General features: G+C 43.5%; 1 protein-coding gene across 1 annotated transcript; it reads right to left on the reverse strand.

The window, feature by feature from the left end:
• Positions 1 to 2,182: 2,182 nt before the first annotated feature.
• Positions 2,183 to 4,632, reverse strand: DEFB134 (defensin beta 134; the record flags this gene model as incomplete). Its single annotated transcript, XM_080710187.1, has 2 exons — positions 2,183 to 2,334; positions 4,584 to 4,632. 2 exons carry the CDS (start codon positions 4,630 to 4,632, stop codon positions 2,183 to 2,185), a joined length of 201 nt encoding a protein of 66 aa, XP_080566313.1.
• Between the last annotated feature and the right edge of the window lie 139,547 nt (positions 4,633 to 144,179).

Raw genomic sequence — 144,179 nt, forward strand, 5'->3', positions numbered from 1 at the left:
GGATCCTGAGTATGAAATTCAGATTAATTATGAAATCAAAATTGACCCATTAACTCTAGATTATTTTTTGTGGCACTGGGGATTGGACCCAGGGGCATTCTACTTCTGAACTACACCACCAGTCTTATTTTTATTTTTTATTTTGAAACAGGGTCTCACTAAGTGGTGGAGGGTCTCACTAAGTAGCTGAGGTTGGCCAAGAAACTGATTTTCCTGTCTCGGCCTCCCAAGCACTGGGTTTACAAGCGTGCACCACTATGCCCTGCTGAACTCCAGATTTTGAGCCTGCTATCATTTCCTATAAATTTCAGACTGATTAATTCCCATAATTTTGAGCCAATTACTTAAAATCTATCTTTATAGCTCTCTTTCTATATGTATGTGGATGTCCCACTCCACATACATATATGTATGCATGTGTGCGATTTTCCTTTTAGTTTTGTTTCTTTGAAGAACCCAAACAAATACAGTAGCATTTTAGTTTTTCAAAAAAAAAAAACTCTCTAAAATGTTCAAGAGCTTATTTCTATTGTCTCACACCTTGCATGGGCCTCAAAACAATCTTATTTTACTTTCAGTTTTGTAAGATAGTTTCATTTTGCCAAGCATTTTGCTTTGATTTTTATTTCTTTTTTAATGACGCTGGACTTTCCATCATCTTCTGGATTGGGTAGCTCATATAGAATAGTTTTTTAATACGCTTTTATTGGTGAATTGTAATCATACATCATAGGGAGGTTCAAATTGATACAAACACGCATGCACAGGGCACTTGATGTGACTCCCTTCCCATCCCACCCCAGACTGTGTTGTCATTATAATCCGTTTTTTGTATGCAGTGTTTCTTTTATTTCTCTCTTCTCCTATTAACTTCATTATTGTTTCTCTTCCTTTTATTTATTACATACTATAGTAGGTTTTTTCCTTATTGTCCTATTTAAGATTTGATTCTCCTTAAGATTCCCTTCCAGGATGGATGATTTTATAATTTTCGTAAACCTTCTGCCACCATTCTTCATAATGTCCTTGAATGTGACTTCACCAGCCTCCCTGTCTTGTCCCTCTGAGGCTCTGATTCAATGTATGTGACGCTGTTGTGTGCTAATTGCCTCTTTTCCCTAAACACAGATGTTCAGTTTATTTTTCAGTCTTTTCCTCTGTGCTTCATTTTTTTTATTTTATTACTATTATTCTAAATTTCACTAAAAAAAAAAGCAAAATAGGACTGAAGTGTAGTTCATAGGTACAACTCTCCCTGGGTTCAATCCTGAGTACGTCCATCCATTACAAAGGAAGGAAGGAAAAAAGGAAGGGAGCAAGGAAGGAAAATGGATGAGAAATACACATTTCCCTGAAGAGAATATAAGATGAAAAATAAATACTTGAAAAGTAGATGTAAAAGATAGAGTTTTAGGTAAGTATAAATTAAAATCACAATGACCTTTCAATATACTCTTATCAAGATGGCTAGAATAAAAATGTTGGCTTGTAATAATAATAAATAGAATCCCTTTTACTTGTAGCAGTGATAGCACCAGACGCTGGCTGGAAGATGAACAAAGTCGATCAGCCTTACTTGTGCAACAAGAATAAAAAATGGTGCCGCCACTCTGGGGAAGAGCTTGGCATTTTTCAAAAAAGTAAACCTTCGACTACCATATAACCCAGTGATTTCAATCCTGGACATTTTTGTCCGAGTAGTAAAAATTCATATTCACCCAAAACAACTATACACGCAGCTGCTAATAGCAGCTTTACGTGCAATAGCAGAAAACTGGAAACAATCCATTTGGCCTTTGAGGGGTGACTGTGTAGACAAATGATGTTGCGTCTATATTCTGGAGCAGTATTCAGCAATTTAAAAACAGATTAATAAAGGCAATAACCTGGATGAATCTCCAGAGAATTGTGCTGAATGAAAATAAAAAGCCAATCTCCAAAGTCCCTATTCTGCATGATTCTACTTATGAGACCTTCCTGGAAAGATGGTAAAACAGAGATCAAATTAGTAGCAGCAGGGCCTATAAAAATGAAATTGACTCGTCATGTTTTCCCTTCTATGTGAGGCACTTGACAAACGGGTGAAAAAGATCATTTATTTTGACTGAAATATCAGCTTACTGCAGAGGCCAGAGTAACAACAAGGAGCCAGGTGATCCGTGGGAAGTGTGACTCTTCAGATTTAGTCGTCGAGCCCTGTCCTGCATGGCTGGAGGGTCAGACAGCATTTCAGAGACTTCTGGCAGAGCGCAACAAGCTCTTCATTCTTATTACAAGAGTTCGTGCATTTCCCGTTAAGCTTGTAGCATCTGTCATCAAAAAATGTATTCTTGGCTATACAAGGGAAAGAGCCACCCAGATCAGATTTTTTTAGACGTGTCTAGTTACCAGGTACAGTCACATGATATCAGCAGATAGTTCCTTACAAGTGGCATCGTGTCTTAGCCTGTCAGTGGATGAGCTGGCAGGGGAAATATTTTCAATGTCCTCATAATACTGCAGGATTATCTCGGCCCAGAAGTACAAAACCTCACTTTCCTAAAAGTGCAAAATCCAACTCGCAGTGGTGACCCAGGCAGTCTCTGGGGGGGGGGAAAAAGCGCATCTGTGCCCACCAGGCTTCTAGGACCATCACAGACATTCAAGCAGAGAGAGAGCGAGAGAGAGCGAGAGAGCGAGAGAGAGAGAGAGAGAGAGGGCGCGCGCATATGTGCTTATGGTGAGTTAATAGGTTAGAGCCACTTAGATATAGTCGATCATTTTTTATTGTGAAATCTTGTATGGACTAATTACGTAAGTACCAGCTATCAGAAAAGCATAGCTCTGGCCAGCCCCCCAGTATGTACATCAGAGGGGTGCAGTTGTTCCCTGGAGGTCTGGATGCCTGTATCTCAACACAAAATCTGCTACACAGGCTTGTCCCAAAACAGACCAGAGACATGAACAATCAGTATGCAAATTCTGGGCGAGACACATGGGATGATGTATCACCGTCATCTGGCACAGATTTGGCTGGACTCACTGTAGCTTCTGAGGAGCCCTTTCTTCAGGTCCCAGGAACCTGGCTTGCTTTGTGCCTTTATTTTGGGGAGATGCAACTGGAACCTCTGGACCTTCATGTGAAAAGGATGTCGCAAACATCTCTCACTTTGGCAAGACAGAGCTGAGCTCCAACCCTGGCTCACTCCTGCTTACCTGTGGGATTTTGAGAAGGCCATCTGAATCTCACTTCTTGTGTTTATACAATATATGTAATGGACCTTCCAAACCAAAGAAAAATTGCTCTGAATACCATTAAATTAGAAATAGAACAGAGCTTTTCTTAAGGACACTGGCTTTGGAGAGCTGAATGCATGTTAATTATGTGAGGCTTTATCATAAGTAGCCAGCTTTATAGTATGTAGTTAACAGACAGCAATCCACAGGATGCTACTTTCCCCTCATGCCATGAGGAACATAAAAACAGTTCCTCCAGACATGGTGGCCAAAGCCTGTAATCCCCATACTTGGAAGGCTGAGACAGGAGCCTTGCAGGTTTGTGGCTAGCCTCAGCAACTTGGCCAGGCCTTCAACAATTTAGTGAGATTCTGTTTGAAATAAAAATAAATAAATAAGCCAAGCATGGTGGCACATGCTTATAATCCCAGCATTTGGGAGCCTGAGACAGGAGGCTCCAAACTGGTGAACAGACTCAGCTACTTAGGCCCTCCACAACTCAGTGAGACCCTGTATCAAAATGAAGAATAAAAAATAGGGCTGGAACGCCGGGTGTGGTGGCGCACGCTTGTAATCCCGCGCTTGGGAGGCGGAGACAGGAGGATCGCACAGGTTCGAAGCCAGCCGCACGCACTGGCTTAGGAGATCCTGTTTCCAAATAAAGTGTAAAAAAATAGGTCTGGGAGTGTAGCCCGGAGGTAGAAGGGCTTCCAGGAACCCCAGTACCACCAAATAAATAAATAAATAAATAAATAATAGGGCTGGAGATCTAGCTCAGAGCTAGAATGCCCCTGGATTCTATCCCCAGTACCATAAATGAATAAATGAATGAATGAATGAATAAATAAATAAATAAATAAATAAATAAATAAATGGCTGGGGGTGGTGAAATAGCTCAGAGGTAGAATGCCCCTAGGTTCAATTCCCAATACCACAAGAAAAATAATTAATTGATTAATTAAGTGACATAGCTCCCGTCCTTTCCCCTTTCCATTTTTTTCTTTTTCCATCTCCCTTCCTTATCTATTTTTTCTATATCACAACCATATTTTAGAGGTTCGCAGACCTTTAACTTTTGCCCATTTTTCGCTTTTGTTAGTGGGTATGAGACTGAACCAACGGCATCTTCTCTGACATCCCTTAATTTATTCAAACAGTGGTAACCTGTCCTGTGCGGTGACAGAAAACACAAAGGATCCATAGAAGATGCACTGGGGGACTTGCCTTCTGCAGTCAATGCCCAGCCCCTGGGCCACCGGCCCATGGTGCCCTGCGTCTGAGGGATGACCATGCCTGGGTGCTCACAGGGTAGCCCTCCTCTGAGCCACGTCCTCTGACCACCTTCCCTATAAAGATGCTCATTTTACCTGGGGCCAGGAGGAAGAGAACAGCAAAGAGAAAGAGGATTATCTTCATGACTTGAAGAGTCTCAGTCAGCACAATGTCCACGAGAAGAGGGCTGCAAACACCCACATTTATACATCTCTCCAGACTGAATAGTATCTTGATCAATGAGGCTTGACAGGAATGAGAGCGTTTCTGTGCTCTGCTACCCAGAGCCCACGGACATCAGTGTGGGCCGTCCAGGTTACGGTTCATCTTTTTTTTTTTTTCTAATTCTGGAAAGTTCTCAAGAAGGAAAATGGGGATGAAGGGAGAACATAGTAGGGCTGACATGGGTGGCTGAGCATAGATGTATGCGGCAGAAAAGAAAACTAATCTCACTTAGCACCATGTTCTCAGTCCCATCTATTTCCCTTTAAATGACATAATTTTGTTTTTCTTTATGGCTGGGTAAAATTCCATGGTGTACATATCCCATAGTTTTAAGTGAGATTAGTCAGTCACAAAAAGTAAAAAATCAGATGCTGTTCCTAATATGCAGAACCTAGGGAGAAAAATGGTAGGAACTCTAGATGATGAAGGAAAAACCATTGATGAGCAAATAAGGTGACCTAACTGGAGGGGATGGAGGGGAAGGAGGGAAATTCCCTAAGGTGCATGATGTACATTCACAAATGTGTCAAAGTCTCCAAGGCAAACATGAGAAGGAGGGAGGGGGAGAAAACGGGGGAGAAATTGGGGAAGGGCTAAATGAGTGATGTAGGACTACAATGCACCAATTAAAAACTGCGCCACATTAAAAAAAAATTAGTAAGATCTGGAGTCTGGAAGGTGGGCTTCTAATCCTGACTATGTTCTTTAATTTTTCTTCTGTGCTTAAGTACAGAATGAGGTCATTCTATAGCATTACAGGTTCCAGTTAATAGCTGGTGCAGGTCAGGCATGGAGGTGCACGCCTGTAATCCCAGTACTTGGGAGGCTGAAACAGGAGGATCAAAGGTTCTAAGGACAGCCTCGGGACTCAGTGGAATGCTCTTCAACCTAGCAAGTCCCGGTTTCAAAATAAAAATAAAACAGGACTGGGATTGTAGTCCGGAGGTAAAATGCCCCTGGGTTCAATTCCCAGTAACACACACACACACACACACACACACACACACACACACCACAATATCTAGTGCAGTATGTTCAGATGGAGTCTGAACACCAGATTCAATCTTTGTGAGCTATGTGCACTCAGCAAAATGCTTGATCTAGGCATAGGCTTCATTATTTGTTTTTATTCTTTTTTTCTTTTTTTTTTTTTTTTTTTTTTTGTGGTACTGGGTTGGAACCCAGGGACTTTCTACCTCCAGACTATACTCCCAGATTCATTTTTATTTGGAAACAGGGTCTCACTAAGTTGCTGAGAGCCTAAGTAGCTGAGGCTGGCTTAAAACCTGTATGATCCTCCTGTCTCAGCCTCCCAAGTACTAGGATTATAAGCGTGCGCCACCACGTCTAGCCCATTATTTGTTTTTTTTGTTTTGTTTTGTCTTGTTTTGTTTTGTTGCAGGTCTAGGGATGAAACCCAAGGGCATTTGACCTCTGAGCTACACCCTCTGCCCTATTTTTTATTCTTTATTTTGAGACAGGGTCTCACTAAGTTGCAGAGGTCCTCACTAAGTAGCTGAGGCTGTCTGCGAACCACGATCCTCTAGTCTCCGCCTCCCGGAAGCTGGGATTACAAGTGTGCACCACCACGCCCAGCTCATTATTTGTTTTTAAAATGTAGTATCATCTCATTAAGGGCCAGATAGATTTGAGCCTTTTGGATATTTGTCTAAGGTTTAGTGTGTGTGTATGTATAGTATATTAATTGTTAAAATATGTGTAGAAATTTAAATAGCCTTACTAATTCTAAACAGAAATAGTGCCATTTTAGTATGTATAGTACTAGAGATTGAACCCAGGGGCATTTCTACCTCTGAGCTACATCCTCAGACCTGTTTTTTATTCTTTATTCTTTATTTTGGAACAACTTTTCACTAAGGTGTTGAGGGCCTTAAGTAGCTGAGGCCGGCTGCTAACCTGTGATCCTCCTGTTTCAGTCTCCCAACTGGGATAACAATCGTGTGCCACCACACCCGGCTAACTATTCATCTTTATAAGATAGAGAATAAAAAGCACTTTTTTTAAAGGAAACATAAAATGAGGCAAATAAGCAATTCTTATCACTCATTACCGCTGCTGCTACAAATTAGAATGCCTTAGAAGCATCCGTTAAAATACTAAACTTTGAGAAACAACACCGGGGTTGTGTTACTAAGAATACAATTTAGATTTAGATGTGTGATCTCTGTGGGGACCATCAGGTTTTTCTTCATGCCATACCAATATCAATGGATGCCTGAATAAAGACAGGTGCGTAAGAAAAGGAGCAGCTTTCACCGAGGAATTGGAAGTGGTGAACTCTTCCTTTCAGGAGGCGGAGCTGGGTTCTTCTCACCTGAAATGAAAATGGCTTGCTTCCTAAGAGTAGAATGAGGAGAGAGAACAGCGGTAACTTTACAGCGCAGAAAGCTTACAGACCCACCCTGGCCGAGTGACCGCGTCGGCCTCGCTGTCATTCGGTGCTTTGTGAGGAGAACACGTCCACCTGGACCAGCTGATGGGACGAGGACACTTCTGCTCTGTCCTTTCCTTCTCCCAGAGCACAGACCCCAGTAGAATCACGTCATTAAGTCCAATAAACTTGATTCTACATTACTGGTACAAGTATTAGTTTCTTGACTTTGACAAATGTACCATGGTTACATGACATTTAATATTAGGGGACCTTGAGAGATGATATATCTTCTCTCTTCCCTTTCTCTCTCTCTCTCTCTCTCTCTCTCTCTCTCTCTCTCTCTCTCTCTCTCTTTCTCCTGAAATATTTATGGGCAACAAAACTGAAAGTGGAGGAAGCATGTATACACATTTGCTGAGCACTTCCAGGGTCCTGCCAGGCCTCTGTCAGCATTCCATATCTTCAAAGCACTTTTGCAGCAAAATCTTACTGGATCCTCAGGACAGCCTGGAGAGGCAAGCAGAATGCATGCATTGCTTCTTAATTTTCCCCAAGAACACTAAATCTGGACAAGATAAAGGCAATAACTAGCTCCTTGTTCCTGCATTACTATGTGAACTGTACGTGACCCCGGCTCCTCCAAATGCTAGCCAAGTGCTTAACTATTATTATAATGGTCGGACTATCGGACTCCCCCAAATATAAGGCTTTATGGGTGCCAGGTTATTATCTATGATATCAGCCCTTGATCTTGGCAAATGAAGCATATAATTGTGCTTTCTTTGTGGATTCACTTCACTGACTAGGAGCATACCCCTTACTTTCAAATATAAATGAGCCTCTTGTCTTCTCAACGAAACCCTGAACTTCTGTTCCCAAGAGTCTCCCTTCAAACATGGCCCTAAGCAGGAGGATGTTTCACTTCATCTTTCTTTTGTTCTTCATTTTGTCTCAGCTGACACCAGGTAAATGAAAATAGATGGGATCTTGATGGGACAGAGCCTACAGCTTGATGATTCTTCCACGTGCCACCCCGCGAGTGAAAGTAGAGCTCAACTTCCGCAGTGCTTCTCACGGGAATTTTTTGGACTGGCAATAACATTTTCTAAGAAGCAGCTTGTACGGTGCTATTGCTTCTTTTCTTTTCTTTCTTTCATTTTTTCTTTTTTTTTTTTTTTGTAATTTGTAGTGCTGGTTACCAGGAGTGCTGGCCATAATGAATACAAAACAGATGGAGACTGTTCATCTGCAGTCCCTGAGATGGCGTGTGATGAGTGGGAATACCGTTTTATACAATGCTCCTTCCTGCAGTAACATTTACTTCTAAAATTTATTTTATTTTACATTTAGGGTGCCAAGCAGGGCTTGATTATTCCCAGCCACTTGCAGGAGGTAAGTTAAATCCTTTGTATGTAAAATTTTCCCTTTTCTCTTAGGAACACTGGCCCTCATATCTACCTCTGACTTACAGAACCAATGTAGAGCTACAGTCCTGAAAATAGAATCGTCTGACTTGTGATTTGGGAAAGATCCTTGAGTCTAGAATTCAGAACTCTATCTTCTCTTCCTCCAATTCCCAGAATCATCGTTGGTTGAATCTCATACCAGCCGATTAGCAACGCCTTGAGAACATGCCTGCCCATCTCTTTCACTCTAAACCTAACAAGGTCCGTCCCAAACACATGCCTCTTGTCTCACATGCCTTGGGGATTAGTCAGCAGAAACCCTTCGTCTTCACAGAAGAGCATCTATAATGAGCAGCCCACAGACTTTTATTGCTTTCTTATCTTATACAGGAAAGCAGAACTTTGTACACAGAATTAAAAGAGGTGTTTCTGAGTAGCTATAAACAAATCTGGAAAGAGTATAGACAGCCCTTCAGAGTGGGGAGCATTCAGGGTGCTCCCAACTGAGGGCTAACTACGTGTGAGACACTCTGTTAGAACTCTATGTGGATTTTTTAGCTTTCAAAATCATTCTACGAGGCAGGTTCCATCACAACCCAAATAAACTCACATAAAATATTTCATCTGACCCTAACCACATTAAAAAATGCAGAAAGGTATTTCAAGAACGTCCACTGGATAGATGGGGAAGCCTAGGTGAGCAGTTACTGAGAACATCTGGTCATTACTAGCCCCACACAGTAATCCAGCGTCTCTCAACTCTCGTTTCATGAATCTTTCCCAAACTACAAGATCTTCATTCTATTTTCACCTCACAAATTTTTGAGTTTCAGGAGGGCATTTTTACGATTCTGAGATACAGACTTACTTTTGACCAATGCAAAACTATAAACACTTACTGAGCAGGGATTGTGGTTACCTCTTCCTTATTTTTTTTAATATTTTATCTGGAAACAGGGTCTCACTAAGTTGCTGAGAGCCTAAGTAGCTGAGGCTGGCTTTGAACCTGTGCGATCCTCCCGTCTCAGCCTCCCAAGCGCTGGGATTACAAGCGTGCGCCACCACGCCTGGCTTACCTCTTCCTTATAACTCTCCCAACTCTAGACTGCGAAGAACAGATGAGCTTTTAAAAAAAAAAAAATGGGCTAGTTTTTGACAATGCCCTTTGCGGTCACATGTACCCACTCCTTCCTTTTCGGTGGCCTCAACATGTTCCCTGTCTCACACATCACCAGAAATGCCTCTGAGCAGCTCTTTCTTGGGACAGGTGACTTTGCTGTGTGTGAGAACTGCAGGCTCGGCCGGGGCAAATGCAGGCCCAAGTGCCTGAAGAACGAGAAGGTTGATGGAGACTGCAAACTGAACTTGGTCTGCTGCCGACGGAGGGTCTGATGTGCCGGACCCGCGCTCTTTCAGCCTTCGGAACAGGACTGGAGGAATAGACAAGGAAGGTCAGGAGAAACCAGGAAGCTTAACCGAGTCCAGTGCGTGACTTTCAGGATCTTTCTCATTTCTTTCTTTCCTCGTTTTTGTTTCTTTGCCTAGTTGCAAAGATGGTCTTTAAAAAAAAAAAAAAAAGCAAGACATGAGTGAAATACATAACAGCTGCACGCTTAACCAGACACTGCTATGTGTTTGTAGAGAACCTTATCGCTTACGAATTACTTTTCTGTACGTTCCTCACGACTCAAGATTGTGTTGTTAGGTAGGTTTTATTGACTTTATATGTGTTTGGAGATCTGAGATTGAGGGAGGTTGTTTACTCAGAGCTGGGAGCCAGGAAATGGTGTCCACATTACCGTCATGTTCTCTTATGCACTAATTCACACAGAATTAGCAGATAAACAGAAGTGGCATAGGCCTCTGTGTTCATGAATTATCATCCTATAGAATATAATAAATTACCTCCACTTCATTTTTCAATATGATAACATATTGTTATTCATGGATCCTAGTCCTTACAGTGTAGTGTGTGTGTGTATGTCCCCCGGCCCTTTTTTATTTTTTGTTTTGAAGCAGGGTCTCACTAAATTCCTGAGGCTGGCCTCAAACCTTCAATCCTCCTGTCTCAGCCTCACAAGTACTGGGATGACAGGCGTGTGCCACCATACCCACCACTACACTGCTTGATTTTTTAAAAAAATAAAAGGAAAAAAAGAAAATCGAAGTGGTCTTGACCCTTGCTGAAGCTTCTTTCGGGGAGACTCGAGTGTGTGCCTCAGAGGCACTCCATGTGGAGGGCAGTGGCTTTCTCCTGCTCCTGTCTCTCTGGTGGCCTCCTGCAGCATCCAGGTCAGAGGCTTGCAGCTGCAGAGGCCACCCCGCAGGTGCTCGCCGCCCCCAAAAAAACCCTCGCGCTTCCTCTTACTGTCTCTCACCTTCTGCACTTGGCTCTTTTTTAGGTCTTGTTTGTCCAAGGTCCCCTCTACCCTGAGATACTCCATTCTTCCTAGAAAAAAAGAAAGGCTTAACCCACACTAACTTCTTGTTACTTGAAAGTTCATTTCCAGGTGTCAAGTGGATGGAGATCGTCTCCTTGGGTCGGCTTCTCTGGGTTCTGTGGGGACCTAGGGAGTACAGTTAACTAAATTAAGTTATAATGAATTTTTTAAGTCCTGTATAAGTATACATCCGAAGGAAACAAAGAATAAAAAAGAGATAGTGCCACACTCATGTTGACCGCATCACAATTCACAACAGTGGCGATAAGGACTCAGCCTAGGTGTCCATCAATGGATGAATGAACAAGAAAAAAATACACATATCTTCAATGAGGTATTAGTCAGAAAGAATAATGAAATTCTACAGTTTGCAGGGAAGTGGGTGAAATTGGAGGGTGTCACATTAATTAAAATATGCCAGACAAGAAAGATAAGTATTGTATGTTTTCTCTCTTATATGGGAACTAAAGCAAAATTAAAAGATGATCTTAATGTAAGAGGAATGATAAAGCATCAAAAGACGGTTGAGAAAGGAGGACAGAAAGGTGAGGAGAGAGGATAGAGATAGGAGAGATAGACGTGATCATCACTAGGTCTGTGCACGTATGGGATATCACCGTGGATTCCATTAATTTGCACAATTAATATGTGTTAATGTTATAAAATAAATTTTTATTCAAAGCTAACCTCAGCTACTTAGTGAGGCTCTCAGCAACTTATTGAGACCCTGTTTCCAAATAAAATATAAAATAGGTCTGGGAGTATAGCTCGGAGGTAGAAAGCCTCTAGGTTCCACCCCCAGTACCACCAAAAAAAAAAAAAGCTAAAATAAATTTTTATGTAAAATGCTAAAGTAATAAGCAAAAGGGTGGTGTTTATAGAATTATGAAAATGGTGTACTTGAAAGGGGGCTGGAAGAAAAAATGGGAGAGGTCTAGGCAGAGACAGAATAGAACATTCCAGACAGGAATGCAGGGTTCTTTTTCTGCCTTAAACTCCCATAAATTTGACTTACGTAAAATCTGACCTGTGATCCCACACACCATTCAATGGAGCATGGAAAATAGCCTGTTCTTAATGGACATAGCAAAACGTAGTTGACTTACAGCCATCTCAGAGCATCACCTTCCCTTGATGAAAGAGCTGGACCCCAGGTACTGAATCCCCTTCATCATCTCTCCACCAGTGCCTGGAGCCATGAAAGTCTTTTTTGTAATTTTTTCTGGCCTCATTCTTCTTGCTCAAATTTTTCCAGGTAAGAGGGAAATCCTTAGAGAGATCATGTTGGCAAACTGTTTGGGGTGTCTTTCGAGAAGAAAGTGCAACATTTGCAAAAGTTTAAAATAAATTCCCGTAGTCTAGAAAATGACCAGGTGAAGTAAGTCACAGTAATTTTTTCCTGAGCTCTGAAATAAAGCAATGGGAGCACACTGGCCCTGCCCACCTCCCACCAGAAGAGCATCCAGTACATTTCCCTAATAGCTTTGCCAAGGGGTTTGCACTTGTCTTTACTTTGAGATCTCTTTCCTATTTTGTAATCTTCAACCCACCTTCAGCGTATGCCAAGGTGATTGCTGTAAAAGGAGAGAAAAATCTCAGAGGCAACCTCTAAACACATTTGAGAAAGCAAAGTCTTTGTAGCCTAAATAAACCAAAGTTAATCATTTACAACTATTTTCTATGTCTTCTAGATGGCTCACATCTCCTTCTCTTAGATTATTTCCGACTTTTTTTTTTTCAGTTCTCATGTAGGGATGGAAATTCATAACACCAAAAGCAGTAACGTCTTGATTTGCTCTTGAGACTTGGGGTCATTTGAACTGATCTCTCTTTGCTCAACACAACCAAGGCTCCCCTCCTAAGAGACCTCTATGTCCAGTTTTTCTCAACCATCCTTTAACCTCTTCTGAATGAGGCTTCTCCATGCACCCTGACGTGCCCTGTCTCTTCTGCTTCCTGACCCCTGAACTTCTATACTTCTTTCTAATGCATGCTGATCTCAAACACTCTAATAGATCAGTAAATACTGAAATGCGGCCTGCTTGCAACTTATGAGAAATCACTTTGGGCAGTATAATAAAATGAGGTAAAATAAAGAGGTAAAAATGTAAACAAAACATAGTCTTAACTTTAATTTCCTTAAAATGTAGTGGTCTATTATTTCTGCTGATAAAAACAGATTATTCGTGAAAAAAAAAATCACTCGATACACTTAAAATGTATAAATAAGAGAATGGATGAGACAGAAAGATGCAAAAATAGCCTTAATACCAAACAAATTTTATAGGTGTCATAAAAGATAAAGGTTGGTTTTAACTAAGAGATACAGAAAGCCTTCCTAGGAAGTGACATTTACATTGACCTTTTTTATTTTTTATTGGTACATTATAGTCATACAGCTTAATGGGATAGAATATGGTGGAGACATCCATGCACACATCACCCAACTAGCCCCTACCCGATCCCCATCCCATCCCCTCCCTCCTTCCCATGCTTGGCTTAGTGATTGACTTTGATATGTTTGTTAAGTACATCCTGTGCTCTAGAGTTTCTCTCTTCCCCCTCCCATCTCCTCAGTTAGGTCGCCTTATTTGCTCCTCTATAGGGTCTCCTTCTTCATCTAGAGTTCCTCCTGCTACCCATTTCTTTTGCATATTAGGGAAAGCATCTGATTTCTTATTTTTTGTGACATTTAGCATAATGTCCTCCAGTTCCCTTCAATACCACTTCTGAGTATCTACCCCCCCCCCAAAAAAAGAAACCAAACTACCAAACTAATGCATGTATATCTATGTTCATAGCTGCACGATTCACCATAGCCAAACTATGGAACCAGCCAAGATGTCCATCAAAAGATTAATGGATTACAAAACTGTGGGATACGTACACAATGGAATTTTACTCAGCCATAAAGAAAAACACAATTACATCATTTTCAGGGAAATGGAGGGAACTGGAGGACATGGACCTTTTGAAAACAGGCAGGGGCAGGGCTCAAGCTAAAGTCAGCCAAGGAACAATGGCCTCAGCTTGAAGCTGTCATGCATGAAGTCAGTTCCTTAGCTTCTGCTCTCAGTCTCTTCCTATAGAAGTCAGACCGTGGATCCAGGTGAGAGAAACGCATATCGAGCTGTCCTCTCCATCCCAGGAACACTCCAATTCAGTCACCTCAGTGCACAGAAGCAGATGCTTAATGTCTCTGAAACTCAGTACAGGCATGCTAGAGTTCAATAATAAGAGCGAAGGGGACACAGATATGGCCGCCATGACCACAACAGTCACATCAGACCTCAGATTTGGGAGTGAATTTATGGTCATTTACATGCGAACACAAATTATGAGACCAAACTATTCAAGGTGAAATCTGTTTCAGTCCTCATCAGCTGTTTGCACTCTGCGCTTTGATCTCCTTCTACAATGGTGATGATAATGTTTCTGATTAAGAAATTTATTAGATTAGATGCTGGCTCATTAAAATAAAGACATTTAAAGACTGAGTGACCAAAAAAGAGAGAAGTTTATCTCCTTTCACATAAAAGTCCCTAAATAAGTAAATAAACTTAGTTGGGTCAGAGGGTCTTCACCAACTCATGATGAGATTAGGCTAAAGATCAGTCCCACCATCCTAAAATGTGACCCTTTTGTCTTGCTCCAATGATGCCCTAACAGACCTGTACAAAAAATAAGTATCGACAGAGACTAAACAGACTACACAGAAGCAGCTCTTGTCATTCTGCTTCTATTTCCTTGCTTAAATTTTACTTGTGTAGCCACAGGGCAAAATGAAAGTAGAAGCTAGCATTTTAAAGGTAAGTACTCGCCGGGCGAGGTGGCGCACGCTTGTAATCCCTGCGCTTGGGAGGCTGAGACAGGAGGATTGCGCAGGTTCGAAGTCAGCCTCAGCTACTTAGTGAGGCTCTCAGCAACTTAGTGAGACCCTGTTTCCAAATAAAATATAAAATAGGTCTGGGAGTATAGCCCAGAGGTAGAAAGCCTCTGGGTTCTACCCCAGTTCCACCAAAAAAAATAAATAAATAAAAGCTAAGTACTCATGTATCCAGCTAAACCCATAGGTTCTACTGCTAAAGGTCTGAGAGAAAACTGAAAAACTGAGTGTTTATGAATATTTAACCATCTACTTATATAGCTGAAGAGTGCCAGGCACATATATCTTGCTACAATTGAGATGATGATGGTGGTGGTGGTGGTGGTGGTGGTAATTGTACTGGTATTGGGAAGAGAGTTTAAAAAGTATTAATGTGTCAATACTGGGAAAGATGTCCAATCTTAAAATATGTCTTCTTTACTAAGAAAGCCAGGGTTAAGCTAACATGTCCTTGCATTCCTAAGAACAATTTAACACATTTTGGGGGAGAAGACGAAAGGTAAAAGCCTGTGTCTGGAGACAGAGATGCCTCCCTCTCAGGCCATAAATCTGGGCCTGTGTTTGGAGACAGAGATGTCTCCCCCTTTAGGCCATAAATTCGGCTAGAGAGAGAACAGAAGCAGAGCCGGGGCTGGTGATAAGGTGTAACATGATCTCCAAAAATCAAAGGGACCTGCTGGACTTAGACAATATAAAAATTCAGGAAACTGGAGTTTGTTGGCATTTTCGTTCGAATTGCCCCCCTGTGTCTCCTCCGGCACAGGGCTGTGACTATCTCTATATTTCTATCTTTTAATAAACTTCGTTAAATCTGCAGCAGCTGTCCAAGCGATGAATACTTATTCTTAGCTTAGGACAAGAATCCACGGTTTTTCTGTTTGTCTCTGTGTGTCTGGGGGTGGTGGGGGGATTATTTCACACCACACACCTTTCCCCCCAACCTATCCCCTGCAACATATTTGGCGCCCAACGTGGGGCTATCTACAGCTGCATGTGACTCCAGCCGACGGTGGTTCTAAAGCCACTGCATCTTGAAGGTCAGTAACCTTCCCTAAAATGGGACCAGATCTCAGAGGATGACTGGATTGCCGGCGCCAATGAGCTCTCTGGGACCATGGAGACCCCCCTGCCACGGCCTAGCTACGGCAGAATCTCCAGGGGAAGGGAAAATTTCCCATTAAATAGTGTAGGGGACGATAGAGGACTGAGAACCTCCTCCCGGCCTACTACAAGGCTTAGTGGCGGCCAGTACGTGATCTGAGATCCGCACCCTACGGGGGTAAGATCTTTGCTGCCTATGCCTACGTAGGGGGTGCAGGGCCAGTGCTTGGTCCTTATTGAGGCTTCTCGGAAACCGCTATTGTCTTGTCAGGCCCAATGAGTGCCCATCTATTAGGCCCACATCACGGATGGGACACTGTTAAAATCCCTATACAAAGTTAAATCTAAAAATGCCCATGGCCCACCTTGAGAAAGATCTCCAAACAAGAGACCCAAGCTAGGGGATGGTAGTTTTTTTTGTAATTTGAAACAGATTCTAGGAAGATAAGCTAGCGCGTTTGTTTTTAGAGACGACATCTAGGTAACGTTGCCATTGGTAACTGGAGCCACGTGTAATAGTCTTAAATTCCAGAGCATGAAGGGTTAAGCTTTTTCAAGAGGTCAAAAAGAAAAGTTTCAGTCAGGCAAGTCTGCTAGGTGACGGCTGCACTCAGCAGGAATTGTTTGACATTCAACAGGCAGGGAAAACTCAATTTGCATGGAAAAGCCCTCTGAGGAAGGAGGCAATTCAAAGAAAGGCAACGCCCAGCCGCTGGCCGGCGTGGGGATTTTAGGCCTTAAATGAGTGAAGTGAATACAGGAAAACACAGTAGGAAGACCATTTTTTTTTTTTTTTTTGGTGAAAAATGGCAGTAGACACCCCATCGGGAAAAGGGGGGCACTGTGAAAGTGCGGGAAATGGAACAGGAGTAAGGGGGCTAAATCTCCATATCCATTTCGGTTGGTGGAAAGTACTGCCCCGTGCTTCTCCACGGACGGGACAGCTGGACGTCCACAGCTGTACCCATGGCTTTAGGATAGGGAGTCTCATTGGACAGAGAGCGGGCCAAGCAGCTCGATCGGACAGGGGAATATGGGCAAGGGGAAAGGGTGGCAAAGCCTCTTCCCATTTAAGACCCTCCCAGTGGGCAGCAAAGCGTGGGAAATGAGGCCACCCTCTAGGCCCCCACTTTCACACGGTGCAGGGTCAGAAGGACAACCTTCTGCGCACCATATGCTTTTCTGTCGTAAAATGAGATTCCAAGCATGTCCTAAACGCCGGGATTTTCGGTTTGAGTGCACAGCTCTGGGGGAGGAGGGGACGACCTCCGCTCAGACAGGACACTAAACCACACCCTTTTCCCTCTCAGATGGGTTCCCAGCACTCCAAGGTGGAATCTGGATCTCCACTCGCATGTGTTCTCCAAAATTGGGAGAAGTGTGACCCTAAGATGCTAAAGAAGAAAGCTCTCATATTTTTTTGCACCCAAGTATGGCCGCAGTACGCGCTAGGGGACGAAGACACGTGGCCCCCACAGGGAAGTTTCAATTACAAGATTTTAAGGCAATTGGACCTATTTTGTAGAAAAGAGGGTAAATGGACAGAGATAGCTTATCTTCAAGTGTTTTTCTACTTACGGGAACACCCAGAGTTACTTAAAAGGTGCAAGGTTGAGGCTATTGTGGCAGCTTTGGCTAAAACAGAATCTAAAGCACAAATGGGACAGAACAATCAGGAAGAGGGCCTTATAGGAGCTACAGGACCCCCTCTCATGCCCACGGAATCAAACCAGACGAAGGCCCCTCCACCTCAGGGTAGCAACTCTGATAGGTGGGAGACCCAGGGGGTGCCCGAGGTTCAGGGGCAAAGAGGGATGTTTCCTCTTGTGATGGTAGGAGGGGGGAGAAACGGGTCGAAGCGAGTCCATCAGCCTTTCTCGCTAGCAGAATTGAAAGAAATTAAAAAGGACTTGGGAAATTATACTACTGACCCGGACCAGTATATAAAGGCATTCAAATTACTCAGTTCACTGTATGATCTTACTTGGAGAGATGTTAAATTACTTCTTGAACAAACTCTGACATCTATAGAAAGGGATAGGGTATATAAAGAAGCCAAAGCAGTAGGGGATGATTATTTCGCGGCCTCCACGAATGGGGAATCGGAGGATAGACGAAATATTCCTACAGGGGAACAAGCAGTTCCACTTGTAGACCCCAAGTGGGACCCTGAGATCCCTAAAAATGAATGGGATAGGAACCATTACCTATATTGCATACAGGAGGGATTAAAGAGAGCAAAGGTTAAACCCCTAAATTATAGTCAATTGGCAGCTATACATCAAACCCCTGAAGAAGCCCCGATGGTTTTCTTAGAAAGATTAAGAGAGACTATGATAAAATTTACGAACATAGTTCCTGATTCGATAGAAGGTGAGGCTCTTCTCAGGGACAAATTTTTAACTCAATCTGCGCCAGATATAAGAAGAAAATTGCAGAAGGTGACATCAGATTTGGGAAAATACACGGTAGAACAATTGGTACAGGCTGCCAATTCAGTTTATTATAATAGAGATTGGGACAGGGAAAAACGGGAAGAGAAACGCCATGGAGAAATCTTGGCAGCAATGTATTCAAATGCTAAGTCCACAAGAAATCCGAGACAAAGGTGTGAGACCCCCATGAAAACCCAGGCAAATTGTTGCTTCAAATGTGGGGAGCCGGGGCATTATAGGAACCAGTGCCCTCAAGGAACTAGCAGGGCTAAAAGGCCCTGCCCAAGATGCAGGGGGAATCACTGGAAGTCTGACTGCCCCTCGATCCGAAGGGATCGAAGGACATCAGCACCAGACCCCCAATGATGGGCCCCAGGGCCGCCTCTCCAGGCCCCCACCTCCTGGATAAAGACCGAGGAGCCTTGGGTGACTTTAACGGTGGGCTCACAAACTGTCCGGATTTTAGTGGACACAGGCGCCAGATTCTCTGCTTTACCGTTTTCCCCTGGCCCAAGATCCTCTCGTAAAGTAACAGTTCGAGGCATATCTGGCAAGCCCTTAGAGCATTTTTTTACCCAAGAGCTCCCCTGCTCCTGGGGGGACTTACATTTTTCCCATTGTTTCTTAGTTATTCCAGAAACCCCAGCCCCATTGCTAGGAAGAGATATAATGTCAAAAACAAAAGTAAAATTGATCCTTCCCTCAGGTACAGTGGGGTGCTTCCCTCTGTTAGAGGTGGATATTAATCCAGCAGTATGGACAGATGGGAGGACGGTGGGATGAGCCTTGTCAGCTAAACCTGTACTCATTAAGCTTAGAGATCCATCTGCCTTTCCCAGGCAAAAACAGTATCCCCTTAGGCCAGAGGTAAAGGACGGCTTGTTGCCGATTGTAAATCGTTTACTCGGCTTGGGTTTATTAAGAGAGTGTACCAGCCCATATAATACTCCTATTCTGGGTGTGCGGAAGGGAAAAGACAAATGGCGGTTGGTACAGGATCTCAGATTGGTGAACGAAGCTGTGATTCCACTCCATCCTGTAGTCCCTAATCCTTACACTTTATTAACCCAAATTCCCGGGGGGACACAATGTTACTCAGTATTGGACCTTAAGGACGGGTATTGGTGTGTTCCTCTCTATGAGGAAAGTCAATTACTTTTTGCCTTTGAGGATCCAAGGGGGGGTGGAAGACAGTTAACGTGGACGGTGCTACCTCAAGGGTTCAGAGATAGTCCACACATATTCGGACAAGTGTTGGCTAAAGATTTAGAAGACTGGGAATTTCCCAGGGTCACACTCCTCCAGTACGTAGATGATCTCTTGATTGCCGGCCCCTCCCAAGAAAGCTGTGAGAAAGCGACAGGGTCCTTTCTCAACTTCCTTGCGGAGAAGTGTTATAAAGTTTCAAGGGAAAAGGCCCAACTCTGCAAGACTAAAGTTACTTACTTAGGAGTCATACTTGAAGGGGATTCACGTTCCCTGGGACCGGAGAGAGTGCAGCCTATCTTAGGCTTCCCCCTCCCCTGCACCCCGAGGCAGCTCAGGGGATTTTTGGGAGCGGCAGGATACTGTCGTATTTGGATACCAGGATTTGCTGAAAAAGCCCGACCATTGTACCACCTTCTTAAGGAATGTCAAGAGTGTTCTAAACTCCCTGAGTGGCCCGAGGAAGCAAAACGAGCATTTGAAAACTTAAAACAAGCCTTAAGCCAAGCCCCAGCATTGGAATTGCCTACCCAAAAGGAATTTACGTTGTATACCTCAGAGAGGAGGGGGGTGGCTTTAGGAGTGTTGACACAGAACAGGGGAGAAATTCCGCAGCCCGTGGCTTATCTCAGCAGGGAAATTGATTCTGTGGCCCGGGGATGGCCTGCATGTCTCAGAGCAATCGCAGAAGTCGGAATTCTAATTCCGGAGGCCCAAAAACTGACCTTAGGGCGACCCCTCACAGTACAGACCCCTCATGACCTCCGAAGCTTATTAGAATCCAAAGGGCATCTATGTTTGTCAGACAGTCGTATTCTTAAATACCAGGCTATTTTTATGGAGGGATCAGACATAACACTAAAGAAATGTAACACCCTTAACCCCTCCACCTTTTTGCCTGAGGAGTCTGAGGGTCCAGTCCATTCCTGTGAGGAAACATTAGCACATCTCTGGACTCCTAGACCAGATCTTTCAGATAAGCCCCTCCTAAACCCTGACGAGGAGTTATTTACTGATGGCAGTGCGTTTGTAAAGGAAGGAATACGGTATGCAGGTTATGCAGTCACCACACCCTTTGAGGTGAAGGAAGCAGGACCTTTACCCCCCTCCACCAGTGCTCAGTTGGCGGAGCTCATAGCCTTAACTAGGGCTCTTAAGCTGATAGAGGGAAAAAGGGCAAATATTTACACTGATTCAAAATATGCCTTCCTGGTTATCCACGCTCATGCAGCCATCTGGAAGGAAAGGGGACTGCTTACATCCTCAGGATCCCCCATTAAACATAAGTCCCAAATTCTAGACCTATTAGGGGCAGTCCAAAAGCCTAAGCAAGTGGCTATTTTACATTGTCAGGCTCATCAGAGGGGAACAGATCTTGTTTCTCAGGGTAATAACTTGGCTGATAGAGCAGCACGGGAGGCAGCCAGCCATCCATGTAAGAAACTCTGCCCTGTCCTATGGGAAGGGTCCTTGCTGCCTGATGTGAGGCCGGTGTATTCCCATGAAGAGAGTGTAAAGGCCCAGCAGCAAGGATGCAAGATGGATAATAGAGGGTGGTGGGTCACGTCTGATAATAAACTCTGGGTTCCCCAGAGCATGCAATGGAAGATACTTAAAACCCTCCATCAGATGCACCATTTGGGGAGGGATAATTCCTTAAAATTAGCTTCACGTTTATTTAAGGGAGACAAGCTGCAAGAAACTATGAGTCACATTGTACAGGGATGTGAGATTTGTCTTAGAGTCAACCCCAAAAATAGCTTGTTAAGCCCACCAGGAAAACAAGCGAGGGGCACATATCCGGGTGAGGATTGGCAGCTTGACTTCACCCACATGGCTGGGGGTAAAAGGCATCGGGTGATGCTGGTTCTAGTTGATACCTTTACAGGGTGGGTTGAAGCTTTTGCTTGCAAATCTGAGAAGGCACAGGAGGTTGTAAGGATACTACTTCAAGAAATTATTCCCCGTTTTGGAGTTCCCCGCTCATTACAGAGTGATAATGGGCCAGCATTCAAATCAGAAGTTACACAAGGTATTACACAAGCTTTGGGAATAGATTTTAACTTACACTGTGCCTGGCACCCCCAGTCCTCAGGAAAAGTAGAAAAAGCAAATGGGATTTTAAAGCGACATCTTCTCAAACTAGCCCAAGAGGTACAAGCCCCCTGGTGGCAATTACTTCCAATGGCTTTAATTTGGATTCGAAATACGCCTAGCCGATTAGGTCTAACTCCCTTTGAAAAGTTATATGGGAGACCTTTCCTAACTCAGGATATAGTTTTAGACACAGAGTCTCAAATATTGACAGATTATGTCACCCAACTGGCGACATATCAACAGGTCTTAAGCAAACTCCAAACGGCACCAGAGGGAAAAGGGGACCCTTTGTTTTGTCCAGGAGATCTGGTACTAATCAAATCCATAGAGAGAAGGGACAGCCCCTGGATGGGCCCATATCCAGTGATCATTTCTACTCCCACTGCTGTTAAGGTACCTGGCATTGATTCGTGGATACATCATACCAGGGTTAAGAAGTGGACAGCAGAAAACCCACCGCCTGCCCCAGCTGTGACCTCTGAAATCCCAGAGACCACCCCGGACTATTCCTGCGAGCCACTGGAGGGACTTAAACTTCTGTTCAAGAAGACATCTCTTGATAAGTAGTCTCGACTACGAAGAACACTTTAGTATGCCCCTTTCGCTACAAGAATTTCATAGGTTTCTCTTAGACTTTACCCAAGAACTTACTTTGTTCCCTCGGGGCCCCTTGGATACTCCTGAACAACTCTTACAAGTGATTCACGAGGAGTGGCTCCAGGGGACTTTCCTGGAGTATACGGACACTCAGATTTGTGTCTTTTCACTCTTCTTAATTATACTTATTTTTCTTAACTGATTTAAATAATGAGGCAATTCATTGGTGGTATTCTTCCGATTATTATGTGTTCACTCACGAAAGGATGTTATCTGATAGCCTCTAGCTACAGCGGTAACATGATAGTGATAGGAAACTCTGTGATATTACACTGCTGGACAAACTGCACTTCTCCTATAGGCCCGGTAATATGGAAAAAGGATTCTAAAACAATATTTTCTCATACAATTCAACAGTCCAGATTTAAAAATTTAACGGATCAGTCAAAGCCTTCTAATACTAATTTTTCTATTATTCTGCCTCAAGCCACTATGCTAGATGCTGGCATTTATAAATGCATTAAAATCCAAAAGCAATACCCTAATGATATATCATATAAGGAATCTTCAGATATCTTTATCCAAATTACCCCGAAGCCTCCTACAGGTCTCAATAATATTAATTTTTGGGTTCACATGGCAAAAAATATATTAAATACATCCCACTTCTGCATGTTTAAGCCAAAGTCAGCACAACAGGTCTTGACATCTCACTTAATTGGTGTGGGACTAACTGAGAAAGAGGTTAGAAGACAAACAAACCTTAATATAACGTCATTTCTAAATGATCAGGGGTATACGTCTAATAAACATATTCAGACAGTAGAAGATCCTATTCCAACCTCAGTAGTTGTCCCGGGAGACTGTTTGCGTGTGGGGCCTGTGCCATGTAATCTTGAATGTAATCATACAATAACCAGTCCTATTCCAACAACAAATTTACATCTCCCCTTAGGCTGGTCAGTTTTCTGTTTTAATTTCTCCTATTCTGTCATCCCTCAAGGCTTTCAAGGCTGTTGTTATATAGGCAAACTGGGGATGATTTTACCCACTCCACCAGTGCCCTCTCGTGGACGAGTCACTCGGTCACTCCCTTCTTTACCCCCAGATTGTGATGACAATCTTCATCTTTGGTCCACAGGCCTCGTTGCAGGACTGTCAGTCACTTTATTAGCCATTCCGGGGCTAGTGCTAGGGGCATACATGCAAATCAATAAACTCGCATGTTTATTCACTAAAACAATTAACGCTTCAGCTTTGGCTTTGGCAGCTATCAACACAGAACTGGGTGAAGTACGCCAAGCCACTCTAGAGAACCGAGCCACCATAGATTATTTGCTTTTACTTCACCATATAGGATGTCAAGAATTCCCTGGAATGTGCTGTTTTAATATTACAGATAATTCACAAACAATAACCAATCTCATAACAGAAATGCAGAAAGAATTAACACATATTCACCAATATAAAAGTTTGTTTGGATATGGTTCATCCTGGATGGCATGGCTTACACCATTTATAACTCCTCTTCTCATCATCCTTGTCATTTTATTTTTTGGGCCATGTATATTAAATTGTGTGGTAAACTTTATTTCTCATAGGCTGGAAGCCTTCAGACTTCAGATGGTGTTACGAACAGACCCTGACAAGATCATCTATCGGAGTCCTCTGGATGGTCATAGACACACACCACATGAACCCGTCTGATCTCCCCATGCCAATTTCATACATATGTACCCTAAGCCGGGGCCCCCTTACGTCGCCCCTGTTCAGCTCGAAGTAGCTCGATGAGTCATCGCCCTGATTCCTTTGCTAGGGGTACATGTATGTATGTAATCATAATGGGGTGACATAGATAAAAACTTGGCTCATGTTACATGGTTGTAAAATTATAAATGTCAACCTATATTTTTTTGTACCTACCTTTGGCCTGACAGATGTCAGGAACTTACTAGACAGAGGGGGGAATGTACTGATATTGGAAAGAGGGTTTGAAATGTATTAAGGTATAAGTATTGGGAAAAGAGTTCCAATTTTAAAAATATATCCTTTATACTAAGAAGGCCAGGGCTAGCAGAAAGGAGGGACTTGTAATTTACATTTCTAAAGGGAAGGAAAGGAAGCCTGAGAGGCTTCTTTACATTTCTGAAAGAGAAACAAATGGCCTAAGGGAAATCTGAAGAAATCCCAGATGCCGGGAGAAACAATTTCACACATCTCGGGGGATGGAACAAGAGGTGTAGAGGACTGTGTTTGAAGGCAGGACAGCCCCACCTTCCAGGGCAAATCCTCCTGGAAACGGCAGAGACTGGGCTAGAGATAAGGCTAGCATATCTACAGATCAAAGGACCTTCCTCGGACTTAGACAGGATAAAAACTCAGTAAACGGGAATCCTCTGGCATTTTCGTTCGAATTGCCCCCCTGTGTCTGCTCCAGCACAGGGCTTTAACTATCTCTATATTTCTATCTTTTTAATAAACTTCTTTAAATCTGCAGCAGCTGTCCAAGCGATGAATACTTATTCTTAGCTTAGGACAAGAATCCACGGTGGGGGGATTATTTCACCTCCCACACCTTTCCCCCCCAACCTATCCCCCTGCAACACTGTTCACCTTTTCATCTCCGTCACAGTTTCTGTTGTTTGTCTTGTTTTCTGATTTTATTTTGTTTGTGTGCGTGCACGTGTGTGTGTGTGTGTGTGTGTGTGTGTGTGTGTGTGTGTGTGCGTGTGTGTCACTAGGGGTTGAACCATAGCATTCTACCTATGAGCTACACCCCCAGCCCTACTTTAAAATTTTTATTTGGAAACAGGGTCTCACTTGATTGATGAGAGTCTCACAACTTACTGAGGCTGTTTTGGAGCCTGCAATCCTCCTGTCTCAGCCTCCCTAGTACTGGGATTACTAAGGAGTCAGTAAAAATAAAAAAAAATTAAAAAGTGAGTCAGTAAATAGATAAAACAGGATAAAAAAAAATGTTGGACTGTTAGGCAGGTGAACCAAGTTCTATACTTTTATCCCAGGATTTAAATAGCTATCTGTATTCCATTAAGATGTTTGACTACAATGCACCAATAAAAATATATTTTTTTAAAAAATTAAAAAATAGCCGGGCATGGTGGCGAATGCTTGTAATCCCCGCGCTTGGAAGGCGGAGACAGGAGGATCGCGCAGGTTCAAAGCCAGCCGCGCTGGCTTTAAGAGACCCTGTTTCCAAATAAAAGTATAAAATAGGTCTGGGAGTGTAGCCCTAAGGTAGAAGGGCTTCCAGGAACCCCAGTGCCACCAAAAATATAAAAAATAAATAATAAATAATAAATAAATAGTTCTCTGACATTATACCTCTACACCAAGATCCCGATACCTCCAATAGGAGGAGGTTGACCCTCCTTAGTAAAAGGATTGCCTACTAGGCACTAATTACAATTGCTTTTGCAGTAGCCCTTCCACAATTTTTTTTATAAGGTAGGGGTTGTTTAGAATGTCTTAAATGATCCTTTGTATGATCTAGAACATCAAGTTTCACAAACAAATGGGCCTCTATCAACATTTAACTTGGCTGGAGATGGTGTAACATCTTCATTCTGGCCACTTACAGTGACATTTTATCAACTCGTGACCTATTCAAGCAACAAGATTCCCAGACATCATTGGATTCAGCACCGGCACTAAGCTCAAAAGCACAGTTACTGATCTAGTTATACCCACATTCAGACTTCTGGCTTCTTGGTCTATATTCTTAGCATACCCATAAAACAGTGATCTAGATAGGGTGGGAAGCAAAGGCTCATCCTTTCTCAGCAGCAAGGGTGAATGGTAGGATCAGAGGAATGCCAAACTGATACTTGCTTCTGCCCTATCTTGCCAAAACTTGGAGTCCCAGCTTTAGGCAGAGCATAGTATCTTTCATGAAGCACTTCCATCAAGAAAGATCTTCTTCTAGAAGTGAAGAAATATAATCCCTCAGCTCTGCTTGAAGGATTTCCTTGCCCAGTTGTCCATGCTTGTCTCCTGTAGAGCTGTTAAAAAAAAGAAAAGAAAAACCATTCAACTTTCTAGAATAAGACAATTTGTAAGATGTTTTAAAATAAGAAATATGTTTTCAAAAATTATTCTTGTATTGCCACATATCATTATGATGCTATGTTTTATATTTTGAAAATCATGCTAGGGGAAAGTGTGTAGAAGTTACCTATTTTTTTTATCTAAGAAACCTTCTCTGTTTCTCTGTATTTTCCAGAAATTCCTTACCAACTGTCTCAGATGAAACCAACTGCTTTTGAGAGTGTAAAGCATATTTTGTTCTTCTCCTTTTCCTTTCTTTCAGTGTCAAAGTATGTGAAATGTAACATGCATTTTTATCTCAGCTGTTTTTAATTCTTATTTGCTTTTTAATCTATTTAAAAGTCTTCTGTCACCTGGCATGGTGGCGCACATTTGTAATCTCAGTACTTGGGAGGCTGAGACAGGAGGATAGCATGTTCGCAGACAGCCTCAGCTACTTAGTGAGGCCCTTTGCAACAGTGAGACCCTGTTTCAAAGTAAAGAATAAAAAATAGGGGTTGGGGTGTAGCTTGGAGGCAGAATGCCCCTGGGTTCCATCCCCAGTACTGCAAAAATAAGTAAATAAATATAACTTTTTTTTTTGGTGGTATTGGGGTTCCTGGAAGCCCTTCTACCTCCGAGATACACTCCCACGGGCTACACTCCCAGACCTATTTTTTAAAATTTTTATATGGAAACAGAGTCTCTTAAGCCAGCGAGGCTGGCTCCAAACCAGCGCGATCCTCCTGTCTCCGCCTCCCAAGCGCGGGGATTACAAGCGTGTGCCACCACGCCCGGCTAAATATAACATTTTTAAAAGGAAAGACTGATTCTGTAGGGAAGATGAAGCACACGATTATTTCTTCCTCCATAATATTATTTATATTGCATTGTTATTAAGATGTAATTATGGAATAATGATACTTCTTAAAGCAATGTAGGTAATCCCAATGAAAAACCATTTAGCTAAACCTTGCTTCAGGAACCCTCCGTACTTTTCATCTCTTTGGGAAGCAGGGCTATAATCCAAGAAAGCTGGCTCCAAAAACCAAGGCTGGACTCATGAATCTCTATCTTTACTAATGTCTCTGGCTGTGCTGATGTTGGCCCCCCCCAGCCTACCGCCTGTGGCACTAAGCTAGGGAATGTGAGCGCAGATACTCGAGCCCCTCGCACTGTGAAAATATAATTGTAGCTTTACTATCAAAGGTGTAGTAAAGCTTAAAGTACTTAAACTGCCATTTTATAACCTGGTGGGAATTTACATTGCTTTGTAAAATTAGTACCTCTTAAGAGATTGCAGGTGTTGACTCTCCCAACCCCATAGCTGACCAGGAAGACTATGAAGCTGTAACTCCCACCAGCAGGGGTTCAGCGCAGGGGGTGCTTTGCGTCAAGATATAAAACCACCTGGTTGTTTGTCAGGGGTGCTTTCACATACCTGGGAGAATCTTTTTTTTTTTTTTTTTTTTTTTTGCAAAAAAAGTAAAATCACTTTGCCAAGCAATTTTCAAATACTTGCCTTTTCTGGACGCCATGGAAATTTATTTCTAACCCATTTGGATTCTGAAGTGGGGCACAGGGTGGTGGTGACCCCTTCTTCTTAAGGGAGATGCGTCCTGCCACCCTATTGTGATAGCCTTGAAGGGGAGAGAGCCCACAATCTCTGGAGCAGGTGACAAATCTTCAGGCGAAAATTGTGAGGTGACGTGGAGAAGACGTTAACAGATTCCTCGGCGACCAGAAAGTCCATGTGTGGACCAAAGCACAAATGTGCCAGGGAGAAGCAAGTAACACGTGGGTGGCCAGGCATCCCGGGAGCTGAGTGTGTGTACATGAGTGAATGCGTGTGGCGCCTGGACCTGCTGTCTGCAATATCCTTGGTGCTGGATACAGAAAAAGGCCTCCTTGAGGAGCCTGCTCGGGGCTTTAACTGGCTGTTCAAGAAGTGCCTACCATGGATATATTTTCCACAAGGAAGATGGACAGAGAAAGATGAAGCAGATCAGGAGGGGAAATACTAGAAACCCCAGCAGGGAGAGACGAGGTCTCAACCAAGCATCTTGTGCAACTACACATCCAGGAAGGCCGGGGTGGGCAGTGAAGGCTGCCACACGTGCTGTACTTGAATGAGCAGGCAGAGTCTGGATCCGCCATCCTGTTATATCCTTGGCACTTGATACAGCATGAAGCCTCCTCCCCAGAGGAGCCTGACAGGAGTGTTTGTTTGTTTGTTTGCGGTACTGGGGATGAACCCAGGGGTATTCTACCTCCGAGCTACACCCCCAGCCCTGTTTTTTGTTCTTCATTTTGAAACAGGGTCTCACTGAATTGCAAAGGGCCTAAGTAGCTGAGGCTGTCCTCGAACCACGATCTTCCTGTCTCAGCCTCCCGAATGCTGGGATTACAAGTGTGCTACACCCCACCCAGAGTTTTAACTATCCCGCCAAAAAGTGCCTACCTACCTATGGTGGAAATATTTCCCACTGGGAAGTCCGACAGAGAAAACAAAGCACATCTGAGGAAGAATACTAAAAACCTCCAGCAGAGGGAGACTAAGTCTCAGCCAAGTATCTAGCTGCTGGTCCATGATTAGGCAAGCCAAGATGGGAAATAAGACTTCTTCACCCAGTGAAGAGGTTCCAGAGAGGGAGAAGCATCAGACACAGTTCCCTCAGAACGCCCCTGTGGTAGATGCTCCACTATTGAGAAAACAATCCCAGGACAACCTAAAAAAGAAACACCAACTAATAAAATACTGCTGTTTTATTTGGACACAAGAACCCATCCTCAAATCCAGATTCCGGTACTCTGGCCAAAATTTGGTTCCAGTGCAAAATTTCAAAATTGGGTTTGCAAGTCATCAATTGAGTATGTCAATGATAAAATTCCTACTATCCAGGAAGAGAGAGATTATGTGCTGTGTTGGAGGAAAGGACCTGTAGTCTTGTTTTCTATGAAGGCAGAAATGAACAAAAACAAGGGCAAAAAAAGGCAATTGGGATCCCTTGACTGTTTACCTCCTACCTGTAATTCAGGGATCAAGAGACTGACCCTCCTCTGACCAGTGAGAAGGGAGGGGAGAAGGGAGGAATCCGAGTCAACTGCAGTGACTTCAGAGCCCCCCACCCATAATACTCCTCTTCCCTGACTGAGAAGAGATGTCCAGCAATGTAAACAGGACGTCCAAAATGCCCCTTTTCGAGCCAGGCGTGGTGGCGCATGCTTGTAATCCCCACACTTGGGAGGCTGAGACAGGAGGATTGCACAAGTTCGAAGCCAGCCTCAGCTACTTAGTGAGGCTCTCAGTAATTTAGTGAGACCCTGTTTCCAAATAAAATATTTAAAATGGTCTGGGAGTGTAGCCCAGAGGTAGAAAGCCCCTGGGTTCTACCCCTAGTACCACCAAAAAAAAAAAAAAATGCCCCTTTTCCCTCTAAAAAGGAACCGCTGCAGGCTCTTTACCCACTTAGGGAAGTTCCTCTGGGTGGAGGGGCTATTAGTTTTGTGAATGCCCCTCTAACTAGTTCCAAAGTTAAAGCTCTAATAAAGGAATTCAAGCCTCCCATGAGGAATTCAAGGACCCCCATGAGGTTCAGACCAGCTAGATCAATTTCTAAGGCCCAGATTTACACGTGGACTGAACTAATGTCCATTTTGGACATCCTCTTTACTGGAGAGGAGTGGGCAGCCTCTAGACAGACAGCCACAGCCACATGGGAAGGACAGTACCCAGCGGGCCCTGACGTGCTAGCTGCCGAGGTTAAGTTTCCCAATCAAGAGCCCCCATGGAATAACATTAACCCAGAACATAGAAGTCATCCGAGAAACTAATAGTTAAAGGAATTAGAGAATCCGTGGTCTCAGAACGTGACAGTATACAGTAGGGAAAAAAGGAAGGCCCAGCTGATTTTCATAACAGACTGAAGAACTAGACATGGAAATGTTTTGAGTTAAACCCAGAGGACTCTCTAGGACACGGAATGCTTAAATTACATTCTGTTACTAAAATTTGGCCATTGCAAGGAAGCTACAAAACTACAACAGGGAAAGCAGACCCTAGAGGCATTGTTAAGGGAAGCAGAAAGAGAACATGTAAGAAGGAATGAAGAGAAAAGGTAAAATAATGGTCTCCACCATAGAACAAGCAACCCAAGGGAAAACTGGCCCCACAAACAGGAGATAAAGGTTTTTAGGTATCTCCCCAGAGACCCCTAAGGAGAGAGATTCAAAAACCATCTAAATGGAAAGGGGAACAAATATGACTGGTACAGAAAGGAGGGACATTCTTAAAAAAAGAATGTCAGGACCTAAAGAAGAAAGTGTTATATCCCTATGACTTTCAAGGACTAGGAAAGTCAGGGGCTCTTTTATGCAAATGAGTCCTACCAAGAGCCCTCAATAAATTTGCAGATGGTACCTGAAAGGGAGGGATTAACATAATTCTGGTTGATCCTGCAGCAGCTAAATACATCCTCACCCATCATACCCCTCCTTAAGGCTGTCTAATAACTAATGGTTTCAGGGGTGAAGGGAGAAGGATTTAATGTACCTATTTTTGAGGAAACACAGTTTAAATATAGAACCAGACTAGCCCAGGCTAGTGGTTCACTATTAATTAAAAGGTAGATTGGATGAATTATATATATATATATATATATATATATATTACAATTAACAGAGGCTTATCAACCACACCCTAGATATCATATAGGAAATAACTAAACAGAGGCTACTAAAAAAATAAGCTGGGAAAATAGACTAGCTTTAGATATGATCTTAAAAAAAAAAAAGTCATGTGCCGCAAAAGGGAACTGATGTCATATCTGTATCCCAAACAACACAGCACTAGATGGCGCTGTAACTGAAGCCCTCAGACTTGACCGCATTACTGCTCAGCTAGCGCAAAGTTCAAGGATAGATGATCCTTTCCCCAGCCTAATGGAACAGTGGCTTGAAAAACAGGGAGAAACAATAACTCCAGTCAGAATATTTCTTATTATAGTACTTGTAATAATGACTCTTTTTTGGTACTGGGGATGGAACCCAGCGGCATCCTACCTCCAATTCTTTATAGAAAAATACCAACGAAAGGTCAAGTAGCAGCTATACACGGAGGAAAGGGAATGAGGGAAAGCACAGCTGTTATGGGAACATTTGAAGGGCACAGAAACCGTTCTTGTGAGGGATGCGTGTGGCCCCGTATGGGCACCTTCTGTGGTGTCTCTCATTCTGGAATGACAGTCCGATGGGAACCAGGGAATCTCACCTGTGAGTGTGGACTGTCATTGCAGCTGGCTGTCTGAAGGTTCCCACCTGGCAATGTCTGTGGGCCCTTCTGACTGTGTATCTGAATGTCTGTATCTGTCTTCCCTTTGGGAAATGGCAGTGCTGAACTGGCGCCTGTGGGATCATTGAGGGTTTTGGTTCAGTTGGTCGCCAGGGAGTGTAAGAGCTAAAACTAGGAGAAAGATGAGATGCTGCAAAGGCATAATCTGGATGATGTATGTAAAACTTGTGGCTGGTGGCAAATGGAGGATTCTGAGTGTGGTACAATCGTATGGTTGGGGTTGTCTGGATGAATGGAATGAGATTCTGGTGTTTTTCGTCAGCTTCGATGCAGTTGCAGGATAAGGGTCTGAATGACCGAGATCTGCGCTTATGTGCAGGTGACTGCACCACCTCTGGTGTCTCAGCCAGAAGGAACCTGAGAAGGGTTTCATCAGTTCGAGATAGAATTGTCCTCTTTGCTTCAGCTCTGTGGCTTTGGGGGCAGTGGAGTCTGCAGTTCCCTTGCCTGCACCAGCGACATTAATTATCTCACTCCCTGTGGGCCTCCCGCACCTAGGTGATTTTCCCAGGTGCCTCATGGGCTGATGCTTTTCCTTATGGCTATGGCCAGTGCCTGTTTAGAACCTGAAGTTCCTCTCTAGTCCTGCTGCTAAAAAGTGTGACGCCCTGTTCCCTGACATCAGGGACCCAGGGCTGTCCTCCTGCCCTAGAGACCAAGGCTGGCTTCTCCCATCTGCAGCTGGAAGGTATGAGTGGGGAAAGCTGCTTGGATCCCTGTCTCCATGGACCAGTGGTTGTGTCGGGGGGTGCAAAGGTACCTCACCCTTCTCCCTTCCCCATCTTCTCCCCACCACAGACCAGCTGGCTAAAAAGGTGACGGAGAATCAGCAGCCTTCCTTCCATAGGCTACACCAGGTTGAGAAAAAGTCTCTCCATTTCAGACCCATTTGGCATAAAAACATGTTTCCAAAGAAAAGGCAAATCCCACTACCCCATTATTAAAGGAGAAAGGAAACAGCCAGTCCACAGCTCATAGTCACCTGTGCGCATCCTCTCTTGTGCATTAGGTTCTAGAGCTCTGCATTTTGCCCCTGTGAGCTAATGAGAACAAAGGGACTCCAGGCACTCTGGCAGACCCCGTGCAAACACCTGTCTCTTGACTTTGTTAGTTTTTGCAGAAGGAGAAAGAGAGGAAGGGACCTAGGAGAGCCTAGGTTATGGGGTAGGGTAGCAGGGGAGGGTAGAGCCTGTGGCCAACGCTGGTACTACACTTCTGGGGGCTTCTGGGAGGATGGGGGAGAGGTTTCCTGGCAGAGGACCAGGTAGAGGAGGAGCCAGTGGCCTGTGGCACTTGGATGACTTTGGAGCTGGCTCGGCCAAAAGAAACACAGCTGGGCTACCCTGAGCCTCATTTCACCATCTGCAAAATAGGAAAGTCTAATCCCTAGTCCTGATTCCTCTCTTCCTAAGAAAATATTGTTTCTTCTTGGGAAAGGCTATCCCTTCCATAAATAAAATCCTGATTGGGGTAGTGTTTGTTTGTTTGTTTGTTTGTTTGTTTGTTCTGGTACTATAGATTGAACCCAGAGGCATTCTACCTTAGAGCTACTCCCCAGCTCTATTTTATTTTTTTGTTTTGAAACAGGATCTCGCTAAGTTGCTGAGGGCCTCCCTATGTTGCTAAGGCTGGCTTCAAACCTGTGATCCTCCTGTCTCAGCCTCCCAGGTACTGGGATTATAGGCATGGGCCAGGGCGCCTGATCGATCAGCAGAGTGCTGACTATCCTTCCCAGGGTCCCATTGGTTTATGCAGCCTTACTTTGTTTTTCTGAAGACTTCTAGCAAAGTCAGCAAACAGAAGCTGGAATGAGAGTGCATTTTTCCAGTGGACTTGAAAATGAAGTCACTGTTTCTCAAGTATAAAGATTAAATGGACATTTGCCGGGCGTGGTGGCGCACGCTTGTAATCCCCACACTTGGGAGGCAGAGACAGGAGAATCGCGCAGGTTCGAAGCCAACCGCGCTGGATTAAGAGACCCTGTTTCCAAATAAAAAGGTATAAAATAGGTCTGGGAGTGTATCCCCAAGGTAGAAGGGTTTCCAGGAACCCCAGTACCACCAAAAAAAAAAAAAAAAAAGATTAGATGGACATTTAACGCATACATCAATTTGGGGTTTTGGGTTTTTTTTTTTTTTTTTTTTTTTTTTTTTGCAGTACTGGGGGTGGAACCCAGAGGCAGTGTCTGCCCGGTGTAACCAGACCACCTTCACAGCAGATGCAAGCTCCTAGCAACCTGAGGGCTGCTGGTGCTGTTGTTCTTGTTGTTCGTGTATTGAACCCAGAGGCTTCCTACCTCTGGTCTACATGCCACCCTATTTTCGTTTTTTGGTTTGGAACAGGGCTGTCTTGCTAAGTTGCTAAAAGTCTAGCTAAGTTGCTGAGCCAAGTTTCAGGTCTCAAACGTGCAATTCTCCTGTCTCAGCCACCCAAGTGCTGAGGTTACAGGCATATGCCACCATGCCTGGCTACCTGAGAACTTTTTTACAGGGGGAAGAAATTGAATCTGTTGTATGCAGGTTTAGGGAGAAATGAAAGACTCCAGAGTCCAAGAGAATGTTCCAATTGAAGCCCTTATTAGCTGGCCAGCGGCGGTGCCCTCAGCCTAGAAATCTGAACAGATACAAGGGGATTCTATCTTTAAGCTGCACTCCCAACCCCCCCCCCTTTTTTTTTTTAATTTGAAAATAGGGTCTCGTTAATTTGCTGAGGTTGTCCTTGAACCAGCAATCCTGTCTCAGCCTCCCAAATGCTTGGATTACAGGTGTGTGCCACCACACCTGGCTACCAGAGGACTTTGATTGACTGCATTTGAGACCAAAGACCCACAGCTTTGGGGCAAAGCCCTCCCATTCAGACTCCTGCTGGCCAGGACAGCAGCAATGAGGAGGCTGAACACTCCCAGCCAGGAAGCCCCGGGAGCAGCAGGCTGCGCCTCAGTTAGGTCTGCTCAGCACCGCCCACCGGCCTTCTCAGTGCTGTAAGCTCTTGCAGGTTAAGGTCGTGGTTGGCTGGGGTCTGTCTGCACACCCTGTCCTCCAGAGCAAAATCCATCCCGGATCTTTGCCACCACCAACAGTGATGCTGAAGGCTGACTCAGCCACAAGCTGCCGGAAGCTGTGGGTACAACTCAGTTTGGGTTCCGGTCACCACCGCCCACCGAGCTGTCGTCCCGGTGCTGTGAGCTCTGCTGGTCTGGTAAGATGCCTGCTTCGCCACAGCTGCACGCACCACAGAGCTTTTGCCACCGCTGCCAGTGCTGATTCCGCTGATGGCAAATCTGCCTGGGTATTTTCGACTTCTCTGGGGCTAAGGTCCCCCCAGGAGCATCAGGCCAAGTATCGAGACCCAGAAACTATAGCAACAAGCCGAGATACAGATCGTGGCCAGTTTCAAGACCCAGGACTGCAACCCAGCGCCCGGCGTGCAGACTCCGAGCAGAGGGGGACTGGCCGGCCTGCCCTTCAGGTTGTACTCTCCCCTCCTCTCTCGCTGCCCTAAAATGGCATACGTTTGTGTAATGCTTGCACATTTTTTGTCACAATTGCATAAATGTTCTTGAAACGAAAGAAGTTTGAGTTGTTTTCCACGATCTAAGTCAGCTCAGAACACTGGGTACACAGAAAAAAATCAAGGCTGGGAGCGATGAAATAAAATTTTTTTTAAAAAAATAGAGAGGGTAAAGTAAAACCAAAGAAAAGTGTGAGAATGATAACCACCCCCTCAGAAAGTGAAAGTAAAGGTCTGCTTGGGCTGGCTCCTTCCCCGCTTTCTCCAAACCTGCTTGAAGTGCGGGGACTCTCCCAGGCCGGCAGGATGGGAGCCTGTTCCCGCAAGATGGTGACTCTGCTGGGCAGCAGAGCCTGCTTCTCTGAAACTCTCTGGGGAAGTTTCTTTCATGTCACTGGAGAAGAGCTTCCTGTCCTCTGCAGAGCCATCTCCACCCAGCCCTCAGCTCTGTTCCTTTGAATTCTTTCCTGTTCTAAACTCTATTTCTGGTTTGTTTTGTTTTGTTTTTTCATTGCTTGCTCCCTGCGCTGGTTTTCAGGCCTCTTCCCAGCCTCATCCTGCCCCCTCAAAAGTGTAGATTTGAGCCGGGCGTGGTGGTGCACGCTTGTAATCCCAGCGCTTGGGAGGCTGAGACAGGAAGATCGCACAGGTTCAAAGCCAGCCTCAGCTACTTAGTGAGGCTCTCAGCAACTTAGTGAGACCCTGTTTCCAAATAAAATATAAAATAGGGCTGAGAGTATAGCCCGGAGGTAGAAAGCCTCTGGATTCCACCCCCAGTACCACCAAAAAATATATAGATAGATAGATAGATAGATAGATAGATAGATGTAGATTTGATTCAGCCTCAGAGAACAGCAGCTACACAGTGTGTTTTCTTAGTCTGCCATTTTCAGAACACCCTCTTATTAAATCCTGAATACTGTATTGATAGAACTAGATAAGGTATGCCTTAATACTCCCTCCCCCGCTGCCCTAACATTACATACAGTAATAGCATTATTATATTGTCAACTTTGTGCGTGCATGTGGTACTAGGGATGGAACCCAGGGACGCTCTACCTCTGAGCCTCACACCCAACCCCATTTTATTTTTATTTGGAAACAGGGTCTCACTGAGTGCTGAGGGCCTCCCTATGTTACTGAGACTGGCCATGAGCCTGTGATCCTCCTGTCTCAGCCTCCCAATTACCAGGATTACATGCAGAACCACCATGCCTGGTTGCAAACTTTTTTTTTTCTTGTGGTACTGAGGATTGAACCTAGGGGCATTCTGCATCCAAGTACAGGGATTACAAGTATGCGCCACCACGTCCAGCACAGACTTTTATATTTACTCATTTCTATTTTATTTTCAAGTTAATTTTACTCCAGAAATCTTAGCTTTATGTCCATGGAACCCAGTGTGTCTAGTTTCTGTCTAAATTCTCAGAACTTGAATACTTCCCAGTCCACGGAATGCCCTCGGGGGGATGTATGAACAAAGAACCAAGTGGCTGTTCGCACCTCCCCTTCAGAAAGTGGCTCGCCTCTTGGATCTTCAAGTGTGGGCGAAGGTTATAGCCTCACAGTTATTGAAGTGGTTGAAGGGTGCGTTTCCAGAAGGAAGCCCTCATTAGGTTCAGCAGTTTGTGTGTCCCTAGAAGGTGGCTCAGACTAGGCTAATTGGCTGATTTTCTCCAATATAAAGGGAATCAAATAGAAGTTGCATTACCTGGAAGGAGGAGGAATTGCAGAGGTGAGAACTCGGGAAAGGACCCACGCTCTGCTTGCTTGGGAACCCGCCTCTTAATCTCCTGGGTTCATCATCTCCAAATTTTTCTTTCTGGTGAGTTGTCTAAACATGAGATGTAGCCAGGTGTGGTGGCGCACGCTTATAATTCCAGCATTCAAGAGGCTGAGACAGGAGGATCCCAGTTCGTGGCCAGCCTCAGCTACTTAGTGAGGCCCTTTGCAACTCAGTGAGACCCTGTTTCAAAATAAAGAATGAAATATAGGGCTGTAAATATAGCTCGGAGGTAGAATGTCCCTGGGTTCTATCTCCAGTACTGCCCTTGTGTTCAATTCCCAGGATAGATAGAAAGAAAGAAAGAAGGGAAGGAAGGAAGGAAGGAAGGAAGGAAGGAAGGAAGGAAGGAAGGAAGGGAGAGAGAGAAAGAAAGAAAGGAAGAAAGAAAGAAAGAAAGAAAGAAAGAAAGAAAGAAAGAAAGGAAGGAAGGAAGGAAGAAAAAAGAAAGAAAGAGAGAGAGAGAGAGAGAGAAAGCCGGGCTTGGTGGCACACGCTTGTAATCCCAGCATGGGGGAGGCTGAGACAGGAGGATCGCGGTTCGTGGACAGCCTCAGCTACTTAGTGAGGCCCTTTGCAACTCAGTGAGACCCTGTTTCAAAATAAAGAATAAAAAATAGGGCTAGGGGTGTAGCTCGGAGGTAGAACCCCCCTGGGTTCCATCCCCAGTACTGAAAAAAAAAAAAAAAGTGAGAAAAAATAATGAGGCCGGTGTGGTGGCACAGGCCTGTAATTTCAGTACTTGGTAGACCAAGACAGGAGGATAGCAGGTTCGAAGCCAGCCTTGGGAACTGAGTGATGCTCTCAACATAATGAGACCCTGTTTCCAAATAAGAAATGAAAGAGGTGGAGGTGTAGCTCAGAGGTAGAATGCCTCTGGGTTTCAATCCCCAGTATTGCAAAAAAAACAAGCCCCATAAAATGAAGATGCGTAAAATGCATTATTTGTAACGAAGAAAAGGAAGAAAGAAAAAAGAATATAACACAAGATGTAGATCAGGGAACCCAGTCAAACTTTCTGTCTTGAAGGAAATGCTTTATATGCGGCATCCACCAGACCTAGTGTTATAGAATCTAAATATGGGTAGAGCTGATGAAGATCTCAAGTTCGGCTATCTAGTTTTCAGTCTCTTTAAATATAATTTAATAAAATTGTATTTTAATATCAAAAAGATTTAAGAAAGTCCAATAATTTTTCTGTAAATATTTTTAGCATTCTTCCATTGGCATGCTTACCTGATATATTTAAGTATTCATTTTCATAACATCCTCTAAAAATATGCAAGATCATTTGTTTATTCCTGTGTTACTGGGGATTGAATTCAGGGGCAGTCTACCGCTGAGCTCCATTCTCAGCCCTTTTTTATATTTTTGATTTTGAAACACGGTCTCACTAAAGCTGAGAGCCTTGGTAAATTGCTGAGGCTGGTCTCAAACCTGTGATCCTCCTGTCTCAGCCTCCTAAGTATTGAGATTGCAGGTATGTACCACCATGCCCAACTGCAAGATTACTTAAAAAGAGAATTACCATAAACTCTCAACATATTGAGTACTTATAGATGTCTTTCTCTGTTGCTGTCTCTCTCTCCCTCTTTCCACGTACGTGCATGTGTGAGCTTAAATCGTGTGTATAGGGAAGTTGCACTTTGTTGTTTTTTTAGTTTTCCTTCATCTTGACACACCAACCCTGGTGTGCAAGAACCGCCGTGAACTTCAGAATGAGATCTTCTGCTTCCGGCTGTAAAACTGTAATATACAATATTGTGGAAAAAATTTAAACTTCATTTTTCCTCCATTCGCTGCATTGTTATGGGTAAATGAAACATTGCCAATCATGTTAGGTTGGGTTTTGAGTTATAATGGAATTTTCCATGTATTGTATGGACGCACATATATATTGACTTCATACTCGCTGTTTCTATAGTTAAAGCTAATCTCTTTTACTCTAGAGTTCTTCTTTGCTCTTAAATCTGTGCATTGCTACATGATAAGAGGAAAGAAGCAGCCTATTTTGTTTATATCCCATCTGTGTTATTGAGAATTGAAAGATCCTACTTAAGGAAGTCAGTTTTCTGGACTGTAGACCCTGAGAAAGTTACTTCTGAGGATACAGTCACTGAAGACGACAGTTTTGTGTAAGAACAACAGTCCCTAACACTGCGCTGAAGAACTATACATAACTGTTCGTGTAACTTGGGGAGGATGAGAAGTGCTAAGCCAGTCACTTGGGTGATGAATGCCCTTAAAATACCATGGTGATAATGAGGATACAGGATGCCCCTCTGTGGGGGCTCCTGAAGACACCTAGGTGGAGAGTCCAAGTTGTGCAACCACCATCCTCAAGTTCCCAGAACCACACCACAACTCCTGCTCTTGTTGAAAATGTATGAAAATAATTTTGCCTGCATGGATGACTAGAGTTCCTGCATACATTTTGCCAGATATCCTGAACACTGATTGTATGACTTTATTTTTGATGTTATTGTTTTTAATTTTTTGGAAATGTGTGTTTGGCCATTGGTGTTTGTAGTGCTAGCTAGGGACTGAACCCAGAGGCACTCTACCTCTGAGCTATACCCCAAGCCATTTTTTTTTAGTTTGGTTTTGAGACATCCTTAACCTAAATGACTGTGACAGTACATGACAGTAACATAGGACTCAGGAGCTGCTGGTGCTTTCTGATGCAGGGAAGTGAGGGGCTTGATTGGCAAGATGGTTTCCATTGATGCCTCCATGTGTAATTATGGCCTCAATTTATTCCTGCCTTCATCAATAAAAACCTAGCTTGATTGATATTCATGCTTGTGAGGAGTGAGTCACTATAGCTCCTGGTTGAGGGAGTCTTGAGAGGTGGTGCGGCTCTTGGAGAGTTTATGATAGACATTGGAGAACCACTGTTAACAAATAAAGCAAAAATAATAAAACCTTAATAAGCTTATAATATTTACCTATAAGGAGAAACAAAACCCTGTATGGTGCGAGGAAGCCATCCCCATGTTTTGTGTTTGTTTGTTTGTTTGTTTGTTTGTTTTGGTGGTACTGGGGGTGGAACCCAGGGGCCTTCTACCTCTGGACGACACTCCCAGACCTATTTTATATTTTATATGGAAACAGGGTCTCTTAAAACAGCTGAGGCTGGCTTCAAACCTGCACGATCCTCCTGTCTCAGCCTCCCAAGTGCGGGGATTACAATGTGCGCCACCACGCCCAGCTCATCCCCATGTTTTAAATACAGGGATTGCTCTGGACTCCACGAGCCCATCCACATGGAAAACTCAAAGTGTGTCATGTTGTTATCCATAAGACCACTGCATTCCTGTCATTTTTATTTAAAATAGCAGACACAACCTGTTAATTTCGCCTCGAGGTATAGCATAGAGCTCTATGCCGGTCTTAGCGTGCACTGCGTTTTTCTTTGATTAGAGGTAATTTCACATGACAGTGAATGACTAGGACTTCGTGACGGGTGGGTCGAAAAATTCTGCACAACTGGAGTCTCATGTTTTTTGTTTTTTGCTTTTTCCCTTCATTCACAGATTCTCCTTTGTAGTTCCTGGATTGTCTGTGAGTGCAACTCAGAGAAAGAGAGCAGGAAACTGGATCAATGGCAATGCATGCACTGGTGAGCAGAGAGGGCCTTCTTATATTGAAATTGCACTGTTCTGACAGCCTATAGCCTAAGTATAAGAAGAAGGTATTCGTGGACCCAAGGACCCTGGGATGGTTATCATGCATCAGGGACCCGTCAGGATGTAACCTGCTTTCTAATATGACACGGTTGTATTCTAGTATTCATTATGGTGTGTCCTTGAAGAAGACACCAGAGGATTATCTGTCAGTCACTGTGTAGCCTTCACTGGAAAATAACTGAGTCTTTGACCACGCCGTTCACGGCGGTGACTTTAGGATTGTGGTGAGAGCCAGTCACAGGTAAGAAAGAAGAGAACATTACAGCCCAGCAGAGGCAGGCGTCTCAGCAGGTGAGCTGAGTCAACCCAGTGCCGTGGAATTTAGAGATCTGTGCGATGTTGAGGGAAAATGAAGGAGGGTTAGGCAAGAGATGGCGGGAGAAAACATTTATTTTTTCCATTTTAAACTTCAAATCTAGCCGGGCATGGTGGCGCACGCTTGTAATCCCCGCGCTTGGGAGGCTGAGACAGGGGGATCGCACAGGTTTGAAGCCAGCCTCGGCTACTTAGTGAGGCTCTCAGCAACTGAGTGAGACCCTGTTTCCAAATAAAATATAAAATAGGTCTGGGAGTATAGCCCGGAGGTAGAAAGCCCCTGGGTTCCGTCCCCAATACCACCAAAAAATAAATAAATAAATAAACTTCAAATTTGATGAAATAGAGTTGAACTTCCAAATGTCCCAAAAGGATATTTAAATATTCATGGTCACCAGGCATGATGGAGCCGGCTTGTAATCCCAGCATTTGGGAGGCTAAGACCGGAGGATCCCGGTTCACGGCCAGCCTCAGCTACTTAGTGAGGCCCTTTGCAACTCAGCGAGACCCTGTTTCAAAATAAAGAATAAAAAATAGGACTGAGGATGTAGCTCAGAGGTAGAGTGCCCCTGGGTTCCATCCCCAGACCCGCAAAATAAAATAAATGAATAAAATAGTCATGATCATTCATCTCCCAAGCACTCATCTGGCCTCCCAGTAACTAATTAATTAATTAATTTCTTCAACTGTAGAACTAGGCGCTGTGTAGAGAAAGTCATATTAATTTAGTTGCAAGAGTGCTATTGAAAAGATATCAGGGTAGTGAGCACAGTACATAGAATAAAACTGGCATTCTGGGAAAATTTTTTAAAAACTAGATTGATAAACCGGGGGTGGGGGCACGCGCTTGTAATCCCCGCACTTGGGAGGCGGAGACAAGAGGATCGCGCAGATTCTAAGCCAACCTTGCTGGCTTAAGAGACCCTGTTTCCAAATAAAATATAAAATAGGTCTGGGAGTATAGCCCAGAGGTAGAAGGGTTCCATCCACAGTACCAAAAAAAAAAAAAAAAAAAAAAAAAACCTACATTGATAAAAGTAAAAAAAAAGGGGGCTTTTTAGTACTTGGACCTGGAGACAAGCTCAAGGCACTGTGGATACATTAGTGAACAGTGTATGCAGTTCCCAAGAAAAAAATGAGATTGAGAGGTTTCCTACCTCAGGAGTGGGCAGGCTTGGATTCTCCCTCAGCAGACATGTCTCAGGTGTCGGCCCCTTGCTTAGGTCTGTCCATCCTTAAGCTTCATTCTAAACACCTGAGTCCCACTCGGTTGTCAGTGACTCTACCAGTGGGTACCATGATATATGCGACTTGTGGAATTCCCAAGAATTCTAGGGATTGCTTCAAGGTTCTCTGTTTTTTAGATGATTGCAGAACGATGGCTTATAATGCATATTTTTAGCATAGGAAAAACTTCATTGGTTCTTTAACTTTCATGATAGATTAACTCATTTCCTAGTTAAGGTTTCTGAGGTACAACGGTAGTCGTGGTTTAAAAGTAGCACGTTATTATGTTTTGCCTTACGATGTTTTGTAAATTTTTTTTTCTTTTTTGTGGTACTGGGTTTCCTGGAAGCCCTTCTACCTCCGGGCTACACTCCCAGAACTATTTTTACATTTTTATTTGGAAACAGGGTCTCCTAAGCCAGCACGCGCGGCTGGCTTCGAACCTGCGCGATCCTCTCTGTCTCTGCCTCCCAAGTGCGGGGATTACAAGCGTGCGCCGCCACGCCCAGCCTGTAAAGTTATTTAAAGTGAACAGAGAAGTGAGTGTTAGTTAAGAATTCTGAGTGCACATTTTTAATAACTCACCCAAATTTATTCCTATCAATCTTATGGAAATTCTATTTCTTTACACCAGAACTCATGCAAGATTTCTTTATTACAAATTTTAAAAATTCAGCCAGGCATGGTGGCACACACTTATAATCCCAGTACTTGGAAGGCTGAGACAGGAGGATCGTGGGTTTTCAGCCAGCCTCAGCCTTAATGAGACCCTACACAACTTAGTGAGATTCTTTTTCAAAATAAAGAAGAAAAAAACGGGCAGGGGAGTGTAGCTCAGAGATAGAATGCCCCTGGGTTCAATCCCCAGTACAGGAAAAAAAAGTTCTGAATGTGTTGTTTGTTGGGTTTTTTTGCGGATCTGAGGATGGAACCCAGGGGCATTCGACCTCCAAGGTACACCCCCTGCCCTATTTTTTATTCTTTAATTTGAAACAGGGTCTCACTAAGTTGCGGAGGGCCTCACTAAGTAGCTGAGGCTGTCCGCGAACCGCGATCCTCCAGTCTCAGCCTTCCGAATGCTGGGATTATAGATATGCACCACCACGCCCAGCTGAATGTGTATGTTTCTGTGAGTGTCTCTGAAAGTTAGATGGGTGCTAGTCACTGAGCAATTTGCTTTTCCTATAATGCATGTTCCTTCTACCCTGGTGCTATCATCTCAACCCTCCTGCTGTGCAGAATGGCATGACTGCTCCTTGTAACCTGGAATGTCCATGATGTTCTAGGAACCAATGACCATTGCCGACGTCACCATAAAGTTCACCCAGGACGAGTGGGCCCTGCTGGACTCCTCCCAGAGGGAGCTGTACAGGGATGTGATGGAAGAGACCACCAGCCATCTTGTTTCCCTTGGTGAGTCCTGAAAAGAAGATGTGTATATATATATTTCTTCAATCTATAAGTATCTTGAATGTCTTGCCAACATTGCACTATAATAATAGATAGCCCCGTTAATTCATGGAATTAATAATTACAGGTGTAAGTACACTTCACTTACAACTACTGTTTCATCAAACTGGACTATTAAAGATAAATAAATATTAAAGATATTTTCCTACTGTAGTGAAGCTACTTCATTACTTTTAAACATATTTTGGGGCTGACTTCGTAGTTTATCATTTTCCGCATTAACGTTTAGTGTCATTGATAATAATGAATATTTATTAGCAGAAAACTCAAAATCCGCTTTTCTCTTTACACTGAATAGGGTATCAGTTTTGCCAGTCAGGTGAGATTTTCAACGTGAGTTGGCCCAGTGTTGGACGACATGAGAGTATTGACACTGGAGAGGGACCGTACGGAAGCCATCCACGTGAAGAAGCCTTTCTTCAGATCTCCTGCCTTGGAGAGCACAAGGAGGCCCAAGATGGAGAGAGTCTTCACGAATGCCACGTGTGGGGCAAGGCCCTCAGTCAGCTCTCGGCCCTTCAGCAGCACGAGATGGCTCACACTCAGAAGAGGCCACACGGGTGTCACCTGTGTGGGAAGGCCTTCATGTACCCCTCTCACCTGAGGAAGCACATTCAGATTCACACTGGAGAGAAGCCCTATGAGTGTCATCTGTGTGGGAAGGCCTTCAGCAGATCCAGCCATCTTAGTAGGCATGAGAGAACACACACCAGAGAGAAACTGCACAAATGTCATCTTTGTGGGAAAGCCTTCAAAACATTTTCTTACCTTAAAGAACACGAGAGGATACACATTGTAGAAAAACCATATGAGTGCCACCTGTGTGGGAAAGCCTTCAGTCAGTTCCCTGCCCTTCGCCACCACAAGATGGCTCATACAGGGAAAAGGCCATTTGAATGTCATCTCTGTGGGAAAGCCTTTTTTTGTACTTCTGCCCTTACAAGGCACATTCGATCTCACACTGGAGAGAAACCATACAAGTGTTATCTGTGTGGGAAATCCTTTAGCCAATCTAGTCATCTCAGTAGGCATGAGAGTACCCACACTGGAGAGAAACCATATGAATGTCATCTGTGTGGGAAGGCCTTCCCCACATCTCATGAGCTCAGACAACACGAGAGAAGACACAATGGAGAGAAACCACATAAATGTAATCTGTGTGAGAAAGCCTTCCATACATCTCAGGAACTTAGACTGCATGAGAGAACACACAATGGAGAGAAACCATATGGATGCCACGTGTGTGGGAAAGCCTTTGGTTTTTCCTCTGGCCTTAGAAGGCACATCCGAACTCACACTGGAGAGAAACCTTATATTTGCAATCTGTGTGGGAAAGCCTTCAATGAATCTCGTAATCTTAGTCAGCACGAGAGAACTCACACCGGAGAGAAACCCTACGAGTGCCACCTGTGTGGGAAAGCTTTCAGACACCTCTGCTCCCTTAGACGACACAAGATGGTTCACGCCAGAGACAGGCCATAGACACGTACTCTGTGTGAGAAAGCTTTTACTAATATCATTTTCGTAGTATACACAATGGAACTCACTGTAGAGAAACCTTATGGACATACTCTGTGTGGGCAGTTCTCCAGGCAATTTGATACTTTTAGTCAGCATAAAAGAACACTGGAGAGAAAAACTGAATGTCCTCTGTGTGGGAAGGCCTTCAGCACATCTTCCAGCCTTAGACAGTATGAGAGAACACACTGGAGACAAACCACAGGAATGCTCTGTGTGTGAGAAGGCCTTCAGCAAGATCCCTGACCTTCAACAACATAAGACAACACACTGGAGAGAAGCCATGTTAATGCAGTCGGTGATGGGAAATGTAAAGCCAAGTTTGTAAACATAGGCAGCAGGAGAGGGTATGAATGCCATCTTGTGGGAAAGCCTTCAGTTCATTTGATTGCCGTAGACAGCATAAGAGAGCCCAAACAGGAGATAAATAATAAGTCACGTGTATGCGGAATTCTTTTGTGTGTGTATGTGTGTGTGTATGTTACTGGGGATTGAATTCAGGGTATTTCTATATCTGAGCTACACACCCAGCCCTATTTTATGTTTTATTTTGAAACAGTGCCTCACTAAATTGTAAAGGGCCTCACTACATTGCTGAGGCTGGTTGCAAACCTGGGATCGTATTTTCTCAACCTCCCAAGTACTGGAATTATAAACATATTACCACCACTGACAGTTTGAGAACTGCATTCTAACAATCAGAACATTCTAACAGTGTCCTGCAGTTTGATAACCTGAGTGGACACACACTGGAGAGGGCACAGAATGCCTGCAGTGTGTATCCTAGCCTCATTATATCATGATTAAAATAAATGTTGATGCATCTTCTATCATACCATTATAAGTAGCTATACCGTATCATTATAAGTATGATAGACTCTTCTACCTATAATATTTAAACCTGAGGACCCACACACTGAGGGAGCACCCTCTGTAATCTATGGTAGAACACCCCTAATTCTCTTTCCTTCCTAGCTGACATACACAAACTCTAGAATAGAAGGAATATGTATAGAGCTTTGTGGAAATATACCAATTGGTGATTTTTTTTCATAGATTTATGACATATCTCATTCTGTAAGGTTTTAAAGTAGAATTCTTCAACCATAGCCGGGCGTGGTGGCGCACGCTTGTAATCCCTGCACTTGAGAGGCAGAGACAGGAGGATCGTGCAGGTTCGAAGCCAGCCGCACGCGCTGGCTTAGGAGACCCTGTTTCCAAATAAAAATGTAAAAATAGGCCTGGGAGTGTAGCCCGGAGGTAGAAGGGCTTCCAGGAACCCCAGTACCACCATAAAAAACAAAAAAGAATTCTTCAAGCATAGCTCTCAGCTTTAAACACACTAGAGGATCTGACAGGAAAGAACCATCAAGAATACCAAGGTTTCAGTGCAGGCTCCCAAAGCCCCACTGATCCATTAGAACTTTCTGTAATCCTGCTCCCTGACTTTCTCAATCTAATTCTAATTTACTTTTGTTAGACAACTGGAGGAACCCTTTAGAAAGAGCCTCCAACAACATGGAATTCTAGAGATTTTACTTATGTGTTAAATACTCTCAGTTCTGCATTTAATATATTGTTGCAATGTAAAGATTAGTGTTCCAACTGAGATAGGAAACCCAGTCAGAGCCTTAGAAATATTGTTAGGAGATTAGACTTAAGATGGGAAAAAGTAAGAGTTCCCCAACCTCTTCCCCTAGTTGCTTGTAACCAAGTGAGCAGACACTTCTAGAAGTTAAGGGAGCTGTTTCTTTGGCAACCCAGAGCCATGATCCAGGAGCTCTCCCTAACGTAAACAAGAGAGAACCTGTTAAAAGACTGGAGAGAGGCTGGGCATGGTGGCGCATGCTTATAATACCAGTGCTTGGGAGGCGGAGACAGGAGGATCACGCAAGTTCTAAGCCAGCCACGCTGGCTTAAGAGACCCTGTTTCCAAATAAAAAAGTATAAAAATAGGTACTGGGAGTGTATCCCGGAGGTAGAAGGGTTTCCAGGAACCCCAGTACCATCAAAAAAAAAAAAAGACTGGAGAGTTTGGGGGGTAACTTAAGTGCCTTGCTTATGCTAGGTATAATAAATCTCATGCTTACCCCTTCTCTCTATAAAGTGAGAGACTAGGGGTATAAGAATCATTTGAGCCCTTTGTTTGGGGCCCAGTTCCATGAGTTTGTTATCTGAGCCATTTACTGGTAAATAAAGAAATTTGTCTCTAATTTCAGCCTCCAGAAATCCTGTCTCGGGAATCAGGGAAAAACTGAGGAAGGGGAAATTTAGTGCCCTGCAGTACAACTAGGGTTAATAAGTGAGAATTATATTCTTAAATTCAGATCAGCATTAATTACAAGTAGAAAAATACCATGAGAATTTGAGAGAAATACAAAGAAAAATGCTTACAATATGTAACCTTTAATGACAACATTTTATTCTATTCTTTTCGAACAAGTGTCCCTATATCTGAACTGTGTACTAGAATCCACCAAATCTGTAGCAGGTCTTGAAGGTGCTACCATGGGTAGAAAGACTTTTGGGGTTTTCTCTTTTTATTTTACTCTCCATTTCACCAGCTTCACATGAAATTGAAGATATGGATGATGTTTGTTTCACATGATTCTTGTTTTTGTGTATGTGACGAGTCCTTTGTCTGCTGTAAGTAAATAATTTAGCTGTTGTTTGGATGCAGTTCTTATGTAGGTGTGGTGGGAGGAGAGGGAAATGCACCTTCGTTTTCCTTCATTCTGTATAACATTTCCACAAAGTTATTGGCTATAACAACAAAAATCATTAAAGCACAGTATTCATAATTAAGTAATCCAGGCCAGGAAAGGCTAGACCATTTGTGAAGATAATCATGCAGGTGTCAGCTGGGGCTGTGGTCTCAGCAAGACTGTTGATCATCCTCACCGCTCCCAGGAAGCCAAGAGGATTCACTGGATCAGATTTGTGAGACCAGGGCCCTCACTTCCCACAGCCAACAACCAAGGCGGCTCTGCTCCCTTTCTTGTCCATCTCTTTCTTTTCTATGTGAGGTCCTTGATTTTCTTTTCTTTTGCACCTTGAGTTCTCTTCATAATTCGCAGAATTCCATCAAAGGGCTCGCCCTATGCTTTAGCCAACACAGCCACAGTTTGAGCTTCTATATTTTATGGGTAAACTGTTCAGTGCTTGGCAGAAAATTCTGGGACAGAACAGATGAGGTATAACGTGATTTGGGAAAAAAATGTTTCCCTGGAGGTTATATCTATCAATTACCTTTGTTTCTGCAAATGGACTATGGTTTTATGTTTCTTCTTTTTGTGTGTGTGGTTTGAGTTCAGTCTGAGGATTGAACCCAGGGGCATTCTACCTCCAAGCTACACTCCCAGTCCTATCTTTTATTCTTGAAGTAGAGTCTCACTAAGTTGCAGAGGGCCTCACTAAGTAGCTGAGGCTGGCCATGAACCTATAATTCTCCTCTCTCGGCCTCCCAAGTACTGGGATTACAAGCATGTGCCGCCACGCCCAGTTAATGTCTCTTATGCCTCTGCTCTTTTTGGTTTGAGTTAATAGGAACTGGACATTTGGTTATTCTCATGTGTCAAATCTGCAATAAATCAGATAATATTTACCTCAAGATCCATTTACTTTTTTGAAAAATATATTTGCTCACTGTTCATGAGTTTTCCTAAAATATGCTCGCAAAAGCTGCCATTTAAAATGTACTCACTGGCCGGGCGTGGTGGCGCACGCTCGTAATCCCAGTGCTTGGGAGGCTGAGACAGGAGGATCACACAGGTTCGAAGCCAGCCTCAGCTACTTAGTGAGGCTCTCGGCAACTTAGTGAGACCCTGTTTCCAAATAAAGTATAAAATAGGTCTGGGAGTATAGCCCGGAGGTAGAAAGCCTCTGGGTTCCACCCCTAGTACCACAAAAAAATAAAAAAAAATTTTTAAATGTCCTCGCTGACCTACCCCATGGAACTCGGCTTTTGTGAAGTAGTGGAGACATTATAACCTCCACTCCATCTCCAGCCCTCCCGATGCCCAAGCCCTCCAGGCCCTCCACTTGGTTGTTGGCTGCTGTTGGCTTTTGGTGCTTGGGACCAAAACCAGGACCTCATATATGCTTGGCGAGCACTCTGCCTCTGAGCTGCATCCCCAGCTCTTTTATTTTGAGACAGAGTCTGGATGAGTTGTCCAGACTGGCCTCAATCTTGCAGTCCTCTTGTCTCGGCCTCCCCAGTAGCTGTAATTAAATGTATGCACCACACCCATGGAATGGCTGTAAACGCAGCAGCATTGCCTTATCCGTGATATCACTGCTTCATGGCAGGCCGGGGAGGCTGGTGTTTGCTTGGTGTCTCGGCTGAGCTCTGCTCACAAGGAGTGAACTGTAGTGGGTGGTATGAATCAGCAGGAGCAAATCGCCTGCCTCCGGGGGTCCCGGACTGCACGGCGGGCAAGGCAGGAGGGCCAGGGGGGCAGCGGGTCCTCCAGCCACAGTGGCCCAGCACCAATGAGCTACACTGGGAAACTCTCAGTGAAGAACTTTGCCAATCCTTATCTCAATCCCAGGTACACATTTTTCTTCCAAGAGATGCTCCTTCACTTGCCAAATAAAATCCCTGAGGATACTCGGTGTGCAAATTGTATTTTCTTAAGGGTGTAGTTGAAAGCTGTGCAAAGGCCTGTCTTGGAAGAAATGATGAGAAACTGGTTTGTTTCAGCATATGTCAAAATGGTGGATGAGAGGAAGGTCCATGCCAGGGAGGGTCAGGTGAGGAGAGTCACTAGAGCAGAGGCCACCTTTGCCATCCGTGTTGAATATACTGACTCATATTTTAAGAGTAAAATATGAATGAACTTAATTGACATAACAATTTTGAGCCAATCAGGTTATCCAAGGGTGGAGCAAAAAGAGAATCAGTACATATCAAATAAACATTGGAAAAAAGTCAATATATGGATACAATATATTACATTGGAGATTTTTTTTTTTTTTTTTTGCGAGTCTGGGGATGGAACCCAGGGACATTCTACCTCCGAGCTACACCCCCTGCCCTATTTTTTATTATTTATTTTGAAACATGGTCTCAGTAAGTTGGAAGGGCCTCACTAAGTAGCTGAGGCTGTCCGCGAACCGCGATCTTCCAGAATGCTCAGATGACAAGCGTGCGCCACCACACCTGGCTTACATTGGAGAATTTTTAGAAATTGAAACAAATTTTAGGCACCTGTTTCTAATGACTTTAAATATCCACAGTGTGCAAAGTCAACCCTCAGCCTATGGTTCCACCGACACATTTCAGAGATAAGAAAGAGGTTTCTCTGCAGCTCGGGGAAGTGTGGGAAGATACAAGTTCAAGAAATTACTTAGAGGCTCCGCAAAAGCAGTCATTACACAACACAGGCTACTTTTTGCCTTTGACTTACAATAGTTCGATGTATGTGCCTATGTATCAAGTACAAAATCGATCAAGTTTAATTTTCAAAAAATGTATCCTATATGGAATTCTATCTATGCCTACCCCCTTTAAAACATAATTCGGGTTATTCAATTCAAAGAGGCAGTGTCTGTGTCTCCGCCTTTGCATGTTTCCTGCTGAGAAGGCTCCTATTCCCAGGCCCGGCCAGCCCCCCCGACTCTTTGGCTCCTCGCCACAGCAGTCCCCTCCAAGTCTCCTGAGGATGGAGGTGGAGTATTTCTTCCAGGCAGTGTGTCATTCCAAGTCACTCGGAGTAAGAGGAGCCCTGAAGGTAGAGTACACTCTAGAGTACACTCGGCATGTGAGAACTATGTCCCTCAGACTCGTCCAGGAGGGAAGGGCATGTGGGCAGGAGAATGTGGGTTCTAGGGGCTGCACGAGTTATCCAATGTCATTCTTGCTTTCTATCTATACAGATGTATTTGGATTTTAAAAATTATCCTTTGTTTATTTTTTAGTTTCTAGCTATTCCCTTCTAACAGAAATCAGACTACCTTTATTTTGTGCAAATGTCTTCAGGGATATGCACTTTAGTAAGGAGTGAGATGGCTGAGCTTGGCTTTTATCCCTGAATCTGTTGTCCAACTCTGCAGCCTGATTCCCTTAATAGTACTTTCTGTCCGTCTCCAATAAAACCTATCAAATCTCCCATTTATTCCACAGTTCAGTTTATGTGTCTCTGTGGGGTATTTTGCTGTTGTTGTTTTGTTTTGTTTTTTTACTACAGGAAAGGCTGGCTTGGGTGAATAGGGGCAGAAACAGAAGAGTGACCTTCTTGGGGCCTGATCTGTGGGGTTGGGTGTGACGTAAACATGCAGGAGATATCTGGCAACCTCCTCGAAGACTCAGAATATTTGATGTTGTTTTCTTGAATAGATCACAGTCTCCTTCCCTTCAAGTGCATTATTAGCCTTTCTAGGAACCTAAAAGACATAAGATTCTTTAAATTTTTCAAATATATTCAGAATCAACCCTCCTTGATTTTAACTCTCTCCGGAGGCCTTTGTACCCCAACGCCAGACTTTCCAACCTGGCCATTGTTATCCCTGTATGCTATTACTATTTCCTACTTCTACATCCTCTTCCCTCGACTCCACTATACCATTCCTAACTGTTTAAATTTACAAACCTCCTGGGTGGTGGTGTTTGTGCAAAAAAAAAAAAAAAAAAAAGAATCATTGTACTATCTTGTCATTCTTAGCTCTGGCCAAACTTCTCGTGTGAGTCTGTATTTCCAGCCTCACTCCCTGTCTGTCTCTCAGATGGTGAATTTCATGGATAGCACAGCCTGCTTTTCTGAAATCCACTAAGGAAATTTTATTTATTTCTTTTTTTTTTTTTTTCTTGTGGTACTGGGGGTAGAACCCAGGGGCTTTCTACATCCAGGCTATACTCCCAGACCCATTTTGTATTTTATTTGGAAACAGGGTCTCACTAAGTTGCTGAGAGCCTCACTAAGTAGCTGAGACTGGCTTCAAACCTGTGCGATCCTCCTGTCTCAGCCTCCCAAGAGCGGAGATTCAAGCATGAGGAAATTTCTTTCAGGTCACTTAAGGGGAACTTCCTCTCCCATACTGAGCCACCTACACCCAGCCCTGCTAATGCCTATTCCTTTTATTCTCTTAATTGTATGTGTGTGTGTGTGTGTGTGTGTGTGTGTGTGTGTGTGTGTGTGTGTATGAGAGAGACAGACCCTCAGGCAGGCAGGCAGGCAGGCTGGCACTGTGGATTGACACAGGGGCATTATACCTCTGAGCTACACCCCTGACAGTTTGGGTTTTATTTTGAATACATGCTCAGGAACTTGTTACATTCCTGAGATCCTCCTGTCTCAACCTCCCAAGTACTCAAGTTATAGGTGTGAGTCACCTCATCAGCTTATATCATTTCTTTCATTTCTGTGAATATTTGTTAGCTCCCTTTTGTCACATTTACATAATATTTTAAGTACTATTTTATATTGCTCACTAAAATATACACCATTATTATTTCTTTTTGTGATAGTGGGAATTGATCCCATGGACAGTGTGTCTGAGCTACATTCCCAGCCTTTTTTAGTTTTCGTTTTAAAACAGGATCTCGCTAGGGTGTTGAAAATCTTGCCACATTGCCAAGGCTGTCTGTGAACCTGCAACACCCTTGTCTCAACCTCCCATGTACTGGGATTGCAGGCATGCACCATCGGGCCCAGCAGAGATTGCTTTTGATTTTAACTTTTTGTGTGTGGTATTTGGGATTGAACCTGGGGGCATTTTACCTCCAAGCTACACCACCCTCAGTCCAGTGTAATTTCGTGCTTTGAAGCAGGGTCTTAGTAGGTTGCTGAATGTTCCACCACTTGCTAAGGCCGTCCTCAAACCTGTGATCCTCCTGTCTCCGCCTCCCAAGTCCTGGGATGACAGTCGTGCACCACCATACTCAGCCACAGATCAATTTTGTTTTTAAATTTAATTTTTTGTGGTATTTGGGATTAAACCCAGAAGCATTCTACCTCTAAACTACACAATCCTCAGTCCAATTTTGTTTTTGTTTTGAAACAGGGTCTCACGAGGTTGCTGAAATTCTCACTGCTTATTAAAGCTTTTCTCACACTTGTCATCCTTCTGTCTCAGACTTCCAAACACTGAGTTACAGATGTACACCATCATACTCAGAAGTAAGATTATTTTAAAATAAAAAATTTCTCCTAAAAGTTGAGTAAACATATGGAGTATTTATGGTTGTTGTTATTTTCTGGTTTTACAGGAAAATTGCATATTTATTTTTCAAAAGTTTGTTTTCTTGTGGGCGTGGAGAGAACCCCTGTATGCCAAATATATGAGAGGCAGAAGCAGGAAAAATACGATTTGAGACCAGAACACAGTAACTCAGCCATACCTGTTTTAAAATAAAAACTAAGAGGGGAGGGGGTGTAGCTCAGCAGCAGAATTCTCCAGGATTTAATTTGCAGGACAATAAAAATATCTTTTTCAATTTCTACAGCCTGATGTACAAACCTTGGCCATGCAGGGTCTATTATGCACAAAATAAGATTTTTTTATTCTGTGAGTCTTCCAAGGAGAAAATTCTATATTATTTGCTACATTGTTGTGTGTGATATCCATGTTAGAGGCACTGCTCCAAGTCTGATTAGCCATATTGGAGGCACTGTTCCAGGTAAACCTAAGGGTAATGTATAACACTTAAAATCTTTTTTTTTTTTTTTTTTTTTTTTTTTTTTGCGGGTCCGGGGATGGAACCCAGAGGCATTTGACCTCTGAGCTACACCTCCTGCACTGTTTTTTATTCTTTATTTTGAAACAGGGTCTCACTGAGTTGCAGAGGGCCTCACTAAGTAGCTGAAGCTGTTCTCGAACTGCCATCCTCCAGTCTCAGCCTCCCAAATGCTGGGATTACAAGTGTGCGCCACTATGCCCGGCTAACACTTAAAATTTTTGAGCAGGCCGGGCGTGGTGGCGCACGCTTGTAATCCCCGTGCTTGTGAGGCAGAGACAGGAGGATCACCCAGGTTCGAGGCCAGCCGTGTTGGCTTGAGTGACCCTGTTTCCACATAAAAAAGTATAATATAGGTCTGGGAGTGTAGCCCATGGGAGTGTAACCCCAAGGTAGAACAGCTTCCAGGAACCACAGAACCACCAAAAAAAAATAATAATTGAAAAAGTATTAGTAGCCAGGTGTGGTTGCACACACTGGTAATCCCAGCATTCAGGAGGCTGAGACAGGAGGATCCAGGGTTCTCAGCCAGCCTTAGCTACGTAGTGAGAGGCCCATGCAACTCAGTGAGACCCTGTTTCAAATAAGGAAAAAAATGGGGCTGGGGGTTTAGCTCGGAGGTAGTATGCCCCTGGGTTCAATCCCCAGTACCGCAAAAAAAAAAAAAAAAAGAGTGTCATTTTATAACTCGGTAAAGTTATCAAATTATTAGTGTTTCCTCAACCTGTGTTTATGTCATTTGTTAAATTTGGAAGTACTTTATAGTAATGAAGATTATGGGTCTTAAGCAAATATATAAAATTCTGTAATCACAGAATCAGTTTTTATAAAATTACCCTTTGCCGGGCGTGGTGGTGCATGCTTGTAATCCCCACGCTTTGGAGGCTGAGACAGGAGGATCGCACATGTTCGAAGCCAGCCTCAGCTACTTAGTGAGGCTCTCGGCAACTTAGTGAGACCCTGTTTCTTAATAAAGTATAAAATAGGTCTGGGAGTATAGCCCGGAGGTAGAAAAGCCCCTGGGTTCCACCCCCAGTACTACCAAATAAATAAATAAATAAACAAACTTCAACTTATTGTGTGTGTACGTGTGTGTGTGTGTGTGTGTGTGTGTGTGTGACTACAGATCACACCCAGAAGCATTTTCCCTCTGAGCTACACACCCAGCAGATTTCTTGTTGATGTTGTTTTGTTTTGAAACAGGGACTCCTTCAGTTGTAGAGGCTGGACCTGAACTTGCCATTCTCCTCTTTCCGCCTCTCAAGTACTAGGGTTACAGGTGTACACTGCCTTGCCCAGTGTAAACTTCAGATTTGACGGAATATAATTGGTCTTTTGAATGTCCAAAAGATACTTAAAAGACTCATGCTAATTCTTCTCTCCAAGCCGTCTTCTGGCCTCTCAGCAATGAACTGCTTCTTCAATTGCATATCTGGAAGTTGTGTATAGAAAATTATATTAACCTAATTGAGGGTGTGCCCTTCAGAGGATACTAGGGAGTGGGTATTGTAGGTAGAATAAAACTAAATCCAAGCCAATTAAAAATTAAATAGGTTAACACAATAAGGTGCTTTTTAATTCTTAGATGGGGGGCAAAATCAAAATACTATGGAGACATTAGTGTTTGGAGTTCCCAAAGAAAATTGAGAATGAGAGGTGTCATAGCTCAGGAATGGTCAGAATTGGAGTCTCCCTCGGCATCGTGTCTCAGAGGCACTGGCTTGTGCTGATGAACTGTCTATCCTTAAGCCTCATTCTGAACACCTGAGTCACATCCACTGGAGAGTAACGATGCCCATAGGTACCAAGATATGTGCAGTCACTTTCCTAGAATTCCAAGGATTGCTTCAAAGTTCTCTGTCCTTTATGTGATTGCATATAAATGACTAAAAATATATTGTGATTGCGTATAAATGACTAAAAATATGTTTTTAATACATGGAAAACATCACTGGTCCTTGAACTAGTGTAGCTATTTAAAACATTTCATTGAGAGCTGGGCGAGGTGGCGCACGCTTGTAATCCCCGCGCTTGGGAGGCGGAGACAGGAGGATCGCGCAGGTTCGAAGCCAGCCACGCTGGCTTAAGAGACTCTGTTTCCAAATAAAAATATAAAAATAGGTCTGGGAGTGTAGCCCAGAGGTAGAAGGGCTGCCAGGAACCCCAGTACCACCAAAAATAAATAAAATAAAGTAAAATAAAGTAAAATAAAATTAAAATTAAATAAAATTAAATATAAAAATAGGTCTGGGAGTGTAGCCCGGAGGTAGAAGGGCTTCCAGGAACCCCAGTACCACCAAAAACATAAACAACAACAAAAAAAAAACATTTCATTGATATGGATACGGTGGTACACCTATGAGAATGGTTTAAGTGTGCACATGGTTTGAAAGTAGCAAATCATTGTAGTGATTTTTTAATGATGAGTCTGTAAAATTACTTAAAATAATCAGAGAAGTGAGATTTGAAGTGCACATTTTATAATAACCTGTCTGAAAATCATACTCATCATTTTCAATTTTTTTTTTTTTTTGGTGTGGGTCTGAGGCTGGAACCCAGGGGCATTTGACCTCCAAGCTACACCCCCTGCCCTATTTTTTCTTCTTCTTTTTTTTTTTTGTGGGTCTGGGGATGGAACCCAGGGGCCCTCTACCTCCGGGCTACACTCCCAGACCTATTTTATATTTTATTTGGAGACAAATAAACATGCACAATCCTCCTGTCTCAGCCTCCCAATCACAGGGATTACAAGCGTGCGCCACCATGCCCGGCTCTTATTCTTTTTTTTTTGAAACCGGGTCTCACTGAGTTGCAGAGGGCCTCACTAAGTAGCTGAGGTTGTCCGCGAGCCGTGATCCTCCAGGTCTCAGCCTCCCGAATGCTGGGATTACAAGCTGCGCCACCACGCCCGGCTTCAGTCCAATTTTTTTTTTTTTAGCATTTTTATTTTTTGAAACAGGGTCTCACTGAGTTCCGAAGGGCTCGCTAAATAACTGAGGCTGTCCACAAACTGCAATCCTCCAGTCTCAGCCTCCCGAATGCTGGGATTACAAGCATGCGCCACCACACCCAGCCTTTGAAGTTTTATTTTTAATAAAAATTATTGTCAAATACTAGATCACCAAAGTTTCTCCTATTTTTTCTAGGAATTTTAAGAGTTTTACATATTTTCGGAGTACTATGTACCATATCGAAAGGTCTCTGTAGATTCATTTATCTGTGTGGGTGTCCACACGTCACAGCACCTTGGAAAAGATTATCTTTTCTCTTCTGGATGGCTATTACTTCTCGGTGAGAGATCAATGGAGTCTTTCTGTGTGGGACTAATTCCGAGCTTTTGATGCCCTTCCCTTGGCCCTTTTGTTTATTCCTCTGCCAATACCACCTGTTCCGCCCGTTGGAGGTCTCTAGTGAGCACTGGAGCCAGGTGGCGTTGGTTTTCTGTCTTTGTTCTTTCCCTTTGATATCCTGTGGGCTGTTTGGGGTCTTCTGCTTTTTCATGCATTGAGTTACCGACACATTCATGTACTTTTTGGTTCCCGAAGAGTCCGTGTGGGAGACTAATTTGTTCTCTTTTTGTTAGGCTCTGCAGAACAAAAAACAAATCACAAAGCCCGGAACATTTCAAAAAGTCCTGGACCTGCCATGCTTAGGAACTCCAGGCTCCCGGGCGCTTCTTCCCTTTTCAGCCATGAGATTGCATCTCTCTCTCTACGTTCTCTTCTTCTTGACTCTCCTACCTCCAGGTAAGTTGGTGGATATATATCAGGGTCAGTGGTTCAGAAGCTTGTATGGCAGGATAGAAGAGATGTTGTCATCAAGACTACGGGTTCAAGCCAGGCGTGGTGGCGCACGCTTGTAATCCCAGCGCTTGGGAGGCTGAGACAGGAGAATCGCATAGGTGCGCGGCCAGCCTCAGCTACCTAGTAAGGCCCTCTGCAACTCAGTGAGACCCTGTTTCAAATAAAGAATAAAAAATAGGGCTGGGGGTTGTAGCTCGGAGGTTGAATGCCCCTGGGTTCCATCCCCAGACCTGCAAAGAAAAAAAACAAAAAGACTACATATTCAGAAACTCAATGTCAACAACTTCACCAGGATTATACGAGGGTGAAATAGAAAAGTGGCATTCTGCCTTGACTTGAAGCAGACTGTCAAATGAGGTCACATTCTGCTTTATTCTTATGTTCTCGGCACCCCTGGGTAAGATGTGGAATTATGGATAAGTAGACCTAACAGCACAGGTTGCAACATCTGTTTTGGGGGTAGGGGGCTGAGTATGGAACCCAGTACACTGGTGCACACTTGTAATTCCAGCATTTGGGAGGCTGAGACAGGAGGATCACGGTTGGTGGCCGGCCTCAGCTACGACTTAGTAAGGCCTTTTGCAACACCCCCATTCCTATTTTTTAGTCTTTATTTTGAAACGAGGTCTCACTGAGTTGCAGAGGGCCTCACTAAGTAGCTGAGGCTGGCCACGAACCGCGATCCTCTGGTCTCAACCTCCCAAATGCTGGGATTACAAGCGTGCGCCACCATGCCCGGCTCTGGTTGCAATATCTTAATGGCTGAGAATGCACCTTGGAAATTTAGAACATAGAGTACAATAAACCTGAAGAAGAGCCGGGCACGGTGGCGCACGCTTGTAATTCCCACGTTTGGGAGGCTGAGACAGGAGGATCGCGCGGAGGTACGAAGCCAGTCACAGCTGGCTTGAGAGATCCTGTTTCCAAATAAAAAAGTATTAAAAAAAATAGGTCTGGGAGTGTAGCCCCTAGGTAGAAGGCCCCTGGGTCCCATTCCCAATACCACCACCCAAAAAAAAAAAAAAACACTGAAGAGAGAAGGATGAAAATAATAAATATAAAAACATAAATTATGAGACAGAGAGAAAAGCATACAAAGTAGTAACCGACCACGGTGGCACATGCTTGTGATCCCGGAATTGCATATTCAAGGCCAGCCTCAGCAACTTAGAGACCTGTTTCAAAAAGTAAAATTTAAAGCCGGGCATAGTGGCTCGCACTTATAATCCCAGCATTCAGGAGGCTGAGACTGGAGGATCACAGTTCGTGGCCAACCTCAGCTAGTAAAGCCCTTTGCAACTCAATGAGGGCCTGTTTCAAAATAATAAAAAATAGGGTTGGGGATAGAGCTCAGAAGTAGAATGCCCCTGGGTTCCATCCCCAGTCCCACACACCAAAAAAATTTTTTAAATAAATTTAAAAATTTAAAAAGTACAGTGTCTCTGAGTGCAATTCCCTAGTACCTTCCACATACAAATTCAACAAAACAAGAACTGGGTTTTTTTGTTTATTTGTCTGTTTTGGGCACTGGGGACTGAATCCAGAGGCATTCTACCTCTTATCTATACCCCCAGCTCTATTTTGTTTTTTATTTTGAAACAGGGTGTCACCGAGTTACAGAGGGCCCCATTAAGTAGCTGAGGCTGGCCGTGAACCTGTCTCAGCCTCCCAAGCACTGGGATTAGAGGCGTGTACCACCACACCTAAGAAGCTGGTTTTTAAAAGTCTAATGTACTCTATAATAATAATTAAATAAATAACGGACTCTACATGATCAACAAAAAGTGAGAGCATGCTTAAAATAATAATTTCAGGGATAAGTAGGTTGGCGTCACAGTGAATATTCCTATGAAAGATTCAAAGTTTAAAAGTATAAATTTGTGTGCCTTATACTATGCCGTTTTGGGTTAGAAATTTGTCTGCTGCAGCTCCCCACATCATCACTACCAAATCATTTTTATTCCTACCTGTGATCACCATCAACATAAAATATGCTATTGTTTCTTCTCTTGCAATTGCAGTTATTACCCTATTTGTTTACTCGATTTTGTATCAAAATACTTTTTTTTATTGGTGGTACTGGGGTTCCTGGAAACCTTTCTACCTCCGGGCTACTCTCCCAGACCTATTTTATATATTTTTTTTGGAAACAGGGTCTCTTAAGCCAGCGAGACTGGCTTCGAACCAGCGCGATTCTCCTGTCTCCGCCTCCCAAGCATGGGGATTACAAGCGTGCGCCACCACGCCCAGCGTTCAAAATACTTTTAAAATAGTGGTCTGAACCAGGCAAAGTGGCGCACGCTTGTAATCCCTGCACTTGGGAGGCTGAGACAGGAGGATCCCGCAGGTTTGAAGCCAGCCTCAGCTGGCTTAAGAGACCCTGTTTCCAAATAAAAATATAAAATAGGTCTGGGAGTGTATCCTGGAGGTAGAAGGCCCCTGGGTTCCATCCCCAGTACCACCAAAAAAAAAAAAAAAAATAGTGGTCTGTATCTTGGGCTAATCCCTCTCCTTTTATGCTTTTAAACAGATACATCCAGCACTCCCCCCAATTCCATTCTGCTAATGAAACTGCTTGTGTCTTTACCCATTCATAAAACAAATGAACAAAAACTTAACCAAAAAACAATGCTGCCCTTCAAAATCAAACAGGCAAAAAGAATCTGCATCTCACTGTAACCTCAGCTGCTGGGACGGGCCATTCGTGACTGTGACCTCCCGTGGCCTGTCCGCAGGGTTCTGCACAAGTGGGCACTCTTCCTACCATGCTTTAAGGTCTGGGGATGGAACCCAGGGGCTTCCTACCTCCAAGCCCTATTTTTTATTCTTTATTTTGAAACCGAGTCTCACTGAGTTGCAAAGGGCCTCACTAAGTAGCTGAGGCTGTCGCGAACTGCGATCCTCCTATCTCAGCCTCCCAAATTCTGGGATTACAAGCGTGCGCCACTACACCCGGCTTCTGAGCTTTCTGTATTGACGCCCAGGGCTGCTCTTCCCTGATTCTCAGCCCCTCTGTTTCCTCTCCGCTCTCTGCTCTCTCCTCCTCTCTGCCAGGACGTGGGACCCGAGGACTGTGCATCTTCTCCTCTCTTCCTCCGCTCCTCGGGGCTCTCAGCCAGTCCCGTCCCTTTCAAATCACCCAGAACCTGTCTGCTCAACTCCAGATTGTACTGAATCATCCAGGAGCATTTTACAAAGTGAGAGATTGAAATCCAGCCTCCAGATGTTGCAAGCATTTCCCCTCGCCAAGCCAGGGCCAGCGTGCCATGGAGCCCCGCTGGCTGTCCTGCACCCCACCCTGAAAGCCTCCACTGCTGCCCCACAAAGGCTCTCTCAGGGCCCTGTCCTCCCCAGCCGGAGCAGCTGCCACACAGAGAAAGGCCAGAGCAGAGGATTTCCCTCAGCTCCCCGCCCCGCCCTCAGACCTCCCCGGGCCTAGTCTGTGCACCTGTAACCAGAGGGAGGGAGGTCAACGCTCAGCTCCCTGCACCTCCCAGTGGCAAAAGTCACTGCCCCGTGCAGAGTAAGGCCTGGAGGTGACGCTGCCCTGATCGGGAAGTGGCCTGCATGGTCCCCGAGGCGCTGCGGCTCTTCCCGCAGCCTTTCTTATGGAAGCTCACTGGGAAGTCACCAGAAAGAACAAGGCATCTGTGTGTGCCTAAGCCCTGTTCAAACTGAAGACTTTTCATGTGGTGTGTGTGTGTGTGTGTGTGTGTGTGTGTGTGTGTGTGTGTGTTAGTGGGGATGGAACCCAGGGGCGTTCTACCTCTGAGCTACATCTCCTGCCCTATTTTGCTTTGCAGTTTCACACAGGCTCACTAAGTTGCCGAGGGCCTCGCCATGGGGCTGAGGCTGGCCTCTCACCCACAGTCCTCTTGTCTCAGCCTCCCACATGCTGGACTACGGGCTGCACCAGCACGCCAGGCTTGAAGGGGGCCTCTCCTTCACGGATACGCCTGGTGCTTATGTCTAGTCTGTCGGCACTTTCTGCTTGTTCTTGCACTGTTTTGTCTAGAAGTATCTATTCTTTAAAACATCCATTCTGTCATCTCTGTTGTTTTCTTGTTTTTACAGCTTCTTGGTAGTATGTTTATTGCTTTAAGCAATTACTATGTTGTAATTTCATAATTTTTCTAGAGTGGCAATTCCAGTACCTTAATATTGCTTAATTTCATCGACATTAACTCCTGCCATCCCGGGAAGGATACTGGCTGCAGAAGGCCCTGGGAATATTGGTCAGCACTGACCCTGGTAAAGCTGCACAGGGCTTCACGGCGACACCCTGGCCAATATGAGAACGCTGCTCTGTCCAGCTAGGGTCCTTGCATACTCACCTAACGTCACATCTTTCCTGATGAGAGCTGGGCAGTTAGGTCTGGAAGAAGCAACTGCCCTGTTAAAAATGTGTTCAGGCCAGGTGTGGTGGCGCACGCTTATAATCCCAGCATTCAGGAGGCTGAGACTGTAGGATCACGGTTCGCGGCCAGCCTCAGCTACTTAGGCCCTCTGCAACTCAGTGAGATCCGGTTTCAAAATAAAAAATAAAAAATAGAGCAGGGGGTGTAACCCAGAGGTCAAATAACCCTGGGTTCCATCCCCAGCCCCCCCCCAAAAAAAGTCATAAGATATAACTATGAACTAATGCATGCCAACAAATTGGACATCCTCAAAGAAATTAATAAATTCCTGGAAGCATACAAAATCCCAAGATAAAACAACATCTCAAGGTCCTATAAGAAGCAATCGAATACATCCTATAATAAAAAGTCATGTATCAAAACAAGCAAACAGAAAACCCTGAGCCTCTTGGTTTTTCTGCTGAGGATATCAGTAAAACACCTGGCACACAAAAATCAATAGCGCTTTGAAAGAATCATGTACCATGACCAAGTATGGTTTATCCCTAGTATGCGGGCATACTTTAATGTTCTAAAATCAATAACTTCCTGGCATGGTGGCGCAATCTTGTGATCCCAGCATTCGGGAGGCTGAGACCAGAAGATCACTGTTCAAGGACAGCCTCAGCTGCTTAGTGAGGCCCTTTGCAACACAGTGTGGCCCTGTTTCAAAATAAAGAATAAGCCGGGCGTGGTGGTGCACGCTTGCAATCCCTGCGCTTGGGAGACTGAGACAGGAGGATTGCGCAGGTTCGAAGCCAGCCTCAACTGGCTTAAGAGATCCTGTTTTCAAATAAAAAATATAAAAATAGATCTGGGAGTGTAGCCAGGAGGTAGAAGGCCCCTGGGTTCCATCCCAGTACCAAAGAAAGAAAGAAAGAAAGAAAGAAAGAAAGAAAGAAAGAAAGAAAGAAAGAAAGAAAGAAAGAAAGAAAAGAAGGAAGGAAACAGGACTGGGAGCGTAGCTCAGAGGTAGAATGCCCCTGGATGCCCCTGGGTTCCATCCCCAGTACTGAAAAAAAAGAGGCACTCAGTAAATACTTGTTTGATATCCACATAAAAAAATAATTTTAAAAAGCAGTGTATTTAGAACATTCTATTCCATTTTTTGTTGTTTTACTTTGAAGTTTACCAACATGATTTTTTAAAGGTTAAATGAGCCATGCCAAAGTTTTATAGCAGAAGCAGGAAGGCTTTTATTAATACCTGAACTTTGGTTACAAAGGAAAGAAAGCAAAGCTGGGGCCAGAGGGACCAAGCAGTAAGTAGACCTTTCATCCAGGTTCTTCCCCTGGAGATGCTCAGACCAGGTGACTTTGTTAGAAACTGACGACAGTTTATGTTTTGGTTTGTTTGTTTGTTTGTTTTTGTGGGTCTGGGCATAGAAACCAGGAACATTTGACCTCCGAGTTACACCCCCTGTCCTATTTTTTATTCTCTGTGTGGGGGGGGGGGGGTACTAGGGGTGGAACCCAGAGGCTTTCTACCTCCAGGCTATCCTCCCAGACCTATTTTTTTATATTTTATTTGGAAGCAGGGTCTCACTAAGTTGCTGAGAGCCTCACTAGTTAGCTGAGGCTGGCTTCGAACCTGTGCGATCCTCCTGGCTCAGCCTCCCAAGCGCAGGGATGACAAGTGAGTGCCACCATGCACGGCTTATTCTTTACTTTGAAACAGGGTCTCTCTAAATTGTGGAGGACCTCACTAAGTAGCTGAGGCTGGCCACGAACTGCAATCCTCCAGTCTCAGCCTCCTGAATGCTGGGATCACAAGCGTGTGCCACCACGCCCAGCCAGAAATTTTATGTTATTATGTTCCATTCATGGGCTAATTATCTCCCTCCTCATCTTCTGCAGTGAGAAGTGGTTTGGGTTCCGCAGAAGGCCACTGCCTGAATCTGTCAGGCATCTGCAGAAGATCTGTCTGCCTATTGGTAGAAGATGTAATTGGTGCCTGCCGAAGAAGGTACCTGTGCTGTAGAAAGTGGTGGATTCTCATGCCAGTTCCAACACCACTTACCTACTCAGACTATCAAGAGCCCATCAAGAGCAGACTGAAATGAAACCATCAAAAGCATCAAGAGAAGAGTTCTTGACCTCTCCGTACAATAGAATTCTTGTACACTCCCCCAGCTCTGAAACCAGCTTCTATTTTCTCTTTTTACTAAAAACTAATAAATGTTGATTTCACATTAATCGATACCATTTTGTCATATTTGCAAATTCAAACAATATATTTAAGTGTAAGAAAATTCGTTTATTGCTTTTTATAAAACTTTGGTTTTTATTAAATAATGCTACATGAATATAGGAATGTATCACTTTGAGAATCATACCTAATTATAATAATAAACCAATAAAAATTTTTAAAAAGTTTTCCTATTGTCACACATAGACCAAAATATGAACAAAACAAAAAGTTACAATGAACATAAAATTATAGAAAACATAATGAGTCGGGCGTGGTGGCGCACGCTTGTAATCCCCGCTCTTGGGAGGCTGAGACAGGAGGATCTTGGTTTGTGGCCAGCCTCAGCTACTGAGCGAGGCTCTCAGCAACTTAGTGAGACCCTGTTTCCAAATAAAGTATAAAATAGGTCTGAGAGTGTATCCCGGAGGTAAAAAGCCTCTGGGTTCCACCCCCAGTACCACAAAAAAAAGTGTAAGAACAAAAAGGAAGAGAGAGAGGACGGCGTGAAATTGAGAGAGCATCTTGAATTGATAGAATGGCTGTTAACTCCTCCAAAAGTTAAAACCTGAAGTGACGAAGAAAGTTTCACATTTTTATCCTGTGAACAAACACCAGGCTCATGTAGAGACCATCTATGTTGACTCTCCCAGACAAACATTTTCCCTTCTTAAACCGGGCGTGTTAGCACACACTTGTAATCCCAGCATTCGGGAAGCTGACAGGAGGATCGCAGTTCGAGGCCAGCCTCAGCTACTTAGTGAGGCGCTTTGCAACTCAGTGAGACCCTGTTTCAAAATAATAGAATTTTTAAAAAATTAGGGCTGAGGGTATAGCTCAGAGATATAATGTCCCTGGGTTCTATCCTTAGTGCTGCACAAAAAATTGTTTTTTTCCTTTTTTGGAAACCAATATTTAATACAAAATTCTAGGAACCCCTTTCCGATACATGCTGCCAATATCCCTTCCAAGTCAGCTTGCCCCTGGGTTCCACCCCCAGTACCACAAAATAAATAAATAAATTAATTAATTAAATAAATAAAAAATAAAATGGAGCCGGGAGTGGTGACGCACGATTGTAATCCCAGTATTCAGGAGACTGAAACAGGAGGATCACGATTCAAGGACAGCCTCAGCTACTTAGTGAGGCCCTTTGCAACTCAGTGAGACCCTGTTTTAAAATAAAGAATAAAGGTCAGGCATGGTGGTGCACGCTTATAATCCCCGCGTTTGGGAGGCTGAGACAGGAGGATCACACAGGTTCAAAGCCAGCCTTAGCTACTTAGTGAGGATCTCAGCAACTTAGTGAGACCCTGTTTCCAAATAAAAACATAAAATAGGTCTGGGAGTATAGCTCGGAGGTAGAAATCCCCTGAGTTCCACCTCCAATACCACAAAGAAAGAAAGGAGGAAGGAAGGAAGGAAGGAAGGAAGGAAGGAAGGAAGGAAGAAAGAAAGGGGGCTGGGGGTAGAATGCCCCTGGGTTCCATCCTCAGTACCATAAAAAAAAAAAAGGGATAGGGCATAGCTTGGAGGTAGAATGCCTGAAGTTTCAATCTCCAGTCCATATATATATATATATATATATATATATATATATATATATATATATATATATATATATACACACACATAGCCCCTGAGGCTGGAGACAGAGGCTTCCTTCCAGGCAGCATGTCACTCCCATCAGTCACTCTCCTCAAAGGAGGAAGACCTTCAGGTCCTCACAAAGGACACTCACAGGCAGAAATTGGATAATGTGGAGATTCATCTCCAGGACTTGGGAGAGAGAGGCCTAAAATGGACACACGAACAGCTGCCTGATGAGCAGCTGCCCTGAAAAGAAAACACGGACAATTGCCTGATGGACAACTGACAACTTTATTCTCTAAGACTAAGTTTTTATACCTTTTTCACCTACACCAAAACCACAACTTCAAAAGAAAGAAAAACACCAAAGTACAATTTTAAACACAATGCAGAATGATTGATATAGAACATACGTCATATGCTTGCAGAATACAATCATCGAGGGGAAATTAAAAACAAGAAGAAACAAAGAGGCCTGGTTAAAGATCGTTAAGAACATGATTGCGGCCAGTTCCCGCTCTCACCGGTGGGTTGAGGGTGAGAAATTCCGGAAAGACCAAAAGTCACCCAGAGTCTCAGAAAGCTTGTCCTTTCGCCAAACTGCCTTAACTCTTTCGGAACCTTTCGGTCCTCAGGCTTCTTCCATGTCCTCCATCAGGTAATACAGGAGGTGACGGAGGACGCGGGCAGGGCAGAGACTCTAAGAGGCCAGAAGATGGAAGCCGAGAGGAGAGGTGAGCTTGCGTGGAAGAGCTGTGAGCAGAGGAGAAAGTGGTGGGTTGAGCCGAGAGGAGCGCAGGCCCCGAGAAGCAGTATAAGAGCAGGTGGAGCGGAGGGGAGGAAGGAGCATGGCAAAGGCCAAGGAGGAAGAGGACCAGCCCGGTGGCCTGGGATAAGGAGACTCACAGCGGTATGGAGGCCCAGCCCCCAGAGCAAGTGGCGAGTTTGGAGGTGACCAGGGACCGGGGTAGCAGAGACGATGGGTGTAAACGTAAAGTAGAGCATTTGGGGAGGGAACAAAGGAACAGTGAATACCTGCTCAGAGGTCATACTGCTCCCTGAAGAAGACATAAAGATAAGCCCCAACCCCAGGCCCAGGCAACAGCTTCTTCGTTCCTTCTGCGCTCACCATTCAGATGCTCTGGTCCTTAGTGAGTTAAAAAATACAATCTTTCCCCCATTCTCATGACGTCCCTCCGCCTCACTGCTCTGGGAAGGATGCGGGTGTGACCAATGTATGGGTACCCCAGTGCAAAAGGCCTGGGTCTGAGGAGAAGAGACCTCAGTGCCATTACAGTGTAAGAAATGTGTTGTCCAGGGCTCAGTAGCCTCCCTTTTAGAAGCCTCAGCGTTCCATGTCGGTTTTGCGTTGTATCTGAAGTTCAAGAGGATGGTAGAATATATCCTGTGTGCGTTAAGTCTCGGTTCCTGACTCTCCCAGGCTCCTCTCGGCAGACCTCAGTCTCTCGCTCCCATCTCTGAAGCCCCAGAGGCAACTAAGATCCCTGCCCCATGTCTACTGATGCCCTTAACCCAGCAGATACCATTTGAGAAACATCAAATAATCAACGTAATTTAGCATATCAACAGTCTAAAAAATAAAACACATAATGATGACTGGTAGTTTTTCCCTGTTGTGACTAAAACACTTGACAAAAATGACAGAGAGAAGCAAATCATATTTTGGCCTGACACTTCCGAAGTCTCAGTTCATGGTTGGCTAGTTCCATTGATTTGGACTGGAGTTGAGCCAGAAACCTCAGGGTGGAAGGACTTTAAAAACTGCTCAGATCAGGACAGTTGGCAATGAAAGAGAAGTAGGAGGAAAGAGAAGGGTAGAGAAAAGATGAATCCTTTAAGTGCACGCTCTCAAAAAACGACTTCCTCAATCTAGGTCCCATCTCTCTCTCTCTTTTTTTTTTCTTTTTCTTTTTTTTTTTTTTTTTTTTTTTTTTTGGTGGTACTGGGATTCCTGGAAGCCCTTCTATCTCCGGGCTACACACCCAGACCTATTTTTACATTTTTATTTGGAAACAGGGTCTCCTAAGCCAGCGCATGCGGCTGGCTTCGAACCTGCGCGATCCTCCTGTCTCTGCCTCCCAAGCGCGGGGATTACAAGCGTGCGCCACCACGCCCGGCGTAGGTCCCATCTCTTAATAGCCCATTCAGACATCAGTGGATTAATCTAAAGATGGGGTCAAAGTCATGATAAAATCACCTGCAGCCTCAGCTACTTAGTGAGGCTCTCAGAAACTTAGTGAGACCATGTTTCCAAATAAAGTATAAAATAGGTCTGGGAGTATAGTCCGGACGTATAAAAGCCCCTGGGTTCTGCCGGACATAGTGGCGCACGCTTGTGATCCCCACGCTTGAGAGGCTAAGACAGGAGGATCGCACGGGTTCGAAGCCAGCCTCAGCTACTTAGTGAGGCTCTCAGCAACTTAGTGAGACCCTGTTTCCAAATAAAATATAAAAATAGGTCGGGCCGGGCGTGGTGGCTGCTTGTTATCCCCACGCTTAGGAGGTGGAGACAGGAGGATCGCATTGGTTCGGAGCCAGCCTCTCTGGTTTAAGAGACCCTGTTTCCACATAAAAAAAAAAAAAGTTAAAAAACAGGTCTGGGAGTGTACCCCGTGGGAGTGTAGCCCGGAGGTAGAAGGGCTTCCAGGAATCCCAGTACCACCAAAAAAATAAAAATAGGTCTGGGAGTATAGCCCTGAGGTAGAAAGCCTCTGGGTTCCACCCCCAGTACCACCAAAAAAAAAAAAAAAAACATAAACAGTTGACATCAAAAACATAACAAAATGTTCATTTATGATTACTAATGCTCAAAAAATAGAGAATTTCTCAATCTGTTAAAAGTATATATGAAACACTATATTTATCAATAAAGGTTTAAATAATATTTATCTTATTAAAGAAAACGTCAGCGAACAGCGATGCGTGCAGTGTTTTAAAATAGAAGACTGGCTATGTCAAGAGCTCAATTCTCCCAACCTTGATCAGTTTCTTTAATACGATGTCAACCATAAGCATAGTGTTAGGATAAGCCTCCCAGTCAGGCCAAAGATGGCACCTCTCCGGCTTCTCTTCCGGATCGTGCTGGTTACCTCATAGCTTGCCAAAGGGGCCACAGGATGCCCAACAACCAGTCCCCTGATAACACGCTCACTGGGGTATGAACCATCCAATCAGTAAACGCCCCATACTTTGTGTGATCTTCCGCTGTGAGCGGAAGCCCCCCTCCTCCCAGCTGCCTGATATAAAAGGGAGCTGGGCTGTCTTAATAAAGCTTTTGCTTGCTTGCTTGCTTGCTTGCTTATCTCCGATGGCTGGCCTTGGGTCTTTCCTGCGCTGACCCCCCTTCATTGGTCCCGAAGACCCCCAGACCCCTTCACATAGAATTTTTTTTTTAGAAATTGATGAACTGATTCTAGAACTTTTGTTAGAGTATAAAATCATAGATAGCCCAAATTTTGAAAAAGAAAAGCAACATTGGAAGAGTTGCAGTAAGTATTTTTAAAACAATATAGTTGTCGTAGTCGAGACAGTGTCATTTGGGTGTAAGAATTAAATGTAGATCAATGAGGCAGAACAGGAAGATTATGATCGAAGAAAGGATTGGTCAATTGAAATCTGATAATAAAACCAAAGTAATCAGGTGCTGTGAGGTCACGTGATTTTCGCTTCGGCAGCAGCAGAGAAAAGAGATTAGGACTCAGTTTGTCAGTCCTAGGTGGTGTCACTGGCTGCATTAGGGCACTGTTTTCATCTACCTCTAATATTCATCATGACCATCTCTAGTTCAGATATTCAGATGCCTATGTTGTTAATATTTAGAATCTGAACAAAAGAGTTGAAAATCTAGTGTTTGTGCATACGTGCACACACACACACGATATTTCTTATGAAAGCTGGAGAACATGCTGAATTATGTGGTCAAGAGCATCATGTTAAGCAACCAGAATTTAGATCAGATATTAAGGGCTGGTAAAAGTATCACGTGGACGTTTTGACTAAAAAGACTAAAAATAAAAAAGGGACAAGGGACTTTTTTACTTTACGTGACTAATTAAAATATATTTGTAAGGAAACAACCATGAGTATAGAGTATATTCTAATCTCGAATGCACCTGTGCTCAATCACAAATTTAAAACAAAACAAAACAATAACAACAAAATATACAATCAAACTGAGTGTCCAGTAGTGCTTTTGAGCATGCTATGAGGTCTCTTTTTCTAGGAACTCCAGAGGCTCTGAGAACTTTGTGTTAGTGGTAGAATGGACAATCCCTGTTGACAACTTCAAGGTTTTGAAAGCTTTACTGTGTACCTGAAAAAAATTTTTTTTATTTAAGTAATACTCCTTTTCTCACAAATGTTATGTTTCTATCTCATTAGGATAGCAGTTTTTCAGGCCTTTTGCTTAGTTCTATTAGACATTGTGGTTCCAGATAAATCAGGAAAACAATATTGTTAGGCAACTTCTGGCATTCCAATTTCAAATTGTAGACAATGGGTTTGGGGTTTTTGTTTTGTTTTTGCTTTTTTGCGTGTCTGGGGATGGAACCCAGGGGCATTCGACCTCCGAGCTACACCCCCTGCCCTAATTTTTATTCTTTATTTTGAAACCGGGTCTCACTGAGTTGCAGAGGGCCTCACTAAGTAGCTGAGGCTGTCCGCGAACTGCGATCCTCTGGTCTCAGCCTCCCGAGTGCTGGGATGACAAGCGTGCGCCACCACACCCGGTTTAGACAATGGGTTTTGCATCATTTTGAATTAGCTAAATCAGATTAAGACTTTTGTGTGTGTGTGTGTGTGGTTACTGGGGGTGGAACCCAGGGGCTTTTCTACCTCTGAGCTACACTTCCAGACCTATTTTTATACTTTATTTGGAAACAGGGTCTCACTAAGTTGCTGAGAGCCTCACTAAGTAGCTGAGGCGGCTTTGAACCTGTGCGATCCTCCTGTCTCAGCCTCCCAAGTACTGGGATTACAAGCCTGCGCCACCACGCCCAGCTCAGGTTAAGACTTTTAACATTCATAGAAAGTTAGTCTAGATATACATACACTTTTGTGGATTTCAAATCTGGAGAATTAAAGAAGTGCTAGGAAGCGATCAATTTATCATCTCTCTCCAAAAGATACACTAGTCTTTGTAAAATAAGAGCAACTCAGGTGCGTGCTTATCCATGTGCTCTGCAATCGTTCTCTTTTTCTCTTCTTCTGACGAAGTTTCATGCAATTATGACCTTCACGTATGATCTCAAGTGATGCCTGTTTCCCTCATTCCAGGCTTCTCCCTTTTGGCGACTACCTCTCTGCGCCTACTCTAATATGACCTGTGATTCCTCTACGTTTTTCCTTTACATTTTAATTATGCCTTGTGATTTTTTGTCTTGTTAAAACTTTTTTTTTGCCTATCTTTTCATGTTTCTGTCACAATTCGTAAAAGAGTTTTCTAATAAGTTGATATTTATTTATTTATTTATTTATTTTGCGGTTCTGGGGATGGAACACAGGTGCATTTAACCTCCGAGCTACACCCCTGCCCTGTTTTTTTATTATTATTTATTTTGAAAAAAGTTCTCACTGAGTTGCAGAGGGCCTCACTAAGTAGCTGGGGCTGTTCGTGAACCATGATCCTCCAGTCTCAGCCTCCTAAAAGCTGGGATTACTAGCGTGCACCACCACGCCCAACATAAATTGATATCTAACGATACTGTTTGAGCTGGGCGTGGTGGCGTGCACTTTCAATCCCAGCATTTGGGAAGCTGAGACAGGAGGATCGCGGTTTGTGGACAGCCTGGGCTACTTAGTGAGGCCCTTTGCAACTCAGTGAGACCCTGTTTCAAAATAAAAGGAATAAAAAATAGGATTGGAGGTGTAGCTTGGCGGTAGAATGCCCTTGGGTTCCATCCCCAGTACCGTAAATAAATAAATAAATAAATAAATAAATAAATAAATAAATAAACTGTTTAGATTTGCAAATGCCACAATAATCGTATCTGGGTCCATTTGAAATCAACATTTTTTTATGAACAATAAAAATAGAAGCCAGTTACAGAGCTGGAGGTGTTAAATTGGGTGATTCTTTATTCACAGAGGCAGAACCTTTACTTTTGATTCTTCTTGCAGTTTTATTTCAGCTTGGGTTTACGGGGCTCTTGGTAGTCTGAGTAGATGAGCGGTGTTGGGATCGGCAGGAAAACCCACCATGTTCTACAGCATTTGTACGCCCTTCGGCAGGAACCCAGTTCATCTTCTATTAATCTGCAGACCAATCTCCTGCAAACGCCTGCTATATGCAAGCAGTGGCTCTCTCCAGAAGCTAAACCACTTTTCACTGTAGAAGAAGGCAGCAAGGAAGACAATTAGCTCACAAATGGAATAGAAAACCCTAGAATCTCTTACGTCTCATAAAAAAATAACTCTCACTAAGCATCTGGATGTGGGGAGAGAAACCAAATGAAAGATCTGTTGGACGGCTCTATCACCCCGACCCCACGCTCACTTCCTTCCTTCTTCGTCCAGTAGCTCAAGTTTTAACAAACCACCCCTCCTTACCTTTGTTATAAAGTCTGGGCATGAGTCGGGCGTGGTGGCGCACGCTTGTCATCCCAGTGCTTGAAGCTGAGACAGGAGTAGTGCACAGGTTCGAAGCCAGCCTCAGCTACTTAATGAGGCCCTCCATAACTTAGTGACACCCTGTCTCCAAATAAAACATAAAATGGGTCTGGGAGTATAGCCCGGAGGTCAAATGCCCCTAGGTTCCACCCCGAGACCTGCAAAAAGCAAAAATAAATAAATGAAAAATAGGGCTAGGGATGTATCCTGGAGGTAGAATCCGCCCAGGTTCCATCCCAGTACCACAACAACAACCAAAAAAAGCAAGGTCCTTGCCTATTTATGGAACAGAAAGGAGATAGAGCATATTAGAAAATAAGTGTTTTGTAGGAAATAAAGTGGACTTAAATAGGATCAAAATCATGAATAGCTTCCAGGCCATGATCATCTCCCCGATGTTACTTATCTGTTGTTTCTGGTGCCCTATGTCAGTTCTCTTAATGAACCAAATAGAAATACTTCTCTCTCTCTTTTTTTTTTTTTTTTTTTTTTTTTTTTGGTGGCACTGGGGGTGGAACTCAGAGGCTTTCTACCTCCGGGCTACACTCCCAGACCCATTTTATATTTTATTTGGAAACAAGGTCGCAAACCATCGATCCTCTCGTCTCAGCCTCCCAAGTACTGGGATTACAAGTGTGCGACACCACGCCTGACTAGATGTTTTATGAGATGGGTTCAAGAAGGATTATTTCCATCTATTTTTTTTTTTTTGCAGATATTTTAAAAGCTCACTGTATTTTAAAAGCTAAACATTTTAAGCAGTGATCAGGAAAGGGCGAGTAAGGGCTTTTTTTTTAATATTTTTTCTGGTACTGGGGGTGGAATCCAGAAGCTTTCTACCTCCAGGCTATCCTCCCACCCAGCCCTATTTTTTTTTGGGGGGGGGGGTGTTACTTGGAGTGGAACCCAGAAGCTTTCTACTTCCGGGCTATACTCCCAGACCTTTTTTTTTTTTTTTTTTTGGAAATAGGGTCTCACTAAGTTGCGGAGAGCCTCACTCAGTAGCTGAGGCTGGCTTCGAACCTGTGTGATCCTCCTGTCTCAGCCTCCCAAGCGCGGGGATTACAAGCGTGCGCCACCACGCCCGGCTGAAATGATTTCCTTTAAAATGCTTCATGTTTTATTTTCCCATCTCTTTCTTCTATTTCCTTTTGATAAGGGTATGGACAAATATTGTAGATTATTATTATGCCTGGATTAATTCACTTGGCATAATGTCCTCCAGGTTTATATATGTTTTCACGGGTGGCAGGATATTCCTTTAAAAGTCTGTAGAATATTCCTTTGTGTATGTAATATCACATTTTCTTTATTTATTCATCCACTGATGAATACGTTGGTTGCTTCCATAGGTTGGCTATTATGATCATGGTAGCGTGGATCTCTCTCTGACATAAGAATTATATTTCCTTCAATATATACCCAGTGGTGGAATTGCATGGTCATACTGAGGAGACAGAAAGGAAATAGGCAGATAGGGAAAAGGCCTCAGTAGAAAAAGTTAATTTCCTGAGTTTCCTGAGGAGCTACGGATATCTGAAATTCCAAAGGCTCAGAGATAAGAAGGACAGTGCTTCACAAAACCATCTGTTTACTAATCAACAAACCCAGGAGACATCCCTGGAGCAAGTCCCTCACTTCTGCTGAAAGGAGATTCTTCAAGGACTTGCAAATACCCTATGCAAATTCTGAGAGCTGCTCCCCAGAATTCCCAGAATCCCAAAGTCACCACAACCAAAAGAGGACTCGCAAACATCAGGCAAAGCCCCTAGCCGACCAACAAATTGGGTTTTTCCCTCTCGGGACCCCCTCCCCTTTTGGGGAGCTTTTCTCTCTCTCGCAGGTCATGTTAGCCCTGAGGGAAGGCAGAGTGCAACTGAGGGCACGTGGCCCAGGCTTCTCTTGGGTAGTGACCTAAAGGCCTCTGCTGGACACCAAGCTAACCAATCATATCAGTGTTTAAGGGGTGACCTGCACCTCTTTTCTGGCGGATCGTGTGGGCTCTGGGAGAAAGTAGTTTGCAACTGAAAGCTCTTGGCTCAGGCAACACTTGGGTAGTGACCTAAAGGCAGCTACTGGACACCAGAGACCTGACAGCTCGAGTGTTGTTCTGCCACTTTCCCTATTCCCTTCTGGCAGATCGTGTGGACTCTGGAAGTAAGCAGCCTGCACCTGAAGGCAATTCGGCTTGGGCTACTCTCAAGTATTGTCCTGAAGGCAGCTGCTGGACCCAGAGTTCCAGCCCCTTTGGGGTGTTCAGCCACCCTTCCCCATTCCCTGCTGCTTCCAATAAACCTTTTACTCCCCTTCCTGAGGTCTGCGGGTGTCATTCTTCACTCACTGTAGACAAGAACCCTGTAAGGAAATGCCAAGTTTCTTCTCAAGAAACCATTTCATCTATGATGAAACTCAAAGTTTCTTCTCAGGAAACCCCCGTTTCATCTTGGGGGGCTCAGAAGAAGCCCCCGTTTCAATAAGATACTTCAACTTTCAATTGTTTAAGAAATCCTCATAGCCTGGCGTGGTGGCACACACTTGTAATCTCTGCGCTTGGGAGGCTGAGTCAGGAGGATCGCGCAGGTTTGAAGTCAGCCTTAGCTGGCTTAAGAGACTCTGTTTCCAAAATTAAAAAATATAAAAGAGATCTGGAAGTGTAGCCTGGAGGTAGAAGTGACCCCAGGGTTCTATCCCCAGTACCACCAAAAAAAAAAAAAAGAAAAAGAAAAAGAAATCCTCATACTGGTTCCTACAATGGCATTACTAATTTATTTTCTCATTGACAGTGTACCAGTGTTCCCTTTCTTGTTGCCAATACTTGTTTTTGTGTGTGTTTTTATAACAGCCATTCTATCTGATATGAGTTATTTCATTTCAAATTCCCATTTCACTTATGACGAACTAATGATGTTGGTCATTTTGTTCTAAATCTTTTGGTCACATCTTTTGGTATGTCTTCTTTTTGAAAATATCTGTGTAGGTGTTTCCCCATTTTCAATTGGATTGCTTTTTCCTCACGATCGAGTTGTGTGAGCGTCTCATGTATTTTGCGGATGTATGGTTCAAAACCATTTGCACCTATTCTGAAGATTCACTTTTCAATCCATTGATTGTTTTGTTGTACAGAAGCTTTTTAGTTTGATAAAAATCCTACATGTCTCGTCATATTTCTGAGATATGTGATTTGGGGCTCATATCCAAAGAAATAATCATTGTAAAAGTCAATGTCCTGGAGATGCCCTAAGTCTTTTTTTTTTCAAGGAATTTTATAATTTCAGATCTTACATTTAAATCTATAATTAATTTTGATTTGATATTTGTATGTAGATGAGGGTCCAAATTCATTCTTGTGTTTGTGGGCATGCAGTTATCCCAGGATCACTTATCGAAGAGAATGTTTTTATCTACTGTGTGTTCTTGACATCTTAGCTGAAAACCAATTGACTGTAAAGGCATGTGTTTATTTCTGGGTTCTCTATTCTGATTCATTGCTCCAGGTTTTTTAGTTTGTTTGAGGTTTTATTTATTTATTTTTTTTCAGAACTGAGGATTGAACTCAGGGGCATTCCCCCCCCCCAGGAGTTTATTTATTTTTATTTATTTATTTTTTGGTGGTACTGGGGTTCCTGGAAACCCTTCTACTTTCGGGCTACACTCCCAACCTATTTTTATACTTTTTTATTTGGAAACAGGGTCTCTTAAACCAGCGCGGCTGGCTTCGAACCTGGCAATCCTGTCTCTGCCTCCCAAGCGCGGGGATTACAAGCGTGCGCCACCATGCCCAGCGAACTCAGGGGCATTCTACCTACAAGCTACACCTTCTATTTTTTTATTCTTTGTTTTGAAACAGGGTCTCACTGAGTTGCAAAAGGCCTCACTAAGTAGCTGAGGCTGTCCGCAAATCACGATTCTCCTGTCTCAGCCTCCCGAAAGCTGGGATTACAAGCGTGCGCCACCAGGCCCGGCTCAATACATTCATATTTTTTAAATTTTTCTTTGAATCTTTGGAACATCTACTCTTATGTTAACCTATGCATTCCTGAAATGATTATTTAAGCAAGTTTTCTTTTTTTTCTTGATCAAGATAATCAGTTTATTATAAAATATATTAGAATTTTTTTATTTTTTTTCTTTTTGTTAGCTTTGCTAAATGGCGAAGCAATGACAGTAGTTTTAAAACTGAATTTAACTTTATGGCTCAGAAGGCTTATGTGTCCTAGCAACAGAAAATAAGAGTTTGGAAATGCAAGCCACTAATCTTGCTTGCAGTGGGATCTGTTATTATATTTACTCCAAGGTCAGAAGAACTGGATAAAATCCTATCAGTTGTACATGAGGGTCACACGGATCTGAAAGTCTTATGGGAAGAGACAAATATACAAAAAGACATCTGTATACAAATATACAAAATATACAAATCTGCCACCCACATTAGTGGTTTATACAGCTGTGAACACTTTGGTTTTCAAAGGTAATCTTATACTCAGGATAAGTAACTGCTGACTATAGGTTGGCTCCTAATGATGAAATAATAATCTATCATTACCTCCCCAACAACAGAATAGTTACCAATCAAAACAGTGTTAAAGAAAAAGAGAAAAAGTAAATCAGCCTGAATCTTTTTTAAAGTCTTATTTTGTTGATATATGTCTCTTTTTATGTGTTTCATTAATTTATGCTTCTGTGTTTATTATTTCCTTCTCTCTTTCCTCTTTAAGTTTATTATGCTTTGTGGGGTTTTTGTTTTTGTTTTCTTTGTTTTGTTTTGTGTATGTGTGTGTTACTGGGGATGGAACCCAGGGGCATTCTACCTCCGAGATATACTCCTCGGCCCTATTTTTTATTCTTTATTATTTATTTATTGTGGAACTGAGGATGGAACCCAGGGGCTTTCTACCTCTGGGCTACACTCACAGACCTATTTTACATTTTACTTGGAAACAAGATCTCACTAAGTTGCTGAGAGCCTCACTAAATAACTGAGTAAGGCTGGCTTCGAACCTGCGTGATCCTCCTGTCTCAGCCTCCCAAATGCTGGGATTACAAGCGTGCACCACCACAACCAGCTATGCTGTGTGTGTGTGTGTGTGTGTGTGTGTGTGTGTGTGTGTCTTTTTGTGATACTGGGGGTGGAATCCAGGGCCTTTTCTACCTCCACTAAGTTGCTGAGAGCCTCACTAAGTAGCTGAGGCTGGCTTCGAACCTGTGCAATCCTCCCGTCTCAGCCTCCCAAATACTGGGATTACAAGTGTACACCACCACGCCCGGTTTATGTTTTGTGTTTTAAAGATCCAAGATACATGCTTAGTCCATTAAATTTTACTAATTTACCTTTTATGCATCTATATTTATGCGTTATTCATGACTGTGTTGAACCTGCAATACATGAAAATCACTGTTTTGTTCTTTTCCTTGTTTTTTTTTTTTTTTTTTTTTTGGTCTGATATCACTTCAGCTCTTCAGTCCTATTTTATTTGAAAAATTAGTTTTCACTTACAACCATATATAATCTTAATTTTCATCAAGAGTGCATTAAATAGGTTTTAATATGCTTTGACATATCTCAGAAAAAATAGTATTTTATTCTTTCCTAACTTCACGCTGTTGAACACATAACAGTTGATTTTATCACTTATTTTGGAATAGTTATCTTTTTGTATATTTGTCTCTTCCCATAAGACTTTCAGATCCGTGTGACCCTCATGTACAACTGATAGGATTTTATCCAGTTCTTCTGACCTTGGAGTAAATATAATAACAGATCCCACTGCAAGCAACCCTCCCAGTTTAAAACACTTAGAAACAAATTCCCACGCTTCACAAAGGACTGCCAAGAGGCAAGGAAGGAAAAAGCAGAACAGGAACTCGCTTGAGTTTGCTTAGTGGCAACGTAATGCCTCGTTCCTAATTTGTCCCAGTATAACCCTGGTTACGCTGTTGCTATCCGGTGTCAGACCTAAGAAGTTGATTCCAACATTTTCATTATTCAAAAAATAAAAAACAGCCGGGCGTGGTGGCGCACGCTTGTAATCCCCGCGCTTGGGAGGCGAGACAGGAGGATCACGCTGGTTCGAAGCTAGCCACGCGCTGGCTTAAGAGACCCTGTTTCCAAATAAAAATATAAAATAGGTCTGGGAGTGTAGCCCTGAGGTAAAAGGGCTTCCAGGAACCCCAGTCACACCAGAAATAATAAATAAATACATAAATAAATAAATACATAAATAATAAATAAATAAAAATAAGCACACACTTGTAATCCCAGCATTTGGGATGCTGAGACAGGAGAAGTGCACAGGTTCAAAGCCAGCCTCAACTACTTAGTGAGGCCCTTTGCAACTCAGTGAGACCCTGTTTCAAAATAAAGAATAAAAAATATAGGGCTGGGGTATTGCTCGGAGGTAGAAGTCCCCTGGGTTCCATCCCCAGTGCCACTAAATAAATAAATAATAAATAAATAAAGTTGCTGGGCGTGGTGGCACACGCTTGTAATCCCAGTACTTGAGAGGTTGAGACAGGAGGATGGCGCAGGTTCGAAGCCAGCCTCAGCTACTTAGTGAGGCTCTCAACAACTTAGTGAGACCCTGTTTCCAAATAAAATGTAAAATAGGTCTGAGAGAGTAGCCCGGAGATAGAAAGCCCCTGGGTTCCATCCCCAGTATCACACAAAAATTAAAAAATTAAAATTAAAAATTTCTTCCATAAATTCTTCATATGGAAATTAAAAATAAAAAATTTCTGCCATAAAGGCCTTTAAAAAATAAAAAATAAAAGTTCCACCACAAAGCTCTTTAAACTGCAGACCCATATAAGCCACCACCAACTTACCTGGAGGTAGGAGAGCCAAAAAGATGAGGACAGTAGAGAGAATGTGTTGCAGTCTCATGGCCGAAGGGCCAGTGAAGGGAAGAGGTGGTGAAATGTTTGGAGTCTGGAGTTGCTGAGCATGGCAGGCCCAGGGCTTTTTTGTAATGTTCCCGGACCTGTGGTTTGTTCTTGTTCTGCAGAGCTTAACCAAAAGAGAACAGCCTATTCTCCCATGTAGAATGTCCAAATACCAAAAAAGTACACAAATGTGTCAATAACGCAATGCATGAAAAAGCGAAAGACCCCCAAATGGCCAAGAGAATATTGCGGGAAATGATCCAAGTCAGATGACAGACATTACCCGACTCCCATGCTCACCATAAATCTACAGTGCTCCAGATGTGTGGACTAGGCAGGGGAGTCGACGCACGGGTCAAAGGAAGACAAGAGAAATCCCACAAGTGCTCCTATGCAAAAACAGCCAACAGATCTTTCACCCAGCAGCAATGACAATTCATGGAGAAAAGATCATCTTTTCAACAAATGGTTCTGCGGCATATGGATGCCCACTTACAGAAAATTGTATCTACACACAGATATAATTTACAACAGTCATAAAAATTAAGTCAAAATGGATCATGTACCTAACTGTAAACAAAAAGCTAGAAAACGTCATAGAAAAAAATCTAGGTGACCTTGATTTGGTAATGCAATTTTGTATAAAACTCCAAAAGTATGATATATGAAATACATAATTGACAACATGGGCTTTATTAAAAGAAGCAATTTTAAGCCAGATGTGGTTGGCGCATGCCTGTAATTTAGGAGGCTGAGACAGGAGGATCACGGCCTCAGCTATTTAATGAGGCCCTTTGCAGCTCAGTGAGACCCTGTTTCAAAATAGAGAATAAAAAATAGGGCAAGGGGTGTATCTCGGAGGTAGAATGCCCCTGGGTTTCATCCCCAGACCCACACACACACACAAAAAAAAAACAATCTGAAAGGTTATGCACTGTGGTTCCAACCAAAGAACATTTAAAGGAAAAAAAAAAAAACTATGAAGATCCTTAAAAAGGCAGTGATTGCCAAGGTTTCGTGGAGAGGAAGGGATGAACAGGTGGAAGAAGGGAGATTTTTAATGCAATGAAACTATTTTAATGCCCATCGAATGCATGATACACGTGCAAATCCCAGTGTATGTGCTTTAGTTAATGTATCAGTACTGGCTGTCGGCGCAGCACCAGCACTACACTAACATGCGCTGGTAATGGGAGGGAATCTTAGGACGGAGATACATGGAAACTGCCCTTCTACTCATTTTTCTTTTCTCTAAACTTTAATCTATTCATAAAAAGTTGCCAGACGTGGTGGCGCACGCTTGTAATCCCAGCACTCGGGAGGCCGAGACTGGAGGATCACAGTTCGCGGACAGCCTCAGCTACTTAGTGAGGCCCTCTGCAACTCAGTGAGACCCTGTTTCAAAATAAAGAATAAAAAATTGGGCAGGGGGGTGTAGCTCGGAGGTCGAAAGTTTATTACTTTTAAAATATCAGTTGACTTTTAAAATGGGAATTTGTGCCCTGCATGGTGGCACACACCTGTGATCTTGTAATCTCAGTACTTGGGAAGCTGAGGCAAAAGGATCACAGGTGGCCAGGCGTGGTGGCGCACGCTTATCATCCCTGTGCTTGGGACGCTGAGACAGGAGGATCACACAGGTTCGAGGCCAGCCTCAGCTCCTTAGTGAGGCTCTCAGCAACTTAGTGAGACCCTGTTTCCAAATAAAATATTAAAAAAAAGGTCTGGGAGTATAGCCCGGAGGTAGATAGCCTCTGGGTTCTACCCCCAGTGCCACAAAAAATAAAGTAAAATAAAATAAAATAAAATCTAGGATGCTTCACAGACTTGCACATCATCCTTGCGCAGGGGTTATGCTCATCTTTGTATAATTCCGATTTTTAGTACATGTGCTGTTGAATTGACATGAGGAACTTTTGCATTGATATTTGTGCAAAATACTAGCCAACAGTTTTCTTTCTTTTTCTTTTTTCCATCTTTGAATTGAAATGATACTGGTTTCGTAGAATGGGGGTAAATTTTCCCTTGTCTCACATTTTTTAGAAGACTTTGTGAAGGAGCGGTAGTAATTCCTTAAGTGCTTAGAAGTCACCAATTGACTTTCGGATTTGGTTTTATACTTAAGAACTTCTAAAATCACTAATTCAGTCTCTCTTTTTAGGGGTATTCGAGTTTCCTGTTCATTTCGGATTCACTTTTGGTCATTTGTGCCCTTCTGAGGATTTTTCCATTTCTCCTAAAGTTGTGTATTTTGTTGGCAACAATTTTCCATAGGTTTCCCTTATAATTTTTCTTTTTCTAAGTTTGTAATACTGGTCCTCGGTATTACAATATATACTGATGTTAGTAACTAGAATCATCTCTCTTTATTCCTAGGTCAGTCTATTTGAAGCTCTGCCAATTTTGTTGATTTTTACAAGGTTCCACATTGGGCTTCACTGGCTTGTCTTTGTAATTTGGCTTTCTATTCCATCAGTTTTCACTGTACTCTTAATAATTTCCTCCTTTCCCCTCCTGCCTTGAGTTTAGTTTGCAATTTTTCTTAGGACTTGTAAGAAGAGATATTATTGACTCAATTTTTATGTCCATTCAGTTCAAAATTCTCTTGAATATTCATTATAATCGTGTGTGTGTGTGTGTGTGTGTGTGTGTGTGTGTGTGTGTGTGTGGTACTGGGGATTGACCCAGGGGTATTCCGCGTTCGGGCTACACCTCCTAGCCCTATTTTTTTATTTTTTTTTGACACAGGGTCTCACTAAGTTGCAGAGGGCCTCACTAAGCAGCTGAGGCTGACTACAAACCTGAAATCCTCCTATCTCAGCCTCCCAAGTACTGGAATTACACGTGTGCATCACCACACCTAGCTGTTTGTGGGTTATTTTAAAATTTGTTGTTTAATTTCCAAGTGTTTGTGAAATTCCTATATTTCCTTTTAATGCTGTTTTTTAACTTACCTGCATCATTACTGGAGAATATATACTCGGGAAAGTCAATCTTCTGTGTAGGTTTTCACCCACTACTTGACCACATGAGAAAGGCCATTGGGCCTTGACTCCTTCCTCACAAGAGATAAAGGGCCCACGCACCGTGGGCACTCTTATGATTCTGCCATGTGGCCTTACTCCGCCACCCCGAAGACCTCCCAGGAAGTGAGTTATTTCCTTTTTTCGGTTTGTGAACAAAAGCCAGGACCAGAGTGCCTTTCCAGTGGTACTTGCAAACAAGCCACTGCTTCATTATGAAAAGGTTGGATGAACATTTAACTGGCACAGCAAGTTTCATCGCATGAGAGGGATTGACAGTCCCCACTGACAATTCATGTCAAGGGCAACAAAAACTGGGGCTCTTTGTTTTATTTATTTATTTATTTATTTAGGTACTGGGGATAGAACCCAGGGGCATTCTACCTCCGAGCTACACCCTCAGCCCTATTTTTTATTCTTTATTTTGAAGCAGGGTTCCACTGAGTTGCAAAGGGCCTCACTAAGTAGTAGCTGAGGCTGTCCTCAAACCGTGATCCTCCTGTCTCAGCCTCCCAAATCCTGGGATTACAAGCGTGAGTCACCATGCCCGTCTTGGGCTCTTTCTTTATGATACCTTTGCAGAGGTAGCCCACAAATAGGGCTGAGAGTATAGCTATGAGGTAGAATGCCCCTGGGTTCTATCCCCAGTACCGAGAGAGAGAGAGAGAGAGAGAGAGAGAGAGAGAGAGAGAGAGAGAGAGAGAGGCACTGAGGGAGGGAGGGAGGGGGAGAGAGGGAAAGGGAATAAAGGAAGAATAAAAAATAGGCTGGGGAAGCAGGCGTGGTGGTGCACGCTTGTAATCCCAGCATTTGGGGGGTGAAACAAGAAGATCGTGGTTTATGGACAGCCTCAGCTACTTATTGAGGCCCTTTGCAACTCAGTGAGACCCTGTTTCAAAATATTTTTAAAAAATAGGGCTGGGGTGTAGCTCAGAGGTAGAATACCCCTGGGTTCCATCCCCAGTACTGAAAAAAACAATTGGCTGGGGGATAGCTCAGAGGTAGAATGCCCTTGGGTTCAATCTCTACTTCCACAAAGATAGGTAGAAAGAAAAAAGAAAGAAAAGAGAGAAGGGAAACCAGTAGTCTCACATAGAAACGCAAGCGGCACACACACAGGAGAACAGCCAGGGTGTGGCGACCGAGGTCCAGTCTCGCAGACCAGGTGAGCTGAGCCCTCCTCAGGCCTGGCAGCTGAAGCTGCTGGCAGTCGACCCAGATCGCAGCCCACCTGAACCCCGCGTGGCTGTCTTAGCAGAGGACCCCGCCTGCCGTGGCCGGGGCTACTCAACTCTCAGTACTGAGCTCTAATGATTGTTGTTGTTATAGCCAATGACTTTGTGGCAGTGTGTTATACTAAATCAAAAAAAAAAAAATTGAAGGTACCTTTTTCTCTTCTCTCACCACCCCTACCTAAGAATTGCATCCAAACGACTGAAATATTTACATGCAACACACAGAGAATGGCCTGGAAAATAAAAGAATCACATGAAACAAGTGTCATCCATGTTATCAATTTAATGTGAGCCTGGTAAACTGCAGAGTAGAACAAAAAAAGAAAACGTCAGAAAGTCTAATATGGCGGTGCCAGCAGGAACTGCCACAGATGGGTGGATCCTGGGACCTACTTCAAATATCGAGACACTTGTACAAAGAGGATGGAATTAAAATATCATTAAAAGTAAGAAATTTTGGCCAGGTGGGTGGCGCACGCTTGTAATCCCAACATTTGGGAGGCTGAGACAGGAGGATCGTGGAGTTGCAGAGGGCCTCACTAAGTAGCCGAGGCTGTCCGTGAGCCTTGATCCTCTGGTCTCAGCCTCCCGAATGCTGGGATTACAAGCGTGTGCCACCACACCCGGCTCCTTAGGTTTAAATATTATAATTATAGGAATGGTAGAAGATTCAACACTCATTATGGTTATTATATTATGTCATCTTGAGGTCATAATATACACTGCAGGCATTTGGTGTTGTCTCCAGTATATATATGTTCCTTCAAATTAACAAAGAGTGAAACATTAGCACAGATTTTTTTTTTTCTTTTTTTGCGGTACGAGGGATGGAATCCAGGGGATTCTACCTCTGAGCACTCCCAAATTCTTCATTCTTTATGTTGAAACAGGGTCTCACTGAGTTGCAAGAGACCTCACTAAGTAGCAGAGGCTGTCCGTGAACTCCGATCCTCCTGTCTCAGCCTCCTGAATGCTGGGATTACAAGCGTGCACCACCATGCCTGGCTAGCAGAGAATTTCTGCACAGGATTTAATTGTTTCTCTGCAGTTTGCATTCTTTGATGATGTCTAAGGTCCTCACATAGTCTGAAGTCTTTACCGCACAAATGCCATTCGTGTGGTTTCTTTGGTGTGTGTGTTCTCTGATGTTGCTTCAGGATAGACGATGTGCTGCGGCTCTCCCACACTGAGGGCACTCGTAAGGCTTCTCTCCAGTGTGTAATCTCTCATGGTTTCTAAGGTTAAAAGGCTGAATGAAGGCTCTCCCACACCAATTGCACTGATAGGGTTTCTCTCCAGTGTGTGTCCTCTCATGCCGCCTAAGGTGCCAGTTGCATAAAGGCTCTCCCACACTGATGGCATTCACGAAGCTTCTCTCCAGTGTGTGTCCTTTCATGTTTTCTAAGGCTAGAGCGATGGCTGAAGGCTTTCCCACACACATGACATTTGTATGGTTTCTCTCCACTGTGTGTCTTCTCGTGTTGTCTGAGGTTGGAGGAGGAACTAAAGGCTTTTCCACACTGGTGGCCCGCATTTACTTTCTTTCCGGTGTGAGTTTGTGTTTTCTAAGGAAGGCGGCAGTAGTAAACGTTTTCTCACAATGCTGGCATTTGTGCATTCTTTCTTTAGCGTGAATCATCTTGTGTCGTATAAAGGAAGAGATGTGGCTGAAGGCTCTCCCACACAGATTGCATTCCTAACGTTTCTCCTCAGTGTGCGTTCTCTCGTGTGTTCTAAGGTAAGAGAGCTGGTTGAAGGCTTTCCCACACACGTGGTGTTTATATGGCTTCCCTCCAGTGTGGATTCTCTCATGTTGTCTAAGGTTAAAAGATGAACAGAAGGCTTTCCCACAAAAATGGCATTCCTGTGATTTCTCTCTGGTGTGCGTTTTCGCACACTGTCTGAGTTTAGAGCGCTTGGTGAAGGCTTTTTTATATACGTGACATTCAGAAGGGTTTTCTTTGGTCTGTGTTCTCTCGTGTATGCCAAGAAGATCAGAATGGCAATAAGCTTTTTCACACAGATTACATTCATATAGTTTTTCTCCAATATGAGTTGAAATGTGCTTTCCAAGCTCATAGAAACAAATAAAAGCTTTCTCACATAAATGACATTTATATGGTCTTTTCCCACTGTGAGTCCTCTTGTGCTGCGGAAGGACAGAGAACTGACCGAGGGCTTTCCCACACACATGGCACTCATGCAGTTTCTCTCCAGTGTGAATTTTCTCATGTTTTCTGTGGCCAGGGATTTGAACAAAGGCTTTCCCACGTGGATGACATTCATGGGGCCTATCTCCAGAGTCAACAATCTCTTGACATCTGCCTTTTGAGGAATCCCTGTAGAAATTCTCATGTGACTCACCAAACTGAAACCCTATTTGTTATCAAGAGAGGAATGGATTTTGAGTTATCTGCTAATAAATATTTGTTATCATCAAGTTCATTCGAGTATAATGAGGAAAGTAAGGGGAAACTAGAAAATCAGCTCATCTAACAGAAAACACTGAAGTTTCTAATAGAGTAGGATAAATTCTATTGTGGTGACAAAGTAGCTATAAATAAAGTATAAGAATAACTTTCTTTTGTATAACTATAAATCCTAATCCAGGCATAGTGACACACACCTGTAATTTTAGTTTTAGGGAGGCTGAGACAGAAGGATTGCAGATAGCGACTTGTGTCAGGAACTCAATGAGGCTTTATGCAATTCAGTGAAACTCTGTTTCCAAATAAAAAAGAAACTAGGGCTGGGGTATAGCTTAAAAGTTGAATGCCTCTGGGTTCAATCCCAAGTATCACAAAAAATAATTAAATACATACATACATTTTATAAATAATCAGTGCAGAGATTAAAGTAGAATGATTAAAGAATATTCAAAATAATTGTAAACTGAAAGACTATAGATATATTTTTCTCTATTTTTTCAGCACTCACCAAGCCAAACTAAATGGCTGGTGGTCTCTTCCATCACGTCTCTGTACAGCTTTCTCCGGGATGCATCCAGAAGAGCCCACTCGTCTTGGGTGAACTTTATGGTCACATCTTCAATGGTGATTGGTTCCTAGAACATTGTGGACATTCCAGTTTACACAGAGCAGTCATGCTATTTTGCAGAGTCGAAGGGTTGAAATGACAGATCTGGGCCAGGGGAAACTTGGGGTGTGTGGACAAAAACTATTTATAAAGCCAGTCCACTTCTTTACGTGCCTAGCATGCATCCACCTTCACAAACACAGCAACATAGACAGTGGATATTGATAACATTTATGAAGAAAGAAATTTTTCATGAGTTCTGATGTAAGAAAACAAATTTTTCAAAAGACTTGTGAGTATGACTTTTAGACAGATTATGGTCAAATATGTACTTGAAAAATTTTAATTAGATCTCACTTCTCTGATCATTTTATATAATTTTACATACATATGATAAGGCAAACCATTCCAATAACTTACAAGTTTAAAACCATATCTACGCGGGGCATGGTGGCACACGCTTGTAATCCCAGCACTTGGGAGGCTAAGACAGGAGGATCCCGCTCACAGACAGCCTCAGCTACTTAGTGAGGCTCTCCACAACTTAGTGAGACCCTGTTTCAAAATAAAAATACAAAATAGGGCAGGGGGTGTAGCTCGGAGGTCAAATGCCCCTGAGTTCCATCCCCAGACCCACTAAATAAATAAACAAACATACAAACGGTAAATGTGGGACCAATATAAACACATGTCAGTAGCATAAATAAAAATTCAATCATCTTACACTGGATTACAAATCAAAACTCAACCCTGCATGATTTTGATGTCTGGTTTATTCATAACAATGCAGCAAATGGGAAAAGGGGAATAAAGTTTCCATTTTATAGAATTTTCTCCATGAAAGCCTCACAAAATGAAACAAAATCTCATCTAAATGCACAGTAGACCCTACAAAGTGAGATTTTATACATCAGGATGTAGAAAACTAAAAAGTCTTGAGGGAAATTAATTATTGGGGCATTCTACCACTGAGCTACACCCCCAACCCTTTTTATTCTTTACTTTGAAACAGGTTTGACTAAATTACTCTGGGCTAGACTCAAATAGCAATTATCCTGTCTCTTCTAAATATCTGGATTACAGGTGTGTTCCTTATGCCCATGACGAAAGATAGTTTTGGCCAATTGTAGTGGCACACACCTGTAATCCTAGTAATTGGGAGGTTGAAACATTAGGATTGCAGGTGCAAGGATAGCCTCAGCAAGTAGTGAGATGCTCATCAACCTTGCAAGATCCTCTTTAAAACTAAAAATAAAATAGGGCCCATGATTTGTAATCAGAAGGCTGAGACCAGAGGATCATGGTTCCCGGCCAGCCTTGGGTACTCAGTGAGGCCCTTTGCAACTCAGTGACACCTTGTTTCAAAATAAAGAATAAAAAACAGGGTCAGTGCAGTTCGGAGATAGAATGCCCCTGGGTTCCATCCTCAGTACCACAAAAATAGAATAATATTAAGTATATCATGCAAACTTGCCAACATTAGGAAGCTAAAAATATTCTCAAAGAATCATTGCCCCAGCAGGTAGTGGTAGTGCACGCTTGTAATCCCAGTACTTGGGAGGCTAAGATAGAAGGATCACAGGTTTGAAGCCAGCCTCAGCTACTTAGTGTGGCCCTCCACAATTTAGTGAGACCCTGTTTCAAAATTAAGAATAAAAAATAGTGCTGGGGGTATAGCTTGGAGGTAGAATGCCCCTGGATTACATCCCTAGTACCGCAAAAATAAATAAATAAATAAATAAAGCCATTGCCTTAGTTATATTATTTTTGAAACTTTAAAACCATGAGGAAATCAGATGAATTTGAATGATTTTTTTTAATCATTTTAAGTGTTGTGCATGCCCTTAATCCCAGTACTTGGGAGGCTGAAATAGGAGAATCAAGTTTGAAGCCAGACTTGAAAATTTAGCAAGACTCACAACAACTTAAGCAAGACCCTGTTTCCAAATTATATATATATATATATATATATATATATATATATATATATATATATTTTTTTTTTTTTTTTTTTTTTTTTTTTTTTTTTTTAAGGGCTGGCTGAAAGTGTAGGCCAGAGGCAGGATGCCTCTGGGCTTAATCCCCAGCACCACCATAAATAATATTTTCATGAAATTAGCAAAAGCAGAAAATACATGTAGAACAAGTTTTGTTGTTTTGCTTTGTTTTGTTTGCGGGTCTGGGGATGGAACCCAGAGGCATTTGACCTCTGAGCTACAGCCCCTGCCCAATTTTTTATTCTTTATTTTGAAACAGGGTCTCACTGAGTTGCAAAGGGCCTCACTAAGTAGCTGAGGCTGTCCGCGAACTGCAATCCTCCGGTCTCAGCCTCCCAAATGCTGCGATTACAAGCGTGCGCCACCACGCCCCGCTCAACTTTCTGCTTTGAAGAAAATGCTCTCCATCTGCATGGTTCAATACAGCTGCCACAAGCCTTAAATCAGTGAGGAGATAGAAAGGAAATAGGCAGATAGGGAAAAGGCCTTGGTAGAAAAAAGTTAATTTCCTGAGTTTCCTGAGGGGCGACAAATGCCTGAAATTCCAAAGGCTCAGAGATAAGAAGGCCAGAGCTTCAGAAAGCCATCCTGAGTTTCCTGAGAGACAACAGATACCTGAAACTCTAAAGGTTCAGAGATAAGAAGGCCAGAGCTTCACGAAGCCATCCTGAGTTTCCTAATCAACAAACCCACGGAGCAAGTCTGGCATTCCTGAAAGGAGACCCTTCAAAGGACTTGCAAATGTCCTATGCAAATTCTCCTTGGAATCTCAAAGTCACCCTAACCACAAACGGACTTACAAGCGGTCAGGCATCGGCCAGTCAGATGGCAAAAGTGGGGACTTCCCGCTCGGGACCCCGTCCCCTTTTGGGGAGCTGTTCTCTCTCTCACAGGTCGTGTTGGCCCTGAGAGAAGGCAGAGTGCATCTGAGGGCACGTGGCTCAGGCGACTCTCGAGTAGTGACCTAAAGGCCTCTGCTGGACATCATGGCTGACCGGGCCCCTAAGGGTAATCTGTACCTCTTTTCTGGCAGATTGCGTGGACTCTGGGAGAAAGTAGTTTGCAACTGATGGGCACTTGGCTTGGGCGACACTCGGGTAGTGACCCTGAAGGCAGCGGAGTTCCGACCGCCCCTATGGGGTGTTCCCCCTATGGGGTGTTTGGCCACTTTTCTCTATTCCCTTCTGGCAGATCGTGTGGACTCTGGAAGAAAGCAGCCTGCACCTGAAGGCAATTTGGCTTGGGCTACTCTCAAGTATTGTCCTGAAGGCAGCTGCTGGACCCAGAGTTCCAGCCCCTTTGGAGGTGTTCAGCCACCCTTGCCCCATTCCCTGCTGCTTCCAATAAACCTTTTACTCCCCTTCCTGAGGTCTGCGGGTGTCATTCTTCGCTCTCTGTAGACAAGAACTCGCCGGGGTTTTCTCTCAAGAAACCCCCGTTTCATTAGTACAAGAGAAAGAAGCTCACATCTCTTGCTTGTAGAACTCACCAGGAAATAAACGTTGAGGAGACGGTGAAGCCCCAGAATTCTGAGGTAGGTTCCAGAGGTTAGCATCTGGCAGGCCACGGAAACTCTGCAATTCCTTCTACCTGGAAATGCTTACTACACTTACACACACACAAAAATCAGCTAATAACTTTATCAGGGCCACATTCCAGGGACACACCCTGTTTGTTCTGATTGGATTTTACAGACATTTGAAGCTACAATTTTCATGCAAACTTAGAGAACTGGGAGGTCCCTTTTCAAAGGGAAATTAGGAACCACTACTGGAGTTTTTCTTCTTTTACAAATACCCTTGAAAGCAGGATGTGGTACACTGGTTTGTAATCCCAGTATTTGCAAGGCTGACCCTGGAGAACAGTGGTTCTCAGACAGCCTCATCTACTTAGTGAGGCCCTTTACAACTCAGTGAGACCCTGTTTCAAAATAAAGAATAAAAAATAAGGCTGGGAGCCGGGAGTGGTGGCACACGCTTGTAATCCTCATGCTTAGGAGGTGGAGACAGGAGGATTGCGCAGGTTTGAAGCCAGATGTGCTGGCTTAAGAGACCCTGTTTCCAAAATTAAAAAAAAAAAATAGGTCTGGGAGTGTAGGCCAGAGGTAGAAGAGCTTCCAGGAACCCCAGTACCACTAAAATAAATAAATACTCTTGAGTAAACAGGGTGTGGTGGCAGGCTTGTAATCTCAGTACTTGGGAGGCTGAGACTGGAGGATCACAGGTTTCATGACAGCCTCAGCAATTTAAGGAAGTCCTCTTTTCAGTATTATTCATGGGTTTTTAAAATTCAATTTATTTATGATTTTACTTACTTTTTGATACTGGGGATTGAATCCAAGGGTGTTCTATCTTTGAATTACATCACCAGTTGTTTTTATTTTTTGCCTTGAAACAGGGTCTTGCTAGGTTGCTGAGAATCTAATTTGCTGAGGTTGGTTTCCAACCTTTGTTCTTCCTGACTTAACCTCACAAGTACTGTGATTACACCTGTGCACCCACCCCAAAAAAACAACAACAAAAAAAAAAAACAGGTTCATTCAGCCAGGTGTGGTGGCACATGCTTGTAATCCCAGTACTTGGGAGGCTGAGACAGGAGAATTGAGGTTTGCAGACAGCCTTAGCTACTTAGTGAGACACTCCACAACTTAATGAGACCCTGTTTCAAAATAAAGAATAAAAACAGGGTAGGGGGTGCCGAGATTACTTGCTTCTCCTCGGCATCTGTGTGATGGTCTCCCACGCAGTTATTGGCTGAGCTTCAACGTGAGTGAAAGCCCTGAGGGGAAGTGTTGTCTCTGGCCAAAGTACTCCCCCACTCTTAGATATTCTTTCATAACTATCATTCTTTTGGTAATGATTCTTTTAACTTTCTACACGAATTGCTCCGGTGATGTAAGATCAGGACTGTGAGTGAAACTGAGTCCGTGGAAAATAAACTTTCTGGTAATCTGTCTAAGCCTCTAAACGTCCTCAGCTTTGCTCAAATGGTAATAAAATCTAGTTAGAATTCAGATGCAGTGGCAGCACTCCAGTCAATAATTACAAACGCAGATTTCCCCTCTATCTCTGACCTTCATTCTAATCATTAACTTACAATAAAAGCCCTAAAAGGGAGGCAACCCAGTGCCTCTGTTTACCCCTCTCCTTGTGATCCTGCCTAGATACAGAGAAGATAAACTTTGGGTGTGACATCAAAGCAACCTAGTTTATGAGCAGCTAATACTGCCCAATACAATAGAGCTGAAGGCTAGGAAGATTCTTGACCTTTACACCCAGTATGAGCGCTGCCCAAGACAGGGAGGTGCCACGTGGCTAAGAAATGAATATGTCAGAACAAAGGACAGATATAATAAATGTGTAAGTGTGAAAGAAAGAAAATAGGGTGAGAATAAGAAAGCATTTTTGTATGACGAAGAGCTTATCCTAAGATTGTCCCAAATGGGAAAAAGAGAATCAGGATATTGCAAAGGGTCTGTGATAGGAATATGGATTACTTATAAGATGAATAGGCTTCTAATAAGCCTATCGTTTGAGGAAAAGTGTTCAGCAGCTAGAGAAGGACCTCTGACAACTAAATCTAAAAACTTCATGTTATTTTTTGGTGTTTACTTGCTAAACTGTGTTATGAGCTTGCTTAAGCTTTCAGACTTTAGAAGGTAACACAGATGAAACCTGGGAGACTTCCATCGCATCCCCCTGGATCGCCATATTTCCCCATGCCTGCCATATGAACTAAGCCCTAGGAATGGAAAGTTCCGAGAAGTTAAAGAAGATTCCATGAGAGGCCGGATTCTCCAAGCCCTGGGCGTGCTTGTGTCTTCTGGAATTTGCCCTTTGGAGCCGCCTGTCTGCAAGGGCAGCTGGATCTGCCGCAAGATCCGGAGAAGATCCGGAGCGAATCTCTTGAATACCGGACTAGTTTTTTTTTTACTTTGTTTACATGTCATTCACTATTGTTTCACAGTGATTGCACTCCCCTCTTTTTTCTACTATTAATCTCACTGGTGAAGGATATAAATTTTGGGGGTTCTTGTAATAAAGTGTCAATTGCTCAAGAAGCTTTTGTCCATGTCAGATTCTTTCCTGAAGCGCCGTGAATAGGAACTTAAAGGAATTTATTTCATAGAAAGGAAAGAATCGCTGCAGATAAGTGGCTACAGAATGGCACCCAAATCCTTGCCCATCTTTCTGAGATAAATCGATCTCGAGCGGACTTCAACGGTCATTCCGATTGAGTCAGTCTGCTGCAAGGGGGTGTAGCTCAGAGGTTGAATTCTCCTGGGTTCCATCTTCAGACCCGCAAAACAACAACAAAAAAAAAAACCAGGCTCATATAGTATTAAGTATAGTTTATTAATGCTTAACTTCTAGTTTCCTAAACTTTTTTTTTATCAGGTAAACTAAAATTGAAGGTGACCCTGCACTCTACCAGTGCTAATGAGACAGGTTGATTCCCATTTAGCCTGAGCATTCAGGGTTTTTTTTTGTTTGTTTTTTGTTTTTTTTTTTGGGGGGGGGGGTTGTATGGTACTAGAGATTGGACCCAGGGGCATTCTACCTCCAAGCTACATCCCCGCTCCTATTTTTTAATTCTTTTTTATTTTGAAACAGGGTCTCACTGTTGCAAAGGACCTAAGTAGCTGAGACTGTCTTCAAACCGCGATCCTCCTGCCTAAGCCTCCCAAACGCTGGGATTGCAAGCCTGCGCCACCAGCCTGGCTCATTCTGTCCTTTTCTAAGTAATATGAGGACTTGAGTCACTACTGCTAACAAGTAATTTGCACACAGGGCTTGCTACAACAGCCGAAGCCTCCAAAACATCCTAAGGTCTCTCTGGTGTCATTAGCCTGGAAAAGTAGTGAAAAACCCCGATATGCCATATGACCATTTGAGTCATCTCCGAATTGCCTGTCTTCTAAGAAAGTAAGATGGGCATAGCCGGGCATGGTGGCACACGCTTGTAATCCCCGCGCTTGGGAGGAGACAGGAGAATCGCGCAGGTTCGAAGCCAGGTGCGCTGGCTTAGGAGACCCTGTTTCCAAAAATAAAAAGTATAAAATAGGTCTGGGAGTGTAGCTGGAGATACGAAGGGCTTCCAGGAACCCCAGTACCACCAAAAAAAAAGTAAGATGGGAAACTTCCTCTGTAATCCCAGAAACATGAAAGAAGATCTGGTTGACTTAGGGAAATAGAATTCATTATTGCTGAGAGGGAAAGTCTCAGAAGGACCATTGGTAGATGACAACCAGGTCCTAAGGGCAGCTATTCCCTGGCATTCAGAAACGATCTTGAAAAAGAACAAAGCTAGAAGATATATATTTTCTGATTTCAAGCCATATAAAGCTACAATAATTGAACAGTGTACTACTGTTCTAAAGGCAGATATATAAACCATTGGAGTTAAATAAAAGCCTAGAGATAAATTATTCCATATATTGTCAAGTTATTTTTGACAAGGTTTCCACGAACATTTAGTGGAGAAAATAATAATCTTTTAACTAAATATTGTTGAAACATAATAATTACATGAAAAAGAAAAAAATTGGACGCTTACCTAATCCCATATACAAATATTAACTCAAAATAGATAAAAGACCTAAATATAAATCATAAGACTATAAACTTTTATAAGAAAATCTGGGTCATAAAACCTCACAACACTGAAATTGGCAGTGATTTCTTGGATATTATTTCAATGGCACAGGCAACAAAAGGGTAAACAAACTCCCTAAAAAATAAAAAAAATATTGTATATCCAAAGACAATGTAAACAGAGTTAAAAGTTACTGATTGAATGGTATAAAATATTTCCAAATGCTATATCTGAAGGTATATTAATATTCCAACTAGAAATCCTAAAAATTAACAATAAAGGCAAACAATACCCTTTAGAGATAGGTAACAGACTAACATAAATAATGAATCTCCACAGATAACCAATCTTAGTTGTCTGTTGGATAGAAAATCTTGTTTCTCTGGTTCTGATGTGTGTTACCTATTTCTTCTTTGTAGTTAATCTCTTTGAGTATTTTCTCTAGTGCTGGTTTTGAAGACATAAATTCCTTCAGTTTCTGTTTGTCATGGAAGCTTATTATTTCTCCATCTAATTTGATAGAAAGTTTTGCTGGGTAGAAAATTTTTGGCTGGAAGTTGTTTTCTTTCAAAATTGGGAATATGTTACTCCAAGCCCATCTGGCTCTCATAACTTGGTTTGGGAAGTCTGGAGTGATTCTAATTGGTTTGCCTCTGAATGTCACTTGGCCCTTTGCTTTTGTTGCCTTTAAGATTCTCTGCTTGGCTTCCACATTGGTCATTTTGACAATTATGTGGCGTGGGGATCCTCTTCTCCGATCCTGTCTAAAGGGAGTTCTATAAGTTTCCTGGACCTGCGTATCGACCTCTTGCTCTATGTCTGGAAAATTTTCTGCTATTACTTCCTTGAAGAGATTGTTGATCCCTTTGGTTTCACCTTCTTTTCCCTCCTCTATTCCAATTATTCTTAGGTTAGCTCTCTTAAAATGGGCCCATATTTTTTCAATGTCAGATTCCTGCTGTTGGATATTTTTTTCTAGATTAGAAACTATGCATTCATTTTTTGAAAGATCATCTTCTAAGAGCGAGATTCTATTCTCCATGTGGTCTAATTGGTTGCTTGTACTTTGAATTGAGGACTTTGCTTCATTAATTGCATCCTTTATCTCTTTTTGGCTCTCTCTGAATTCTTTTTGAAACACCTCTATTATTTCTACAGTTATTTTCCTGATTTGATCTTCTATAAATCTCTGCATTTCTGTTTTATCAGGTTCTGATGTTGTGGGGTTGTGGGCATTCATTGCTCCATTGTTATTCCTCTTTCCCATGATTTAGGAAGTTTGTGCCTTCTCTGGGTTCTTCCCTGGGTCACTACGACTTCACTTAAGGTGCTGTGGATCTCGAGTCTGTGGTATCTCGGTCCCCCCTACTCCTTTACTGGGTTGTATCACAGAGTCTCAGAACCTGGGAGTCAATCGAGGCTGCTTTAGACCATGAGGGTTGCCAGGTTGGGCGTTCTCCTATGGTGTGATATCTCTGCCACCGCCACTCCCCCACTGGGTCAAGTCTCTGGGAGTGCTATCCTGGGATTTCTCCTGTAGGGTCCGCAATTTGACTCACTGTTGTTGAGTGGGCAGATGGAGCTGTAGTGGACTCAGTGAATTCGCTGCTGCTGCCACCGGTGGCAATATGGCACTGCTGCCACGCCCTCAGCCGTGAGGCTGGCGTATTTCTTTTCTGTTTTTGAGCTCCGCTCTGAGTCCCTGCAGGGTGTGCTGAGCCCAGCCTCTGGGAGCTTTAGATGCTCCCTGCGCCGAGAAATCTGCTGAATTCCTCCCAGCTGATCTGCAGCGGCTCACCTCGGCTCGCTGTCTGCCGCTCCTCTCTGGAGCCTGGTGGGCTGTTGAGTGCATTGGCCTGGTGCCGTCTGGTGAACTCGCCTCTGCCGCTGGCAGTAAGGCACTGCTGCCGCATCCTCAGGCGTGAGACCAGCTTATCTCCTCTCTGGTTCTGAGCTCCGTTATGAGTTCCCCTCCTCTCTGGAGCCTGGTGCTGCAAGGGAAAATGGTGCTCGCCGCTTCGCGCCGCGGCTCCGGCCACAGCACTGCAGTCTGGTTTCTTCCTGGTGTCCCGTTTTTCCAGCCCTCTTTTTCTCTGTCCCTTGTAATTACATGTTTTGTTTCTCTGTTGATGGTGTTTTCTGGCTATGAAAGGCGCTGATTTTGTGGTAATAGAGATTGGTTGTTAGCGGGGCTCATAAGCCCCACTTTTCTCCGTCACCATCTTCCCAGAAGTCCCAATTTTATTTATTTGGAAACAGGGTCTCACTAGGTTGATTCAAGTCTCACTTACTTGTTGAGGCTGTCCTCAAACCTGTAATCCTCTGGTCTCAGCCTCTCAAGTACAGAGATTATAGCCATGCACTTTAAAAAAAAAAAGCCATGCACATTGCCTGACTTTAATTATACGTGGTTTTTTTTTTTTTTTTTTTTTTTTTTTTTTTTTTTTTTTGGTGGTACTGGGGTTCCTGGAAGCCCTTCTATCTCCGGACTACACTCCCAGACCTATTTTTACATTTTTTTTATTTGGAAACAGGGTCTCCTAAGCCAGTGCGTGCGCGGCTGGCTTCGAACCTGCGCGATCCTCCTGTCTCTGCCTCCCAAGCGTGGGGATTACAAGCATGCGCCACCACGCCCGGCAATTTTACGTATTTTTAAAAGTCATTTGTAGCCAGATATGGTGGTGCATACCTGAAATCTCAGCATTTGAAAGACTGAGACTGGAGGACCACAGGTTTAAGGTCAGTCTCTGCAAGTAGAAAGATCCAGTTTCAAAATTTAAAAAGGGTTGGCAGTATAGTTACAAGATAGAGTGCCCCTGCCTTCAATCCCCAATACCAAAAACAACAAACTTGTCTTTTTTTCCTCATACCTGTTTGTTATCCATTTCCTTTCTTTCACCCTTTCTTTAGTCTTCTCATTTGCTCTCTCACACCATTTTCATTTTTTCTTCTTTTCTCACTATTATTTCGTTTCTTTCTTCCTTTTATTTCTGAAACGGGTCTAGCTAGGTCTTTCAGTTTCTAATTTTCTGAGGCAGGTCTCCAACATTGGGTCTTTCTTTCTCTTTGGTACTGGGGATTTAACCCAGGACCATTCTATCTCAGGGGGCTTGCTAGGTCAATGAGAGTTTCATTATTTGCTGAAGCTGATCTCCAACCTGTGATTCTCCTACTCAGCCTCCCAAGCATGTACCACCACACCTGACTCAAACCTAGGTTTTTCTTAGCATCTCAAGTAATAGGATTGTAAGTGTGTGCCATAATAACTCACTGGTTCATTTAGTACTAAATATATTGTAAGTAATGTTTGTGTGTGTGTGTGTGTATGTATATATATATACATACATACACATATATATACACATATATATTCCATTCCCAGTACCACCAAAAAAATTATATATAATTTTTTTTTTTTTTTTTTTTTTTGGTGGTACTGGGAATGGAACCCAGGAGCTTTTCTACTTCCGGTATATACGCCCAGACCTATTTCATACTTTTTTTTGGTGGGGGTAGTACTAGGGGTAGAACCTAGAGGCTTTCTACCTCCAGCCTATACTCCCAGACCTATTCTATATTTTATATGGAAACAGAGACTCACTAAGTTGCTGAGAGCCTAAGTAGCTGAGGCAGCTGGCTCTGAACCTGTATGATCCTCCTGTCTCAGACTCCCAACCCCAGGGATTAACAAGCATGCACCACCACAACTGGCTTCCTATTTTATACTTTATTTGGAAACAAGGTCTCACTAAGTTACTGAAAGCCTCACTAACTAGCTGAGGTTCGCTTCAAACCTGTGTGATCCTCCTGTCTCAACCTCCCAAGTGCTGGGATTACAAGTGTGTTCCACCACACCCAGCTATATTATAATGTTTAGCCAGGCATGGTGGTGCAAGCTTGTAATCCCAGCATTTGGGAGGCTGAGACCGGAGGATTGTGGTCCAAGGATAACCTCAACAACTTAGTGAGGCCCTTTGCAACTCAGTGAGGACAAGTTTCAAAATAAAGAATAAAAAATAGGGCTGAGGTGTAGCTCAGAGATAGAATGCCCCTGGATTCCATCCCCAGTACTGCAAAAAAAAAAAAAAAAAAGTAATGTTTAAGTATAAGTAATACCCTAAACTTATCAAATTAACTCAAGTGACAGGTGCTGCTCCATTCCACCTGGGATGGGGGAAGATGGTTTTCTGATCAGAGCATGTAGCCCTTTTCTAAGGCTAGTTAGAATTTGAATCTGAGACGCTGAAACTTCCCCAATTCCCTCTGGTGTCCTCATAAGCCTGGAAAGCTAGTGAAAGGACCCAGAGTGACATTTGACTATCCAAGCCATCTCAGAATTCTCCGTCTTCCAGGAAAGTGCCAAGTCCTCCTGCACATATCCAACTTCCCCACCGTAATCTAGCAAATTAAACAAGAAAGGTCTCCAACTGACTCGTCTGCTTGGAGAAGTAAGGTCCAGGAGGAGGATATTTGAAAGACTGCAAGGGAAGACAGCAGGGACGATCTAAAGCAGAGGCCTCCTACTCTGTCCAGCTGTCCCAACTTTGACTGTGATGAGCTTCAATCCACGGTGCTGTTGCAGACCTCTTCTGTTGACTGCCCCTTTGAGGGTCCCAAAGAAGTCCTGGCATAGTTCTGCATGTAGAGGACTGAGCTATGGAGATCATTCAAATCTCTGGTCTGCATGGATGAATGAAACCAGTAGGTAAAATACCCAACCTCCCAGGACAGTTTCCCCCTGCCGCGGGTCTGGGGGTGGAACCCAGGGGCATTTGACCTCCGAGCTACACCCCCTGCCCTTTTTTTTATTCTTTATTTTGAAACAGGGTCTGAGTAGCTGAGGCTGTCCAGCCTAAGGAGCTGAGGCTGTCCACAAACAGTGATCCTCTGGTCTTAACCTCCTGATTGTTGGGATTACAAACCTGCGCCACCACGCCCGGCTTCCCAGGAGGCCTTTGTAACTCCACAGCCTTAGAAGGAACAAGACTGTCCCTGTGCCTTCAGAGCACATCAGCCACTCCTGCCACCCTTCCCCCAGACACTAGGAGGGTGGGAACTGGACCCTCACAGAACTCTTTCTTTGACCCTCTGCTTTCAGCAAGAGCTATTGATGGGCTTAAGATATAAAGAAAAAAAAAAAAAAAAGAAAAGAAATGCTGGGAATGAGGCAGACGTGCCCTGTCCGCCTCTAGAGAAAAGCAATTCCTTTTTTAGTCCAGGTTTTTGTTTTTTGTTGGAGATTGAACCCAGGGACATTTGTTTAAGGAAAATGGAATAAAAACTGTCATTAAAAATATAAAAAATTCAGGTCTTTATTTCCTTTTTTGAATTTTATCAAATTCTTACAGTAATTTTCTATTTGTAACTAATGATGATCTGAGTTAAAATACAATTCTAACTTATAAGCATGGGTTTAATCACTTACCTTTATATTGCAACCACAAATTAAATGCAGAAATGACAATACATACAACACATAAAAGAAATACCTGGGATAACATATTTTGGGTGGCTCTATCTGAACAATCTCCTTGGTTAGTTCCAAAAGGCAAAAACTGGGCTAAACCTCAGGGATTTAGGGAGTAGGAGGAATTCTGAAGGTTTGAGGGTCTTTGCCAGCCCTCCCTGGGACCTGGTCGTGCTCAATGATTCTTTCATGTCAAATCATCTAGTTTATTTCGAGTTCAAAGCTGTGTTTGTAGACTTCCACATTTTATTGTAGGGTGAGTAATCTTATACCATCTAGGACAGATCACTAATTAGGCTATTTCCACAGAACACTCATGCGTGTGGCTTTTATTCCAGTATTTTTATGTCAACTAAGGAGGAAGGATGCCTTAGGAGTCTTAAACACAGATGTGTTGGCTAACGTCTTTTGAGATTCATGTGGCTTCTCCCCAGTGGGTGTTCTCTCAACTTCTAAGATTAGCAGATATGATAAAGGCTTTCCCACACCAGTGACATGCACGGGGTTTCTCTCCAGGGTGTGCTCTCTGGATTCCCCACACAGATGGCATTCACAAGGTCTCTCTCCAGGGTGTTCTCTCATGCTGTCTAAGTGTAAAGGAGGAGTTGAAGGTTTCCTCACAAAGACGACATTGGTATGGCCTCTGTCCAGTGTGAGTCATTTTGTGTTGTGTAAGGACAGTGAGGCATGTGAAAATGTCCCCTCACACATAGCATGCATGTGGTTTCTCTCCAATGTGTCCTCTCATGTTGTCCAAATGTATCAGATGTGTGAAAGCCTTTCCCACAGATGGCATTTGTATGGTTTCTCTCGAGTATGAATTTGAACACGAACACTTAAGGCCTGAAGGTTTCCTAAAGACTTTCCCACACTGATTACATTCAGAAGGTTTCTCTCCAGTGTGTTTTTTCTCGTGACTTCTAAGGTTGGTAGATAGGGTAAAGGCTTTCTCACACCAGTGACATTTATGAGGCTTCTCTCCAGAGTGTGTTCTCTCATGCTGTCTAAGTTTAGAGGATGAAGTGAAGGCTTTCACACACACACTGCATTTAAATGGCTTCTCTCCAGTGTGAATTCGAATATGAACTGTACGGTCAGAGCTGTTCTTAAAGGCTTTCCCACACAGATGACATTCATAAGGCCTCTCTCCCGTGTGTGTTCTCTCATGTTGTCTAAGTTTAGAGGAGGCTTTGAAGGCTTTCCCACACACATGGCATTTATAAGGTTTCTCTCCAGTGTGAATTTGAAAATGCACTCTAAGGCGAGAGGCATTCATGAAGGTTTCCCCACACAGATGACATTCACAAGGTTTCTTTCCAGTGTGGGTTTTCGCATGTCTTCTAAGGCTAGAATACATGGTGAAGGCTTTCCCACACTGACGGCATTCGTAAGGTCTCTCTCCCGTGTGTGTTCTCGCATGCAGTCTAAGTGTACCCGATGTGTGAAAGCCTTTCCCACACAGATGGCACTTATACGGCTTCTCTCCAGTATGTTTTTGAACATGAACTCTAAGGCCTGAAGGTTTCCTAAAGGCTTTCCCACACTGATGGCATTTAAAAGGCTTCTCTTCAGTGTGTGTTCTCTCGTGACTTCTAAGGTTAGTAGGTAGGGTAAAGGCTTTCTCACACCAGTGACATTTATGAGGCTTCTCTCCAGGGTGTGTTCTCTCATGCTCTCTAAGTTTAGAGGATGAAGTGAAGGCTTTCACACACTTACTGCATTTAAATGGCTTCTCTCCAGTGTGAATTCGAATATGAACTGTACGGTCAGAGCTGTTCTTAAAGGCTTTCCCACACAGATGGCATTCATAAGGCCTCTCTCCCGTGTGTGTTCTCTCATGTTGTCTAAGTTTAGAGGATGCACTGAAGGCTTTCCCACACACATGGCATTGATAAGGTTTCTCTCCGGTATGAATTTGAAAATGCACTCTAAGGCGAGAGGTATTTATAAAGGCTTTCCCACACAGACGGCATTCACAAGGTCTCTCTCCCGTGTGTGTTCTCCCATGTTGTCTAAGTGTATCCGATGTGTGAAAGCCTTTCCCACACAGATGGCATTTATATAGTTTCTCTACAGTATGAATTTGAACATGAACTCTAAGGCCTGAAGGTTTCCTAAAGGCTTTCCCACACTGATGGCATTCAAAAGGTTTCTCTCCAGTGTGTGTTCTCTCGTGACTTCTAAGGTTGGTAGATAGGGTAAAGGCTTTCTCACACCAGTGACATTTATGAGGCTTCTCTCCAGAGTGTGTTCTCTCATGCTGTCTAAGTTTAGAGGATGAAGTGAAGGCTTTCACACACTTACTGCATTTAAATGGTTTCTCTCCAGTGTGAATTCGAATATGAACTGTACGGTCAGAGCTGTTCTTAAAGGCTTTCCCACACAGATGACATTCATAAGGTTTCTCTCCCGTGTGTGTTCTCTCATGTTGTCTAAGTTTAGAGGAGACTTTGAAGGCTTTCCCACACACATGGCATTTATAAGGTTTCTCTCCAGTGTGAATTTGAAAATGCACTCTAAGGCGAGAGGCATTCATGAAGGTTTCCCCACACAGACGGCATTCATAAGTTTTCTCTTCAGTGTGTGTTCTCTCATGTCTTCTAATGCTAGATGTGCTAATAGCCTTCCCATACAGATAGCTTTCATGCTGTTTCTCATCAGAGTGTGTTCCTACATGCTCATTAAGATGACTAGATGAATTTAAGACCTTCCCACACAGACTATATTCACACGGTTTCTCTCCAGTGTGAGTCTGCACATGCGCTCTAAGAACAGAAGTACGAAAAAAGGCTGTCCCACAAAGATGGCATTTACACGGGCTCTTCTCTGTGTGAGTCGCCTCATGCCGTCGAAGGGCAGAGAACTGACTGAGGGCTTTCCCAGACACGTGGCATTCATGCAGTTCCTCTTCAGTGTGAGTTTCCTTGTGTTCCAGAAGGTCAGAGATTTGAGTAAAGATATTTCTACATACATGACATTGAAATGGCCCCTCTGCACAGTTAGTAATTTCCAGATGGCTGACTTTGGAACAATTTTTGTGGAAGACGTCAACGGATTTGCAAAACTGATACCCTATTCATTGGAAAAAGAAAAGTGAGTTTTGAGTTTTCTGCTAATAAATTTGCATTATAATCAAGACCACTCAGTTAATAAGGAAACTAAAAATTAGATAACAAAGCAAATATTAACATTTCTTTACAAGAGTAGGATTAAGGTGGGCATGGTGGCACACGCTTGTAATCCCCACACTTGGGAGGCTGAGACAGGAGAGTGGCATAGGTTCAAAGCCAGCCTCAGCTGGTTTATGAGACTGTTTCCAAATAAAATATAAAATAGGTCTGGGAGTGTAGCCCGGAGGTAGAAGGTCCCTGGGTTCCATCCCCAGTACCACCAAAAAAAAAAAAAAAAAAAAAAAAAAAAAGAATAGGATTAAAATTCAGAGCACATAGCCGGGCATGGTGGCGCACGCTTGTAATCCCTGCGCCTGGGAGGCTGAGACAGGAGGATTGCACAAGTTCGAAGCCAGCCTCAGCTACTGAGTGAAGCTCTCAGCAACTTAGTGAGACCCTGTTTCCAAGTAAAGTATAAAATAGGTCTGGGAATATAGCCTGGAGGTAGAAAGCCTCTGGGTTCCATCCCCAGTACCACCAAAAAAAAAAAAAATTCAGAGCACATTCCTGAGTGATGAAACAGCTGTTGTAAGTAAAATATAAAGAAACATTTTTTTTTCTCTTGTAATTATAAGCTCCATGAAAGTTTCGGGCCTATGATTAGAGTAGAATGTTGGGTGGACACTTAAGTTATTTGTAGACTGAATAATATTTTTATTCATTTTGTTTTCAGCACTCACCAAGAGATACTAGATGGTTGGTGATTTCTTCAATCACATCCCTGTAGAGCTTCCTCTGGGCTGAATCTAGCAAGGCCCACTCTTCCTGGGTGAACTTTATGGTTACATCATCAAGGGTCATTGGTACCTAGAACACCACAGATATTCTAGTTTACCCAGGGCAACGATGCCATTTTCCACTGTAGGAGGGGTCAGATGACAGCACTGAGACAAAGGGAACAAGTGAGTACAGGGAGATGATACAAGGTTCTGGGCACCAGGCTCTTGATGCCCAGCCTGCACTGAGCTTTCAAGAGCACTCACAGAGACAGATATTCCTAATTCATAGAGGAATAAAATAAAGGAATTTTGAATGAGCAGTGATAGAAGACAACATAAAATTTCATAGACTTCTAGAAAGATTATTATAAAGTATGCACTTAAAAATTTTTAACTAAAACACATTTCACTGTTCACTTTAAGTAATTTTACTTTAAGCCGAGCGTGGTGGTGCACGCTCGTAATCCCAGCATTTGGGAGGCTGAGACCAGAGGATTACAGTTCACAGATAGCCTCGGCTACTTAGTGAGGCCCTCCACAACTCAGTGAGACCCTGTTTCAAAACAAAGAATAAAAAATTGGGCAGGGGGTGTAGCTCGGAGGTCAAATGCCTCTGGGTTCCATCCCCAAGCCCGCATTAAAGAAAGAAAAAAAAAAAGTAATTTTACTTTGATACAGGAAACTGTTCCCAGTGCCATTCCCCCTAGGAGCTATACTCCCAGCCTTATTTATATATATTGAAACAGTGTGACACTATATCACTGGGGATCTCAGAATTTTGCTGAGGCAATCTGAACCTTGGATCCTCCCATCTCAGACTCTCAAGTACTAGAATTACAAGCATGCAGACTCAGTGCCTGGTCCTCCTAGGTAACTTTACAGACTCATCAGGAAGCAAGTCATAGCTGCAACGTGCCACTTTTACATCATGACTCTTTGTTTGGGATATGTGGTACTGGAAATCAAATCCAGGGATATTCTGCCTCTGAGCTACATTCACAGCTCAATTTTATTTATTCTGAAACGTTGCTAAGGATGGATACAAACCTATAATCCTCCTGTCTCACTCCTGCAAGTACTGGGAAAGTAAACATACACCACCACACCTGACAACAATGCTACTTTTAAATTATTTCCACAAATAAGAATCCTCATCTATGAAATTATTTAATAAGCTATCATGAGCACTGAAAGAACCCCTGGAATTTTTCACGTTGAAAATTTGTTTTATAAGCTGCTGCAGACAACCTTCAAGCAATTCCCATAATCCTTGGGAACTATCTCAGCTACACCTCCGAGCTACAACCCCTAGCCCTACTTTTTATTCTTTATTTTACTTTATTTTAGTGAAGGGCCTCACTAAGTAGCTGAGGCTGTCCGCAAACTGCGATCCTCCAGTCTTAGCCTCCCAAATGCTAGGATCACAAGCGTGTGCCACCACGCCCAGCTCCTTAATTGGTTTTTATATATCAAGATTTTTCAAACTTTGTCCAGGACTTCACTTTTACTCTATTTACTACACTTGCTCCACTTTTTGCCTCAGATGGACACACCCTCAATTCAATTCAATTTGTAAGCACATCTTTCAGCACTGCAATTGAAGAAATGGTTAATAACTGAGAGGGATGAAGAACTGAGGAGACAATGACCAAAACTATTTTGCCTACTTTTGGAACATTCAAATTCCAGTTATATTTTATCATATTTAAAACTTAAAAAAAAAAAATACAAACGATTCATCATGCCATCACTTGCATTCTCTTGCCTAACTTTTATTTTCCTTTCAACCTGCATGGATCTCCAGAACCTGCATGACATTAATTTTGCTCACCTGCTGAAACACCAGCCTCCCTCCTGCTGTAATATTCTCTTCACTCATTTCTTTGTGCGTGTGTGTGTGCGTGCGTGCGTGTGTGTGTGTGTGTGTGTGTGTGTGTGTGTGTTAGTTACTGTGTAAGGAACCCAGGGATCTTCTACCTCTGGGCTATATCCTTAGCCCTACATATTCTTTATTTAGAAACAGGGTCTCACTTAAGTTGCAGAGGGCCTCACAAGGTGCTGAGGCGGGCTTCGAACCTGTAATCCTCCTGTCTCAGCTTCCCAAGTACGTGGTTTACAAGCATGCACTGCAGCACCCAGCTCTCTTCACTCATCTCTGTGACCAGCATTCACCGCAATCCTAAATGCACTGACTGAACGCGTAACTAGTGAGTCAGTAATTTCTCAATGAGGCCATGCAAAAATTCTCCGGTGCCTTCTCCAAGGACACAGAGTAGCTGGTACTATAGTGCATCATGTCATGTTAGGAAGTGATGGGTTGGTTCCTGCTGCCTGCTAAGCACCCAGAGTTCTACTTACAGGAACACCTCCTGCTTGTACTTGCAGCTGGCTATCTGCTGTCAATAAGGGCACAAGCTCAGTAGGAAGAGCCATCCTTTGCTCACATCCTTTGCACTGCCATTAACTCAGCTGCTGCTCTCTCCTTCTTGATTTCCACTCACAGACAGTTCAAGCATTAAGAAAGAGAATCTGTGGATAGAGAAAGAAACCTTGAGATTTCAGTTGTTCATGATTTTCAGACCCACCTGTCACGAGATCCTGGCCATTCATGATAGTGTGAACTCACTTCCAAGCAAAGAAACATGCAGAGCACGCTGAGACAAGCAGAGTGCTTTCTCCTATGCTCCAAAGTCAAGTTAACAAAGCTCTGATTGGGATTTTTAAGAATGATGCTATAGGTGCAGATGTCTTATGGATAAACAGAACAAGCACTGAGTTCAAATGTGAATTGTCCATGGGGTCCAAAGCAATTCCATTTCATCCTAAAACAGAGATGATTCTAAAACACAGGAATGGTGGCCTCAGACCACGTAAAATTTTTTTGTTTTCACATATAAGAACATTGTAAAATTATTCAGACTTCATTATATTTGCTAACAAGCATTCCCCAATTTACCATCCTCACTCGCAGATCATCACACCCTTACAACGCTCCTGCAGCCATGAGTTAGATGAACCCACCCCTCACGGACTGGACGTCAATCATGTCAGGTTACTGCTTATGAAGCGAGGAATCCACTCAGACCACTTCTCCACTTGGAGGCGTCAACAGAACCTTGCCTGTCAAGCAAGCCCTTAATATCTCCAGTGTCAGAAAGTACCAGAAGAGCCGGGCGTGGTGGCACACGCTTGTAATCCCAGTACTTGGGAGGCTGAGACAGGAGGATCACACAGATTCGAAGCCAGCGTCAGCTACTTAGTAAGGCTCTCAGCAACTTAGTGAGACCATTTCCAAGTAAAATACAAAATGGGTCTGGGAGTGTAGCCCAAAGGTAGAAAGCCTCTGGGTTCCATCCCCAGCATCACACACACACACACAAAAAAACAAAGTACCTGAAGAGACAGTAATTGTGAAGTCAATATAAATGCATGTCAATAGTATATATAAATAAATACAGTCAGGCATGGTAGTACAGTAATCCCAGTACTTGGGAGGCTGAAACAGGACGATTGCAGGTTCAAAGACAGCCTTAGCAAGTAGTGACTCTCATCAACCTAATGAGATCCTGTTTCAAAATAAAAATTAAGCTGGGTGTGGTGGCACACCCTTGTAATCACAGCACTTGAGAGGCTAAGACAGGAGGGTCGAGTAAGTTCGAAGCCAGCCTCAGCTACTTAGTGAGGCTCTCAAGCAACTGAGTGAGACCATTTCCAAATAAAATATAAAATAGGTCTGGGAATGTAGCCTGGAGGTAGAAAGCCCCTGGGTTCCACCCCTAGTACCACAAAAAATAAAAAAATAAAAATTAAAAATTAAAAGGGCTGGTGGTAGCCAGGCGTGATGGTGCATGCTTGTAATCCCAGTATTGGGGAGGCTGAGACAGGAGGATTGTGGCTTGAGGACAACCTCCCTCAGCTACTTAGTGAGGCCCTTTGCAACTCAGTGAGACCCTGTTTCAAGGGTTCCATCCCCAGTACTGAAGAAAAAAAAAAGGGTGGGCTGCTGGTGTAGCTTGGAGGTAGAATGCCCCTGTATTCAACCCACAGTGCCACAAAACAAATAATCTCTATCATCTTCCATTGGATTACAAATCAAAACCCAGATTTACATGATTCTCAACATTTGGTTTACCAATAACAATGCAATAAATGATGCAAAAACAAGAAAAAAAGAATGAATTTAAATTTTTTTCAATCTGGGCATGGTGGTGCATGCCTATAATCCCAGTTCTTGGGAAACTAAGACAGGACAATTAAAGGTTCACAATAAGCCTCAGCAATTTATTGAGGTGCTCTGCAATTAGTGAGGTTCTGTTTCAAAATAAAAAATAAAATAGGAGCCAAGTGTGGTGGCGCACGCTTGTAATCCCAGAATTTGGGAGGCCCTCTGTGACTCAGTGAGACCCGGTTTCAAAATAAAGAATAAAAAATAGGGCAGGGGGTGTAGCTCAGAGTTCGAATACCCCTAGGTTCCATCCCCAGACCCGCAAAAATAAATAAATAAATAAATAAATAAATAAATAAAATAGGCAGGGGAAAATATTAAAATATTCAGGTATAATACCCCTGGCTCAATTCACAGGACCACACATACAAAACAATAATAATTAATAATAATAATAATAATAATAATAATAATAATAAATATTCTTCATAAAAGTACCATGACTTGAAACAGAAGGTCTCATTTTGAAGTGCACAGTGGACCCTGCATGGCCATGGTGGTGGATCTGGATGAAGGAAAGTACTTTTTTTTTTTTCCCAAACTGGGCACAGAACCCAGAGACTCTGAGCTACACCTCCAACTCTATTTATTATTCTTTATTTTTATTTTTTGTCTTGTTTTATGGTGCTAGGTGTTGAACCCAGGGGCATTCTACCTTCAAGTTATACCCCAGCCCAATTTTTATTCTTTATTTTGAAAAAGGGTCTCACTAAGTTGCAGAAGGCCTCACTAAGTAGCTGAGGCTGGCAGCAAACCCACGATCCTCCAGTCTCAGCCTCTCAAGTACTAGAATTACAGCATTCCCCATCATGCCCAGCTAAACTTTTTTTAAAGGAAATACCCAAGTTTCCTGTGCATATGAAGTAAAACCAAATGATAACAACCACCATAAATATTCAATGGATAAACTAAAAAAAATCAGGACACTTTCCTTTAAATAATCTTGCCTATTTCTTGAAGGACATTATGAAAAATAATACTTAAATATATCATGTAATTATACCAACAGAAGGAATCTAAAATATTTACAAAAAGTATTTATTTGCCTTTCAGCCTCAGTAACTTAGTGAGGTGGCCCTTTGCAACTTGGTAAGACCCTGTTAGAAAATAAAGAATAAAAAATAGTGCTGGGGGTATAGCTCAGAGGTAGAATGCCCCTGGGTTCCATCCCCAGTACTGAAATCAATCAATCAATCAATAAATCAATCAGAAAAAAAGAAACAAAAAAAATCATTTGCCTTTCTTATATTACTTTTAAAGGATTAAAGAAATAGTAAAGGTAGCTATCAAAAAAATTTAAAGAAGCTGGGCGTGGTGGCGCACGCTGGTAATCCCAGCATTCAGGAGACTGAGACAGGAGGATCACAGTTCACAGACAGCTACTTAGTGAAGCCTTCCACAACTTAGTGAGACCGTTTCAAAATAAAGAATAAAAAATAGAGCTGGGGATGTAGCTCAGAGGTAGAATGCTCTGAGTTCCATCCCCAGTACCGCAAAGAAAGAAAAAAAAATTATGTCTTCATTTTATGTATTTATTTATTTATTTTTCAGTACTGGGGATGGAACCCAGGGGCATTCTACCTCAGAGCTACACCCCTACCCTATTTTTTATTCTTTATTTTGAAACAGTGTCTGAGTTGCAAAGGGCCTCACTAAGTAGCTGAGGGTGTCCTTGAACCACATCCTCCTGCCTCAGCCTCCCAAATGCTGGGATTACAATTGTGTGCCAACACACCCGGCTGTTTTATGTTATTTTTAAAGGATTAAAAGAAATAGTAAAGGTAGCTATCAAAAAGATTTAAAGAAGCTGGGCGTGGTGGCGCACGCTTATAATGGTGGCACCCATCAAACTTTCTCTGATGAAGAAATGTTCTACATCTGTCCAGCCCAGTGCAGTAGCTGCTAGACTTACATGGTTGTGGTTGTAGAACACCTAGAATATGGCTAGTGCTCCTGAGGATCTCAGACTTAGCCATTCAATTTTAACTATGTTTAATATAATTTCACATTTATTATCAGTAAATTAAATTTTATAATCACTAACTACTAGTATTAAGCCAGATCTAATAAAATGGATATAAGAAAAAAAGTACTCTCACAGACAAAATAGGAAATGAGAGTGGAGGAGTAACTGTTGATATAATACCATCTAACGTTTGCAGATGGGACTTTAATGTAACAAATGTCTAAAGACTGGCAGGACGCAACAGTGAAGGAGGAGGAGGCTCACATACCATGTTTGGAGAACTCGCCAGGAAGTAAATGTGGAGATGGAGAAGGCCAGGAGATTCTGAGGCAGGTTTCACAGGCAGCAAGTTGATCCTCTCCCGAGTCCTGAACCTTGAAGTTCCTCCTTCTCACTGGAAATGCAACTTCTCTTTGATTCCTTTTATACTGGAGAAAATCAGCACATTAACCTAATTAATCTGGGCCACATTTCGGTGACACCTGACTGAGGAGCTTAGAACTTAATCAGGGCTTCCTTCTGGGAACACACCTTTCTCACAATAATTGGATGTTTCAGACAACTGTGAAGCTATAGCAAGAAAAATTAGGGACATTCATATGCTTTTCTGTACATTCATAAATATCACTGAGTGCATTCCATGGACTGAGAGTATCGAAGGTCTTAGAATTCAAACCAACACCAGACATGCTGCAGTTCCATGGACATAAATCTGAAATCACCTGGAGAAAAACCAAACTTGAAAATAAAATACAGCCGGGCGTGGTGGCGCACGCTTGTAATCCCCACACTTGGGAGGCTGAGACAGGAGGATCGCACAGGTTCGAAGCCAGCCTCAGCTACTTAGTGAGGCTTTCAGCAACTTAGCGAGACCCTGTTTCCAAATAAAATATAAAAAAGGTCTGGGAGTATAGCCCAGAGGTAGAAAGCCTCTGGGTTCCACCCCTAGTACCACCAAAAATAAATAAATAAATAAAATAAAATAAAATACAAAATGAACAAATATGAAGGTTTGCAATATGATAATGGAATTACAAAATACAATGTTATTGTACGGGTGAGGTAAGTATTAGAGCATGTCTCATTTCCTTCTTTCAAAACAATATTCAGGATTATAATAAGAAGGATTTAATCACAGGGGGCTCTGAAATGGTAGACTAGAGAAACACTGTAGCAGCTGTTCTTTGAGACTGAATCACAACTACATTTCTTTTCTTTTCCTTTCTTTTCTTTTTTGCCGTCTGGGGATGAAACCCAGGGGCATTCGACCTCTGAGCTACACCCCCTGCCCACTTTTTTATTCTTTATTTTGAAACCGGGTCTCACTGAGTTGCAGAGGGCCTCACTAAGTAGCTGAGGCTGTCCACGAACCGCAATCCTCCGGTCTCAGCCTCCCGAATGCTGGGATTACAAACTGGGATTACAAGCGTGCGCCACCACACCCGGCCACAACTACATTTCTAACGTAGCAGACTGAGTATGGCTGAAAGACCTGAAAATCCAACTTAGTGAGCAGCATTGAAGAAAGAAACCATAAACATTGAAGTTAAGAACAAAAAATAATAAAATAGACTGTGGTAGGTTTAGGAATAGAGGGCTTAACAAAGAAGCCCTCCTGAGCCAGGCATGGTGGCACCGCCTGTAATCCCAGCATTCGGGAGGCTGAGATAGGAAGATCAGGTTCGCGGCCTGCCTCAGCTACTACTTAGGCCCTTTGCAAACCAGTAAGATCCTGTTTCAAAATAAAGAATAAAAAATAGGGCTGGGGGTGTAGCTCGAAGGTAGAATGCCCCTGGGTTCCATCCCCGGTACAGAAAGTAATAAGAATACAAAAATAAGAGAAGCCCTCCTCCTGTGACCTGGGGGGGGGGGGGACGTGTCAGCGAGTTTCAGAAAAGCAGACTCTACTGCCCAGAAAATTCATCATCTGAGCTGGAAAATCAGTCAGTTCCTGCCAGCACGGGAGAGAGTCCCCACACTTCCAGCAGCTTTGGTGAAAGTGAGGAAGGAAGGAGCCAGTCTAAGTAGACTTCCTCTTTCACTTCTGAGTAGATTATTAATTTCCATATTTTTCTTTCTTTTTCTCTCTGTTTTATTTTTGTATTCTGTTTGCTTTCTTTCTGTATACTCAACTCTTCTGAGCTGAACTAGATCATAAAAGACAAGCAAGTCATTTTGAGAACACTTATGAAACCGTAACCAAGGCATGCAACTTATATTTATAGCATTGTATGCGAACTTCACGCAAATATAAAATAGTGTTTCAGGACAGAGAGAGAGAGAAAAAAAAAAAGAAAGGAAAGATATATCAAGTACAACCTGAAAGGCAGAAGGCACGGTCGTCCGCTCGGAGCCCGATCGCCCGCGAGAGCGAGGCTGCACTTCCGGGTCTCGCTGCTGGGCGCGATGTTTTGTTTCCGGTCTGGTGTGGAGCGCACGATTACAGTTCCGGCTCTGCACACGGGTCACTGTGTTGTAGTTCCGGATGTTGGTACTGCGCTTGCTGTATTCTCAGCCCGCTCTTGTGTTTCTGGGTCGGGGCGCTTGGCCCGTCGAGAACTTCAGGAAGAAACACCTTGGGAGACCTTAGCCCCAGTGATAACGAGGCGTAGTTGGCAGGTACCAGCTGCCTTCCCATCAGCTGAGTCAGCACTCAGCCTTTTCAACAGTGAGAGCAGATGGAGCCATCGCCAACTGGACGTCTTATCAGCCCTGAACCAACATCCACCTTCACGGGCGAGAGCTGACAGCGCCCAGAAAGATCGGTGGGCAGTATTGACCACTGAAAGTGGGAAGCCAGTGTTCATCCTCGTTATGAGTAGTCTCTTGGCCAGCAGAGGTCACAATTGCGTTAAAAACCGCAGCTTACTAGGCGCTTGCGGGAACTGTCAAGGTGTAGTCTGGTCACCCCGGGGAGGTGTTGCGCCTGCGCATTGCCCACTAGATCTGGGCATTGCATTTTCATCTGAGCACCCAAGTGTAGCTTGAAATATCAGGTGCCAGATTTTTGGGAGGGCGACGGTTCAGGCAAGGAGACAGATGAGTGTTCAAGTAGGAGAGTTTATTTAATGATGCAGGGATGGGGATGGGATAACCAAAACGCGGTCAATTAACAGCTAAGCAGGGAGGGGAATGTGTTCGAGAAAGCAAGCAGATGTTGTTATAGGAATATTCAAAAGTAGGTAAGAGAAAACATTCTGTGGTATGTGGACAGGGAGGTCTTCAAGATCATGACAGTCTGTGGGCAGAATTTTCCCCTGAGGGTTGTAATGGGACCCAGGTAGGTCAAGCATGAGGGGTAGGGAGAGAGGTCTGCATAACTTTTCCTTACACTAGGGTGTACTGAGGTTTTCTATCTCAGTTGAAAAGTGTTGTTGTTGTTGTTGTGTTTGTTTTTTTTTCTTTTTTTCTTGTACTGGGGTTGAATTTAGAGACCTACTTCTGAGCTAAAATCCAGCCCTCACCTATATTTTTATTTTGAAACAGGGTCTAAATTGTGATCTAAACTCTATGTATGTATGTATGTATGTATGTATGTATGTATGTATGTATGTATTTTTGGTGGTACTGGGGTTCCTGGAAGCCCTTCTACCTCCGGGCTACACTCCCAGACCTATTTTTTATATTTTTATTTGAAACAGGGTCTCTTAAGCCAGCGCGGCTGCCTTCAAACCTGCTCAATCCTCCTGTCTCCACCTCCCAAGTGCGGGGATTAGAAGCGTGCGCCACCATGCCCGGCTATTTTTTTCTTTTTTTAATACTGATTCCTAAATACTTGGCTGTTTTTTTGTTTTGTTTTGTTTTGTTTGCGGTACTGGGGATGGAACCCAGGGGCATTCTACCTCCGAGCTACACCCCCAGCCCTATTTTGAAACCAGGAATTACTGAGTTGTAGGGGGCCTCACTAAGTAGCTGAGGCTGGCGGCAAACCACGGGATCCTCTAGACTCACCCTCCCAAAAGCTGGGATTACACCATCACGCCTGGCCTTATTCTTTTTTTTTTTTTTTTTTAGGTCTGGGGATGGAACCCAGGGGCATTTGACCTCCGAGCTACAACCCCTGCCCCATTTTTTATTTTTTATTTTGAAACCGAGTCTCACTGAGTTGCAGAGGGCCTCACTAAGTAGCTGAGGCTGTCCGCAAACCGCAATCCTCTGGCTCAGCCTCCCAAATGCTGGGATCCCAAGTGTGCGCCACCATGCCCGGCTACACAGCCCTACTTTTTGTGTTTTATTTCGAAACAGGGTCTCACTAAGTTGCAGAGGGCTTCACTAAGTAGCTGGGGCTGGCTGAGAAATTGTGATCCTCCTGTCTCAGCCTCCCAAATACTGGGAATACAAGCGTGTGCCACTATGCCTGGCTCAGTGTAATTTTTTTTTTAATGTTAGTACTTCCACTATGGAAAAATGTGAAGTTCCTAATAAAACTGAAAATTAAAGTAACATAGGATTCAGATACCACTTCTGTGAGGAAGGAAAGTCAGAGGCAGAACTCTGTCCTATGAAAAGAGGGAGAAGATTGAAAGAAAACTATTTGGTGATTCAGGGGCCTGGATTCCATGTTCCCAAGTGGTGAAGAGACCCAGCACTCAATGCGTGTCCCCTCCCCAGTGAGCCATCCCCATGGGAGGGAAACTTGTCCCCTGCCTTGTCCAATGGAACTCCAGCCTTTTTTCTGTTCCCATGCCTCTGGCAAAAGGTATCTCTTAAAATCCACTTATGTTTGAAGCAAAACATGGAACATATTTTTCCAACCAATAATGTCTCAGGAATCACTGAAATCTCATGAAGCATCAGAGGAGCTCCCAGACTTTTACTTTACTATCAAGTATGCAGTATAAGCGAGGCGTGGCAGCATACTCTTGTAATCCAGCATTTAGGAGGCTGAGACAGGGGCATCAAGGTTCATGGCCAGCTTTAGTTACTAAGTATTGCCCTGTACAACTCAGTGAGACCCTGTTTCAGAATAAAGAATAAAAATTAGTGCTGGGGAGCCGGGCGTGGTGGCGCACACTTGTAATCCCAGCATTCCGGAGGCTGAGACCAGAGGATCACGGCTGGACAACAGCCTCAGCTACTTAGGCCCTTTGCAACTTAGTGACACCCTGTTTCAAGATAAAAAATAAAAACTAGGGCTGGGGGTATGAATCGAAGGTCTAATGCCCCTGGTTTCCATCCCCAGGCCCACCAAAAAAAAAAAAAAAAAAAAAAATAGGATTGGGGTAGTAAAGCTCAGAGGAGAGGTAGAATGCCCGTGGATTCAATCCCCAGTACCACACCAAAAAAAAAAAAAAAAAAAAAAAAAAAAAAAACTGATGTTATAGCCAGATGTGGTGGTACATGCTTGTAATCCCAGCACTTAGGAAGCTGAGACAGGAGGATCACACAGGTTCAAACCCAGCCTCAGCTACTTAATGAGGCTCTCAGCAACTTAGGAGACCCTGTTTCCAAATAAAGTATAAAATTTCCGGGTGTGGTGGCGCACTCTTGTAATCCCCCCCACACGCTTGGGAGGCGGAGACAGGAGGCTTAAGAGACCCTGTTTCCAAATAAAAATATAATAATAGGTCTGGGAGTGTAGCCCAGAGGTAGAAGGGTTTCCAGGAACCCCAGTACCACCAAAATAAATAAATAAATAATATATATATATATATATATATATATATATATATATATATATTAAAATGAGTCTGAGAGTATAGCCTGGAGGTAGAAAGCCCCTGGGTTCTACCCCCAGTGCTGGGGGTGTGGGGGACGATGTTATAAGCTAGGCATGGCGGTGCAAATTTGTAATCTCAGCCCTTGGGTGACTGAGACAGAAGGATCACAGGTCCAACATCAGCCTCTGCAACTTAGTGAGGCCCTCCACGACTCATTGAGACCTTGTTTCCATGAAAACCAGTAGTCTCACATAGAAAGGCAAGCAGCACACAGGAGAACAGCCAGGGTGTGGCGACCGAGGTCCAGTCTCGCAGACCAGGTGAGCTGAGCCCTCCTTAGGCCTGGCAGCTGAAGCTGCCGGCAGTCTGCCGAGATCACAGCCCACCTGAACCCCGCGTGGCTGTCTTAGCAGAGGACCCCGCCTGCCGTGGCCGGGGCTACTCAGCTCTCAGTACTGAGCTCTAATGATTGTTGTTGTTACAGCCAATGACTTTGTGGCAGTGTGTTATACTAAATCAAAAAAAAATTGAAGGTACCTTTTTCTCTTCTCTCACCACCCCTACCTAAGAATTGCATCTAAACAACTGAAATATTTACATGCAACACACAGAGAATGGCCTGGAAAATAAAAGAATCACATGAAACAAGTGTCATCCATGTTATCAATTTAATGTGAGCCTGGTAAACTGCAGAGTAGAACAAAAAAAGAAAACGTCAGAAAGTCTAATATGGCGGTGCCAGCAGGAACTGCCACAGATGGGTGGATCCCGGGACATACTTCAAATATCGAGACACTCGTACAAAGAGGATGGAATTAAAATATCATTAAAAGTAAGAAATTTTGGCCAGGTGGGTGTCGCACGCTTGTAATCCCAACATTTGGGAGGCTGAGACAGGAGGATCATGGTTCCAGGACAGCCTCAGCTACTTAGTGTGGCCCTTTGCAACTCAGTGAGACCTTGTTTCACAAAAAAACAGGGCTGGGGGCATAGCATGGAGGTAGAATGCCCCTGGGATCCATCCCCAGCACCACAAAAAAAAAGAAAAAAAATTAAGTCTTTTTTTTCTCTTCTATAAAAATCTAATACAGTACTGGAATTACAAGCATGTGCCACCACACCCGGCCTGATCTTACTTTAAAAATATAATTCTAAGCCGGGAGTGGTGGCGCACGCTTGTAATCCCAGCATTCAGGAGGCTGAGACAGCCTCAGCTACTTAGTGAGGACCTTTGCAACTCACTAAGATCCTGTTTCAAAATAAAGAATAAAAAAATAGGGCTGGGGGTGTAACTCGGAGGTAGAATGCCCCTGGATTCCATCCCCAGTACTGGGGGAAAAAATATTCTTTCCTAACACTATACCAATTATTAAATGCACAAATGAGTATATTTAATATATAAGTAAAATCTCTGAATTTACTTAATGTTGGTGCCTCTTTCTGGACCGTCCTTCTGGTTGTCCAAAAATAACAAGTTGGAATACGCCTTAGGAAGTTACGGAGCAGGAATACAGGGTGCTCAATAGTTCTGAGTACTGCAAACAAACTGGGTACACAAAATAGTTCTGTCAAGTCTTCCAGAATGTTTAAAGCTGAGCACTCAAGACATCTACATTGGTTCTATTAAAAGTTCTGACGAGCCGGGCGTGGTGGGCACACACTTGTAATCACCGCACTTGGGAGGCTGAGACAGGAGGATCACACGGGATCGAAGCCAGCCTCAGCTACTTAGTGAGGCTCTCAGCAACTTAGTGAGACCCTGTTTCCAAATAAAGTATAAAAATAGGTCTGGGAGTATAGCCCGGAGGTAGAAAGCCTCTGGGTTCCACCCCAGTACCACCCAAAAAAAAAAAGAAAGAAAAGTTGTGATGAGCCGGGTGTGGTGGCACGAGCCGGGTGTGGTGGCACGCGCTTGTAATCCCAGCATTCAGGAGGCTGAGACTGGAGTATTGTGGTTCGCGGACAGCCTCAGCTACTTAGTGAGGCCCTCTGCAACTCAGTGAGACCCTGTTTCAAAATAAAGAATAAAAAATAGGGCAGGGGGTGTAGCTCAGAGGTCAAATGCCTCTGGGTTCCATCCCAGACCCGCAAAAACACAAACAACAACAAAAAAAGTTGTGACGCGGTTCCATAGTGTAGCGGGATTACACACATGTGCCACTACAGCAGGCAATTTGTTATTTACATGCAACTTGAACACACTAATGCCGTTTTAAGGTACTCAGACAGACTGAAGTCTTTTCCCCGCACATGAAATAAATGTGGGCTTCTCAACAGTGTCCTTCGCCGATGTTGCTTATGGCTAGAAGATGCCCTGATGCCTGGCTTGCCCACACTGATAGTATTAGTAAGGTTTCTTTCTATTATGTGTTCTCTGATGGTGCCTAATGCCAGAATTTGTGCTGAAGGCTTTCCCACACTGTTGGTGAAAGGCCCCATTTAGAAGAAAAATCACAAGCCCTAGCAGCCAGCTAATAGTTAAAACAGCCAGCTAATAGTTTAAAAGAAAAGTATATATTACTGCAGCTTGCAGCTTAAGAAGCATAGCTTAAGAATGAGAAATATGCAATAAGCCCACCCTGTTCCAGGAACGTACCTAGCATCTTATCTATACTGACCAGGTCAGCGCGCCCTGTGCCGGGAACCTGCTGACTACACCTGGTATCTTATCTAACACTTGACTACAGAATGTACTTTTTCAAATGATTCTGTAATATTTTGCAAACGCATGTAACTTGATCCAAACCCCCCTTAACTGGTGGTCTTTTCCCTATAAATACCCTCAATTTCAGTCGCTCGGGGCCGAACTCCTATACGAGTCGGCCCCAGTGCACTGGCTCCTTAATAAATCTTTGCCTTTTGCTTTTGCATCAAGGAAAATAAAGTCTCTCGTGTGTTCTTGATGTCGCTTATCCCGAGGCTGATTGGGGGTCTCCCCTCGTCAGGGGTCTTTCATTGGCACTCATAAGGCTTCTCTCCAGTGTGCGTTCTCTGATGGTACTTAAGGCTAGAAGACGCACTGAAGGCCTTCCCACACTGTTGGCACTCATAAGGCTTCTCGCCAGTGTGTGTTCTCTGATGATGCTTAAAGTTAGGATACGCACTGAAGGCCTTCCCACACTGTTGGCACTCATAAGGCCTCTCGCCAGTGTGTATTCTCTGATGTTGCTTAAGAACAGAATATGAGTTGAAGGCTCTCCCACACTGCCCGCACTCATAGGGCTTCTCTCCCGTGTGCGTCCTCTCATGCTGCTTCAGGTTATAGGACTGGGCAAAGGCTCGCCCACACCAACGGCATTCATAAGGCTTCTTGCCGCTGTGTGCTTCCTCGTGCCGCCTAAAGCTAACAAATATCCTGAAGGCTTTCCCACACGGAGGGCGTTTCTAAGTCTTCTCCCCAGTGTGTGTTCTCTCATGTTGTTTAAGGCTACAGGAATGGCTGAAGGCTTCCCCACACACAGGGCACGCATGCGGTTTCTCTCCACTGTGTGTCTTCTCATGTTGTCTAAGGTTAGGAACTGAACGAAGGTTTTCCCACACTGATGACATCCGTGTGGCTTCTCTCCAGTGTGAGTCCGCATGTGCACTGTAAGTGTAGCGGGGGCGATAAAGGCTTCGTCACAGTGAGGACATTTGTACGGCCTCTCTCTAGAGTGGATCATCTTGTGTCGATTAAAAGAAGTCAGGTGGCGGAGGCTTTCTCACACAGAGCACATGCACAAGGTTTCTCTCCGGTGTGTGTTCTCTTGTGTGACTTCAGGGTAAGGAGCTGGACAAAGGCTTTCCCACACACGTCGCGTTCAAACGGTTTCTCTTCAGCGTGAATAGGAAAATGCTTTCTAAGGTAAGAGGAACAAGGAAAGGCTTTCCCACAGAGATGACATTTGCATTGCCTATCTTCACAGTCAACTGCTTGACATCTGCTGCTTGAGCCATTCAACTGGAAATGTTCATCTGACTTGTCAAATTGATATCCTATTCAGTGTAAAAAGAGGAAAGCATTTTGAGTTTTCTGCTAATAAATATTCCTTGTTGTTTTTTTTTCTTTGTAGTACTGGGGATGGAACCCAGGGGCTTTCTACTTCTGAGCTATACCCCTGCCCTATTTTTTATTCTTTATTTTGAAACAGGGTCTCACTGAGTTGCAGGGGGCCTCACTAGCTGAGGCTGGCCATGAAACACAGTCCTCCCGTCTCAGCCTCCCTAATGCTGGGATTACAAGCGTGCGCCACCATGGCCAGCTATAAATATTCATTATTAGCAAGTTCATTGGAGGTTAATGAGAAAAATAAGGAAAAACAAGAAATTTAGCTCAGAAAACATTTAACAGAGAGAATTTTGAAGTTCCTCAATAGAATATGATAAAATCTTCAAGACCACAATGTAGTGTTGTGAAAAAGTAGTTGAAAAATATATAAGTAAACAATTTTCTTTTATGTAGTTATAAATTCTATAAAAGAATAAATTCAGGGAATCGAGTGGGATATTGGTAGAAAAGAGAAGATATTTGTAGACACAAAGGCTATACGTATTTCTCTCTATTTCTTCCAGGACTCACCAACGGAAGCGACATGGCTGGTGGTCTCTTCCGTCACCTGTCTGTACAGCTTCCACTGGGATGCGTCCATAAGGGCCCACTCTTCTTCGGTAAATTTTATGGTGACATCTGCAATGGTCACTGGTTCCTAGAATATCATGGACATTCCAGTTTACAGAGAGTAGTCATGCTATTTTTCACAGTAGCAGAGTTGAGATTGACAGCACTGCAGCAGAGGAGATTTGGGTGTATAGAAAGAGCAAACTGGCCCGGCGTGGTGGTACACACTTGTAATCCCAGCATTCGGGAGGCTGAGACCGGAGAATTGCAGTTCGTGGACAGCCTCAGCTACTTAGTGAGGCCCTCTGCAACTCAGTGAGACCCTGTTTCAAAATAAAGAATAAAAAATAGAGCAGGGGTTGTAGCTTGGAGGTTGAACGCCCCTGGGTTCCATCCCCAGACCCGGCTCCCCCAAAGAAAGAGCAAACTCTAAGTATGGGACAAGTCCATTCTTTCTTAGTGCCCAGCATGCACCTAACCTTCAGAAACACTCCAAAAAAAGAAAGACAAAATTGAGTGTATATGGTACTGAAGATTCAACACAAGCATTATGCTTCTGAGCTATACCCCCAGGATTTATTTATTTATTTATTTATTTAGATACTGGGGATAGAACCCAAGGGCATTCTAACTCTGAGCTACATCCCCAGCCCTATTTTTTTTTTTAATTCTTTATTTTGAAACAGGGTCTCACTAAATTGCAGAGGGCCTCACTAAGTAGCTGAGGCTGGCTACAAACCTGTGATCCTTGTATCATGTCTTGAGACAGGAGAATCTGGGTTCACAGACAGTGAACCTTGCAGTGAATAGCAGGGTTAATGCATCAATTATTTCAAAATGATGCCATACAGCGAGTGGGTGTCAAATACTCACTGGCGCCCTTTTCAGGACACAGCGATAGCACTCAAACCGATCCCTGGCATGGGAGGTGGGCAGGTGGACACTCGTGGGTCCTGATGCACAGTAACCAGCTCCAGAGCCCTGGGGGACAGGAGTACCTCCTGCTTTCATTAAGACTCATCAGTTGCTGTCAACATGGCTGCAATAGCAGTTGGGAAAGGCAGTCTCTGCTCACCAGTGCATGCATGGCCATGAAGTCCGTTTTCAGCACTCTTCCCGTGGCTTTCCAAACAACATCTAAGCACTAAGCAGGAGAATCTGTGGATGAAAAATGAAACCATGAAGCCGGGCATGGTGGCGCACGCTTGTAATCCTAGTGCTTGGGAGGCTGAGACAGGAGGATCGCACAGGTTCAAAGCCAGCCTCAGCTACTTAGTGAGGCTCTCAGCAACTTAGTGAGACCCTGTTTCCAAATAAAAGTATAAAATAGGTCTGGGAAATATAGCCCAAGGTAGAAAAGCCCCTGGGTTCCTGGGTTCCACCCCCAGTACCACCAAAAAAAAAAAAAGAAAGAATGAAACTATGAGACTCCACTGGTGCACAATATCCAGAACCTCCTGTCACCAATTTCCAGCCATTCACTAGTGTGAATAACTAAAAGATGAATAAAGAAAAATGCAAGCCGGGCGTGGTGGCACACTCCGGCTGTCCCAGCATTTGGGAGCCCACTACTCCATCCAGAGCATCCACAGACCCCACCCTACGCGTGAGCCCTTGACATCCCGGCATCCTCCAGGACCAGGAGTCCGGTGCCATACGGTCACTGGCATGTACGATCACAGTAATCCAGGTCAAGGGTGTTCACGGCTGATGTTCATACACAGTGACTGGGAATTAGCAAGGAATCTAGTTCCTGCATCTGATATTTTGCTAAAGTGGAAGATGAAAACTTTGAAATCCTTTTGTTAGTTTTCCCTGGCTGCTTACCCCTGCTTGCAATTAGAGAACTGCCAATAGAAGAACAATAAGCCTTTACAATTTTTTTTTTCTTTTTGGTGGTACTGGGGATGGAACGGAGGGGCCTTCTACCTCCGGGCTACAGCCCAGACCTATTTTATATTTTATTTGGAAACAGAGTAGCTGCTCCCAAAGTAGCTGAGGATGGCTTAGAATCTGCGATCCTCCTGTCTCAGCCTCCCAATCACGGGGATTACAAGCGTGCGCCACCACACTCGGCTCAAATTGTTTTGTCTGTCCTAAAATATCAGCAATAACTTGTTGCATTTTATGAATAAATGTAGTGTCATAATAAAAGTAGAATTCATAAGTTTGTACCAGATGTTAGAAAAAAGCAATAATTGCACAAAAATGTAATCTGTGATTACAAATTTTCATATATTTGCTTAAACCTCAGAATTCTCATCACTACAGGGTATTTCCAAATGTAATAAATGACACAGCCAGGTATGGTAGCGCATGCTTATAATACCAGCATTGGGGTGGGGAGGCTGACACCAAAGGATCACAGTTCACGGACAGTCTCAGCTACTTAGTGAGGCCCTCCACAACTTGCTGAGACCCCGTTTCAAAAAATAAAGAATAAAAAAGCCGGGCGTGGTGGCGCACGCTTGTAATCCCAGCGCTTGGGAGGCTGAAACAGGAGGATCACACAGGTTCGAAGCCAGCCTCAGCTACTTAGTGAGGCTTACTCAGCAACTTAGTGAGACCCTGTTTCCAAAAAAATATTAAAAAAAGGTCTGGGAGTATAGCCTGGAGGCAGAAAGCCCCTGGGTTCCACCCCTAGTACCACCAAAAAAAAAAAAAAAAAGAATAAAAAATGGGACAGGAGGTGTAGCTCAGAGGTCGAATGCACCTGAGTTTCATCCCCAGACCCACACAAAAAAAGACATAAACAGATTGAGAAACTTATTACAAACTGACAAAAATATATATATAATTTCAATTATTTTTTTTTTCTCTCTTGTGCTCAAAGAGTTTTTTTGTTTTGTTTTGTTTTGTTGCAGATCTGGAGATGGAACCCAGAGGATTTGACCTCCGAGCTACACCCCTTGCCCTATTTTTTATTCTTTATTTTGAAATAGGGTCTCACTAAGTAGCTGAGGCTGTCTGCAAACTGCGATCCTCTGGTCTCAGCCTCCCAAATGCTGGGATTACAAGTGTACACCACCACACCCGGCTCCAAAGATTTTTTTTTTTTTTTGGTGGTACTAGGGATGGAACCCAGAGGCAATATACCTCCTGAGCTACACTCCCAGCCCTATTTATTTATTTATTTTTATTTTAGAAATATTCATTTATTTATTATTTATTTATTTTTATTTTATGGTATTAAGGGTGGAACCCAGAGGCTTTCTACCTCCGGGCTATACTCCCAGACCTATTTTATACTTTATTTAGAAACAGGCTCTTGCTAAGTTGCTGAGAGCCTCACTAAGTAGCTGAGGCTAGCTTCGAACCTGTGAGATCCTCCTGTCTCTGCCTCCCAAGCGCAGGGATTACAAGCGTGCGTCACCATGACCGGCTCAGCCCTATTTTTTATCCTTTATTTTGAAGCAGGGTCCCAGAGTTGCAATTGGCCTCACCAAATAGCTGATGCTATCCTCAAACCGTGATTCTCCTGTCTCAGCCTCCCAAATGCTGGGATTACAAGCATGCACCACCATGCCCGGCAGCTCAAAGATTTTAAGAGTCATACATGACCCTAGGTTTATGTGTAACGGTGCCTCTAACATGGCCAACTAGACACCTAGCCCTGCCATTGCAACACCTTCTCCTTTCTGCTTCTTCAAATATTACTACCCTGCCTGTTACTGCACCATGCAGGAATCTCCAGTGCACTGGCTGATCTTCTCAAACACCATTCTTTCTTCATTCTTCTTTTTTTTTCTTTTCTTTTCTTTTTTTTTTCTTTTTTCTTTTCTTTTTTTTTTTTTTTTTTTTTTTTTTGCAGTACTGGGGATGGAACCCAGGGCCACTCTACCTCCAAGGGATACCCCTGCCCAATTTTTTATTCTTTATTTTGAAACAGGGTCTCACTGAGTTGCGGAGGGCCTCACTAAGTAGCTGAGGATTTCACAGACCTTGATCCTCCTGTCTCAGCCTCCTGAATGCTGGGATTACAAGCATATGCCACCATGCCTGACTTCTCTCTTCATTCTTACTGCCCAAATTATATACTTCATTACTTCAAAATTATCCAGAGTAAGCCGGGCGTGGTGGCGCACGCTTGTAATCCTCACGCTTGGGAGGCTGAGACAGGAGGATCGCGCAGGTTCGAAGCCAGCCTCAGCTACTTAGTGAGGCTCTTGGCAACTTAGTGAGACCCTGTTTCCAAATAAAATATAAAATAGATCTGGGAGTATAGCCCGGAGGTAGAAAGCCTCTGGGTTCCACCCCCAGTACCACCAAAAAAGAAAATTAAAAATTAATATTTCTATTAATTTCTTTTATTCCTCAAACTACTTCTCACACTTATCAAGAACTCCATAGCAGGTGACTTCTACTTTAAACACCATAGGGTTAAATACAATCACATTTTTAAAAAAAAAGCATAACCATACTTGGAGTCTTCATGGGCAGTAATCAATAATCCCTGATGTATTCAGGGATTCTAAATTAGGCATTCTTAGCCGGGCGTGGTGGCACACGTTTGTAATCCCCGCACTTAAAAGGCGGAGACAGGAGGATCAAGCAGGTTCGAAGCCAGCCGCGCGCACAGGCTTAGGAGACCCTGTTTCCAAATAAAAATGTAAAAATAGGTCTGGGAGTGTAGCCTGGAGGTAGAAGGGCTTCCAGGAACCCCAGTACCACCACCAAAAAAATAAATAAATAAATTAGGCGTTCTTAGCAAAGTGTGGTGATATACACCTGTATTCACAGTACTCAGACCACTCAGGCTAGAGGACCCCAGGTTTGAGGACAGCCTCAGCAAGTAGTGGGACTCTCATCAACCTAGCGTGGCTCTGTTTCAAAATAAAAATAAGATTGGAGCCAGGTGCAGTGGTGCATGCTGAGACAGGAGGATCTGTGTTTGTGGCCAGCCTCAGCTATTTAATGAGACCCTTTGGAACTCAATGAGACCCTGTTTTAAAATAAAGAATAAAAAATAGGGCTGAGGGCATAGCTTGGAGGTAGAGTGTTCTTGGGTTCCATCCTCAGTACTGAAAATAAAAATTGGCCTGGGGGGTAGCATGGAGGTAGAATGCCCCTGGGTTCCATCCCCAGTACCACAAAAAAATATATAAAAAGGGCTGGGGTGAATCTTAGAGATAGAATGTCCCAGGGTTCAGCTGGGCGTGTTGGCCCACGCTTGTAATCCCCGCGCTTGGGAGGCTGAGACAGGAGGATCACACATGTTCAAAGCCAGCCTCAGCTACTTAGTGAGGCCTTTAGCAACTTAGTGAGACGCTGTTTGCAAATTAAATATATTTTTTAAAAAAAAGTCATCTTTGCAATCAAATTTTTTTTTTCTTTTTGTGGATCTGGGGATGGAAACCAGGGGCATTCAACCTCCAAGCTACACCCCCCTGCCCTATTTTTTTATTCTTTATTTTGAAACAGGGTCTCAATAAGTTGCAGAGGGCCTCACTAAGTAGCTGAGGCTGTCCACGAACTGCGATCCTCCAGTCTTAGCCTCCTGAAATGCTGGGATTACAAGCGTGCCCACCACGCCCGGCTTGAAAACTATTATTGATCCTCCTCTCACCATAGTAGTGACAATACAATAATCCCATATATTTCATAAACACTTATATTGAGCCGGGCGAGGTGGTGCACACTTGTAATCCCCGTGCTTGGGGGGCTGAGACAGGAGGATCGCACAGGTTTGAAGCCAGCCTCGGCTACTTAGTGAGGCTCTCAGCAACTTAGTGTGAGACCCTGTTTCTAAATAAAATATAAACCAGGTCTGGGAGTGTAGCCAGGAGGCAGAAAGCCCCTGGGTTCCACCCCCAGTACCACACAGACACACAAACACTCACTGTCGCATCATAATTACACAACATAGTGAAGTTCAGCGATAGGAACACACTGCACGCAGCCCTCGGTGAGCTTCCACTGAGATCCCAACCCACTCCTCCTCTTCCTTTACATGAAATGCCTCTGGGTTCATTCCCCAGTACCATAAATACATATATATAAAACCATCATTTTTTGTCTGAGCAGGGTGGTGCATACTTATAATCCCAGTACCTGAGAGGCAGAGACAAGAGGACTGCAGGTTCAAGACCAGCCTCAACAATTTAGCAAGGCCTTCAGCAACTTAGTGAGACCTGTTTCGAGATAAAATAAAATAAAAGCCTGGTGGTGCATGCCTATAAGCCCAGTTCTTGGGAGGCTGAGACAGGAAAAGAACAGGTCCGAAGCCAGCCACATCAGCTTAGTGAGACACTAGCTTCAAAATGAAAAATTTTAAAAAATCAAACTGAGGGTGTAGCTCAGAGTTAAAATACCCCTGGGTTCAATCTCTAGTACCCCCCCCCCACACACACACACAAATATATTATGAAAAATAATACATAAGTACAAAATGCAAATATGCCAATAGAAAAATGATAAAGATATTCACAAGGAAATTATTTGCATTTCTCTTTTTTTTAAGGATTAAAAGAAACAAAACCATCTGACAGCACATGCTTATAATCCCAGTACTTGAGAGACTAAGACAAGAGGATCACAGGCTTCTAGACAGCCTTACCAATAAAACGAAATTCTCAGCAATTTAAGATCCTGTTTAGCCAGGCATGGTAGTGCATGCTTGTAGTCCCAGTACTTGGGAGGCTGAGACAGGAGGATTGTAGGTTTGCAGGCAGTCTCAGCAACTTAGTGAGACCCTATTTCAAAATAAAAAATAGGGTTGGGAAGCCAGGCATGGTGGAGCATGCTTGTAATCCCAGCATTTGGTAGGCTGAGACAGGAGGATGACAGGTTCTCAGACAGCCTCAGCTACTTAGTGAGGCCTTTTGCAACTCAGTGAGGCCCTGTTTCAAAATAAAGAATAAAAAGTAGGGCTGGGGACTTAGCTCAGAGGTGGAATGTCCCTGGGTTCCATCCCTAGTGCCGGAAAAGAAAACAAAACATAGGGCTGGGGTGTAGTTCAGAGGTAGAATGCCCCTGGATTCAATCCCCAGTACCATACACACAAAAGCAAAGATCCTGCTGAGAAAGAAAAAAGAAAAATGTCTGGGGGTGTAGCTCAGAAGTACAATCCCCCTGTGTCCAATCCCCAGTACCACAAAGACAAAGAAACGAATAACAAAAATAATGTAAGTACCTATCAGGCTTATTTATTGCGAGCTCTAGAGATAGAACCCAGGGGCATTCGACCTCCGAGCTACACCCCACCCCCTGCTCTATTTTTATTCTTTACTTTGAAACAGGGTCTCACTAAGTTGCAGAGGGCCTCACTAAGTAGCTGAGGCTGGCCGTGAACCACGATCCTCTGGTCTCAGGCTCCGGAATAATGGGATTCCAAGCGTGCACCACCACGCTAGGCTCTTATCAGACTAATTTAAAGAAACCAATATTTTCCCCCCCTTTGTGATACTTGGGATTGAACCCAGGGGCAATCAATTGTGGGCTAACTCCCAGATCTATTTTATTTTTTATTTTGAAGCAGGTCTTTGCTAAATTGCTAAGACTTGCCTTGAACCTTGTGACCATCCTCTCTTAGCCTCCCAAGTATTGAGATTACAGGTGTAAAGCACACATCTGGCTTAGAAATCACCTTTTTAAAAAATCATCTTATGCTTGACGTAGTGGCATATACCTGTAATCCCAGTACTTGGGAGTCTGAGATAGGAGTCTCTTGGGGCTTGAGGCCAGCCTCAGCAATGTAGGAAAACTATTTCAGAAGAAAAAAATAAGCCAGTATGGTGGTGTATTCTTATAATCCCAGTATTTTGAAGGCTAAAACAGAAGTATTGCGGACTCAAGGCAGGTTAGCAAGTCATGAGACTCTCATCGACCTAGTGAGACCCAGTTGCAAAATAAAAGTAAAAACAGTGCCGGGGATGTAGCTCAGAGGGAGAATGCTCCTCAGTTCAACTCCCAGAACCACAAATAAAAATTTAAAAAAAAAAAGAACGTTCCTGGGTTCTATCCCCAGTAATAATAAAATGAAATAAAAAAGAACTTTTAAAAATGAAAGAGCTGAGGGCTTAGTGCAGGGGTAGAATGTCTCTGGGTTAAATCTACATACACACACACACACACACACACACACACACACACACACACACACAATTTTCTAGAAACACAAAAAGCAGAAGCAGAAAATACCTTGCCCACCAAGATAAACAAACAAGAAGACTGCAGCCCAAGCCGTAGACCAAGGCTCCAGTCAAACCTATATGGAAGGAAAAACACAGTATTTCCAGGCTCCATCTCCTGTTCGGAGAACTCACCAGGGAATACAAATTGGAGGAGATGGCGCAGTCCTGGAGATTCCGGGGCGGCTCCCCAGGTGAGCAGCAGGAGGACCCTCTCCTAAGCCCTGAACGCGGGTTCCTCCTCCTTCCAGGAAACGCATTCTTTTACACTGAGAAGATCAGCCAATTATACTAACTCCTGCCACATTCCAGGGAAGATCAGCCAATTATACTAACCCCTGCCACATTCCAGGGAAGATCAGCCAATTATACTAACCCCTGCCACATTCCAGGAACACACCCTCGGAGCTGAGACCCGGAACACACCTGCTCACTCTGATTGGATAGTCCAGAAAACTGGGAGGCTGTAGCCTTGACCCATGTTTCAAGAGCAAGGAGGTAAGGGTCTTTTAGAAGCAGAATTTGAGACATGCACTGGTTCTTTGTACATTCATAAATACCCGTAGGTGCATTACACTGACTGGAAGGCATTCAAACACTGGGAATTCAGACAAGAACAGACAGATACACTGGGCTCCATGGACTTAAAGCTAAAATGGCCTGGGAGAAAGCCAAAATTGAAAATAAAATGGAAAATGAATAAATATATAATTTTGCAACATAATAACGGTATTACAAAATATTGTTGCTGCAATGGGGGAGGAGAGTATTAGGGAAGGCCTTACCTAGTTTTTTCAAGACAAGATTCGGAATTTACTAACAGGAGATTCTCAAAATGGCTGGTGAGAGCTGGGCGTGGTGGCACACGCTTGTCATCCCAGCATTCGGGAGGCTGAGACAAGAGGATCGCGGTTCACAGCCAGCCTCAGCTACTTAGTGAGGCCCTTTGCAACAGTGAGACCCTATCTCAAACTAAAGAATAAAAAAATGGGGCTGGAGGTGTAGCTCGGAGGTAGAATGCCCCTGGGTTCCATCCCCAGTACTTAAAAAAAAAAAAAAAAAAAAAAAAAAAAAAAGATGAGAGCTGTTCTCTGAGACCGAATTAAAAAAAAAATAACGCTTTAAAGGTGGCAGGATGAGGTAGGAGGGCTGAGGGGGTATCCTGAAACTCAATTTGGGTAGAAAGCAATTAGAAAAAAAAAAAACAGAAATTCAGAAGTTTGGAATAGAAAAGAATTAATAAAAGAATAGGCTCTGGCAGGGTAGGGTTTAGTTGACTCAGCAGCGGAAGAGAATCTCCCCTGCTGTGACCTGAAACTTCCCCCGGGAGTCAAAAACGCAGGCTCAGCTCTCCAGCATTTCACCATCTGAGCTGACAAGCAGCTCTGATCCAGCCTGCGAGAGCTTGGACGCAGCTACCGCGCTCCCCAGCCAGCAGGCTTGTAGGAGGAGACGAAGGGGCCCCACCCAAACACCCCTTTTGTTTGACTCTCTGAGCTGGACCTTAAAAACCCATTTAGTCACCTTAATTGCTTCTCAATAGGGCCCTTTCTACTACTCGACCTCCTTCTGTTATCCCTTTCCTCCTAGTTCTTGCTAATTAGAGGAAGCATCTGGATTTTATTTTCTGTGCTACTTCTTTGTGCATGCCGCATTGCAAATTCCGATCCCACTCTTGACGGCCCAGTAGTGGCCTGGCCATCCGGAGGCCTCTGATCCCGACCTCGCTTCCTATTGAGAAGCAATTAAGGTGACCAATCAGAGGGGAGGGGATGGGGGAAGATGGAATCTCTTTAAAACTCATGAGGTGTGTAAACAATTATATCAAAGATAATCACTAATTAAGCATGGGATCGAGGGAGGGGGAGGGAATGGGATGGGGGCTGAGGTTGGCACAAACCCGGATCTTTTTTTGTGTGTGTGTGTGTGGGGGGGGGTCTGGGGATGGAACCCAGGGGCATTTGACCTCTGAGCTACACCCCCTGCCCTATTTTTTATTCTTTTATTTTGAAACAGGGTCTCACTAAGTTTCAGAGGGCCTCACTAAGTAGCTGAGGCTGTCTGCGAACCATGATCCTCTGATCTCAGCCTCCCAAATGCTGGGATTACAAGCGTGCACCACCACGCCCGGCTCCGATCTTCTTGTCTCAGCCTCCCAAGTACTGGGATTCCAGGCGGGCACCAACACCCGCTACTAATTATACTTCAAATGCTCTGGATTGGTGAGTGCCCAAGCCAGGAATCTGTCTGGATATTACTGAAACTAACACAGATGCAGGCATCGCTCTGGGGTGACTGGAGCCAGGGCTGCCAGTCCCTGGAACACAGAGCAGAGAAGAGCCAGGGGCACTTGCATTTGAATCCGCGATCTGCCCTCTGATGAACAGGAAGGCCCACAGGGAGTAGAAACTGGCTGCTCAGGAAAAAAAAATAGGGCAGGGGGTGTAGCATGGGGGTCGAATGCCCCTGGGTTCCATCCCCAGGCCCGCAAAAAAAAACCCTGCATTTTTCTATGATTACGTTGTCATTAGCTGTTGTGTCTAAAGGTATTTGTGGATTTGCAATCACTATTTCCTTCTCAGAGTTCCATCTAATTTTTATATCTTTACATTAATTTTTCTCAGTACCTTTTAATAATTGTATTGGTGCTTTGTAGCTACACATTATGATAGTGAGATTTTAAAGGGATGCGAAAATACACACATAGGACCTGGTGTATTTCTTTCTTCCCCAGTCCTCTCGGTCCTCCTCCCTCCCCTCCTGTGTAGGGAGGTCGGCAGTGATACCATGCATGGATGTAAGACTGTTTAACGGTCCCCTCCCCGCCTCCCACAGTCCCTTCCACCAGGCTACTGGTCTTCCTTCCTTTATCTTAAATCTCAGCTACCTTGTATGAGAACCCATGTTCCCAGAAGGGGTCGAGTCTCTGAGATGAGATACCTTGGTTCCCTCTCAATCATGATTTTGGCATTAGAGGCACCACACAAGGTTCCTAGATGGGGCCCACCTATCCCTACAAGGGAGGGATGAGGTGTATGGAACAAATGCTTGTGGAAGCTGGATGTAGTGGTGCATGTTTATAATCCCAGATCTTGGGAGGCTGAGACAGGAGGATTGCACAAGTTCAAAGCCAGCCTCAGCTACTTAGTGAGGCTCTCAGCAACTTACTGAGACCTTGTTTCCAAATAAAATATAAAAATAGTTCTGGAAGTATAGCCCAGAGGTAGAAAGCCTCTGGGTTCCACCCCCAGTACTGAAAAATAAATAAATAAGGACTTAGGCTATATTTTGGAGGTCTAACACCTCTAAATTGAATTCCAAGTACCACTCTGGGGTGGAGGGAGCAAAATTAAACTGACAGTGGTGAGAAAGTACCTTATATCATGTGGGAAAACCTTCAGATGATTCGCTGCCTTACACAGCATTGCGGATGTACACTGGAGATAAATAACAAGAAAGTGGTGTGTTTGAGAAATTCCATCACCAATGAGCTACTCTTTGATAAGATGAGGGAACCCACACTGGAGAGAAGGTGGAATGCAAGCGGTGACTGTTCTGACCTCAGATGGCATGACACCATAAATGTAATGAGTGTCTTCTACTTCCAGTATGTAAACCTGAGGCCCCACACATTGAGGAAACACTCTCTGGAATCTGTGTTGGAAGGGCCTAAGTCATCCTTCCTCCTTACTTGGCATATGAGCACTGGAATAGAAGCCACACACCGAGTGTTTTGTGGAAATTACCCAATTAGTGATCTATCCTAGATGGTATGAGATTACTCACCCTGCAATAAAATGAATGTAGAAGCCTACCAACACAGCTTTGAACTCGAAATAAACTAGATGATTTGACACTAAAGAATCATTGAGCAATACCAGGTCCCAGGGAGGGCTGGCAAAGACCCTCTAACCTTCAGAATTCCTCCTACTCCTCCCTAAATCCTGAAGCTTATTTTAATTTAATTTCTCTAGACGACCAAAGAGATTGTTAGAAAGAGCCATCCAGCTGGGCATGGTGGCACATGCTTGTAATCCCAGCATTCGGGAGGATGGCAGTTCTTGGACAGTCTCAGCTACTTAGTGAGGCCCTTTGCAACTCAGTGAGACCCTGTTTAAAAATAAAGAATAAAAAATAGGGCTGGGGGTGTAGCTCAGAGGTCGAGTGCCTCTGTATTCCATCCCCAGACCCGCAAAAAAAAAAAAAAAAAAAAAAAAAAAAAAGAAATGAAAAGAAAAAGAAATACACTTCTCTACTCAGGTTTAGCTATTAAGGTATAATCACACAATTTCTTGTCAGTCAGTAAAGGTTAGTTTGTTCTTTAGTATCACACTTAATTTCATCACAATTATCACTAGTATTATCATGGTGAGCACCGTTGGTGTTAAATATAATAGGTTTTTCTAAAGATTCTGCTCATAGATAATTATTACACATATGTCTGTCTAAGCAGAGACTGTCCACTAAGCATGATGTAGCATGACTACATGCTTGCCCACCAAGCATGTTTAGTAATTGGGAAGCTGAGATAGGAGGGTCACATCTTTGCAACCAGACTCAGTAACCTAGTGAGCCCCTCAGCTACTTAAAAAGAGCCTGTTTCAGAATAGAAAATCAGCCGGGCGTGGTGGCTCATGCTTGTAATCCCCACACTTGGGAGGCTGAGACAGGAGGATCGCACAGGTTCAAAGCCAGCCTCAGCTACTTAGTGAGGCTCTCAGCAACTTAGTGAGACCCTGTTTCCAAATTAAATATAAAATGGGTCTGGGAGTGTAGCCCAGAGGTAGAAAACCCCTGGGTTCCACTCCCAGTAACACACACACACACACACACACACACACACACACACACACACAATTTAAAGTTCTGGGGATATAGCTTGAAAATAGAATGCTCCTGGGTTCAATCTCCAGTAACATAAACACAAAGGTTTGTCATTTTCTTACATGCATTTCTGAGGATTTCTCAAAGACACTTGAATGCGCTCAGCTGTTTTTGGACTTTACCTTTACTGGTGGCTGCTTCTTAGCCAGATTGACTTTGTTAAATATTTTGATTTGTTCAATGTCAAAGAAAAAATAGGAAAATGAAGACCAAAATTACTTGAAAGATGTAGATGCATCCGGTAAAAATGAGCTAGAAGTTATTTACTTAATAGGATTCTTTAGTCAATTATTTTAACAAATTTATTTATTTATTTATTTATTTATTTATTTATTTATTTATTGCAGTACTGGGGGTGGAACCCAGGGGCGTTCTACCTCAGCCCTATTTTTTTCACTCTTTATTTTGAAACAAGGTCTCACTGAGTCGCAAAGGGCCTAAGTATCAGCTAAAGCTGTCCTCGAACCCAACTGTGATCCTCCTGTCTCAGCCTCCCAAGTACTGGGATTACAAGCCTGCCTGGCTCTTTTCATGCTTTTGTTCATTAGACAAAATAAAGACTAGGCCGGGCGTGGTGGCACATGCTTTTAATCCCCACGCTTGGGAGGATTGCACAGGTTCAAAGCCAGCCTCAGCTACTTAGGCTCTCTGTAACTTAGTGAGACCCTGTTTCCAAAAAGAGTATAAAATAGGTCTGGGAGTGTAGCCCAGAGGTAGAAAAGCCCCTGGGTTCTACTTCCAGTACCACCAAAAAAAAAAAAAAGAAAGAAAGAAAGAAAACCTTTTTCTTTGATCTCTGGAAAGAGCGCAGCTCACATATGTAGGATTGACTCCAGAAAAGCACCATGCATAATCAGTCCTCTAAAAAACTGAAAAAATCTCTGTGTGCCCTAAACAGCTTGAGTAGACCTGCAAACCTGGAGGACTTCCTTCCTCACAGAGCCAGCTCTCACTCACCCAGAAAAACTCCCAAGCAAGAAGTGGCCTGCCTTCCCTGAGAGGCTGCAGCAAGCACTGCTGCCTACTTCAATGTCGACACAATCTCCTCCATTAGAATTTGAACTCAGCAACTGAATTTCTTGAAAATGGAGGCTGAAGGAAAGCTCTCTGTTCTGGCCTTGCTTGGAAATTGTTCCAGGCACAACCACCCTGGTAGGCATGTAGAATGTGCAGGTCTCCAGAAACTCCTGGATTTCCAGTTTCTCAGGAAGCTTCTGAATGGTTTCTAGTCATCTCGCCTTCCCTGCAAGCCTGACCGATTTGAGGATGAAAGCCTGTACCACTGTGTCCTCAACATCAAAATCCATTTGTGTGGTTTTCTCTACTACAAAAAGAAAGGTGGTCAGCAGGAGAAATCTGGACAGCACTGCGGACTGGTGCTTAACAAAGAACATTGGAATGAGGTAGAAAGAATTCTCCTGCGGGTTCTACCTGCCCTGTGACCTTGAGGAGCACTGAATCATTAGGTTCCCCTCCAGCTTTCCTGTGACTGCAGGTGAGAATCTGGACAGTCTCTGGGGGATCTAGGGCTTTCCTGAAACACTGAGAGTTCTGGAATAGCTCAGATGGTAATCACAGGTTTTGGGGTTTTTTTTCCAGTACTGGGGGTGGAACCCAGAGTTATTCTACCTGTGAGCTACACCCCCAGCCCTATTTTTTATTCTTTATTTTGAAACAGGGTTTCATGAGTTGCAAAGGGCCTCACTAAGTAGCTGAGGCTGTCCGCAAACCACGATCCTCCTTTCTCAGCCTCCCAAATGCTGGGATTACACTGGCTCTAGAAAACACTTTCCACACCATGTCTTACATTTAGTTGCAAATTCACTCATTGATCTGGCTAGACATGAAGCCCTAGTTTCATCATACCAGGTAGATAAACCCACGCTTGGGAGGCTGAGACAGGAGGATCGCACAGGTTCAAAGCCAGCCTCAGCTACTTAGTGAGGCTCTTAGCAACTTAGTGAGATCCTGTTTCCAAATAAAATACAAAATAGGACTGGGAGTATAGCCCGGAGGTAGAAAGCCCCTGGGTTCCACCCCCAGTACCACCAAAATATAAAGATAAATAAAAATAAAAAAGAAATAACAGAAAATAATAAATGTACAAAACCGAAGTCTCAGGAAAGTCTTGGATACCATTGAAAAGCAGGACATTGCAGAGGGGTCCTGAGATCTCAATCTGACCTAAAATATTTTTTGTATTTTTTATTTTTTTGCAGTACTGCTGATGGAATTCAGGGGCATTTTACTTCCAAGCTACACCCCCAGTGCCTGGGAGGCTGACACAGGAGGATCACACAGGTTTGAAGCTAGCCTTAGCTACTTAGTGAGGCTCTCAGCAACTTAGTGAGCCCCTGTTTCCAAATAAAATATAAGAGCTGGACATGGTGGTGCACACTTGTAATCCCAGCATTTGGGAGGCTGAGACAGGAAGGATCACGGTTCACAGACAGCCTCAGCTATTACTTAGTGAGGCCCTTTGCAGCTTAGTGAGACTCTGTTTCAAAATAAAGAATAAAAAATTGGGCTGAGAGTGTTGCTTGAAGGTAGAATGCCCCTGGGTTCCATCCCTAGTACTGGGGGGGAAAAAAAAAAAAAAAAAAATATATATATATATATATATATATATATATATATATATATATCCCCCAAGTGCCTGGGAGGCTGACACAGGAGGATCACACAAGTTTGAAGCCAGCCTCAGCTACTTAGTGAGGCTCTCAGCAACTTAGTGAGACCCTGTTTCCAAATTAAAAAAAAAATAGGCCTGGGAGTATAGCCCGGAGGTAGAAAGCCTCTGGGTTCCACCCCCAGTAACACACACACACACACACACACACACACACACACACACACAAATGTTAGAAATAGCTTGTCGTGATATTAAGAAAAGCACGTGGTTGAAAGTTGCTTGGCAAGGCAGTGTTACTTTTTTGAAAAAAAAGAACGCTCCCAGGTATGCTAGAGCGCCTGACAAAGAACCTGGTGGGTCGATACCCCAGATGCAAAGCTCCCCCTGCGCTGAACCATTTGTGGGAGTCTCAGCATCCCATTCTTCCTGGTCAGCTGCTACAGCAGACGCTGCGGGGAGGATCTGCACCTGCAGTCTCTAAAGAAATGCTAAGTTTGCAAAGGAATGTCTTTACCAGATGACAAAATGGCGGTTTAAATTTAACTCCTTCTTTGACACAAAAGACACAAGTATATTCTCACACAAGGAACAACAATCATAGACACAGCTTTCTCCCCAGTCAGGTTTGAATGATGGACAACCTTTTCCAGAGTTTCAGTGTAGAGACCCCCAGCTATGAGGATATTTGTGGAACACAATTATTGTAGTTCGATCTACTATCTGGTAGTCCTCAGCTCTGACCCAGCTTGGCCAACCTAGTAAGGGAGGGAGTATGTATTCCCAGCTCCATCCCCTCTGTTGGCATATATTTGAGGGCTTTGCCAATTTCAGAGGCATCACCCTCCACCTGGCGCCTGGCAGTGTTTCTGTGGGGAGTGTAGTGTCCCTGTAGGAGCTGCTGGCCAGCTCTCACCCAGGCAGCCTGGTGGAGGGGAGTGGGAAGTGCCTGGTCCTGCCAGGTATGCCCCAGGCCACCTGGGTGTGGAGAGGGTCCACATGGCTGTTTTCACCCCCTGAAGGACTTGCTCCCTATCAGAGCCCAGCCCTTTGGCTTCAAATGAAAGTGTGGGCTCTTCTTAGCTCTGCCTTCCACAGACTGGCGGCCCGGCTCCAGGCAGCACACAGAGTGCTCCGGAATGTGTGACAGCCTGAATTCTGTGCCCAGATTGACTCCTGGCCTGGGCACCCCGCCAACACAGAGAGTGTAAAATGGAAGTGGCTGCTGGAGCTTGGGTACCCAGAGAATGCAAAGACAAGACCCATAAAAAAAAAGAAAGACACAAACAGGAAAAAAGAACAACCATAGGGATTTCAAATCTGCTCAGAAAGTTCAAACAAAAGGTGTCTGGCAGGACCCCTTCCCCACCTCACCAAGCCCTTTGGGAACTGTGGGGACTCTGCTAGGCGGGCCCACTGGCGGGATATGAGCCATTTGCCATTTTCCTGCTCCAATGGTGAACGTCTGCACGGCAGAGCCTGCTTTCCTGAAACTCACTGAGGGCTCTTACCAGGCACTGGAGGGGCGCTGTGCTCCCCCACTGAGTACCCGGCTCCAGCTCTGCCACAGCCTATTCTTTTGTTAATTTTCTTTCTGTGCTAAACCCCTGTGTTTCTGGTTTTACCTCTGCGTGCTCTGAGTTGTGCTGGAAGACTTTCCCTTAACCTTCTTGCTTTTTCAGGCCACCTCAGAAGTGTCTGTTTCGTTTGTTTTTGGTTTTGCAGTACTAGAGATGGAACCCAGGGGCATTTTACCTCCAAGTTAAACTCCCAGCCCTATTTTTTATTCTTTTTATTTTTTTTTTTGCGGGTCTGGAAATGGAACCCAGGGGCAATCGACCTCCGAGCTACACCCCCTGCCCAATTTTTTATTCTTTATTTTGAAACAGGGTCTCACTGAATTGCAGAGGGCCTCACTAAGTAGTAGCTGAGGCTGGCTGCGAACCGGGAGCCTCCTATCTCAGCCTCCCAAATGCCGGGATTACAAGAATCTTTCTGTCAAAGGAGTAGATTAATTTAGGCTCCATTTTGTTAAACCATTAGTTTGTATCTTGGTAGAAACTTCAATTCTTTATACACTCAGCAATCTTACAGAATTGGAAGCGTCCGCCCTTGGCCCCTGTGGCTGACCTGGGTGAAGCGGTAGCCCTCACCTGTAGGAGTATGGGAAGGTGTACAGCACAGAATCTGGGTTAGGAATATAACGGCCACTGAGTTTTTTGCCAGGTGTGCTCTTGCCTACCTGGTAGCACCCTTTTTCTAGAAAAAGTAAAATTTCCTTGACAAAAAATGTTTGAACATGTGCTTTTTTGTTGCCATAAAAATTTACTTCTAACATTATTTTGTAAGACCATCATTATATTATAAAGTTTCACATTTTTTTCATTTTGCTTTAAGTTGCATTTTTCTCCAGGCGACGATAGCTTTTGTCCACGAAAACCCAATGTGTCTGGTTTCTATATGAATTCCCATATCTTAAAATGTCCCCTAGTCCAGGGAATGCATTCAAAGGTATTTGTAAAAGTACCAAGAATTCAATGAATCTTTCTAGTTCCCCTTCAAAAGGACTTTACCTTCTTGTTCTCCAAGTTTGTAAAAATCTAGTCAAAGTCCTTAGGGTAAATTTCCTGAAGAAAACTGGGATTAGGCTCGGTGTCCCCCGCTGTCAGGGTGTGTCCCTGGAATGTGGCCCTCCCTGGGTAGGAGCCCAGCCAGTCTTCTCCCGAGTAAAGAGAATCCGGTAGAGGGAGAAAAGGGAGCTGCAGGGTTCAGGGCTTGAGAAAGACTGACTTGCCCAAGCTTACCTGTGGAAGCTGCCTCCGCACCTCCCGGGGTTCACCTTCGACTCCAACTTTATTTTCTGGTGAGTTCCCCAAACACGGGATGGGAGCCTTCTTTCTTTACTGTGATATGTGTCGGAACAACAGCTACTTCCCTTCGCATTTCCTAGATGGACACTCAGTGCCTTTCTCATTTTTGTCTTGCATCTATTTTTTATTTTATTTTTATTTTCGGCGGGCCTGAGGATGGAACGCAGGGGTATTCGACCTCCGATCTACACCCCCAGCCCTGATTTTTATTTCTTATTTCGAAACCGGGTCTCACTGACTTACAGAGGGCCTCACTAAGTAGCTGAGGCTGTCCGCAAACCGCGATCCACAGGTCTCAGCCTCCCGAACGCTGGGATCACAAGCGTGCGCCATCACGCCCGCCTTCTGTCTGCTTCTTTAAATCTGAGCTGCAAGTAACTACTAGTGGTTAATTATTATAAGTTTAATTTATTCAAATAAAACAAAATTAAATTATATTTAAATATTTAAAAATCAACTAGCTAATCTCACATGCTCAGCAGCCCTGGCCACTTTCCAGGTGCTCTGTAACCACCCATGTCTGGTGGCTGCTGTGCTGGGCCTGGGAGATAAACAGCTTTTTCTTCAACACAGGTTTGACTGGGTACCTTGATCTACATTCTGTGTTAAATGCCTTTGTTTGCTTGGCTCCGTGTTTACTGTATTTCTGCTTCTTGATATTATGGGTATCATAAAATGGTTGTGTGTGTGTGTGTGTGTGTGTGTGTGTGCGCGCGCGTGCGCACACGCCCACGTGCATGACTGAGGATTTAATCTAGCTACATTCTACCTCTGCTACACCCACAGCCTATTTATTTATTTATTTTTGCCAGTCATAAAAATATGTTTTACAACTTTTATTACATTTAAGTAGTATATTTATTTTATTTACTTATTTTTGTGGTACTGGGGGTGGAACCCAGAGGCTTTCTACCTCCAGGCTATACTCCCAGCCCTATTTTATATTTTTATTTTGAAACAGGGTCTCACTAAGTTGCTGAGAGCCTCACTAAGTAGCTGAGGCTGGCTTCGAACCTGTGCGATCCTCCTGTCTCAGCCTCCCAAGTGCGGGGATTACAAGCGTGCGCCACCACACCTGGCTTAAGTAGTATATTTTGGCCAGGTGTGGTGGCGCACGCTTGTAATCGCAACATTTGGGAGGCTGAGACAGGAGGATCGGGTTCCCGGACAGCCTCAGCTACTTAGTGAGGCCCCTTGCTACTCAGTGAGACCCTGTTTCAAAATAAAGAATAAAAAATTAGGGCTGGGGGTGTCACTCAGAGGTAGAATGCCCCTGGGTTCCATCTCCAGCATCTCAAAAAAAAAGTATATTTTACAGGATATTCTATTCAGATTTTGCTATATCAAGCGCTTCATATTATACTCTTAAATGATTCCACTACATGAGGAATTTTCAAGGAATTTGACGCTATTTGCCATAACTATGTTCATGTAGTTCTCACGTTGCAGGAATGATTCAGTGAGCGTTCTTGTGTGCGAACAATGATTTTGTACATCTTTGTTTTTGTGGTACTGGTGTCGAGCCCAGGAGCATTTTACTTCCGAGCTAGACTTCCAGCCATGTTTTATTTTATTTTGATACAAGGGCTCACAAAGTTGCTCAAGACCTTCCTAAATTTCTTAGGTTGAACAAAGTACTGAGATTACAGACATGCACAATGCTCTTGGCTTTAAAATTATTATTATTATTATTATTATTTACTATTATTCTTATTATCGGTACTAGCAAATGGACCTAGGGACATTCTACCTCTAAGCTACACAGTCAGTCCTTTTTTATTTTAAAATAGCCTCACTAAATTGCTGACGCTGGCCTCAAACCTGTGATTCTCCTGTCTCAGATTCCCAAGTACTGAGATTATAGGCATGTGCCACTATACCAGGTATAGAATATTTTTTTCTACAATAAATGATCTTAGCTAGGCGTGGTGGCGCATGCTTAATCCCAGCATTTGGGAGGCTGAGCCCTGAGGATCGCAGTTCGCCGACAGCCTCAGCTACTTAGTGAGCCCCCCCACCCGCAACTTAGTGAGACCCTGTTTCAAAATAAAGAATAAAAAATTAGGGCAAGGGGTATAGCTCGGAGGTCAAATGCCCCTGGGTTCCATCCCCAGGCCCACAAAAAATAAAATAAAATATGATCTTTTAAAATTCTTTGGATTGATACCCATATTCATTCTTTCTTTTTCTCTTCCTTTCTTTTTTTTTCTTTTTTTTTTTTTGTTTTTTGTTCTTTTTCCTATTTTTGTGGTACTAGGGATTGAACCCAGGGGCATGCTACAGCTGAGCTATAACTTCAGTCATTTTTTGTTTTTTATTTTGAAATAGATTGTGTGTGTGTGTGTGTGTGTGTGTGTGTGTGTGTGTGTGTGTGTGTGTGTCTGGGGATGAAACCCAGGGGCATTCTACCTCAGAGCTACACTCCCTGCCCTATTTTCTATTTTTATTTTGAAACAGGGTTTCACTAAGTTGCACAGGGCCTCACTGTCTGTGATCCTCTGGTCCCAGCCTCCCACATGCTGGGATTACAGGCATGCACCACCACGCCTGGCTTGAAATAGATTCTTGCCAAGTTGTTAAGAGTCTCAATATACTGCTAAGGCTTTCCTCAAACATGGAATGTTGAACCCAGATGCCTTTTACCTTTGGGCTACACTCCCAGACTATTTTTTTTTTCTTTTGATTTGAAAACACGATACCACTAAGTTGTTGACCCTGACACCAAACATGAGATTCTCCGGTCTCAGCTTCCCAAGTACTGAGATTACACTTAGCTTTATATTTTTCAGTACTGAGAATTGAACCCAGGGGCACTCTACCTCTGAGCTACACCCTCTGCCCTATTTTTTATTCTTTATTTTGAAACAAGGTCTCACTAAATTGTGGAGGGCCTCAATAAGTAGCTGAGGCTGTCCGCAAACCGCGATCCTCAGGTCTCAGCCTCCCAAATGCTAGGATTACAAGTGTGTGCCGCCACGCCTGGCTTCATTCTTTATTTTTTAAACAGAGTCTCACTGAGTTGCAAAGGCCTCACTAAATCAAACCAAGATCCTCCTCTCTCAGCCTCTTGAATACTGGGATTACAAGCGTGTGCCACCGTGCCCAGCTCCTGTGAATATTTTTACTTATCTTGGCTCCTATTTTATAATTTATTTGGATTACAAGCGTGCGCCATCACGCCTTGCTATTTACTTATTTATTTATTTATTTATTTATTATTTATTTAGCGGTACTGGGGTTGAAACCCAGGCATTCTACCTCCGAGCTACACTCCCAGCCTAATTTTTATTCTTTATTTTGAAACAGGGTCTTGCTGAGTTGCAAAGGGCCTCACTAAGTAGCTGAGGCAGTCCTTGGACCACAATCCTCCTGTCTCAGCCCCCCAAATGCTAAGGTTGAGTTTTAATTTGTAATTCAATATTAGATGATAGCATTTTCTATTATACAATTGATATGCACTTATATTGGGCCCACACTTACTGTCTGTATACTTAAAGCTATTTGGGGTGTGTGTGTGTGTGTGTGTGTGTGTGTGTGTGTGTGTGGTGCTGGGGATGGAACCCAGAGGCTTTCTACCTTCCAGCTACACTCCCAGACCTGTTTTCTATTTTATTTGGAAACAAGGTCTCACTAAGTTGCTGAGTGAGAGCCAGCTGAGGCTGGCTTCGAACCTGCGCAATCCTGTCTCAGCCTCCCAAGTGCTGGGATTACAAGTATGCACCACCACCCCAGGCTAAGATACTTCCTTTTTATTTGGAGATGCTATTTACTATTAGAATCTTGCATTACTACAAGAATAAGAAAGGCTGGACATGGTGGCTCATGCTTGTAATCCCAGCATTTGGGAGGCCGAGATGGGAGGATTGCGGTTTGTGGACACCCTCAGCTACTTAGTGGGGCTCTTTGCAACTCAGTGAGACCCTGTTTTAAAATAAAGAATAAAAAATTAGGGCAAGGGGTATAGCTTGGAGGTCAAATGCCCCTGGATTCCATCCCCAGACCCGGACAATAAAAAAAGAAGAAGAAAAAAGAAGAAGGCAGAACTGTTTTGGTTATGTCAAGTTGATATCCCTTGGATTAGAAATAGCACATCACTCATCGCTGGGGTTGAGAACTCAGAGACCTTAATAACATCAGGGTTTTTCCAGGCATGGTGGCGCACACTTGTGATCCCCGCGCTTGAGAGGCAAATACAGGAGGATAGCGCACGTTTGAAGCCAGCCACCCTGACTTAAGAGACCCTGTTTCCAAATTTAAAAAAAGTATAAAATAGGTGTGGGAGTGTATCCCGGAGGTAGAAGGGTTTCCAGAAGCCGGGCGTGGTGGCACACGCTTGTAATCCCAGCATTCAGGAGGCTGAGACCAGAGGATCGCGGTTCGCAGACAGCCTCAGCTACTTAGTGAGGCCCTCTGCAACTCAGTGAGACCCAGTTTCAAAATAAAGAATAAAAAATAGGGCAGGGGGTGTAGCTCGGAGGTTGAATGCCCTTGGGTTCCATGACCAGACCCGCCCCCCCAAAAAAATAAAGGGTTTCCAGGAACCCCATTACCACCAAAAAAATAAATAAATAAAATAACATCAGGGGTATTTTTGTTTGTTTGTTTTTGTTTTTGTTTTGTGGTACTGGGGATAGAACCCAAGGACAGACATTCTACCTCCAAGCTATATCCCCAGCCCTATTTTTATTCTATTTATTTATTTATTTTGTGATACTGGGAATGGAACCCAGGGGCCTTCTACCTCTGGGCCACACTCCCAGTCCTATTTTATTTTTTTATTTGGGAAAAAAGACTTCACTAAGGTGCTGAGAGCTTCACTAAGTAGCTAAGGCTGGCTTCGAACCCGTGCAATCCTTCTGTTTCAGCCTCCCAAGTATTTGGGATTACAGTGTGTGCCACCACACCCGGCCTTATTCTTTATTTTGAGACAGAGTCTCCCTGACTTGCAGAGGGTCTCACTGCTAGCTGAGGCTGTCTGTGAACTGCAATCCTCCTGTCTCAGCCTCCCAAATGCTGGGATCACAAGTGTGCGCCAATATGCCCGACTCTAACATCAGTTTTCTAGACTGTAGTTTATTATTGATAGCAAAGAGACCAGTAAGTGGACTCAGAGATCAGTTACTTTGATGACATAATTATTAGAGAACACAGATTTGTGTAGGAAAATAAAAGTCCTTATCACTCTACCCAAGAACTAAGCAGCTGTGTTCCGGAAGCCTGGGGAGGACTGAGAGCTCTGGGGGCACAGACACTTGGTGGTAAAGAATGCCCTAAAAACGACAGAACTGTGGTGGACGCACACAACATACTTCCTCGGCCACAGAAATATTAGGTCTTTTGCAGGAAAATGAGTGGAACTAAAGAGAGTTATGCTAAGTGAGATTAGCCAGTCACAAAAAGTTAAGGGTCATATGTTTTTACTCATGTGTGGAAGCTGGGAAGATGCTGAGATAAAGGAGAAGCCCTAGTGGATCTGCTGAAGAGTTGGGTGGAAGAGAGGAGAGCTGAGGGAAACATCAATGGTGCTGTGTGCGTACGCAGTAGCATCAGTGCCAGTCTCGGCGAGGTGGGAAGGAGCGGGGTAGGGCGGGCTCTGTGGGGGCTCACGAGTGTAGTCCTGGGCTGCCTGCCACCGCG

Source organism: Muscardinus avellanarius (genome assembly GCF_963383645.1).
Source record: "Muscardinus avellanarius genome assembly, chromosome: 14".
NCBI lineage: Eukaryota > Metazoa > Chordata > Mammalia > Rodentia > Gliridae > Muscardinus > Muscardinus avellanarius.